Below are 143,778 nucleotides of genomic sequence, written 5' to 3'. Positions count from 1 at the left end.
GGCCAGCCCCTCGACAGTTTTTTTGAGTTCTAGAATTTTAAGATGTTTCTCATGTCACTGTTCTATCTCCAAAGCTTCGATGACTTTCCATTAACTACAGCCAAAGCTCTCAGCTTCTTAGACTAGCATTCAAGGCTTGTCACTAAACTGGTAGTCTTTTTCCCCACTATTCCATAGCCCTCTATTAGGAGCATCTAATCAGTTTCTCACATATTTCCTATTTTTTTCTGCTTGCATCCTTTGCTCTTGGCTATTTTCCTGATCTCCCAATACCTCTGGACTTATCTATTTACCATCTTCTTTTTGTGTATCCAACTTCTACCTCCTCTGCAAAATCTTTCCACTACTCTAGCAAGGCAGCCCAGTGACCACTCTTGCTCTCTCCACAGTAGTTGGTATCATTAGAGCAGTTCACCAAACATTACTCCTATTATTTTGGGGGGTGACTATATTCCATTAGCAGCACTGTTTTTTTTTTTTTAGCCAGGGGAGGGTGGAAAGCCAGTGATCCTGATGTCTAAGGTAGTAAATTCCCATTCTTGGAGGTTTCAAGCAGAGACTGAAACCCTTGCTAAAGTTTCTGGAGAAGCGATTGGTCCATATGCTCATTAACACTATTTTTAGCCTTAAATTCTTATTGTTTTCTGATTTTGTTTGCAGAAACATTTACCTGTGGAAGCCTGGAGGGTTGTGTGTAGGGTTGGGAAAGGAAGGTTAGGCTGAGTCATGAAATTAGGATGGCTTCCAGGAAGAAATGAGACCTTCCTGTTTTGTATTGCCCATCTCCCTCCTCCAGCAACTGCCTGGGCAAGACACTCCCCACCTAGTAAGGCTTAAATCATCAACTTAAAAGAACATGGCTCTAGGATATGGTATTGTAGAGTCTATCAATCAACAGCATTGGAATCATCAAACTCTCAGTCTCCATCCCAGACCTAGTGAGTCAGAATTTGCACTTTAACGAATCCCCAGGTGACTCGTTTTTACATAGAGGTTTTAGAAGCACTAGTATGGTGGACCCCAACCACTAAAAAGGAGCTTTGTAAATAATTCTATCGGACTGATATTTAACGCACCCCTCCCCCCAAAAAAAAGAAAAAGAAAACTAGGAACCAACATCTATTTTTCTTTCATTCATGCCCCACATCCTATCCGTCAGCATGACCCATGGGCTCAACCTTAAATACGTAGCTGGTAACTAGCCACTTGTCTCCCTTTCCTTGGTCACCACCTGTTGAAACCACCATCCTCTCCCGCTTGGACTACTACTGTAGTCTCAACCAGTTTTCCTGGTTCTGCTTAAAATTTTTTTTAATTTTGAAATAATTATAGATTCATGGGAAGTTGCAAAAAAAAAATGTACAAGGAGGTCCTATGTACCCTTCACCTAGTGTCTCCTAATGGTAACATCTTGCATAACTATAGTACAATATCAAAACCAGGAAAGTGACATTGTTATCATCCACAGAATTTATTCAGATGTCTATAGTTTTACATGCACTCATTTGTGTGTGTGTGTGTATAGTTCTATGCAGCTTTGTCACATGTGTAGATTGGCGTAACTACCACCACAATCAAGATACGGAACTATTCCATCACCAAAAGACTCCCTTGTGTTACCCCTTTAGGCACCATGCCCTCTCCCTCATCCCTAACTCCTGCCAAGCACTAATCTATTCTTTATTTCCATAATTTTGTTATTTCAAGAATGTTATATAAATGCAATAATACAGTATGTAATTTCTTGCGATTGGCTTTTTTCACTCAGCATAATTCTCTTGAGATCTATCCAAGTTGCTGCCTGTATCAATAGTTCTTTTCTTTTTTTATTGTTGAGTAGTGTTCCATGGTATGGATGGACCACAGTTTGCGTAAGCATTCACTTGATGGATGTTTGGGTTGTTTCCAGTTTTTAGCTATTGCAAATAAAGTTGCTATGAACATTTGTGCACAGGTTTTTGTGTGAATAGAACATAAGTCTTAATTTCTCTGGGATAAACGCCCAAGAGTGCAATTGCTGGGTCATATGGTAAGCGCATGTTACATTTTATAAGAAACTGCCAGACTTTTCCAGAGGGACTGTACCATTTTACATTCCCATCAGCATTGTATGACTGGATCCTGTTCCTCCTCCTTGACAGCATTTGCTGTTGTCACTATTTTTTCATTTCAGCCATTATAACAAGTGTGTAGTGATATCTCATTGTGGTTTTAATTTGCATTTCCTTCGTGGCTAATGATGTTGAACATCTTTTCATGTGCTTATTTGTCATCTGCATATCCTTTTCAGTGAAATGTCTATTCCTGTCTTTTGCTCATTTTCTTATTGGATTTTTTTTTTTTTACTGTTGAGTTGTGAGAGTTCTTTATGTATTCTAGATACAAGGCTTTTGTTGGATATGTGGTTTGTAAATATTTTCTCCCACTTTGTAGCTTGTTTTTTCATCCTCTTCACAGGGTCTTTCAAAGAACAAAAGTTTTTAATTTTGATAAGGTCCAATTTATCAACTTTTTCCTTTTTAATGGATTGTGCTTTGGGTGGCAAGTCTAAAAACTCTTTGCCTAGCTCTCAAAAAAGATTTTTTTCTTTTTTTTTTATAATTATTTTTATTTATTTATTCCTCCAGAGCCCCAGTAGATAATTGTATGTCATAGCTGCACATCCTTCTAGTTGCTGTATGTGGGACACGGCTACAGGCTGGAGAAGCGGTGCGTCGGTGTGCGCCCGGGATCTGAACCCGGGCCGCCAGTAGCAGAGCGCACACACTTAATCGCTAAGCCACGGGGCTGGCCCTTCTTTTTTTAATTGAGATATAATTAACATATAACATTATATTAGTTTTAGGTGTACAAAATAATGATTCGATGTTTGTATATATTGCTAAATGATCACCACAAAAAGTCTAGCTAACAGCCATCACCACACATAGTTACAAATTTTTTGTGCGTGTGTGAGGAAGATTAGCCCTGAGCGAACATCAGATGCCAATCCTCCTCTTTTTGCTGAGGAAGATTGGCCCTGGGCTAACATCCGTGCCCATCTTCCTCTACTTTATATGGGACGCCGCCACAGTGTGGCTTGACAAGCGGTGTGTCGGTGCGCAACTGGGTGCGCGCCCAGGATCCGAACTGGAGAACCCGGGCCGCTGAAGCGGAGCACCCGCACTGCGCCACGGGCAGGCCCCTACAAATTGTTTTTTGTGATGAGAGTGTTTAAGATCTACTCTCTTAGCAACTTTCAAATATACAATACAGTACTGAAGTTTTTTTCCTAAACATTTTATAGTTTTATATTTTACATTTAAGTTTATGATCCATTTTGAGTGAATTTTTGTTTAAGGTAGGAGGTTTAGGAGGAGGTTCTCTTTTTTTGGCCTATAGATGTCCAACTGCTCCAGCACCATTTGTTGAAAAGACTTCTGATTCCACTTTTGTACCTTATTCCATCCATTCCTCATACAGCAGTCAGAATGACTTTTTAAAATGTGTATCAGAGGATGTCATGCCCTGTTCAAAACCCTCCAGTGGCTTCCCACCCCAACATAATCCGGCCCCTCTCCAACCGCATTTTCTGCCACCCCTTGCCCCTGTAATTCTCGGCCTCAGACAACCAGCGGACTTGCTCCCTCACTTCATGCTGATCTGTTCTATTGTCACTTCGTCAGAGATTTCCCAGCCAATCTTGCAAAGTAGTTTACTCCTTCAATCTTTCCCCCTTGCCCTGCTTTTTTTTAGCAGCATCTACATAATGCACTACATTACGTATGGATTTGCTCGTTTGTTTATTGTTTGCCCCCATTCCCAACCCCACCAGAGGCCACAGAAGAGTTTACTGCTATAGCCCCAGACCCTGGACTACGGCCTGGCACCGAGTAAGTACTCAATTAAGAACTCATTGCTTGACAGGCTGGAAAGAATGAGGACACGTCAAGCGAGAGCGACTTGTCTCCTTTTAGGTCAGGCGCTCGCGAGCGCCACCTCTCGGGAAGCCAATTTGCTGGAGAACGAAGGAAGTGAGTCACAGAATCTTAAAACACAGGGAGCTTGCCGGAAGAGCATGCAAGACCAGAGCCGGAAGTTAAACATGGGGAAGTTGCTCCCTAGAATGACAGCCGGCTCACAGGAGGAAGCGCGGGCGAGTGGTGTTCTGCAAAAGGCGCTCTCCGGCAGCCGATCTGGGCAGAGGCGTTCCGCGCGTCCCGCTGCCGGCAACCACGTGGGGCCGGGCAGGTTTCCGGTGCCGGGGGCAGCAGGCGGAGGTGAATCCCGAGCAGCTGGAGGGGTGAGAGGGGATCGGGTTCTGAGAGGAGAGGGAGAGGAGTGGGGTCGGGGGAGGGGGAAGTGGAGAGGTCGGGTGAGTTCTGCTCCGAGAGGTGGGAGGGGATCGGATGGGAGGGCAGGGCGGGAGCGCCTGCGGCAGGTGCCAGCCTGTCAGCGCACGTCCCGCGCCACGTGGACTCGCCTTTGTCCTGGCTGCCTTTCCCATCAGGCCGCAAGGACAGGAGTGGTGCCTTATTTGTCTCTGTCCTGTGCAGTGCTGGGCACGGAGGTGGTGCTCAGTAAGTGCTTGCAGAATGAATGTGTGTGTGCCGGCGTGGGTGTGGAGGGACGTTGATAGGGACAATTTCTGGCTCCTAGCCCCGTTTCCTCCTGGGGAATCCATGCTGTTTCCAGCTTCCATCGGGAGTTCTCCGCCACTCCTGGGGCTTTGCCTCTTTTTCTTCGAGGGGCAGGGTCAAGATCATTGAAGACTTTTTTTTTGCTGGGCCCTGTGGCTTGGTACCAGGGACAGAGAGAGGAGTAAACCATCCCTGTTCAGTAGTCTCCCCTTAACCACGGATTCGCTTTCCGAGGTTTCAGCGACCCGCGGTCAACCTCCGTCTGAAAATATTACATGGAAAATTCCAGAAATAGACAATTCATAAGATTTAAATTGCCCGCCCTTCTAAGTAGCGTGGTGAAATCTCGCGCTGTCCTGCCGCGATGTGAATCCTCCTTTTGTCCAGCGGACCCACGCTGTAATATGCTACCCGCATTAGTCACTTAGTGGCCCTCTCGGTTATCAGATCGACTGAGGCGGCATCGGGTGCTTGAGTTCAAGTAACACTTATTTTACTTAATGATGGCCCCAAAGCGCAAGAATAGCGGCGCTGGCAATTCGAATGCGCCAAAGAGAAGCCGAAAAGTGCTTCCTTTAAGTGAAAAGGTGAAAGTTCTGGACTTAATAAGGAAAGAAAAAAAATCGTATGCCGAGGTTGCTAAGATCTACGGTAAGAACGAATCTTCCATCCGTGAAATCGCGAAGAAGGAAAAAGAAATTCGGGCTAGTTTTGCTGTCGCACCTCAAACTGCAAAAGTGACGGCCACAGTGCGTGGGAAATGCTTAGTTAAGATGGAAAAGGCTTTAAGTTTGTGGGTGGAAGACATGAACAGGAAATGTGTTCCGCTGGATGGCAACATGTTGCGCCAGAAGGCGTTGAGCCTGTACGAAGACTTCAGCAAGGGATCCCCTGAAACAAGTGAGAACAAGACATTTACTGCGAGTAAGGGATGGTTACACAGATTCAGGACTAGGTTTGGACTGAGAAATATAAAAATTACTGGAGAGGCTGCGCCTGCTGATGAAGAAGCCGCTGCCACGCTTCCGGCAGAGTTGAAGCAGCTGATTAAGAAGCAAGGATACCAGCCCAAGCAAGTCTTCAATTGCGATGAAACCCAGCTCTTCTGTGCAGTACAGTACGATAAGATATTTAGAGCGACAGACCACGTTCACATAACTTTTACTGCAGTATATTGTTATAATTGTTCTATTTTCTTATTAGTTATGGTTGTTAATCTCTTACTGTGCCTAACTTATCAAACTTTAGCGTAAGTATGTATACATAGGACAAAGCATAGTATACATAGGCATACCTCGTTTTATTGCACTTTGTTTTATTTATGTGTTTTTTACAAGACCCTCCACCAGCAAAAAGATTACGACTCACCGGAGGCTGAGATGATGGTTAGCACCTTTTGGCCATAAAGTATTTTTTTGATTGAGGTATATATATTGCTTTTTTAGACATAATGCTATTGCACACTTAATAGACTACAGTATAGTGTAAACATAACTTTTATATGCGTTAGGAAACCAAAAAATTCCTGTGGCTCGCTTTATTGCAATTTTTGCTTTATTGCCGTGGTCTGGGACTGAAGCTGCACTATCTTGGAGGTATGCCTGTACAGTGTTTGGTACTATCCTCGGTTTCAGGCATCCATTGGGGGTCTCGGAACATATCCCCCGCAGATAAGGGGAGACTACCTGCATACAGGCTGTAGACCAGTGGGGAGACAGACACACAAACACAACATTCAAATATATTAAGGTGCTATAATAAGAGGTTAACAACTGAAGTCCAGGATGGTGGAGCCAGGAGGTGGTGCTGCTCTCCACATTAGGGATTGTCTTTCAAGGTGAGGGCCTCCTTTCTCATCTGGTGGAGACAGAGCAGGTCGTGAACCCAGTCTTCTTTGTAAAAGGAAAGGTCTGGAATAGATGCTCTCTAGATTTCCTTCCACCAGGATGTTCCAGATCAGATATTACTAACGGCTCTAGTTCACAATCCTCCATTTATTAGTCAGATTATTCATTACATCTTATGATGTGGCATAAATTGCATAGGGCTTTTGGTCCATGCAAAATTGGAAATAGGGATTTTGGTCATCATTCTGGTGTTGTGAATCTGTTTCCTCATTTGTAAAACGAAGGGGAAATCATCTCTAAAACCCCTTTTGGTTCTAATACCATGCCTGTGGCAGTAGATCAAACTGTACTTCATACTGCCTCGTACCAGATGTCACTGTCACATTATCAGTGTAGTTTTCCTCATCTGGATAACTGAGAAGATAGTGTCTTTTTAAAAAATCTGCTACTGTAGTTCTGCCACAGTATTGAGTACACAGCAGATGCTCAATAGAAGCTCATTAAGTCAAATGGGTTAGAAATAACTAGCCCCTGCTCTTGGACCCTTCCCCACTCTGGGATATGGGTTCATAAATGCAGGGCCTGAGGAGGAACTGGGTTTTTACTAGAGAGACTTGGAGTTGACGTGACAGATTTAAACCAGCTTTATGGGATAATCTGCTTGAGGGTTAGTGAGGTAGGCAGAATATTCAGTGCTGTTTCTTTCCCCCACCTGTCTGTCCCCAGGACCATGGCCAACAGTGAGCGCACCTTCATCGCCATCAAGCCTGATGGGGTCCAGCGCAGCCTCGTGGGAGAGATCATCAAGCGTTTTGAGCAGAAGGGATTTCGCCTTGTTGCTATGAAATTCATGCATGTAAGTGCACTTCATTCTTCCTGTGTCTTCTTTTGTAGTATAGGGGAATGTTCTAGATTAGCCTCTCTGTTTCTCCCCTCCCCTGTTATTTAGATTTCTCCATGTAGGGTGCACACAAATGTCCCGAAACCTGGAAACTCCTCGGTGGCCTAGCATTGTGGCTGAGTCTTGGAACAAACCAAGTTATTTGAGACTTTCGGGAATAGCCTCCCTTTGCCTTTAGCAACGCAGAGTCCCACATATTACCGTGGCGTTGTGATTTCTGACTCAAAGCCCTGGGGGGGTTTGAGCTCCAGGTCTTGAGCTTCCTGAGCAGATAATTTGAGAGAACTTTCCCCTCTCTGAGGCAGGTTGAGGAGCAAATCTTAGTTTTTAGTGAAGAAATCTTTCCATCATTATTTACCACTCGTTTAGCGTCTATCATATATTATGCACCGTCGGGGCGTGTGGGGGAAAACTGGTTTTGGCCTTGGGGAGGCCCACCTCAAACAGCAGAGAGCAGACACACTTGCCAGACATCTTCAAAGCAATATTTAAAAAAATGCAAAGGATTGATTGGCCAAGAACCCTTCTTCAAACAGACCTGGGAAATAGTTCAAATTCTCAAAGCAAATAAATTAGGGGAAATCTTTTTTCCTTTTAAAAGAGTCAACTTTGAACTCTCCTAGTGCATTTTAAATTTAGTTTGATTTGCAGTTGAGTTCCTGTGTGATGTTTTAGAAAAACTGCCTTAATATAAGAGGGAGTGGACTGATGTTAACGCTGAGGGGAGAGCCTGATGGAGTGATCAGAGCCAGGTTGGACGAGCACTGCTTGCTAGAGAGTTTGCATGTTACATTAGGTTTTGAAGGTGAAGTGAAATGAAAGTATTATGGATCAGGCATTTACCGCGTACTGGGCACACGTGTTTTCTCATCCAGCCTTCATATCAACGCAGAGAGATACTTAATCCTCTTTCCGTGGTTGTTAGTGGGGAGGAACCTGAGGCTTGGAGAGTTAAGTAGTGTGCCTGCAGGCACACAGTCATTGATGCCGCTGGGATTTTCATTTGAGTCTCTCTGACCCCTACGTGCATACATTTCCTCCTTTACGCTGAGTTTCCCATCAAGGATATAGGCTTGCTGAAGAATGGGCAGAGGGATAGCTGCCATAAGTCTACAGGGTTATTTAAATCTGATGTGGAGGAGGGAGGCAAGGGAAAACTTGAGGTCCCTCCCCCAAGAAAAAGCCTGTGATCTGTTTTGCAGAGTAAAGACACTCAGAACCAACTAATAGAATTAGAAGAGTGTTCTGGTGAGGGAAGGTCAGGTCAGTGTGTGAGGAGACTACCACTACAGTCTTCTGTGTGGATGGAAGGGGTGGGGAAGGTGAGCGTGAACATGAGTGATCACGGGCTGAGTGATTTTACTCTGGTGACTGACGGTTAACGGGCTGGACGGTAGGATGTTCTGGATGTGCTTTTCGGGAGCAAATCTCCGCATTTGTGTGTATCACTGACGTGTGCAATCTGCCTTATAGAGTGCGGTACCACAGAACCGGAAAAACTCAGGGACCTTGTTAGACCCTTAACAAGCGTGTGTGCAGTGGCGCAGAGTCGAGTTGGAATTACCAAGCAGATGGTTCACTCTCTAGCTAACTTGATTGTTCCCACACAGCAGCCTTGCACTGTGAGAGATTCTAATTCATTCTTCAGCAAAATTATTTATTGCTAGATGTCACGGACTTTTGAGTGGTTTGTAAACACCTGTGGGAATCCCCTGATCACCACACCAGGGGGCCTTTATCCTCCGAGTACATGTGACGTGTCCCCGAGAAATGACCTGGTTCAGTTTGCTTCTCATTGGATGCCGAGACCACCTCCTTCTCTTCCCTCTAACATTTTAGTGGAGGCTTGCTCTGGGAATGGAAATTCATAATATATTGTTAGTTTTCCGGTCTAAAATGAGATGGTTGGATTTGATTCTAATGTTCTTTGGTTTTATTCTGATCAGTCAAGGCCCATAGGGAGAAATTGGTACAAAGCTGAAACAATTTTAGTCTCGTCACTGCTCCCCTCTGGTAGTGTTGAGAGGGGATTGGGTTATAACAGATTCAGCGAGCTGAGGGCTCATGTTTTAAAGAGCAGGATGGGTGAGTGGGGAATAATTAGATTTCTGGTTCTCAGATAGTTTTGGGGCCAATTCTCATTCTCTATCCTGGGGTATAGGCTTCTGAAGACCTTCTCAAGGAACACTACATCGACCTGAAGGACCGTCCATTCTTTGCCGGCCTGGTGAGATACATGCACTCAGGGCCAGTGGTTGCCATGGTGAGTGTGCACATGTGGGATGGTAATGACTCAGTGGGGAGTGAAGAGTGGGTGTTATGATTCCTTCTTCTGATACCAGGTCTTCATTGATGTGGAGGAAATGGGCTGGGAGGATTAGACAGTTAGGATATGTCAGCTCTCTGACCCACCAAAGACACGATGCATTTGCTTGCTCAACTGAAGGCTCATAGCTGAGAGAGATCAGGAGAGGTCTGCCTGATTGGAAGGGAGATGATCTCATGTTGACTGCAGTAATTCTTTTCCAAGTATGTATTGGTTGTCGTCTTTGTGCCAGGCTCTTTTCTAGACACTGGGGATACAGTCCTGAATGAGGCAAAACAGGTACCTGTTGAAAGCCTACACATTTTGAAAGGGGAGGATGGGCAGATAATAAAGAAACCAAAAATATATGTATCAGTTATTGATTAGTGATATGCAGAGAAATGAAATAGGATGATGTGATAGCAAGTGACCAGTTTAGATTAGGTGGTCAAGGAAGGAGATTTTCAAGCTGAGATCTGAATGAGAAGAAAGAACCAGCTATGCACAAATTCACAGTGAAGACCCTTCTCAACCAAGAAAACAGCATGTGCAAAGGACCTGGGGTGGGGACTTTTGGAAGTACAGAAAGAAGGTTGGAGTGACTGAAGCCTGGTGGGTGGCAGAGAAGGTTGAATGAGATGAGTTCAGAGGCACAGGCAGGGGCAGGTTCATGTAGGGCTGTCTTGGCCATGGACTTCCTGAGTGCTGGGCAGTTATGGGAGGTTTCACACTTGGCATTTTAAAAGGCCACTCTGGCTGCTGCGTTAAGAATGGATTGTAGAAAGGCAAGAGTGGGAGCAGGGAGACCGGTATTCCCAGTGCGAGAACAAGTAGATGCTCCATTAAGTATTTGTCCAATGAATGAAGGTCATCTTAAGGGAGCTTCTTATTTTTCTTTTTTTAAATTAATAGTTTTCGGATTTTCTGCTGAGATTGCTTTTCTTTCTTGACCGTATCTTCTTTTGTCCTTTGAGGTCTGGGAGGGGCTGAATGTTGTGAAGACAGGCCGAGTGATGCTCGGAGAGACCAACCCTGCGGACTCCAAGCCTGGGACCATCCGTGGGGATTTTTGCATCCAAGTTGGCAGGTGGGAATTGGTGCTTTTTACCCTTTCCCGTAATCCAAGTTAGGGGCCACAGGAATTGGAGTTCCTGAGGATGGACATGATACCGTATGCAGATCAATTTCTAATCAGAGTTCATTGTTTTTCTCCCCCTTAAGTTGGTGTTTGGCTTTGCGGGCTCTCTGCCTTCGGTTGTCATCCTCACTGTGGTTGTGTCTCTGTGGAGAGGGTAGAATCTGGTACAATACGCTTTGCTGGCCAAAGTCCTTCCGGAAGGCTCGCACTGCTTGCATCAGAGTTGTTGGGAGGGCTGGAGGTGGGGAGGGCATTCTTCATCCTGACATGAACGGCAGTCCTGGGTTTTTTCTTTTGACGTAGACTAATGTCCGTGGAGCTTTGGCCTCTTCTGCTGTGGTGGCTGTAGGCTTTCTGGCAATGGGAGTGAGGGGAGCTCCTGGGCCGTTTATCCTTCTGGTCTTGGTAACGTGGCCATCTCTTTCGCCATCCAGGAACATCGTCCATGGCAGTGATTCCGTGGAGAGTGCAGAGAAGGAGATCGCCTTGTGGTTTCAACCTGAGGAACTGGTGGAATACAAGAGCTGTGCTCAGAACTGGATCTACGAGTGACATGAAAGCAGATGCGCTGCTTTCCCCCCATGGGCAGGGGACCAGGCTATAGCAGATCTAGTTATTGCTGAGACCTTCCTTATAATCTGGAGGGAAACTCTGGGAGCCGTGAGTGCTCCCTGTACAGTGTTATGTGCTACCGTCAGATTAAAATGTTTCATCCCGTAGTTACTTTGTACTCTTTTTTTCTTTTTCATGTGCTCTGGCTAACCTGAGCTAATAGAGAGTATAAATACTATGTAAATTATTTATATTGGCCTGAGAGATCACACACACACACACACACACATTCTTTGCCTGTCCCTCACTTCCCCCTGCATCCCATCCACTCTTGGCACAGCCAGTCAACAGGCATCTATCAAACACGTGCTGGGTTGCCAAGACTGTACTGGGCGCAGGGGATTCATTGGAAATAAAAGGTATCCTTCCTGCTTGAGAAGCTCTCGGGGACTCAGTTGTAACTACTCCAAAACAGGAAAGCTATGTGGATAGCGGGCCTGGGTCCCTGACATGACCTCAGAAGAAGCAAGAGAAATCTTGTAAGTAGCTTTGATTTGTTACGATATTGATTTGGTTACTTCAACAGAGACAAGATGGAAATTTACTTATCTTTTATTTGAAAGTCCAAGCTAGAGATCTTATGTACAGCACTGTGACCATAGGTAACAATACTGTATTGTATACTTGAAATTTGCTAAGAGGATAGATCTTGTGTTCTTACCGCGCGCGCGCGCACACACAAGAAAGAAAACGGTAACCGTGTGATGTGATGGATATGTTAATTAGCTTGATTGTGGTGGTCATTTCGTCACTGTATTTGTATATCAAAACATTAAGTTCTACACCTTAAATACATATGAATTTTGTTTGTCAATTATACCTCAATAAAGCTGAAAAAAAAAAGTCCAAGTGGGTAAGTAGGGGTGATGATGGTGGTAAGGCTCTTATCCTTGAGGTTGTCCAAGGACTTGGTTCCCTCTAACCAATCCAGGACCAGTTACCACTCCTCTGTTCGCCTTCCAGCAAGTTGGGGAGGGAAGCGAAGGAGTGTCCCTTCCTTTTAAGGGTACAACCCTGAATTTACTACCTCCACTTCCCCTCGCATCTCACCGGCCAGAACTTAGTCATGTGGCTGTATGTAGCAACAAGAAAAACTGGAAAATGTTATCTTTATTTGGGTAACCTTGTGCCCAGATGAAACTCAGGAGTTCTAATATGAGAAGGGAGAATGTGGGGATAGATAATGGGGAACAACTGTTGATTTTTTGTGTGTGTGTGTGAGGAAGATCAGCCCTGAGCTAACATCCGATGCCAATCCTCCTCTTATTGCTGAGGAAGACTGGCCCTGGGCTAACATCCGTGCCCATCTTCCTCCACTTTATATGAGACACCGCCACAGCATGGCTTGACAAGTGAGGTGTCTTGGTGTGTGCCTGGGATCCAGACCCCGGGCCACCACAGCGGAGTGTGCGCACTTAACTGCTACGCCATCGGGGTGGCCCTGACAACTGTTGATTTTTGCCACAAACTTGAGCAGGTTTTCTTGGTGTTTTCCCAGTTCACCTGGCTTTGGTAGAGGCAATAGAGGGGACATGATTTCTCAGGAGGAAGCAGAAGAGGACAGTTGGGATGGGGTTATTGTTTGGTTTTTTGTTTTCAGCTTTATTGAGGTATATGACAAATAAAATTGTAAGATATTTAATGTGTACAATGTGATGATTTGATATACATTGTGAAAGGATTCCCCCCATTGGGGGCTACCTTTTTTGGGGGCAGCTGAGAACTAGATGCATTTCTGTTTCACACAAGGCATGGCCTGTTTGTTTTAGGGGGTGAGATGAGAGTACCAGGACTTTTGAGGAATGAATATGTGTGTCGTGAGGCAGGAGGGTTATACCTTCCCCAATGACAGTCTTTCCAAGAAGGAAAGGAGAGGTGACGGGCAGGGGGCTATTAGTGACCAGACCCAGGGGCAAACAGCTCTCTGGTGAAATCCCCAGACTCTCTCCCAGAGTTTACATTTGGTAACTCGAAAAAGGAAGCTCAAATAAGAGTGTGCTGCAGATTGAGGCCAGAGGGAACACTGGGTGTCCCTGCTCCAGAATGAGGATTGTCAACGTGTTATGGTCTAATGCTCAGCAACTAGAAGTCTGGAAAGCCAACAAGGTGTAATAGAGGCCTGGGTTGTCACCCCCTCTGACAGCTACAGGTTATCAGTGCAGTGCCAGGCCCACTACAGTGATGACACATGGTTCCCGTGGTCAGCTCACCGTCCTGAGGAGAGACAGACACAGGGGCTCTGATCATCTCAGGGTATAAGCACTGCTGGGCAGGGGTCAGTAAGTGCTGAGGGGGAGCGGCTCGCTGACTCCCCCAGGGAAGCTGGGCACCGCCAAACGGTGACAGTGGAGGTGGGAATTGTCTGCAAACAGATGACAAGCCTGATTTCCAATGAGAAAATCTAGAATCTCGTCAAGGGTGTGTCTCAGGCTGAACTGGATGACCTGCCCTAACCACAACAGTGCTGGGTGGGGAGACAGGCAGGAGGGAGCAGGGCGCACTGCGGAAGGCACGGGGCACTCGGCTCCGGCGTGGCGTCGGAGTGCCATCCTCCAGGCAGCGGGGAGTCATCACAGCGGGACGAGGGTCAGACGGGTGTTTGAGGAGGCTCTGCGGGGAGAGGTGAGGCTGAGGCTCCTTGGGAGGCTGCCCGTTTGAATGAGGGAGGTTGAGGGCTTGAACCAGGACTCAAGCGGAGGGGAGGGAAAAGGAAAACGATTTCATAGCTGGGAACGATAAGGACTTGAGGGTGCATGAGGAAAGAAAGCTTAACTCTGGGTGCTCGGGGGGATGGGGGAAAGCAGATGGTATTGACCGGGGTGAAGAACTCAAGATCAAGAGCAGGTTTTCGTGCGTGTGCGTGTGCGGTAGCAGATACCGAAGAGAGGAGGTGGATTTGGACGTGCGTGGTCTTACTAGCGAGACATCAGGAGGAGAAGAAATCACTTCCTGCCCCTGGAGCCTCACTCGCCTCTGGCAAACCCGGGGCGTGGACAGAGTCGCCCGCTGCGTCCGGCCTCCGGGTTGGGGGCGGGGCCTCCGGGGTGTGGCCGCCGCGCGCCCCTCCTCCGCGCCGCCTCCCGGCTCCGGTGGTCGCCCCAGCTCTCCGCTCCTGCTCCGGCTCCAGCCCCGTAGCGCACTCGTCGCCGCCCCGCTAGCTTCTCGGTAAGGGCTGGGGGTGCTCCCCGCCGGCCCCTCACCCGCTGGCGCCGCGTCGGGCGGGTCCCCGTCCGCAGGCGCCCCCCAGCCCCCTGCGCCGGGTCCGAGCCGGGCCCCCAGGCTCTGCGCGCCCCCGGGAGCCCTGTCGCGCCCCCTCCGCGGGCATTCGGGGACTGCCGAGGGGCGGCGGCCCCGGCCGGGCCGGGCGGAGGCGTCCGGGAAGCCACGTGTCCTTGCGGCGGACGGAGGGGGAGGCGGGGCGGGCGCGGCCGGGAGGGGGGGCGCCCACGTGGCCTCGCGGGCTGCGGATCCTGGACCCCGCGCGGCACCTGAGCCGACCCCCCCGCCCGCAGGACCATGGCCAACACGGAGCGCACCTTCATCGCCATCAAGCCGGACGGCGTGCAGCGCAGCCTAGTGGGCGAGATCATCAAGCGCTTCGAGCAGAAGGGATTCCGCCTCGTGGCCATGAAGTTACTTCACGTAACGCCCCCTCTCCCCGTCCCCCTCGGTAGCAGGGTCGCGGGAGTTTTTCCTTCCCGGCAGCGGCTCGTCGCGTCTCTTTTCCGAGTCAGGGTCCCTGTTTGCTAATGTTGCCCCCGCGAGAGCCCCTTTGCCCTCTCCTCTCTGCCCTCGGGCCCAATGATCCTCTCCCAGGGCTCCGGGGGACAGACGCCCTTGGGAAGGTTAAGCGGAGGTACCGTGACTCCTGCTCGGGGCTGGCTTCCTTCCCGCGGCTGCGGACCGTGGGCCGCCACCTGCCCAGGCGTCGCCCCCTGGGGGTAGCAGGGAGTGAGGAGAGCCTGCCCCCGGGCCCCTTCCCTTGGCCCACGCGGGGCTGCACGTGCACGGAATGGAGTCTTGGGGTCCCTTGTGGTTTAGCTTTGCAGCTCTGAGATGATTGAAGTTTAGGTGGGGTGTCCCTTCCTCTGCAGACTCCGGCGTGGGGCACTTACTGTATTTTCCACGTTAAATTTGGGGCACAGATATATAAGCACCGAAATTTTAAGCAGGCTCGTCAGTGAAGAGGAGAGCGTTCTCAGTGAACATCTGAAATGTTTAAAAGGGCGTTGTGCCTAGGCCAGAGGAGTTTGCTATGACCTCTGTCTGGCATATTTATTTCCTTCAATTGCAGCCAACACTTAACTCCCTAAATCTAGATCCTCAAACCACCTGCTTTTCAGGATTATAACATCCGTAACGTCATTGACATTATGAGCATGTCTTCATTGATCAGAACAATCTTTCTGCTAAGATACCATCGGTTTCATGGTTTGGATGGGATTTTTTTTTTTTTTTTTTTTTGTGAAGAATATCAGCCCTGAGCTAAGAGCTGATGCCAATCCTCATTTTTGCTGAGGAAGATTGGCCCTGGGCTAACTTCCATACCTGTCTTCCTCTACTTTATGTGGGACACTGCCACAGCATGGCTTGACGAGCAGTGCATCTGTGCGCGCCCGGGATCCGAACCTGAGAACATGGCCGCGGAAGCAGAGTGTGTGCACTTAACCGCTGCAGCCGCTGGGCCAGCCCCTGGGGTTTTTATTTTTTTATATACTTGTGAATGTGGGCTAAAATACACCACAGGACTTTTAGAGAATCTACTACGTTAATGGGGGATTCTGAGGATGGGATGGAGCCATATTTGAGCCTTTCCAGTTTACTTCCTCACTGGTACCTCGTCTTCAATGCCAGGCCTCTGAGGAACTCCTGAAGCAGCACTACATTGACCTGAAAGACCGCCCGTTCTACCCCGGGCTGGTGAAGTACATGAACTCGGGGCCCATTGTGGCCATGGTAAGTGCTTGTCGGGGACGAGGGGGAACCAGGAAAGTAAGGGCTGATATATAACTGGGCTTGCTCACTGCCTGCCTGTCCCTCTTTTAGACATCTTCCCTAGCTACCAAGTTTCTTGTTTTAGAAATGGAGCCTCCTGGAGTTACATAGTTAACGGAGCAACTAGGAGGCTGGGAGGAAAAAGGAAGGGGAATCAGACCTTGGAGAAAGTCCTCTGTAATCCAGTGCTGGAGACAAGCAGTCTGTTTGCTCCTGTGGCATTAATGGCTAATTGGGAACGAAGAGAATAGAAGTGGAGGGTATGGTGGGGAGGCACTGCAGTTGTTGAGAAAGCACACCTCCTTCCTGTTCCCTGAGGGTTACCTTTTCTCCTTCCTGCTCTTCCCTGGATACACTTTCCCCTTTCCTGTCAGTCTTTGCTGTCTCTTGCTCTAACAGTCCTCTGGGCTGCCCTTCCCACTGATCCTGTTCCAGTCTGATCCCTTTTCTCTACCCTTTCATCACTGTTTCTTCTCAGTGTTGGTGGCTGCATCAGGATTCCTCAGTCTTGTTAATCTTCCTCCCGGCTAGACTGGGAAGTCCCGAAGTTGGGTAGACTTTCTCTGTATCCTAGCGATACACTGGGTGGAGTTTGGAGTATTTTATATAGGCCTGTAGTACCTACTGGGGTTAGCTGACAATCATGTCAATGGTTAGTCTCCTGTGTGCTGTTAGGTAGGGTAAACATTTGTTCCTAATTGTCCTGGATGCCAGATCCTATGCACTTCCTTTTCCCTACTGTCAAGGTCTGGGAGGGGCTGAATGTGGTGAAGACAGGGCGAGTGATGCTTGGGGAGACCAATCCAGCAGATTCTAAGCCGGGCACCATTCGAGGGGACTTCTGCATTCAAGTTGGCAGGTAAGTCCTGAGGGGTACTGATGACTTTTCCTCCAAGCCACATTTTTGTTATATCCCAATTTCAGAAAAAATTTGAACTTTTAAATTAGGTGGTAATTATCATTGGATGAAAGCTTTCTTCAACAGTTACTTCCCTAGGCTATTTAAAATTTTAACTCAGGTGCTGCACAGGGAGCTGCATGTGGTAGGTCCTGTGTGACACGATAGAAAGCACAGAGTGGGGCAAAAGGAGGGGTTCTAGCCTCAGCGCTGCCCTGCCCTTGGTGTTGCTACGTCCACGAGTGTGTCACTTAACCCTTTGGTTCCCTCACCTGTACAAAATCTGTACAGGAACTTTACAGAGCTTTGAGATTCAAATGAAATAAAGGCATTGTCAATAAGCATGTCTTGGTTGGGCTTTGCAAATTAGTGTTGTAAGAAAATGCAGCAGAAGTGGCCCTTGCTAATGAATATATCTCATCTAGTTTGGGGTTGGTCTGGCTCTTCCTATATTTTTTCAAATTTGAGGAGGAATGTTTTGTGGCACAGCAATCTTGGGGTATAAGCACTGTTTTGAAAACTTGGAAGCATAGAAAAGTTGAACCAAGGGATGCTTTTTTTTTTGTGAGGAAGATCAGCCCTGAGCTAACATCCATGCCAATCCTCCTCTTTTTGCTGAGGAAGACTGGCCCTGGGCTAACATCTGTGCCGATCTTCCTCCGCTTTATGTGGGATGCCGCCACAGCATGGCCTGACAAGCAGTGCATTGGTGCGCGCCCAGGATCCGAACCCGCGCTGCCAGCAGCGGAGCGCGCTCACTTAACTGCTACACCACAGGGCCGGCCCCCCAAGGGATGCTTTTGATCAGTTACTTTTATAGTTTTATAACTGCTTTTCAGAGGAAATACTTTGGGGGTAGTCTCCTGCTTCAAGTGGAAATTTGGCTGAAAAGGTCTGCAGTGGCTCTCCTTGGCTTTATCCGTTAAATAGACTTTTGTACTTTAAAATGTAACTAGTGGGGCCGGCCTGGTGGCGCAAGCGGTTAAGTGCGTGCGCTCTGCTGCGGCGGCCTGGTGTTGGCGGGTTCAGATCCCGGGCGTGCACCGACGCACCACTTGTCAGGCCATGCTGTGGCAGCGTCTCATGTAAAGTAGAGGAAGATGGGCACGGATGGTAGCTCAGGGCCAATCTTCCTCAGCAAAAAGAGGAGGATTGGCATCAGATGTTAGCTCAGTGCTGATCTTCCTCACAAAAAAGAAAGAAATAAAATGTAACTAGTAATGGTTCTCTTTCATAGGAACATCATTCATGGCAGTGATTCAGTAAAAAGTGCTGAGAAAGAAATCAGCCTATGGTTTAAGCCTGAAGAATTGGTTGACTACAAGTCTTGTGCTTTTGACTGGATCTACGAGTAACGTGGACAAGGCATCAGTCCCCGCGGGCACAGCTTGACGTGTCCCTGGACACAGCTCTTCGTTCCACTGACTTGGAAGCAAGAGGATCCATCTTTCTTTTCTAAAGCATGTTTACCAATAAAGCCTTTGGAAACTGGGTGCAGCCTCCTGTGCTTGCTTGCTACTAAACTGGAAGAAGTGACTTGGTTCCCTGGCTATCGTAGCATTATCCGGAACTAACTAATCCTGCTTATTATGGAAGAATGATTTGATCCTTCTCAGCACCTGAGTATACCTCCAGACTCTAGGAGGGAAAGCAGTGAGGAAGAGGACAGGTGTGGCACCGGTTGTGCATCTAAGGAGACTAAAAATAATAAACATCCCAGCCGCGTTAGCTGATGTAGAAATGTGTATTTCCGTACAAAGAATTTGTTGAAACTTGACAGTGAAACATAGACTAGTCAAATGGTCCAGATTTACATCTTTGTGGACTGCAAATTGGGCAGGTTATGTATGAGGAAACAGAAGCCTAAAGATAGTTGTAAAATGAGGTAATACCACTGCAATGCAGGGTTCAACGAGATAATGGATATAGAGTAGTTAACCCTGGCCCAGCTGGTATACAGATATTCCTCAAAACCCTATCCCCTTCCTACTCGCTTCCCTGGCATGAGATAGTTATCTCACCTGTTTCCTGGGCTAGAAGCAGTGAGTAGTTACAAAATTCATATTGCCTGGTTTAAGGTCAATTTTGCTGGATTGGCACAGTTCTAAAATGATGCCAAAGAGCACCTATCAATATAGTTTATCACTATCACCTGGTGTCTGGCTTAAAAATTGGAGATTACGGAAATGTGTGGGTTTACGAATAGCTGTTTTTTGTTAGGAAGCTGGTGAAAGCTTTATATGCCACTTCCATATGAAAGACTGAATATTGCATTTTTTTATGCATATTGCTGTACTACAGGACAATGACTTAAATATATTGACAGCTTGGTAGAAAAACGTGTCAGGAATTTAGTTTCAAGTTACCAATTGACAAGAAATTTAACAATTCATAGGGCTGGCCCCGTGGCTTAGTGGTTAAGTGCGCGCGCTCCACTACTGGCGGCCTGGGGTTTGGATCCCGGGCGCGCACCAATGCACTGCTTCTCCGGCCATGCTGAGGCCGCGTCCCACATACAGCAACTAGAAGGATGTGCAACTATGACATACAACTATCTACTGGGGCTTTGGGGAAAAAAAGAGGAGGAGGATTGGCAATAGATGTTAGCTCAGAGCCGGTCTTCCTCAGCAAAAAGAGGAGGATTAGCATGGATGTTAGCTCAGGGCTGATCTTCCTCACAAAACAAAACAAAACCCGAGAGTGCTGACGCATCCCAGAGCAGCAGGAACAGGCGAAGTCCCTAGCTCTGAATCAATGGTCTCCCAGAAAAAAAAAAAAAATTTACAAATTTTTCAATTTCAAATTTAATCTCATATGTTTATATATGCTAGATGCTTTCACTAAATTAAGTAGAAGTAAAGTTTGATTATGAAAATGACAGATTCTGGGGCAGGCCTGGGGACTTGCATTGTAACGTGCCCCTGGGTGATCCTGTGCACACTGGCTGAGGCACCTGGATTAGCAGCAGCACTTAAGTACAGGCTTGCTCTGTGCCAGGCCCCTTCTAAGAACATTACCTACAGGAATTCATTTACTCTTCACAACTCTTAGGAGGTTGGTACTAGTATCCCTGTTTCACAACTGAGGAAACGGAGCCAATTTACAGGGCTAACAAGTGAAGGAGTCAGGTTCCAATGCAGGCAGCTGGTTTCAGACTCCATGCTCTTAGCCACTATGCTTTACTGCCTTAATAGAGTTTTCCAAGTGACATCAGCAAGTTGTGAGTTTGGAGGGTTAAGTGAAGTCAAATGTGGAGTGGTGAGAGCAGAGAGGAAGGATATGGATGTTAGGACTTACTGGGGGGAGACATGAACGTGAAAGGATACACAATGGTGAGATTCAAAGTCCTCGGCCGGCCTGGTGGCGCAGCGGTTAAGTGTGTGCACTCCCCTTTGGCCGCCTGGGGTTTTCGGGTTTGGATCTCGGGCGTGCACCGATGCACCACTTGTCAAGCCATGCTGTGGCAGCGTCCCATATAAAGTGGAGGAAGATGGGCATGGATATTAGCTCAGGGCCAGTCTCCCTCAGAAAAAAGAGGAGGATTGGCATGGATGTTAGCTCAGGGCTGATCTTCCTCACCAAAAAACAAGTCCTGCCTCTGGAGTAAGGTTGGGTCTTGGACCTACTCCTTTCTATCAGCGAGGCGAGGCGTGTGGAAATGGACAACTCACTCAGAACCTTTAATGCTTTCAATAAAGACTTTTTTTGAACACCTAGTAACCACATACATAGTAACCGCATAATTTAAGATGCATTACTTGGGGCTGGCCTGGTGGCGTAGTGATTAAGTTTCTGTGCTCCGCTTCTGTGGCGGCTGCCCAGGGTTCGAGTGTTGCATCCCGGGGGCGGACCTGCACACCGCTTGTCAAGCCATGTTGTGGCAGCATCCCACATATAGAGGAAGGTGGGCACAGATGTTAGCCCAGGGCCAATCTTCCTCAGCAAAGAGGAGGACTGGCAACAGATGTTAGCTCAGGGCTGATCTTCCTCACCCAAAAACATAAATAAAATGCATTACTTTTTACCTAATTGTTTGTTGTCAACAGGCAAGCCCTATTTTGGCCTGCTTCTGAGGCTTGGAATTCTCAGTAACAGTCTGTAAAAAGGAAACAGTTTACTGTTCTCCCTATCTCACAAGGCTGAAGAAACATCACAGCGCTAAAAAGTTACTTACTTTAGGGGAACACCTGTTACTCTTAAAACATATTTTGGGCATAAAGCACACTAGGAAACTAGTTTCCCAACTGGCATGTAGTGGTTTAAAGAAGAATCTATCTATCAAAGCTCATGTAGTAAATGGGGGCCAACCTGGCAATTCCAACTTACGAGAGCAACAGTTCAAGTAGGAAGCAGGGCAGAAACTAGGTTCTATTTTTGATTCTCTTGGAATGCATTACATTTTTCTAAAGTGTGATGAAATTAACCCCGGAAGAGACCCAATCCATCTCATTACTATCTTATATCCATAAAATTCTCTACAAACTGCTTTTTCAGTAAAAGTTGAATAAGTTTCCAGAGGCAGTTGTTGGTAAAGAAGGGCATCTTTGCCTTCCCTCTTAAAGTAAACAGCAAGAGCTAGCTGGGATAACTCATTTATATCTTACGGACTTTGTCTGCTGCTGAGGTTAAAGGAGCTAAAAAACCCAAAGTTTCCCAGCAAGCACGCCAACCCTCAACACCACGTTCTAGCTAAAGTGACTTAATTTCCCCACCAGTGGTCCACGCTCACCTATGCTCCTGCTGTGGGTTTTGCCTTTTTACTCTCTGTCCGTGGAATCCCAGCTCCAATGCAACCATGTCCTTATATCCACCCTTATTCTCGTCCTCCCTTGTCAGCTAATAAATTCTTCCTCGCTCACGTGCTTGCTTTACTTCACTAGATTACAGGTTCTGTGAGGACTTGCACAGGGGCCTTCAATTGCTTATCGAAGGCACTCATCAGTATTTTGAATAAAAATGAAACCCCTCAAAGACCAAAGCATATTAAAGAACTGCTCAAATACAACTTAACTTTAACATTTTATTTTGTGTAAAAAAGGGCAAATTTAGTGAATTATTTTCATCTTGTACACAAAGTTATAATTTTAATGCTTTTCACATCCATGCTGAAAATTTGCAATTTGGTAAAAATGAAAGGAACATAAATTTCTCTGAAGGAATTTTTCACGCCATTATATACACTTCATGAGAAAGTTTCAAATACTTTCTCAATGATCACAAGTTACCAAGAAAATAAAAGATTAAATTTGTACAGATATTGATCTATATATCAAATACATACAGAAATGATGTAAAAACCTTATGCAGTTTACTTTGATCTCTGTCCTCAAAAGATTTGCCCAGGGACAGATGCTTTTCTTTTGTATAAATGATTGTGGCTTTATTTAAAATATGAAAATCAAAGGAAGAAACCCAGTTTAATCACAGTATTTTTAAAATCCCTTCCCAATAGTAAAGGATCATTACCAAATATATAGCACCATAATACAAATATTGATGGGAGAGGGTATTCACATCACGCAAAATTAATAATAATAAAAACAAACAAACACTGAAAACCCGTGTTAGTATCCGTAGAATACAAAGTTGATAACAGCTTTAGCTTTCCTCATACACAGCAAGGAAAAGGTTAAAGAGTTTAAACTACCAAAATCCCCAAATAATCCTAACAGGAAAAAAATCAAAACAAACCCAAGGTCAGCAGTACATTTTGAACCGTAAAAGAGCACGGGGGCTACTGAGTTGTACAACAGGAGTTATGGCTAAGACATACATCTCCTCTGCAGTAACTTCTTTTCTGTTCATCAGCAGGAGGAGTTGGAGTCAGAACAACGCAGAGGGCTTCAGATTGTGTTTAGACTGTAGGAAGTCCTTATCAACCTTTAACTTGGTGGTCATGGGATCAGGACAAAAAACACTTCATGAACAGATGGGAGATTCGGAAACACTCAGAGCCTGGTTTTGCTATAGAACTGGAAGGTTATAAAACCTGGCTACAAATGAGCATTTCACAGAACTAATAACCAGGCTCCAGATCAAATTCCTCCCGGTTGATGCAGTTCCCCCGAGAGCCTCTAAGCCCAAAGTACTGGTAGAGCACGCCATACAACTGGCTTCTTGTGCCCATGTCATGAAATCAGAGTCCTGGGTTTAATTCACTGAGCCTGAGAATAAAGACTCTTATAACCCTTGCTTTGTAAGTCTTCTAGGTTTTAAGCTTATGGGAAGATTCTTAAAAGTTAAAGGTTTGGGAAGTGTGAGGATGTCACATTTACAGTAGGTCCCTCTCAGTAATGTTGTTTAAGATAAATATCCAGTAATTTAACAGCTGAATTCACATATATTTGACACATGAGAATCAACTTGGTGTTGATATGATCTGCATTTATGCCCCTAGAGTCAGTATTAAGAAATGTTGACATGCGATTCCATACATTCTTACACTATAAAGTAACAAATTTTACTTCCAGTAGCAACTACAAAACCTTATGTTATTAACCCCTCTTGCATAGAATGAGGTAAACCTGTGCGTATTACCAATGCTATTATTCCCAAAAGTAGAGCAATATTTTAGAAAATAAATTGCTGGTTTTTAACGTTCTATGCATTTTAAAATTCAAACAAAAATCTTACTTAAAATGGTCTCCTGGGGCTTTCCACGAACATTTTTTAAAGCATTCCATAGGCTGAAGGACTGCAGAGGTTAATCATTTTGATTAATTTCTAATTAGCCCTACCTATATTCCAGAGGAGATGGTCAATATTACCACTCTGAAGAGGCCAGGCTAAGACCCAGAAGCACTTCGAGAACAGATGCAATTAATTCCTGAGAGTTTAGTTTATGAACCTCACTGGTAAACGCTAGAGCTCTCTCATTCAGTCACAACTCGGAAAGTTAGGAAATGCAGAGAACAAACCTTTCACCAATTTACCCTTCTGTTTTTTTTTTTAAAGGAAGCCATGTGAATTTTAAAATAGGGAATGTTCAAAATGGTCCAAATCGGTTATTATTGTTAAAACTAATTCTGAATACAATTAAAGACAATTCATACTATATATATATATATGGAATTTTAAGAAAATTAAAATTCTCTTTCAAATTAGTTTTCTAACAAATCCAGGATAGTTAAAAGCAGAGCTGGAATGATTTTGAAATCTAAACATTTTGGCTTTAAACAACTTTTCATTTGATTCTCGTGGTAATACAGAACATCTGTTGTGGGGTGTGGTTCTATCAAGTATTATCTCACAGATGGAGGGAAATGGCAGAGAAGTGATCAGAATCCTGTTTGTGGGGTATTTTTTTAGTAAGGTTAAATCACATAAACTTAGGACAATATTGCATTTTCCCCAACCCCTCACCATGTAGACTGAGATCCTGTATATCTTGTCAACCATTCCAGTTTAACACTTTAGTGTTAGGATAATTTTAATCATTTTTTTAATTAAAACATATAAAAGTATCCAGAGTTCTTCCAGTTTCATACAGAACTCCAAATAAATTTTCACAGAATGAAAAACGTTTCTGTACAAACATTTAAAATGGGCTGCGATAAAATGCCAACAAGCAGAATTAATTACCCCTTCCATGATCTACGTGGTGAAGAACCCTCCAGGAGGGGGTTCAGTTGCATATTTCTGCAGCAAAGGAAGCTGGAGATGTGACTGGCCTAACTTCTAAATTCCCAAATCTCCCAACAGGTACCAAAAAGGTTCATTTGTAACGACAGTTCATTTGCATTTACGACTGTATCCTTCTTAAATCATTTCCTTCAATCCTGCTACCTAAACTTTAATCTTACCAAAAAAGTTAGAATTTCAGTTCTTGTTAACAATGCACATAAATCCAAACTTGGAAAATATTACAAAATTCTTTCAAAAGCTTCAAATACAACACAAAAATTGTCCATCTTTATAAATTGAAAAATTTCCCCCCACGACTAAAATAGTTTCCCCGCCCACCTGAAAAATCCAGAACTGAAATTTTCTGTGTTTAGCAAAATGTCCCAGTGGAATAGCCCCGCTGTACAGCCGGATCGATTATAAATCAGTCCTGTGTAAAATTTGTCCCCTCCCGCCCTCAGGTTCTGAGCCACCTCATGGCTCTTGTTTGATGTAGAAGTTGGCAGAGCCATTGCTTTCCTGATCAGACGCTCCTTGCAGGAAACTGTAATCCTCTCCATCTATCAACTCCTCCTTCAGCTGCAATGTTGTCACTGCACAAAAGAGATAAAGAGTTAATAAGCTTTGCTAGAATATTCAGATTGCTTTTAATCTTCATGTTCTACCAGCTTTACAGTAATAAGACTTCTTCATTTTTTAGATAACTCATAAAATTAACCCCCTGAAGTATGAAGCATTTATTTTAATTTTCAAAGTATATCAGCAGCCAAAGAAGATTTAAAAAGAAACAATACTGCATACTGGACACTGCACAATGAACATCTTCAATGAAATGTTCAAGGTAGCAGTGCTCACTAATTTGACTAGAATAATTAGAATTTTTATGATTAAGTATTCACTTTTATGTCAATGTCTATACAAACAATGAGACTTTTCTTGCACGGTTCTGAATTATAATAATAAGTAACAATGCAATAAATATGACTTTAACATTATCTCCAAGGAGTACCTTTATTAAAGACTCCCTGCAGAAAAATGATATAAATCTGACATTAAATAATATTAAAATATTATAAAAGGTTATCTGTAATAGAAATATGAATTATATAAATAACATATTTATAAAAATAATAAACCCGATATTAGATAAACACCTATATTAAAACTAAAATCACAGAAAACTTCAGTAATCATTTTAGGTAAAGTAAAAATATACTGACATTAGCAACGTGAAACTCATTGGTACAAAACGGCTAACACTACCAATGGGATCACATAACAGGAATACTGCCCAAGTTCTTAGCTGATGACTTCTTTTTAATGAAAACAAACCAACAGCATAGGCAGTCCTCAATTTATGAATAGGTCACGTTCTCTTATGTCTTTATTTCTACAGACAACTGTTTTTCCATTTCCAATATTTTCAGTGGGGTTTCAGTTTCTGTGTAGCCATTGAAGTCATGCTAGTCAGAATTCCTAGTGACAGGAGGGCTCTTTCTAATGCATGGGCAAAGATGAAGAGAAAGAGAATTATTTCTTTGCTGGGCCCAGCAATGGTCTTAGACAAAAATTTTAGGCCTAGTTTAATTTTTTTTCTTTTTTTTTTGTGAGGAAGATCAGCCCTGAGCTAACATCCATGCTAATCCCCCTCGTTTTGCTGAGGAAGACTGGCTCTGAGCTAACATCTTTTGCCAATCCTCCTTTTTTTTTCCCCCCAAAGCTCCCTAGTAGATAGTTGTATGTCATAGTTGCACATCCTTCTAGTTGCTGTATGTGGGACGAGGCCTCAGCATGGCCTGAGAAGCAGTGTGTCGGTGCGCGCCCGGCATCCGAACCCAGGCTGCCAGTAACAGAGTGCACACACTTAACCGCTAAGCCATGGGGCCAGCCCAGGCCTAGTTTAATTCTGCGATTTTCCTATCTCTTTTTACTTTTTTTATTTTTATTTTTTTTGGTGAAGATTAGCCCTGAGCTAACATCTGTCACCAATCCTCCTTTTTGCTGAGGCAGACTGGCCCTGGGCTAACATCCGTGCTCATCTGCCTCCACTTTATATGGGACGCCACCACAGCATGGCTTAACAAGCGGTGTATCAGTGCACGCCCGGGATGCGAACCTGCAAACCCCAGGCCGCCGAAGCGGAGCGCACACACTTAACCGCTGCGCCACCAGGCCAGCCCCTCCTATCTCTTTTTATAAATCCCTCTTGTTACTGCCCCTCAATACAATTACCCAGTAACTTCAGATTGCCCTAAATCCTTTCCCTGACGCCTACCCTCTACCTCCGACAAAGCTCCCTTCAAAAAATTAATTCCTGGGGCCAGCCCAGTGGCACAGTGGTTAAGTTTGCACACTCCGCTTTAGCAGCTGGATTCGCAGGTTCGGATCTTGGGTGCAGACCTACACCACTCGTCAGCCATGCTGTGGCAGTGACCCAAGTACAAAATAGAGGAAGACTGGCACAGATGTTAGTTCAGGGTGACTCTTTCTCAGAAAAAAAAAAAAAAAATTAATTCCCTACCTTTTTGTGTGTGTGTGTGCGGAAGATCAGCCCTGAGCTAACATCTGCCAATCCTCTTTTTTTCTGAGGAAGCTTGGCCCTGAGCTAACATCCATGCCCATCTTCCTCCACTTTATAAGGGACGCTGCCACAGCATGGCTTGATAAACAGTGCATTGGTGCGCGCCCAGGATCTGAACCAGCGAACCACAGGCTGCTGCAGCAAAGCACGCGCGCTTAACCACTTGCGCCACCGGGCTGGCCCCAACTTTTCTTTTTTTTTAATGATAGTTTTTTTTTTTTTTTTTTGAGGAAGATTGACCCTGCACCAACGTCTATGGCCAATCTTCCTCTTTTTTCTCCCCAAAGCCCCAGTACATAGTTGTATATGACAGTTGTAGAGTTGTAGCTCTTCTGTGTGGGATGCCGCCTCAGCATGGCTTGATGAGCAGTGAGTAGGTCCACACCCAGGATCCGAACCAGTGAACCCTGGGCTGCTGAAGTGGAATGCGCGAACTTAACCGCTGTGCCACTGGGCCGGCCCCTAATTCCCTACTTCTCTAATGAAAATGACCTCAACTAGATGTTAAAAACTAGTCTTAATAACTATCAACCTCTCAGAGATGTGTTCAGGTTTCTTACAAAGTTATTGTTTAATCGAAATTGAGTTGGTAAAGTTTCAAATAATTTAAAGAATGGGTGATCTTGCATGCTAACGCACTCACTGGAATCTAATCCCATGGTGAGCAACGCTGACTTGCCTCTCCAACTTCTTCAGCACACACAGATCTCCTAAAGCAGAGGTCACAAACTCTGCTTTCCCCTTTGCCTGTGCCCTATGGTTCTCTCCAAATTTGATGGGATATTTTGAAACAAGCGATTTCGGATAAAAACCTGAAAAGCAGGGAGACTTGGAAACATGAGACCAGCATTCTTCAAGGGCTGTGATCAGTGGGAACAGATTGGCTGCCACACGCTTTAGCTGGGCAGCCTGCGGGCTCCGTCCGCCACACTGCTGGCCACAACTACGTACGGATATATGTACAAGGTGACTCACATTCATGCTGGCTGTGTTCCTCACTGAGGTGACCTGCCTCCTTCCTAAAGACACTGATTCCAAATAATGGCTTCTTCCATTAGGGATCTTTTCATTACAACTGGAGCGAGAGGATGCACACACAGTCGGCCCTCCATATCCGTGGGTTCCACATCTGTGGATAAGAAGGGCTGACTGTGGGATCTGAGCATCCTTGAATTTTGGTATCCAAGGGGAGTCTTGGAATCAATCCCCTGTGGATACCGAGGGATGACTGTATGTGGAATGTAAATTGGGAACTGCTCATACAGGAAAAAAATGTCAATTTATGACGAGAATTAGGACTCAGAGTATTCAGATGAGTGGTAAGCCAATTAAGTTTTCATGAAGCAGTGACTCAACAGTGTCACCATGTGGAACAACATTAAAACGGCTACATTTTTTAAGTCAAATAGTCCAGTCACAGAAAAATACTTTACGTCTTGATTTTAGTTATAAAAGATTAGTTTCAAAAATAATGGTCATTGACATCTTATTTAATAATTTAAAGAATAATCTTTTGCGAGATGCCAATTCATTTTATTTTACTTTGGTACTTGTTTTGGTAAGGGTGGTAAAAAAAATTTAATAGCCCAAAGACAAAAAAGCGAATACACTATGCCTATAATAATAGAACACAACATCAACCAGATTGTTGAAAGGTAAAGCAAACGTGACTGTGCAGTTCTTCCTTTCCTTAAAAAATTACTTAGTATAATAAAAATGCTTTTATGGAGAATGATATCGAGTATATAACAGTTATCCTTCAAATCTAACCAACATGCATTAATAGTTAAGGACATTTGTATAATACCATGAAAATAAACACATGGAAAAGAAAACAAACCCAGGTTTCATTAAAGGTGCAGTACCCACAATAAAAGGTTGATTAAAACAATATCTTGTTATAATATGATGACCAGATGGCTAAATGAATGAGAAAAGAATTGCCGTGCTTCAAGACCAAACATGTTCCATTCAAACAGATGTCGTCTTTTTCTTGGAAGGTAAGCTGGGATTCTAAAGCACATCCTGAAGCTATTTGCATTTACTGTTAACAACAAATTTCTGGATTACATTTCTACTCATGTTACAACATGGAAACAATGTTGTTAAAAAAAAGTAACTCAAGATAAAGGTGAAACATTCACTCAGATGTGGCATGTTTTAATGCAAAGTTTCACTGTTTTCATGGAACCTAAAATAAAGCCTGTCTGGCATCTTCACATTAATCATTTCTCCTTTCCAGGCCTTATTCTCAATGAATGATGGATGAAATAAAACAGATCCTGTGGCTGAATGTCACTTTCTACACAAATGCATTTTCTTGGCTCCATTTTTAAAAGCAAGTCACTTTGCTGACTCTAATCACTAACATTGCAGGAGATAAACTAACAGAAATCACAGTTTCCTAGCCAGAAGTCCATCAATAAGAAATTTCTTACTCTCTCATTAGCTAATCAAACTGTAGCTTTCAGATAGTTCAGACAGCAACACAGTCCCTACTGAGTTTCACAGAGTAAAACCACACCAAGTCCCACAACATGTACCCCCAGCTCAGAAGACTCTATAGACACTGGTGGGAGACAGAATTCATTTAGGAGGCCCTCTGGTTTCCACCCTAGAAGTCAAGTTCTGTTTTACATGAATCAGCAACCTCTCACAAACCGGGACACGCCTTCAAAATCAGTCTAATGCTTAAAGAAAATATATCTAAAATCTAATAAAAATTCAAATATATTCAGAGCTCACAATATCCATAGTTAATTACTTAGGTTAAAGAAGACCACTTCATAAATAACAAGTACAAAAAGAAAAAAAGAGACAAATAAGAAAAGAAACTGATATGCTCTTTAGATAGACTTTGAAGATTTTTCCATTAAAGAGCAGATAAACTTGGATTTGCAGTCCTAATCTATTTTTCACACAAAAAAGGTAGTATAATTTCCTCTAGATATAAGGATATCAGAGTGATCTTCAGTGAAACAGGCTGGGAAGGATCAGGATGACCTAATACACTGTTAGGGAGGCAAATCTCAAGAACATATCCTAAAATGGCCAAAATAAAAGGCTGATAACTTCAGGCGCAAAAATATTAGCACACAGAAGAATGAGAGGAAAACAGAGATAGGTAGGTACTAAGTCCCATCAGGGTTTTCATCAAACAGAAGACATTTTAAAGAACGCTGCTTAGATAAAAACAACTTAGTTTAAGAGCAACAGTTAGGATATGGCAAAATATATGTCATCAGGAAGGTACAACTCTGAAGCTAACTGATCTGTACTCAGGTCTAAAGCCCATCATGTGCGAGTGAAACTTTCTGACATCCTATGATGATATGTTTCTTCTGAGCAATTACAAAGGGCAAAACCATTTGCAGTCTTCCTTACACTCTACTAGCTTGGCCCAACCAATTAAACCCCAACGAAATGTCATTAACCTAATTAATCACTTGTATGTATATAAACATGCAAGTATGGAAATTAATTTCACTCAAATTCAACACCAAAATTATACAGGTATTGTATTTCCAAGTCCATATTATTCAACTAAGATTGTGGTAAATGTTACTATCAGAACCAAAATTAGTGGAACAAAAAACATCCTTTCTAATGAATGAGACGCTCTAGGATGCTATGAACAAGCTTCTTCTTTGGATCTGATTAATCAAATCGATGCCTAATGGCAAATTTCTCCCCCAGGTCAAGTTACAAGGAACTCTGCAATGAAAAATGTTTTATTTTTAACGAAACCACGAAATATTACAAGTTGTCTCACAATTCCATCCACCGAAATTATAGCTTTACCCTAATGTGAAGCTCAGAAGTGGTTTGTAACAAAATAAAAATCCTTCCCTGATGATTCATCTTAGTGAAGTGACTACCAAGCACTAGTGAAAATGAATTTTTTAGTTGAAAGAAAAAGAAAAATTTAACGAGCCAGCACCTGTCATGACAGACCATGCTTTGTCTCCCGCCACCCTACCCAGACCTTCACCCTCTGTAGTACCTGAGGTGCTGATGGGACTAATTACCTGTTTTGAGGCTGGGACTGAACTCTCGGCTAGTGCTGGGAGGTGGGAAGGCCTCTGGGGCTGTCTGTGCTGGAAGGGTTCGATATGGAGGAGGAGTCAACTCTTCGTCACCAGAGAAGCTCCTCCGCACCCCACCTGTCATGGGCAGGCTCGACAAACTGACAGGCTTCTTCCCAACTGGCATCTTCCTCTCTAAATATCAAGTCAAACTAAAGTAAGCTTTTACTTACATGCGTGGTAAGAAAAATGCATTATATAAATAGGAAAGGTTGTGTTGCATAGGATACTCCGAAAAGAGAACCAACTATGCAAGGTTTGTATTTCTGAAAGATAGGAGTGTATGAGTGCATGTGTGTGTGTGTGAGAGAGAGAGACGGGGGAGATTATTTCTAGTCTCTGAGAGTCTGGTAATCCTGGTTCCTGACTCTCAAATAAATTTAAAACAAAACAAAGCAAAATGAACTACAGAGAGCATTTAGTGTGGAGAAAAGAATAGCTGGCTAATTTCCTTCAAGAAAATTTTAGCTCCAGGAGGGTTGAAAATCCAATGGAAGAGAGAGAGAGTTTTAAAACCCTACTCGTAGGTAGCATTTCATTGCCTATATAAGGCGAAAAAACTGGCCTTCAGGGAGAAATCAAACAGTTTAACAAATGTATTATCTGAGTGACAGGATTTTTACTGATATGAAATGTGCTTTCCTAACTTTGGGTTTATAATCCACTCTCTCAGAAAACACTTATAATTCTTATTCTGAAAAGCATTTCTAAAATTTAAAGCGTGTTGCCTGCAAGTTGTTAAACAATCTAATGTCTTTTGAAATACCCTTCAGTTATATTTGATAAGCAAACATAAGCCTTCAAAGACTTATACAATGCTTTCACCACCAACAAAAAAAATACTCTAAACTTTGCAAATATTGAACAACTAAGCATGTTGCTTGAATCAGTTTGAAAGTTGGAGGATACTACTTATCTTTGTGACTATAAATTATATCAGTTTTCTTCCAGAGTATACAAATGACCCAGGCAAGAGCAATCAGAAATTATGCTTCACAAAATCATGACTAAAAGATAAATCTAAGTCAGACAGTATTCCCATGTAAAAAGATCTGGAAACGAAGCTACTAGCGAGTACACATTCAACTCTCAAATGCCAAGCCAAAATCACGTGTAGCAATCATTGAGACTTTTCTAATACACTACATACACTGAGAGGTAAAAATGCAAGAAGCTCCACCTCTTGAGTACTTGTAATAGCCCCTGAAGACGGTACAGAAATCAGTGCTGGTTGTCCTGTTCTAGAAATTTCTGCTCTAGAATGACTCAAACCTTGAGAAAAAAAGGCATTTGAAATTGGACAGATCACATGCACACAACAGCCTATATGATCCTGTTGGCAGAACCCTACTCTTATTTTTCAAAAGCACTAGCTATCCCTTTATAGCATGAACACAGCTCGTTACAAAACAAGCTAGAACAATGAAGCCAATCAACTATTTCTGTAAAAAATAAGCACTACCAAAGAACACACTGATAAATGATTTTAGGTACAAAAAGACCCAAGAGCTATAAGATGAAACAACAGAGCCAGAATGTAATAACCTGTAGGCAAACTTAAAAACAAATAAAAGGTTTTGTGGCCTATCTGCTATTGATATAAATCTGCACGCAATGACTTAGGTTTCTGGACCCCAAATTCTTTCTTATTTGGGTAAGTAAAGTTTTGTGGGAAAAATATCTAAAAAACTATTACCTGAATAATATATAAAAAAAATAAAAGGAGCAGATAGCACCCTTACAATGATGACTGCTGCTTCTTCAATCATGTGGCACTATAATTCCTTATCCTCAATTCCAAAACTCAAAGATTTTTGAAAACTTCAGCAACAAAACCAGACCTTACTTGGTGATACTATTTATAATCTTTATTTGGCCCATCTAACGTAAATATTTATACATATTTTGTTTCAGAAAATGCTCCAGAGTCTGCGAGGGGTGTTCCATAATATGTGCTAGACGCATCATACTTCTTTTCTGAAATCTGAAAAATTCTGAATTCCAAACACATCAGGCTCCAAAGGTTTCTAATACAGGACTGTGGGTCCACAGTTCTCTTCCTATGTCCAAAGGACAATTGAAAGACGTTAGAGATGATATCATAGAGCTATTAAAATTTTACTGTTAAAGAACATGTTACATTTATAGCAAAATTCATTTTTCCAGCTAATCTAAATTCATTTTTCCAGCTAATCCAGAAATCCGGTAATGTTAAATATCACTAAAAACTAAGGGTACTGATATTATCACCTCATTAATTTCATCTTTCTTCCCATGTCCCTAGCCCATTAATTCAAAATCATTAAACCCCATAAGCCAGAAACAAACCCTGCAAGAGTCACACTGAGGGAGGCATGTGAATTGTATACAGAATACTCAGAAATTAGTCCCAAAAAGTATATGTCATATAGCCACTGAGTAATAAAAAATGTTCTTAATTCAACATCTTGCAAAGAAAACCCTGAAATCTCAAAGTCTTGTCTAACAGAAAGTGAGAAGACCGGCTAAAGCAGCCTGTGCTATTTAACCTTACAGAAAGCTGTAATCTTTCTGTAGTGATCACGTCTGCTAAGCTTAGTTCACTGACCAAAATTCCCATGTGAATTCTCCCTAATCATTTCCAGATAAATGGGAAATCACTTTGATCTGGTCTGGCAATGCTCTCTACAGCTCTTTTAGGTGAATATCAAACCAGGCAAGCAGCTAGTAGGAAAAATAATTCTGAGCCTATAGGAGGCTTAGGCCTATAATATAACAGAGGGTGAGAGACAGGCCTGAAGGTCATCATTATTGTGACGCTGACTTGGGTTTCATGCTGGGAGGAAACTAAAGCACCACCACAGTGGCTGGTAGAAGTTTTCAAGCTCTCCACTGAAAAAAGTAAAAACAAACCACTATATTCAGAAAGGTAAGGGTATATTTAATTCTTCATGCTGCTTCAGTCTCTTGGTTGTTAATGAGACAGATTAGCACTTATTTGAACATATGGCAAGTCAGCTGGAGAAATCGATTTTAGTTTTAATCCTCAAATGTACTTTTTACTTTTAAAAATATCTTTAAATAAAAATAATCTTATCTTACAATGATATATTCCATGACAACTTTCATGAAGAGAAAAAATTGTGGCTTTCGATGGTGGGGGAAAAAAGATTTTAAAAGAATCAAATAGAGCTGTCAAGATATTTAATGTTATTTTGGCTATTAATGTCAATAATCATTCATTATAAGGTAAAATATAATATAGAAAGCATATTTAGAAAAATTTTCTTAAGCCTGACTTTGTTAGCCATCTTGAATTTCTTGTTAAGTATCAATCTAGAAAGAGAGTTTTCGTTTATAAGAAGGAGAGGGTTATTAGGCTCCAAGTCTATTGTAAGCATCAAGCATCTGCTTTTTAAATTTTTTAATAAAAAGGTTTTAAAAAAAGGATTAATTTTCAGTAGGTTTACCTATTATTTTAAGAATCATTTATAGACTATTGTTTACCATGTATGTATTAAATATTACGGTAACTGTTTTTCCTGTCAATCAAAATATAAGTGTTTCTCACCATTGAAAAGGTTTGCCTTTTATGGCATACTGCACCTTTAAGCATAATACATAACGCACAGTCATCAGCTCTCACAAGGGTTATCATTTTCTGTACAAGAATACCATGACCCCAACTGGTTAACAATTTAGGAAATGTACGTAAATGCCATGTGGTGACCCACTTTTCTTATGTCCTTTGTATTGCTGGGACTTAGCCTTTTTCTTCTGTTTTGATGAACCTGATTGGCTTTCTCTTGACGCTGAAAAACAAAAGGGAAAATTGGTACCAGATAACTGCTTACAACTCTAGACACAACTTAGATGAACTATCTTTACCAAGACCACTATGCTTATAAAAGTACATGATGCTTTGAAAACAAGGGTACTTGTTCCTGCAAAACCATACACCTCAATACGAGACAGATTCCACTATTCATTCATAAGCACTTACTATATATACCAATAAATTTTTAGCCTTTAATTTTAAACTCATTAAAATAAGTCTAGTTTAATTTGGTGAGTGCTCTTACTGTTGTGTTTCTCTAGTCATTATGTAACTGACTATTGAGTTCACACTGCCGTGGTACACATGGTCTGATTCTGGGATATTGTTGTTGAGTCTTAAGATCTTACCTGGCAACCAATCAGACATAGGTATATTCTTGTCCTGTGAGCTCACAAGATGATTTATGTGAGACAGTCCTCTGGAGAATTGCTGATTTTTACAAAAGGACACCTTTTCTGTATACCAACTTACACTGTGATGCTGGAGGCTGTAGTTGATATCCAGTTAATTGACACCACCCTACAGGATAGAGGTCAGGGGACTCACAGTCTACCCACTGATCATACTCTTCTTCCCATCCATCAAAATGTATCCTCAAGAGACGATGAATAATTCGAGTTACTGTGGCTACACATATTAATCGTGGCTCCATGAGATCTACTGCTTCTAATTTCATTCCTACACGAAATCCGTGATTTGGAACATCCTGACAAGGAGAAGCAAAACATTAACACTGGTGAAAAGAAGAATGCATACCTCCACTATCACTAAGAAAGAAAAAAAAAGAAGCAATGTAACCAAATTACCTAACTTAAACCAAAAAATACCAAATAATTCTTTAATTATTGAAACATATAAGGTGAAGCATTTAAGAACTAGTTAGGAAAGGTATTCATTTCTATTTTACTAAGATTAAAAATGAAACAAAGTTGGAAAACAAACTTCAATTCCTAGGTAAAGAAAATACTTACATTGTTTTATTACTAGATATTTGTTTATATTAATGTCCATAAAGAAATTCTAATATAAAACAAAGACATTTTGATCAACAACAATTTGCATTTGTGAAGCACCAAAAAAACTCCACGATTATTATGCCATCATTTAAATTTACCTTATTAAATAGTTTTACTGGTGCTGCAATGGAGCCAGTTTCCCTGAGGTAGTCAAACCATTTAAAAGGAAGTTTTGTATAACCTGAAAGACACAACTGGTTTAAGTAGCAGTTCATTTAAAATTAGCATATTAAAATGTAGATAAAAAAGTAACTGAGTATACACTAAAATCTCAGATTTTAGGTTATATGATAAACTTTTAACTCATGCTCTAATACTGTTGAGTGCAATAATTTCTCCATGTTATCAGGCTTTCTCCTCCTCAAGAAGACAGACACAGGTGCACCCACTTTTTTAACACAAAAGTGACTCTCCTCTCCTCTGTCCACCACAGGAACTATAGACTTTTGTTTTTTCAACTCTAGGTTTACAATAGTCTAGCATTTGACACTTTGAAGTGATATTTTTCTTTCTTTGCAAGAAAGAAAACTGGCTGGGCAAATACTATTTTTAAAGATCCATTTTAGGTTTTCCCCCTTTTCTTAAAAGGAAAACCCAAGGCTCAGATACTGAAATTAGGAAAGTCACTGGTTAAGCCATGAGAGCTATTTAAGGGTATGCCTTCTTTTAAAAAGCCACATGGTAATCTAAAGATGGAAACTTGCTTTCCCTCAAAGGCTAAAGTATTTTTTAAAAAAGCTTATGTATGCAACAGCTCATTGAGCCTATATCATCATCTCAACAGGGCTCGAGAATACCAATTCATATTATAAAATGCACAGATGCTTACGAAAAATTCTAATGTAATTTATTTTTATTTTTTTGTGAGGAAGATCAGCCTGAGCTAATATCCATGCTAATCCTCCTCTTTTTGCTGAGGAAGACCGGCTCTGAGCTAACATCTATTGCCAATCCTCCTCCTTTTTTCCTCAAATCCCCAGTAGATAGTTGTATGTCATAGTTGCACATCCTTCTAGTTGCTGTATGTGGAACGCCGCCTCAGCGTGGCCGGAGAAGCGCTGTGTCAGTGTGCGCTCATGATCTGAACCCGGGCCGCCAGTAGCAGAGCGCACGCACCTAACCGCTAAGCCACGGGGCTGGCCCCTAATGTAATTTATTAATGCTAGTTGGAATACAGTGCATTATGTTTTTATAGCATATGTTTATACATACATATAGACACAGATATTCACACAGCAAGAAATCTAGGCCTGTTAAATGTTGTAAACAGATACCATGTAAAAAGAAAACAAGGACGGGGCCGGCCCCGTGGCTTAGCGGTTAAGTGCACGAGCTCCGCTGCTGGCTGCCAGGGTTTGGATCCCAGGTGCGCACCGACGCACCGCTTGTCCAGCCATGCTGAGGCCGCGTCCCACATACAGCAACTAGAAGGATGTGCAGCTATGACATACAACTATCTACTGAGGCTTTGGGGGAAAAATAAATAAATTAAAAAAAAAAAAGAAAACAAGGATGAAAACCCATTGTATATATATTAGGATGAGTACCTCTGGGTGGAGTAAGTTCAATCATGTTAATTTCACAGAAACCAACAGGGAAAATAGAAGGGGAGGTTGCATGGTAACAGAACCAGTCAGATCCATCTGCTGCTTCTGAGCCATCGATCCCAATCATCAGGAATCCATCAGCCAGCACCTTTTAAATTAAGAGAATTCCAAGTATCTGATATTAGATACCACTATATAAAAATGATCCTTTAAATTACATGACATTCTAAAAGAAAGGAAAATCTGTTACATAAAGGTCTCTTAAAAGTGAAAAATGTTTCTTTAATTATTTTAAGTAACCGAAATTATAATGAAAAATCTATTAAATTAGTAAATTCTAGTGTGTACCAGAAACAGAAGCAGGATTACATAAGAAGCGATTTCAAAAGTCTAGGAAAAACAATGCCTTTGCCAAGGGCTAAGGCTACCTGCTGCTGTGGCATTGTGAAACTGGGCTGAGTGCTCTTTTATAACTATCTAGTCTTGGTCAGACTCTAAATCCACTCAGTATTAACTTTACTTCTTTCTTTCTGATTTATCAGAGTAGTTTTTCTAAACCTTTTCTATCTTCCTCAAGCTCCAACTTTACCTCTCTTACGCTACAGATAACCATACTCCTCCACAACAGAAACTTTGTTAGGGTCCTCACATTCCTTCCTTCGCACCTCCGATTGTTGCAGGAAGCAGCCCTTTCCCTGACCCCCACCCCAAGACAAACTTCTCCATCTTGTCCTATTACCACTGGTACCTTGCTTCAAAAACACCATCTCTTATACTTTAATGTCTCCCAATTTCTATTACATTAACAATACTTAAAAGTATTTTACTTGAAACAGTTCACATTTACAGAAAGGGCACAAGAACAGTACAATGAACTCCTATATATGCTTCACCCAGAGACCCAATGCAAGTTATATACTACGTAACTCCTTGTAGTCTGATTTCTGTCCCTACCCTAGTCAACTGCTAAATTTGCTAATGACCTCCTAGTTTGTCAAAGCCAGTGTCTGTCTTTCAATACTTATCCCCTTCAAACTTTGGCTTCCCTGAAGTATCTGATATCTGTTGACTATTCTTAACTTTTTGAAACATTTTCTCCCAGACTCTCATTACCTTCCAGTTTTCACTTGTCTGATCATTCTTTCCACATTTTTTTTGGTGGCTGCCTTTTCACTTCCAACCCTTAACTTTCTGATTTTAACCTTTTTCTATCTGGTGATGTCATCCACCCAGTGCTTCAATAATCAATCCTACGCCAACAATTCCTCAGGTTTTATCACGAGTTTGTCTCCCTTCCAGTGTCTCAGTCCTGCATTTTACCTGCAGGCTGAACATATTCTCTGAGACTTAGTACAGGGCATCAAACCAACAACTTCTCTTACTCCTTTCAAAGGTAACCCACCACCGGGTCCCACAACTCCCCCTAAACATCCAGTCCCTTGATCCCTGCCATTAACTCTGTCTCCACTATCTTGCTTAATACCATTTCTTTCAGCCTTCCTCTATGGACGTCTCCCTCTGACACAGGTAAACCTTCCTTTGGTATGACCTTTGTTCACTCCAGAAACCTTTACCAACTTATCTTGTTCACTCAAGACAGCTCAGATGGCCTGACCAAGCATTCAAAGCCTGCACTACCCGTTCCATATTATCTTTTTTTGGTGAGGAAGATTGTCCCTGAGCTAACATCTGTGCCGATCTTCCTCTATTTTGTATACAGGATGTCGCCACAGCATGGCTTTATGAGCAGTGTAGGTCCAAACCTGTGAACCCCGGGCTGCCGAAACAGAGCCTGTGAACTTAACCACTACGCCACTGGGCTGGCCCCCACATTATCTTTTAGTCTCTGCCTCCAAGTTCCTCTCTCCTAGTTATTTCTACTCTATTGGATATGTATAATAACTTTCTCTTCAAGCTTAACAGCTTTGCCTAAGACCTCTGGAAAGGACTACCCCCACTCACATGGGATTGCCTTCTCCCTTTTTAAAAACAGCTGACTGGACAAGGGTACCTAAACTTCAGAGGACCAAGCCAAAGACTAGGCTTAGCTATTTAGATTTTCTCTCAGTAATTAGAATTAACAGACACAGAGACTGTCGTCAAGCCATGGGTCAGAGCTGGAACTGAAAGGCTGTGATACAGAGTAGGGCTAGGGCCTACCATGTGCAGACTGAGTGAGCAGGACACCAATTCAGAAGGAGGCAAAGAAAAGTGGCATAGACTCAGAGCAGAGTAGAGATGGGACAAAGAGGCCTCTGAGAGGTAGAGAGAATAACACTGGGTTTATGCCTTTCCCATTCTCATCTCTGTGTCCTCGCATGTCTGTGAGACTTGTGTAACCGTCCTAGAGCTAACTTGGACGTTATACTTTCTGTTATAACGTTCCTTATAAAGAGAAAGCCTTGCCCAGAATATTCAATGCAACTGGTCTGATGTGTACCGTGTGTCAACTACTCGCCATTTCCTAAATATGGCCTGTACTTTCCTATCTTGATGCTTTTGTGCACATTCTCTTCCCACGGCACAGTTTCCTCCCGCATCTCTGTGGACCTCGTTCTTCCCATCCTTCGAGATGAAGTTTTCAAATGTTCTGTCTTCTATCAAGCTTTCCCTGACTCCTCTGAGAAGATGTGATCTCTCCTTTATTTGAACTCCAACAGTACTCTGTACCATTCTTAAGTCATAGTCTATCTTGTATTAAACGTTATTTTTATACGTCTTACCTTGCTCTACAAGACTGTAAGCTTTTTAGAGTCCAAACGAACCTAGCACACTAAGTATTAACTGAGTATTTTCTGAATGAAGCCTGACACTCTACTCACTGGACACTTCATTTTCATTGCACAGAACATAGCATGGTATAAGGGTACCCGTTCTCAAACCCAGCTGATTTTTGGAATCACCTCAAGAACTTTTTTTTAAACAAATATAGCTTTCTGGGCAATATTTCTTGTGATTCTGATAGAGTAGGTCTGGAGTAGGTCATGGAAATCTGTGTTACAGGGCACCAGGTGGTTCTGATCACTAGCCAGGTAAAGAGGAAGACAAGAGTTCGGAGCTAGTCTTATCTAACAGTAAGACCTTGAACACGGGTGCTGGGACATGGCAGCCATCATAACTGTTTTAAATTGTTTGGGCTTAAGGTTTTAAACTGTGTTGAAATGAAAATTACAATTTAAGTTACACCTTTGTGTAAGCAGGTTCTAGATCAGTGGTTCTTAACCATGGAAGTACTTGAGAATCACCCAGACACTCAAAAGAACATCAACGCTAGGGCCCCAATCCAGAGGGATTAAATCAGAATGAGGGGGCAACAGGCCTGGTCACCAGCATTGTTTTAAGTTCCTCAAGGGATTCTGTCGCCTACTGAGAACTGAGAACCACTCTTCTAGATCTTTTCAGAAAAGCAGTTTCAGAAGAGAGGAAAAAGAGAAAAGAATAAAGTACTACCAAAAGAAAGAAAAAGGCACAAAGAGAAACACAGGAAACTGAAGATAAACTTGGCCTTGTGACAATTCTCTGTTGGACTAGCTTTGCGTAGGAAGTAACTTAAACATTCTTCCTCTAACTTAGGATATACTTCCATAAATAAAGGGAGCAGACTCAAGATGACAATCTGGACAATAAACTATAGAAAAAGAGAACCTGTGATAAGAGATTTCAAATGCTTTATTGTTATTATTTTACTTATTTTTTTTATTATTATTATTTTAAACTTTTTTTTTTTTTTGTGGTGAGAAAGATTAGCCCTGAGCTAACATCTGTTGCCAACTCTCCTCTTTTTGCTGAGGAAGATGGCCCTGGGCTAACATTTGTGCCCATCTTCCTCTACTTTTTTATATGTGGGACGCCTGCCACAGCATGGCCCGATAAGTGGTGCGTAGGTCTGAGCCTGGGATCCGAACCAGTGAACCTCTTGGTTGCCAAAGCAGCATGTGCGAACTTAACCACTATGCCACCAGGCCGGCATCTCAAATTTATTTTGAAATTATTAGTAACCTTCTCCCCAGTGAAGATCCAGATATACACATTATATGTCAAAATGAATGTTGGGGCCTCTTTCTCCTAATACCTTAAACCTAGTTCCTATAACTGCATTTCTATACTTTAAAACCTATTCTCTTACCTTTCTAATGGTCGCGACACATATTGTAGAAAGATTTAATGGGTCTATAGCTTCTAATTTCATTCCTTCCTTGAACCATTCCCCACTCTGGTCTACTTCTTTTACCTAAAGAATTACATGAAAGCACATCAACTGTTACAAATGTTATCATTTTAATAATTAAAATATTACCAATTTGAAAAGGTTTACCAGATGAAAATACCAAATGCCTTCTCCTTCCTACCTAGTATTATAACTCAAACTTCCATTAGGGAATAGAGAGAATGCAGGCAAATAGACAGAATTTAAGAATAATTATAATCAATAGTTGTGACACCTATGGATTACAAAGTCTTAATTCTTTTAAGTGAACATATGTAATTGTGATTCTCATAATTTTAGGAAAAAAACCCACAACCCTCTTTCAAACCTAATTTACAAATGAGGGTTCTTATAAAAACTTCTTACCTTAGCAAATAAATGTGGTGGTGTATCAAAATGTCCATCCTGTTTCTTTGTAATATCTACAAGGAAAAGTTACACACTAATCTGTCAGCATTTGTGAGAAGACCAAAAACCACGTTTCTTTGAAGGCTTCAAACTCACAAGGTATGTATACTGTAAAACATGGCAAAAATACATGCCTTGTACATTTATGGTGAATAATAGTCTTTAATAGTCTTTCTCTCTTCAGAGTACATGTGCTATTAAATATATTCAGCCAATGAAAATGCTGGTAATTAGGGAATACAACTTTAGAAGTATGTTTTTGTGTGTTTAGTATTAAGTCTAACCACATTTCATCTTGCTATTTTGATGAAAACTGAATGGAAAGGGAAAGGTTATCTTTAGATCTTTCAAATGGGCTGGATAAGAAAAGTATAAGAAAACAAACGAAGTTGTGAACAAAAGTGCATTATTTTTTAATTGAGAACAAGTGGAAGGAATATAAAGGAATTAGTCAGGACACTAACATTCTAGCGTGAACCTTCCCTAATTAAAGTAGAACAAGCAGCCCAGACAGCTGGGATGCTCTTTTTGATCTATGCTATTCCGTAAAGAAAAAGAGCCAAGTCGTACACTTCAGTCCCAATGACACTTTCAACAGGAGTTCCTGTGACAGGTGCTTACCAGATCTTTTGAATCGATGGCCTATGCTTCGAGACCAACCAATATGATGGATTAATGGACTGTGCATATGGCACCAGAAGTCATCTGTTCTATCTTCACTCTCTTCATACACTAGTCTTAATCTTCCTCCGATTACACTTTCCACCACTGCCACTCGGGTTCGACACAAATGCCTCTTGTCAACCACTTCTACTCTCATGCAAGGTTTGAAAGGATACTGCATACTCTCTGAAACCTTGTAACAAAAGCAGACAAAAACTGTTCGGAATTCACAACAAAGGTCTACAAATCATTTTAATATTGTACTATTAAAAATACTGAGTACACTCGACATTTGACAGAGGTCATCTGGCTCACTAAATTAAGAATGCTGAAGTCACTCCTTTCTTTAGAGCTCTCATTTAACACTTCAGTCCTGTCTAAGGTCCTGTCTTTACCTTTTGTGAGAAATCGGGAGGAAGTGTTTTGGCACCAGTAAGTCGTTTCACTAGAAAAGCTTTCCAGTTTGTATACTTATGCTGAATAGCTAAAACAAAAGAAATAACCAGTTACACTTTAGCAAAGAGTAGCACTGCTTCATCAACTATTTGCTAAAAAAAAACAGTAACAAATCTCCCTGCAATTTAGAGCATTAATTTTCTGAAGAAGAGCAACAAGAACAAAGAAAACAAGTATGTCTTGCCAACAAATAAGTTATTTGAAACCAAAATATAGTATTTTATTTCTATATCACCTTAATGTTACTATGTGTGAAACTGCACTAAAGTACATATAATTTAAATTATAGTAAGGGTAAATAAGCCACTTACTTCTAGGAGGGACAAGAGGTTTTCCACTGGCTGCACACCAACCAACTGGATGGATATCAGAACCACATATATTGCACCAGAAGTCCAGACTAGAGTCATTTTCAAATCCTTCATATCTTAAAAGGGCATTGTAACCTGAAACCAACAAAGCAATCACCATATAATAAGAAAATGAAGAGAAATAAAACAGGATGTAGCTGCTGGTAGTTGTTGTCACATGTCTGTGCATCTGCAATGGAATCACATGCAGGCTTGTTCACAGACAGATGGCTGGGCCCCACCCGAGATTCTGATTTAGTAGGTCTTGGCTGAGTCTGAGAATCTGCATTTCTAACAAGTTCCCAGGTGATGCTGCTGCTACTGGTGTATGGGTCAAACTTTCTGAGAACCATTTGTACAACGCAAACTGGTTTAACTGTATTCAGAGCATGGCTTCCTCCTTTGAATATATTTCAATTTTATCCACAGTTTCTTAAATTCTAGAAAAGAAATTCTCAGTGAAAACAGGGGTGGGAAAGTTCTACTAGAATATAGTTTTGAAAATAAAAGCAAGAAGATTGTGGTAAATTAGTAAAAACTTGTCAAGTCACAGAACCCCAGTTAAGGTACATTTCAAAGAAATTGCTTTATCCAGCTGACTAGATGACCAATTACTCTTGGAGAATTGGGATGCGGCTCCTTCAAGAGTCTAAATTTTTCTGTTTACTTGGAAATAAGATTTGGAAATGCTAGGTAAAAAAGTTTAATAAATACAAATAAAAGTATGTGAAATCACTTAAAAACTACGTGTACTAAGCAAACAGAAAGCCTTATTTCCTAGAAAGAACAAAAAGTATGTGATGTACCCTGTTTATAAATTTAATAAACCTTATGTTGATAATAGACTGAGGTTTAATTTAAGGCGTTTAGTGGAATAAAAAAGGCCCAATAAACTTGTATTTCAGGCCGGGAGCTAAGTTCAGTCAACATTTTCATGTGTTAATATCTATAATGACAATTTATAGCATTAAACCTTTAGTTTTAAAAATTCAATAATTCACAGAACAATTCATGAGTTTGGCTGTTGCTGAGCTCTAGTTCATGATTAACATCAGGCTCACTTCTAAAATGTCATTGAAATGGCTAAAATAAGACACATGATGCAATTAGATGAGACAAACAAAATCAGAGATGGGAGGTAAAAATTCTTGGATATTAAATACATTCATCTTTAGAGCTATTTAAATGTAACTGACTTAAACATCTAGGACAGAGATAACATATTGCTGTTTCAAATTATGGTGTAGGGAATAACATAAGCATTTAGAGATGCTTATTAAAGCTGGGGAAATGTTTCATGGAAAAGGTGGGAATTGAATTGGGTAATACATTGAGTACAGAGCATGGGACACTTGTGAGAGTGAGCAAAGGCACAGAGGTGACAAAGAACATGCTGTATTAGGGAGGAGGAGACTAGTCGCATTAGAACAGATTATTTACGTTGGGGAGCAACAAAAATTTGGTCAGTGGTATATGGTGCAACTCATCAATAGCTGTAAATGCTGACCATCTCAATCCTCTAAGGACAAAGAAGCCATTAAAGACGCTTGAGCAGAAAAACAGGATTAAGATCATTTTTAGCTAAATTAAGTCTATCAGCAGTACATGCAGGGTGTTTTGGGGAGAACGCTGGAGGTAAGACTAGAAAAAGTAGTATGAGTAAGACACTTCTTCCAGTAATCGAAGGACAACTTTTCTGATCTGAGTGGCTGCCCCTCCTCTAAAGCACTACAGCATCCGACCACACTACTCACTGAGCACTTGCCATAAAGGTATTCAACATTTGGCAGATGTGAGCTCGCTGAAAAAGAACAAGTCTTATACTTCTGCACATCACCTACCCATGGTGTCTAACACAGCAGGTACCTAACACACTTATTTCATGAGCAATAAGGAAATAAGGACTAGAGAACATGGAAACACGGGAATGAAGAAAAAGCAAGAACCCAAGATATCTGAAATCACCAACCCTAGTTTACTTGCGGTATTATGGACCCTATCACTCTTTTTAGTACCTCAACTTTTTGTTACTTTTCAAAGTATTTTCCTATACCAGGGGTTGGCAAACTATATTATGGCCCAAGGATCTGGCCTACTGCCTGATGTTTTTTACAGTCTGCCATCTAAAGATGGTTTTTACATTTTTAAATGGTTGAAAAAAAATCAAAAGAAGAATATTCCATGATGCATGACAATTATATGAAATTCAAATTTCAGTGCTCATAAATAAAGTTTTACTAGAACACAGTCATGCTTATTCATTTATGTATTGCTATGGCTGCTTTCAGGCCACAGTGGTCGAGTTGAAAAGTTGTGACCGAGACTATATTGCCCAAAAGCTGAAAATCTTTACTGTCTGGCTTTTTACAGAAAAAAATTTGCCAACCTCCGCCCTATTATCATATTTATTATTTATTTGGCAACACTTGCAAAATTCACACATATGCTTTCCTGGAAGTTACAAATATAATCAGCATTTTCTAGCAAATTATCATGCGTGCTGTTCACCTGCTAATTTTACAATTCCAGCAATCCAGAAGACTTTGGTAGGTAGGCTGCAGTCTGTATTGGGAACTTCTACTCTCACATTTTCTGAGATATCACCCCAGCAGGTCCCCATAGGCGCCTGTCATATAAAAATTATTAAATTATCATCATATTAACATAAAGCCTAAAACATATCATTCAAAATTAAACATTACCATCAATAATGGAAATATTAAACTAAAAACGGCATTTAATTCACTCATTTTTCTCTAAAAATATAATTGTTATTCCTCTTTTCACAGAATTCTATTTGGGAAAAACCAGTGTCAGGGTCAAGCTCAAGATGCAGAGAATTCATATATCAGAACAGATCATTGTTGGCTTCAAAATTCAATACTGTCCTAATACAAGAATTGAACAGCAATTTTTGCAAATGCTGAATCACAAACTTGATAGTAGATTTCACAGGATAAAGCTGACTTAAGAAATTCATGATTTTTAATATGCACTGAAAGAATGTACTTTTACTGTAATCTCTAATCTTTACTCTCTAATTAAAACAGCTGGCCAAAAAGCAGAAAGAAAAATAATTCCAATCAGCAATGTGGTTTCCAATAAAATAGGACAAACAAAACTTAGCTATCTATATTTTCAACTTAAGTTAAATCCATAGACTAGAAATACAGTCTGTTAAAACAACATGTGGCAAAAGCACTGGATCAAGTTATTTATTCATTCATTTATTTATTTATTTTTTTTGTGAGGAAGATCAGCCCTGACCTAACATCCAATGCCAATTCTCCTCTTTTTGCTGAGGAAGATTGGCCCTGGGCTAACATCCGTGCCCATCTTCCTCTACTTTACACAGGATGCCGCCACAGCATGGCTTGACAAGTGGTGCGTTGGTCTACGCCCAGGATCCAAACCTGCGAACCCCGGGGCCGCCAGAAGTGGAGCGTGCGAACTTAACCACTACGCCATCAGGCCAGCCCCAGGATAAAGTTATTTAAAGGGTGGGTTGAAGAGTCTTTGGAGACATGTACCATGGTAAATTGTTAAATAATTTATTATTTCTAAATTTCTCATGCAGGAATTACTGTAACCAAAGAGAAAACTTTCAGTGTTAGAACTGGTAATCACTAGCCTCCACACCAAATGGTTAAGATGGGATTAAACGAATACCACAAAGGGATTTTTCAAAATCTAACATACGTTCCCAAATTACAATTTCCGTTACATTTTAATCCTTAAAACTTGAGGCCATTTACAATTATTTGGAGTTTATGCAATGGTTAATTAAATCAAATAAATGAATTTAGGAATATAAATGCTGATGACACCAAAGAGTCTCTGTGGCCCTTGATAATTTGGCTGCTCATTAAATACAATTCAGAAGCTTGATCATAGAGAAAAGGATTAGGTGAGGTTATAAAAGAGCTGATACTACGGACAAATTAGGAAAAGACAAAATAGCTTCAAAGCTCAAAGATGAGCAAACAGAGACATCTAAGAGTTACATGAACCAGCCAATTTGAACACTGGGCAAATGTCTTCCATGCAAAGCCTCTCATACTTTGGTGAATGCTAACCAACAGGAGGGTTAACCTAAAACAGTACTCAACCCCTATCCTCTTGATAGTTTATGGAATTTCTGAAGGAGAGGAAGAAAATGTCAAATAATATTGAACTAGGATAAGTCTTGAAATCAAAGACAGAATCAATTTATGGCTATTGCTTTAACTAGCAAGCAATGAATATACTTCAAATAACTTGGAGATAGTGGCCTATCTCAACTATTTGTGATCCTGGAAGGGTACACATAACTATCTCCCTGAGCTGCGCAAAAAGTAACACATCCATTATGACTATCTCTTTCTGCTTTTCTTGAATTGAAAGATTGGACTCTTCAGGTTCTGCTATCTCCCCCTATATCATTCTAGACTGTAAGGCCATCCCTATTGCCAGCAGATCTGATCAGAAAAGGACAGGCTGGAAGGAAGATAGGTAACACAGATTAAGTTAACATATATTTACACAAATTAGAGCAGAGAGATGCAGTTAAATGTATGCATTAAATTAAGGTAGAGTATCCATCCTTCTTTGGCTGCCAAATCTTGTGGAATGGGTTTATTTTTTGTTGAGAAGTGGCATGGTTATGCTGACAAGTTGGGGGTTAGGTTGGCATACTGCTAAGTGAATTTGGCATAAAGGACTCCCTTATGAGCTAAGATACGACAATGTCATACTGACTTTTTAAAAAAAGCTTTAATAATTGTTTGGAGAAAATAACTTTTAGTCACGTTTTATTAAAGAAAATAAAGTATCAATATGCTCACTTAAAAAATATAGTTAATGTTGCCTTTAGTGGGGGATATTATGTATTGGTCCCTGCAGTCTGGATTGGTATAGGAGAAAGTAGCAGAAAGTGACATTTGTTCTTGCCTGTAAGGTTGTGGTTCTGCTAGGCCCTCTTAAACCAATCCATATGGTTCACTCTAAGAAAAAAAAAATGAAGAAACAAAAACAACAACAAAAAAGAGCACCAAAGTCGTTGCATAGTATGTGCTCAATGTGTTGAAATAATAAGGTAATTTCATAGATATATCTGAGCTTTTGTTTAAAATGAATATTCTTAAAGTGTGGAAGACTAAATGACCCAGGGCTTGACAGCCATCTTCATCCAAGTCATCTGTCTTCTCTTGCTGGCAGGAGGGACACCTCTGAAAGTCTGGATTGGCATAGCATGAACTAGCAGAACCATAATTTACAGGTAACAACAAATTTACCTTCCAGACTCAGGACGAGAGGTCCACCTCAGGCTCCTCCCAAACCAGGAAGATCTGCTTCACCACTTCCTGCTGCAGGGCCACTCGTGAGGGCTATCTTGCAGGCTCTCCTTCCCTGCAAGGTAAGCTGTCATCAGGTCCTGCAGGACATGGCCAAATCCAAGTGCTGAGGGCTCCCCAGCACAAACGTGTGATAACTTCCACCTGACTGTCCGTCTGTAAGAAGATAACTGGGTGGGAAGTCTTATTTTCTGCACTTCAAGAACATTCCCAGATAGTGCAATAGCCCAGATGGCTAGTATTTAATCTCTCAGAAGGCTGATACTCTGCACTTATGATGCTTTATGGCAGAAACACAAATTTCTCTCCACAGAGCTGCCAACCTATAACTTTCAAGAACCACCCACAATCTTCAATATTAACAAAGAGTTTAAGCGGGCAGACGTTAGCCCTGAAGTTACACACGGGTAATCTAGAAAGAACTGATCCCAATAACGATATGGCAAATGTACAAAAAGCCACCATTAAAATACCTTACGACTAACAGGCATGTGGTTACTAAAGTGCATCTACTAGAGAAAGATGAAATATTATTTTGCCAAAAAGGCGAGAAAACATTACAAGAAATTAATTAGAAAGAAATTAGAATTCCTAAATACTACTTGCTGGAATTGGGAGGAAGTAGAAACAAGAAAAAAAATTGTTCCCTCTTTCTCCAGAAAGTCCACTCATCTTTTGACTTGATACCAGAATCTACTTTCTGAGGTGGTGGCAACAGGGAGATGAGGAGTGCAAGGAGAGTATAAAAGGAAAAGGGGATGCTTGGGGTGGAAGTAAGATTAAGAATGAGGGAATGCTATGAGTACGTAAAAAGAGATACGAAGCAGTGAATGCTAATTTGAAAGGCATAAAACAGTCCATCGTTTTTTAAACCATATTAAATCAATATTAAGAAATGGGAGTTCCCAATAGAAAAACAAGAACCACTTTAGAAAACTAAAATTAAAAAAAAAAAATCTAGATTATTTAGGCTTTCTTTGAAACATAAAAAACAAACAGATGATTTTTATTATATGAGTCCACTGCTTTCCTGCAAAAAATCTATTTCATGCCAATACTCACAACAGCTAACTCAGAGCACTCATAAATGCCAGAAACTAATTTAAGTTTTATCTCCATTAGAAAGAAATTCTGCAAACTAGGACAACATATTGAAGATTCTAACTTTAGTTACAATGAACACAAAGTCATATTTATTCTTAACTTTCAATGGAGTCATGTATATGTGTAGCCAAGGCTACGGGCAAAAACAGAAAATAATTTTACTTGCAAGAGATTCTTTTACTAATAAACATACACCTGAGAGATGGATTACGAGTTTAATACTATAAAGAGAAACTATCATTACTGTATATACACAGACAAAAAGGCTTTTGTTTTTCTCCTAAAAATCCAAAAACATACTTGTGATACTTGTTGCAAAGAAATATGGTTAACCTTATCCCCTCAACACAGCGGGCATACAGGTCAGGCACCAAAGAGAGGACCAGAACATATCACGTAAGTAGTATCAGGTATATTTGTGGAGGCAGGACGAAAGAATACAGTAAACTCAGCTTGAAGTTATGGCATACATATATACAAAGGACCATTTTTAAAATACAAAACTACAACTATTCCCAAGGGAGAAAAAGTAGGATGATTATATTTCTGGTCTTAGCAATGACGGTATCAACAAGACACAAGAGTACCCAACAAAAGAAGTCTGAAGTCTATACATACATGACTGGAGGAATATGATTGCAGCTTTTGTATGTTTCATGTACATTTAATATTAGCACATTTTGGCCTGTGCTGTAATGCCTAGGAAAAACGTTTTACTTGATTTTATAAGGCAAATGATGGGAAATAGGAGTTCTTCAATTTAAAAGACTACAGTCTTTAAAAAAAATAAATAAAGAGTGCTTTAAAGTAGGGCCGGCCCCGTGGCTTAGTGGTTAAGTGCGTGCGCTCCGCTGCTGGTGGCCCAGGTTCGGATCCTGGGCGCGCACCGATGCACTGCTTCTCCAGTCATGCTGAGGCCGCGTCCCACATACAGCCAACTAGAAGGATGTGCAACTACGACATACAACTATCTACTGGGGCTTTGGGGGAAAAATAAATAAATAAAATTAAAACAAAGAAACAAACAAAAAAAAGAGTGCTTTAAAGCTAAATGTCCTGCATACACACAGATTAACTGGAGGCTCCCTTGGGTTCAACCATATCACTAACAGAAGAAAATCATCTGTGAATTTCATTCATGTTACAGTGTACCTAATTAGCATATGGCACTGCAGTAGTATTTTGCAGATTCTTTCATAGTTATGGATACTGTTTTTAGGGACTGTGAAATAATAGAAAATATATATATTGGTCTCTGTCCCTGGTTCCTGACACAGAGCTCTTAAAACCTTTGTAATTTCCTAACTCATAAGAGCACTAGGAGCATCTTTTATTCTCATATTTGGTCTTCGACCTTGATTCGTGATAGAGCTCCTAAATCCTCTGGAATTTCTTGGGTGACAGGAGTGTCTTTTGCTCTAATGAGGTGACTCTTGGTATACAGCTTCAGGATGGGAGCTGGTCACCAGAAAGACCAAGCTACGATTAGAAGCTTGGAACTTTCAGCCCCATTCCCCCTCCTCTGGGAAAGGGAGAGGGCCTGGAGACCGACTTAATGATCAATCATGCCTATGTCATGAAGCCTCCATAAAAATTCCAATATACGGGGTTTAGAGAGCTTCTGGGTTGGTGAACAAGAGGAGGTGCTGGGAGAGTGGCGTGCCCGGAGAGGGCATGGAAGCTCCATGCCCTTTCCCACATACCTTGCCCTATGTATCTCTTCATCTGGCTGTTCACCTATACCCTTTATTATATCCTTTACAACAAACCAGTAAATGTGAGTAAGTGTCTCCCTGAGTTCTGTGAGCCATTCTAGCAAATTATTGAACCCAAGGAGGGGGTTATAGGAACCCTGAGTTAGAGCCAGTTGGTCAGAAGTACAGGTGACAATCTGGAACTTGCAATTGGTGTCTGAGGTGGGGGCAGTCTTGTCGGACTGAGCCCTTAACTTGTGGGATCTGATGTTAACTCTAAGTAGACAGTGTCAGAATTGAACTGAATTGTAGGACACCCAGCGGTGTCAGAAGTACTGTGTAATAGGAGTGCATTTCTCCTTTACTTAAAGGAGAGATACAGGAGTGTTTTTCCTTTAGGGGCTTAATTCCAAACCACGTCAAAAAAAAAAAAAGACTCTACGTTATGAAAAGCAGGTTAAAGCCCAAACTCGAAAATTACAATCCAGCTACTAAAAAAAGTAGTAAGAGTTTATTTATTTATAATAAGAGATGGATTAGATGAACTAGATGATTTTTAAGATGACTTACAGCTTTGTAACCATATGATTTAGGATTAATGAAAAGTGATATTACCTAATTCAGTGGTTTCCAACCTCAGAGACTGCCAAGGAAGAGAGAGCCAAGGGTCAGGAGCCAAGGGTCTGGACACACCACCCCGCCCCTGCCAGACCAATCAGTGCAGCATCTTCTTATCCTAACTATGTTTATTAGGGAAAAGGGGAATTCTGCTTATATAAAAAAAAAAAAAAGCCTGAAAACCACCACCTAGATAAAATGAGAGATATACCAGATATATGGCAATCATAATATACAGATTCCTAAGTAGATATATTTAATGACAACTGAGGCTCAATTTCTATTGCTAATTATAAAAAATGTCAAACATTGTTGTAATTGAGTATAAATTACTATATGCATAATTACAGCAATTATCAAAGAGAACATAGTCCTGTAATGTACTTTGCAGAAACTTCATTTCCAGAAGATCTTTAGACCATGGAAAGAGGAATACTACTCTTGAAATTTCATAATTTTAGAACTAATCACAATTACATTTAAGTGCTGGCAAATATAAAGTGTTTACTTGGGACCCTTACTCCAGGAGAAGAGGCTGGGTTATGTTAAAGAAACAAGGCATTTGAGACTCTGAGAGGGCCCCACCCCCAATTCCTGGTGCAATCACAACAGCTCTGCTTCCTTGTTACACACTGGAGGTTTTGTAAAATTATGTTTGAAAAAGAATCTCCTAGGAGCAGGGAAAGGCTCCCAACCTATGTCTGAGTTGGAGACAAGGCAGATGTAGAGCGTGGAGGAAGGGGGCTCCACTGATGAACCAGAGCTAGGGCAGGTATTAAGTCTTAGAAGACTAGAAGACTGATGATACAAGGCAGGATCTCATGCTCCCAGCAGCTCCTGATAATAGGTTTTCTAAAGTCAAAGCCAGTAACTCTCCTTGGAGACCAAGAAAACTATCTCAGGGGGAGAACCATGAAGAGTCAACTCTAAAGGACAAAATCAAGTGTGGCATGAGGTCTGACCTCCTAAACCAAATGGGTTCAAGTGAAGATGCTGGTTAAGGCAACAAAGCAAACTCATTTGTGCTAAAATATACTAAGAAATCAACAAAACAAATCTTTTTCTATTTGCTAAGGAGGAGGCAGTAAAGAAAGACAAGTGGAGCAGGAAGGCATGGAGTGACAGATGCCTCAATTCTCAATAAAAAAGAGGAGGCTCCTAGCTGCTGAGTTCTGCATGATAGAACACTTCAATCCTAAAAAAGTAAAGTTGACTTGAAAACAAAATCAATCAATTTTATTATTATAATACAGATTTTCTTGCAAAGAACTTTAACATAGTATTACTATTCAAAAATATGGATATGAAAAACACATTATGCTTTTAGGACTTTGAAATGCTATTTTTAAAATATCCTGACTACTTACATAAAATAGCTTGACATGGCTCGTGATATTAAAACACAAAAACAGAATATTAAAATAAAGATAGGAAGAGAGATAAAGGCTATTCAGAAGGAGACAACAGACAAATGTTGAAGAAATCTGGGATGAAAGAGTTATTATAGCTGAGAACTTAATCTAATCCTGAGCTTCTTAGTACCAGAAGGAACTATCCCAAGATAGGAGTGCTAAAGATTTGCTTTGCAGTTCCCTTTCAAGCTGCTGTTGCTGTGTATTTAATATATCTCACAAATGTGACACTACTATTAGACATCACAGTAGAATAAATCACCTTCTTTACACTGAGATCAAGTATCTAAGATTCCACTGAGTTTGGTTCAGACAGCTGGCATGCCACCAACTAAGGACTTAACACCTGTACTTTCAAAGAAAGAAAACCAGCAAAAAAATGAAATCAGCTTTAATTTATATTTCTACCATTGAATTAATATTCTTGGCCTTGATCAAGATCCTTTATTGGCCATGAATGGATGACAATTCATTTGGATCTCCATAGTAAGAACTCAGGCTCAGTTTTGTTCACACGCTGTTATTTAAAAGGAGAGCCTTAACAAAATGTTACGTGTAAACAAAATTTCATTAATTTTCTGAATTCTTTTTTCTTCTTATACCTGGTCAGTAGCAGACAGAACCTTTAAATATAAATTAAACTTACAGTCAGGGTAAGAAAAGTATTGGAGAGAAGTAATCACAGATAATTGAATCAAAAGGAAAGAACTTACATATTTTTAACATAATTCTGAATTACTTCAGATGCTCTGTAACAATCTACTTGCTAAAAACTCTTGCAAAGGGTTTTCCATGATATTTAGTATATATTTCAGCCCACAATAATATATTACTAATAGTTTCTTCTTTGTTTTTGTGATTTTACATTTGGAGACAAAAACAGAACAGGAAGAAAGATCGTTCCTTTTCTGAATTATCAGGTCAAATCACAAAGATTTAGGTAACATACACAATGGATGGTTTCTATTAGGATGAACCACATGACAGCGCTAATATGCAACTACTTTTGATATCCAAACCAGCAATTTTATACGGTTCAATATGAAAATTGAATGAGACTAGTACTCCCTGTTTAAAATAATTTCAGTTTGCAATTTCTTTAAACCAAGCTTTTACTTATAAAACTTATTGAAGTTATTTTTAGCCACTACTAAGTATAATAATTGATAAAAAAGAGACATTTCCATTAAAATGTATAAAATAAAAACCTAAGGATAAAACGTTTAGGTGTTATGTACCTTCAGATTTAAACCAAGACTACGTATTTTAATACAAGGTGAGAAATTCCATACTCACGTGTTTAAAGCAGGTAACTGGAGCTGCTATGAAGCTATTGCTATTGATGTAGTTACCCCAGCTGAAACCTTCCATGGAGACTGCTGTTGAAATAAAATAAATCTAGATATATCACAATTCTTAAATTTTGCCTTCATAGGAAGGCTACTGCTTTAAAATGTGAAATGATATAAAAGTAATTTTATGTGAAATGATATAAAATTAACTTATCACCTTTAAAGAAAGTTTTTTCTGTAAAGATTAAAGAACTTCTCTAAATAAATATGAACTTTAGTATATATATATTTGCAAACAAACAACAGTTTATGTCTTCTACACACAACATGTGCTCCTTGGAAGTGAAGTAAGAGCTCTCCAGTTAGGAGAACCAGAGAACAGCAGAGAGCAGAGGTGTTCAGGATAACAAACACTGCTATGGCTGCCTCTGTGTCTTTATTCCCACGCAGCTTACTGGGCACCTAGGGGACACGTCCATCCAGTATCTACCACCTAATACCTTCACTGTCTCACTCTCTACTGACATCCTTGCCTTTGCACTCCTGTTAAGAATCTTCTATCAGAAATGGTCCTTTCCTCTTATTAGTCTCTTCTCCCTATTGAAGCCTGCTAAATGTCCTATTTCTTTGTCAATTATCTCCACAATGCTCCCCACCATCCACAGCATAGAGAATCAGTACATAAAAAATAAATAATAAACCAAATTAAAAACATTAATATTAAGGAGACTGCCACAAGTACTGGAACTTGTGAATCTAACTATTTTCTTCTAGAATAATTTATTGAAATCAAAACCATCATCAGGAAGCCTACTGTCATAATGTCCTAACAGGGCACAGACAGAGCTTAGTAAACCAGAATCCAAAATTAAAATGTCATTAATTAAAACTAGATGCATTGGTATTGCATATTTCACCTCTATTACATTCACCCATATTACCTGCTTTAGTCTTTGCTTGGTTTTGCAAGGTAGCTTGATACTGAGCATACGCGGCTAGTTTAGCAACTAAAGGTTGTTTCTGAAGAACTTTTGCTTTCTTTGTTGGAGGCTTACCCTAAAACAAGAAGAGTTAAGTAAATAGGATTCTTTTTCATCCTCCCCCAACACTGAAAACTAACTTGACTGCATACTACTCATTCTGCTTAAATAAACATCGAGGGTTTAGAAAATTATTGAAGCAGAGGAAACATAGAAAGAATTTCAACATGAGAAATCTCTTCTGGAGTTCTGCTACAACGTAGATGGGTAGCAGAGCTGGCATAGACTAAAACAGCAATATGCAAATTAATATGTTAATAAAAAATTACATCCCATGTTAAAATATAGGCTGTGGTGGATACTTGATTCCTTCTTATACTAGATAAGACCAGTGGTTATTCACTCATGCAGGTTGCCAAGCATTGCTATTTATACGGTAAGAGAAGATAATTTAATGTTTAAAGAGCAAGTGACTGAGGTTTATACCTTTAGTGCTAACGCAAAAGATCAATGACAAAATGATCATTGGCCAAATTCAGTGTGACAAACTGCCATCCACTTGGGTACAGACCACTGCTCAGGATCTTTAGGTACTGTCTATCTGAAATATAGAAATACATCTAAGTGATGTATTTCCTTAATTTGGGGGATTTAAATAATCCTTTCAGTGCTATGTAATGATCACAATAATAAGTTAAAAGAGAATAAGAAAAATGTGATCACCCAAATAAAATATATTACAAAAATCAATTATGTAATGTCTTTAAAAAGTTGTTTATATGCTATAATAGTAACAGCTTAGTCAAATGGGCAAACCTTCAGTCATTTTGTAGGCACCGAAGTACATTTAAAGAAAGACGATTTTTTTTCTAAATCATGAATGTTTTCAAAAAGGTCAGTTGGATTAACCAAGTATATTTGGTCAAGGTATTAAATGCGTTGTAGTCTAAATTACAATGCAAAGATGATGGGAAAACAAAACCAAAGGGTAAATCATTTCCCCCCAAACCCTGGAAGATTCTACCTTGATGTTGACGCAAAAGAAAACAAGCGGGGAAAAATGGCTTCAATTTCTATACATAAAAAGGTGTTTATTATATTTATACTTGTTTAGAAAAGGATAAGTATTTTTAATTCACTTACACAAAGAATTCACAGTTTATTTTGGATAGTAGGCCTTGTCTATTTATAATAGCTGTTCAATTTATAGACTGAACAAACTTTGGGACTCACCTATTTCCTAAAAATGTGGGGTGTAAAATGACAACTAGCCAATTGGATCGAGGTGGAATGCAGTGAATCACCGTCAAATGACAAAGAAATAGTGAAAGCCAGAGAAATAACAGGTATAAAGAATAAGAAGGTTTCTGTACCGTTACCTGAAGTCTGGCCAAAATGCTTGCCTTCTTGGAGTTTGACGAATAACTTCGTGAACATGAAACGCTGCAGAAACGCTTTGTTTTAGAGTAAAAAGCATCTCGCACACCAACCATCCCACACATTTCGCAGGTAGCTAATTAACAAAATAAAAACGTTGGTGTTACAATCATATAATAGAACCAATTTTTATCTAACAATTTAATAATTTCTCCAACTATCTAAAGGTTTTAATAAAAAAGTTTTTCTTATAACAGATAGAAAATTTCTTCTGTTATACAAATGACAGAAAAGCCCACACAGAAGTTAGAGAAAAGACTAGGATGATGACATGGCCAGGGGCTCCAGAAGGTCTGACAACAGCTCAAGGTCCGAAAGGCTTTAAAAAGGGTCAAAAGACACACAAATGTAAGTCAGATTCAACTAACATTTCCTAGTGCTCACCATGTGCCAGGCATTTTCACACATATTATGAGCTCCAGTGTTTGAAAGGATTATAAATAAAAGATGAAAAGAAGTGCAATGCAACTGAGGATTAATACAAAGTACAGCATAAGCCTTTAAACTACTGCAAAGATTGAACCTCACAAGAGCCAACTCCTGGAACAACGCTAAAGGCAGTATGAGGATTTTCTCAAGTTATATTCAGCGGACAAGAAAAAAGGGGTAGGTGCAAAGCTTGAGGTAGGTGCTCTATTATTAACAGATGACAGAAGGCAACAAAACTCAAACTACTATTGTGCCTCTTTTGTAAATTAGCATAACAGACAATAATCTGAAAAGGAGAATTAGAAGAACAAAGGGGCCGGCCCAGTGGCGCAAGCAGTTAAGTGCACGTGCTCCGCTGTGGTGGCCCAGGGTTCGCCAGTTCGGATCCCAGGCGCGCACTGACGCACCGCTTGGCAAGCCATGCTGTGGCGGCATCCCACATAAAGTGGAGGAAGATAGGCACGGACGTTAGCCCAGGGCCAGTCTTCCTCAGCAAAAAGAGGAGGATTGGCAGATGTTAGCACAGAGCTGATCTTCCTCACCAAAAAACAAACAAACAAAAAAAAAAGAATTAGAAGAACAAGGATCACAAGAACTGAAGTTCAAAAAAGACAAGCAGGTATATACCTAGGAGCGGAATTGCTGAGTTACATGGTAGTAGTTCCATTTTTAACTTTGAGGAAGTGTCACACTGTTTTCCATCACGGCTGCACCAAATTCCATTTCCACCAAGAGTGTATAAGGGCTCCCTTTCTCCACATCCTTGCCAACGCTTGTTATTTCTTATCCTTTTGATAGCAGCCATCCAAACAGGTGTGAGGTGATAGCTCATTGTGGTTTTGATTTGCATTTCCCTGATAATTAGTGATGTTGAGCACCTTTTCATGTACCTAGCCCATTTTTTAATTGGAGTATTTGCTTTTTTGCTATTGAGTTATATGAGTTCTTTATATATTTTACTAGCCCCTTATCAGAATTACACATTAAACTAGAATTCTCATGACTAGGATGTCAACTCCATCGGGTCAGGGACTTTATTTATATTGTTCATCTCTGTATCTCTAGTACACAAAACAGTCTGGCAGATACCAAACTTTAATAAACCTTATTTCCTTTTCTGAGAAGATTACCAGACTGGTAGGTTATAACTAAACCATGGCAATCTACATATTAGTAGGAGTTAACACATTTGATAAAATCTCTCATGTAGCTTTGTCAGTAAGGATTGAGAAATTTAAGCTGAAGTAGAAGACACCTAGGTAGGTTTTAAGTGGTTGGATGACCACACCTAGTGGGTCCTGATCAATGAAGTCAAGTGTTTTGATATGGTCTGCAGGATTTTGTACCAGGCCCTGTGGCGCTTAACTTTTTAATCAAAAGTCTCAAACAAGACCTAAAGGGCTTATTATCAAATCTGCAAATGGCATAAAACTGCAAGATTAGACAACACAGCCTTCAACATTAGATGACAGACTTAGCAATCAAAAATTTCTTTTTTTTTTTTTCAAGATTTTATTTATTTATTTTTTTCCCCCCAAAGCCCCAGTAGATAGTTGTATGTCATAGCTGCACATCCTTCCAGTTGCTGCATGTGGGACGCGGCCCCAGCATAGCCGGAGAAGTGGTGCGCGCCCAGGATCCGAACCCGGGCTGCCAGCAGCGGAGCTCATGCACTTAACCGCTAAGCCACGGGGCCGGCCCCATGCAATCAAAAATTTCTAAGACTGGGCCGGCTCCGTGGCTTAGCGGTTAAGTGTGCGCGCTCTGATGCTGGCGGCCCGGGTTCGGATCCCGGGAGCGCCCCGAGGCACCACTTCTCCATCCAACGTGAGGCCGAGTCCCACGTACAGCAACTAGAAGGATGTGAACCTATGACATACAACTATCTACTGGGGCTTTGGGGGGAAAAAACTGAATAAATAAAAAAAATCTTTAAAAAAAAAAAAAAAAAAAATTTCTAAGACCAAAATTTATTAAGATAAAGGTTACATGGGGAGCTTTCAAGTCTTATACCTTGGGTTTAAAAAAATCAACTGCAAAAGTACAAGACTGGTTTAAATTGGTTTAGTTCATATGGTAAAGATCAAAGGGTTTCAGTTATTTGCAAATTCAGTATTAGTTTCAAAAAAGCTGAAGCAATTTTGGTGGCATGAATGGAAACACAATGTCCTGAAAAGGGGACATAAAGGCTGAACTACCTTGTGCCCTAATCATACAAGGTGACCACCCATTTGCCTGAGGTGTTTTCTAGGATGTGGGACTTTCAATCCTAAAACCAGGACAGTCTCAGGCAAATCAGGCCAAGTTGTCACCCTACTACCACAGAATCTGAAGTAGCCCCAGAAGAAAGTGAGCAGGATGTTGATGAATTAAATCACTGTGATACTATGAGAAATGGCTGAAGCAGCTAGGGTTACTAATGTGCTTTAGAGACAAACTAGAACCAAGTGTTCTAGTGTCAAGAGATGTCACTGTAATTAGGATTAGAATTATTCTAATAATTCAAAAAGGAAAATTAAGACCAAAAGACAAAAGTTAGGGCAAGGATAATTTTGGTTCAATATAAAGAATATTCTGGTAATGAGAGATACTCTATCACATTGGAAGTGTTAAAACAGAACACCTCTAATAAGGAATTGTTATAGAGGAGGAGACCTACCTTGAAAGTCTCTTTCAACTCTATAAGTCTATTGTCCTACATGCTTTAAGTTACATAGTAATTTATTATCTAACTATGGAATGTAGGTCCACATTAAGTTTCTCAACAGCCTTTTGTTTTCATTTCGTTCTACTTGCTTTCCACCAGAAGGCGGTAGGTAGGCGAAATAAAGAGATCAAAAACAAACCCAGTGATCTGATCTAGAATTACAAGTTTTAGACTGTGATTCTGCAAACTGTCCTTTAAAAATTCTAAGGAAGGCAAATGAGAAAAGAAATGAAATCAAACATACCCTCAAACACAAAGCTGTATGACAGGTGAAGGCTGTTCCCCCAAAGGCAGAAGTATTTATACTCACCCATGCCAGATTTACCATCTGGGTAAGTGTAGACTTGTCCATTGTTTTTGATAATTGGGAGATTAGAAGGTAAAGGAGCAACTTCTTCTTCACTCTCCTCAGAGCTGGAGCTGCTACTTGTGTCCTCACTGCAGCTATCATAACCGTCAAACATCCCGAACGAGTCTCTTCTCTTCCTTCCGGGTTGTGAAGAATGGTCAGTCTTAAAAGTAGAAGAAACCAATAATACATGACACAGCACTTACATACACCACCTAAAAGACCTTAGCTCGAATGCTGGTAAATGAGATTTGAAAAATGAAAATCTAGCCCCGAGAAATGATAATTTTATTTTATAATCAAAAGCTAAATGTGTCAAAATGGAGCCCTCCACTTCTTTGAGGCACAAATCTATTAGCTACCATGTTAGCTAATAAGAATAACAATGATGATGGAAAGAACACTGAATGCGAATCAGATCATCATCATATAATTCAAGTTTTGCCATAAACCAGGTGTGTCACTTCTCTATAAAAACGAGATTAGATCAGATTTCTTTCTTTCTTTTTTTTGCTGGGAAAGATTCACCCTGAGCTAACATCTGTTGCCAATCTTCCTCTCCTTTTTTTTCCCCACTCCCCAAGGCCCCAGTACATAGTTGTATGTTCTAGTAGTAGGTCCTTCCAGTTCTTCTATGTGAGCTGCTGCCACAGCACGGCTACTGACAGACGAGTGGTGTGGTTCCGTGCACAGGAACCGAACCTGGGCCACTGAAGTGGAGCGTGCTGAACTTTAACCACTAGGCCATCAGGGCTGGCTCAATGATTTCCTCCTTAAGAAACTGTGTTGAAATACACATAACAAACAGATGATTTCTTAATTTGCCTTTCACCTCTAAAATTATAAATTTCCATTAAAATTTAGAGTATCCAGGAAATATACAGATGGTTTTAAAAATTGCTGCTAAGAGTTCTGCAGAGATTAATTAAGAATTTTAAATTTTAGAGATGATTTTTAGATATTGACTATTTAAAAAATTATAGAACATTTCCACATAGGTAACCCTATTTTTTTTTTTTTAACATAAACAATGGTTAAAAAAAACCCCAATTATCTCAAGCTAATTATTATTTCCTTTTCAAAGGAAAAGCACAAAGACACTATATCATCTTCAGTGAATGCTACTCATTAATGTTCCTCCAAAAGATGTTTCCTCACTCAAGCCACAAAAAACCCCCTAGCTAATACTGCCACCCCAACCTTTTCTGAAATAAATTCCAAAATCTTCAAGTTTAGTGAGAAGAAAATAAAAAAAAAATGAGATAACAAAGAGAAAAAAAATGGAATGATATTTGAAACGAAAAAAAATCAAACCATCACTAAACATACAGTGAGTTACAAGTGAAAACTATTAATCAAAAAAATCTTTAGAATTGGCACCTCTCCTTTTTTTTTTTTTAAAGCTTTTATTTATTTATTTTTTCCCCCCAAAGCCCCAGTAGATAGCTGTATGTCATAGCTGCACATCCTTCCAGTTGCTGTATGTGGGACGCCGCCCCAGCATAGCCGGAGAAGCGGTGCGCGCCCGGGATCCGAATCCGGGCCGCCAGCAGCGGAGCACGCGCACTCAACCGCTAAGCCACGGGGCCGGCCCTCTCCTTATTCTTTTGCTTCAGTTAATATTTTTTTGTATCATCTTACACTTTATGCACAATTTCTTTTCTGGCTAGTTTAACTTCCTAACATGACCAATAACAAAGGTGAAATCTGTTGTCCAAAGCTTGACAAGATACAACCACCCAAATGAGTCCTTAGTATTGAATAAACTGTCATTTTCAGATATGCTAGTATTAAACATTTGCATTGAGATAGGAAACTGATTTTCACTTATATCAGGTGTAACTATGAAAGTAACAAAACAGGTTTCTCAATCCACACAATGGAAATATTATATACCCAAATGAACACTGCTCTCTAAGAAGTCCTCTTGAGAGCCTCTACACGTGTTCAACTAATATTGCCACAACCTCTAACTTTTTTTAGTATTCTTCCTTTAGAAGAACTCTCCTTTAGAGCCAAATTTAAAAAGAAAAACCTACTGTTTGTGCTCACTTTAGAATTATTCCCTCGTCCCCTCCAATAGTTTTCCTTAGCTTGATTACCTAGCTAATTTAGCAGATTCAGTTCTGAATAACTTTCAGGTATTTCTATAAATCAAATGTATCTTCAAAGAATCAAAATTTGCTACCACCAGGAGATTTTTTCAAAAGAATAAATAAGACTCTGAAGGCAATTCGAAAGGAAAAGTCTAACATTTGAACTGATAAGGTGGTAGGGAATGGGACAGTCCTTGTTCAGATAATTGTGGTGCTAAGAACACAGAATTCTGACAGATGTAGGTTTGAGACCCAGCTTTGCCATGTATTAGCTGTGAACTTGGGCAAGTTATGAGTTTCACTCAACATTCAATAACTATTTATCAAACATTTGTGTGTCCCACAGTAACAGAGGCTAAGATAGGTATACAGGGCAGACAGGATCCACGGTTCTCATAAAGGTTATAGTCTACTGGAGGGAGAAATTTAAGCAAGGCCATGTGATGTAAGTAAGTAACTAAGACAGGGTAGTCGACTGAGATTTAGTGGTGAGGAAAGACCCTGAGGACAAATAAGGCAGCCACTTGAATATTCTAGGCAAAGGAAAGAGCAAGACAAAGGCTCAAAAGCTGGAATATACTTGGCACACTGAAAGGCCAGTGTGGCTGATGCCCAGTGTGAGAGGTTGTGGGAGATGAGGCTGGAGGAGGATGTAGTGACCAGATCAGATCATAAGGGGTCCTTGGAGATCAGAGTAAAGAAGTGACATTGTTTTCCTGAGGACAATGGAAAGACATTATGAAATATTTATCACAGTGCCTGGAATACATACTTAATAAACAGTGGCTAAAATTCTAAGTTCTAACAAATTCATGCAGCCCACCTCCGTGCATAGACCATCTTTTATACCCAGAGTTTTCATATAAGCTTGTCCACTTTATAGCCAGCTTGGTTAGAAGCTAATACATATTTATTGACCCTTAAATGTCAATGTAGAATATCTTATGCTGACTCTACTTGTCAGAGAATATAATTTTGAAATTTGGGGGGGGGGTCAATGATTATGAACATTTTGGTTTCATTATAGGCTGTTGCCATTAACATTGGGAAATTTTTCTTACTTCAAGGCCTCTTTGAATCTTTTCCAAAGCATCTTCAAGGACTTATGTTCTAAAGAAATGCTCTCTGACCTCTTCCATAGTCCCAGCACACACAGAAAATGATCATTTACACAACACAAGGGGAATAAGCCCCCAGATGCACCCAGCCTGAGGCCTCTGACTGACTGTCCCAAGTACTGCTGGAATGAATATCTTGACATACACATAATCCAAGACACATTAGTTGGGAAGCCGTATTCTACTTGTGGAATATTGTTCCCTAAGTATTTTTTCTTAGATTAGCATGGAATACTAGTGAACTACATATATAAACTGTAATCAATTTATCCTGTGTAAAACTTACCATTTATCTACTGTAGGGGAGCTTAACTGGAAACTCCTGCATCAGAACAAAACCCCTAAGGGGGCTGCAACTTCACGGAAGTTGCAAAGTGACTGGGAAAAATCGGACTACATGCCAAGGGGACCTACAAGGCAGCCTTTTTAATACAATGTTTCTCATTTGGGGTTCAATGTTTCCTTATTATATTCAGTATATATTAGTATATGTTTCCCCGTAGTACTAAGTAAGTCATGTATCCTCAGAATATTATATCCAGAGGCACAAGATGCCTACCTGCCCCTCACTGGTGATGTTTATTTTGATCACTATGTCAAACTGTTGTCTAGTTTTTCCACAGTATACTTACCGTATTTCTCCTCGCAACTAATAAGCAATCTTAGAGAAACACTTCAAAACACACAAATATTCTGTTTCTCATGGAAGTCCCTCCCCATCCCTAAATTTAGTGTCCCGTAACTCCTGCCAAACCAAACATTAATATGATGGCTGCAAAATGCTTTTCTAATTCTAGTACTTTTACCAGTCAGCAGGAAATTTTCTCATCGTCCCCTTTATATCTACTTACCTACTTAAGTATTTGTTATCAGTATGGATTCACTAACTCCTATTTTCTTCCTCAGTGGTTTATAATTCATTACTGTCCTTAATTATTTTGGGGCTCAAATTATCCCACATTTGGTTACTGGGAACCCCTCGAACTGGCCCCTGCGTCCTTTAGACATGCCCCCATGAATTTCTGAGTGCTGCCTTACTTTCTGGCACATCCAGATATTCCAGGATCATTTTGTACCCATGCTGCTCCAGCCCTGAAATCAACCATTTCTCCAAGGAGCTCTCATCCTTGTTAGCGGGGATTGGTATTAAAAACCAAGATGTGCACAGTATAGTCTTACATTGAGTCATTTTTGTTTGTGTGTGTGTGTGTGTGTGTGTGTGTGTGTCATTTGTCTGTTCTTATCTTTTGCCCTTTTTTCCTTAGGGTAGAAACCTAAAGTCTTTTAGATGTTTTTTTTTGAAGTTCTTTATCTTTAAGAATTTACCCTAAATTTACCCTTTGTCTGTAATATATGGCAAATTTTGATTTTGCTTATGGAGTTTTTTGCCATGCAATAAAAACAAATTTTTTTATGCAGTACAATTTATCAGCATTTTCTTTCATTGTACCTTGATTTTGAGTCATGGTTACAAAATTTTTCCTTATACCATGGTATAGAAAAGTTCACTCAAATTTTCTTCGGTTATTTGTATAGTTTTTTATATTTAGATCTCCGATCCGTTTGGAGTTTACTCTTATGTATGTGGTGTGAAGAATAGATCTAATATTATTTTTCCCAAATAGCTATCTAGTTTTGCCAACATCTTTTATTAAAATGTCCATTTTGTTTTAGTGATTCGAAATACCACTTTAATTAAGTACTTGCTTTCCATATGTACTTTGTCCATATCCGGACTTTATACTATTTTGTTGGTCTCTCTATTCTTGTGCCAATATCTTGCTTTTTAAATTATAGAGGCTTCCTAGTATATTCCGATAACTGGTAGGGCTAGGTTCCCCTCAAGTTCTTCCCTTTTTTTTTTTTTTAAATAATTTATTTATTTATTCCCCCCCCCCCCCCAAAGCCCCAGTAGATAGTTGTATGTCATAGCTGCACATCCTTCTAGTTGCTGTATGTGGGACGCAGCCTCAGCATGGCCGGAGAAGCGGTGCGTCGGTGCACGCCCGGGATCCGAACCCGCGCCACCAGCAGCGGAGCGCGCGCACTTAACCACTAAGCCACGGGGCCGACCCCAAGTTCTTCCCTTTAATGTTTTGATATTCTTGCATGTTTATTTTTCCAAATAAACTTCAGTATTAACTAGTTTAGCTCTATACCAAAAAAACTGCTGGTAATTTTACTGGGATCTCATTAAACTTATTAACTTAGGAAGAAGAGACATCTTCACGATGTTGAGATGTCTTAACTAAGAACAAGGGATGTCTTTCCATTTGTTTAGGTTTACCTTGTGTCTTTCAGGAATGTTTTATAGTTTGTTTCATATAGGTTTTTAAACAAGTCTTGTTGAAAGCAAATCCTTAGGAACGTATTTTATTTTTTGTTGCTATTGTAAATGCGGTTTTCCCTTTTGTTATATTGTCTAATTGATTATTAAGTACATAAAACTTTATTTTATATCCTGCAAGCTTGCTGAATTATTTTCAAATAGTTTTGCCATTGATTTTCTAGGGCTTTCCAGATAAACTATCATGTCACTGCAAAGACACTTCTTTCTTTCCCCATTATGCCTATAATTGTTTTTTCCCTACCTGTATTGGTTCAGATTTCCAGCACAACGTTAAATAGTGGAGACAATGGGCACCCTTACTTTGTTTCTCAGCTTAGCGTTTCCCTATTAAGATGCTGGCTTTAGGATTAAGGTGTGTGTATGTGTGTAGATGAGTGTGCTCATCATGTTAAGGAAGGCTCTACCCATTCCTGTTTTCTCAAAAGTTTTTATTAGGAATAGGTGCTGAATTTTATCACAGACTTTTTCAGCATCTATAAAGAGAATATTCCTCTTTAGACCTATTAATATGGTGAATTATATCAACAGACCTCCCAATACTGAATTATCCTTGTATTCCTACTGTAAACTTCACTTTATCATGATATATTTTCTTAATATGGTGTTAGAGATGGCACAATATTTAGGACTTGGCACTGATATTCAAAAATATTTACCTGTAACTTTCATTTTTTGCTCTATCTTTAACAGGTTTAGAAATCGGTATTGTTCTTGCTTCATAAAAATAACTAGAAAGTTTTTCTTTATTTTCTATATTCTGAAATAATTCATGTAGCATTGGGAATGGTCTCCGAAGGTTTTGCAGAATTTCATTGTGAAATCACCTGGGCCTGATGTTTTGTGGGATAGCTCCTTGATAAATTTCTCTATTTCTGCTATGGAAATCGCCTGTTTTTTTCTTTTTAATCTCTAACGAGGTCAATTTTCTTAAACTGTGTTTTCCTAAGAAATAATCCATTTCATCTAGGTTTTCAAGTTTGTTTGCATAGAAGTGTGCAAAATTTTCTCAATTTCCTCTGTATCAGGAATATTTCCCCCTTGTCATTTCTTATTTTGTATATTTGTGCTTTCTCCTTTCCCCCTTGACTAAACTAGCTAATGATTTATTTTGTCAATTTTTCCCCAAGTCCAGGATTGATTCATCAATTAGATGTATAGTTTTTCTGTTCAACTCATTAATTTCTACTTTTATCTTTATTATTTCCTTTTTTGTGTTTTCTTTTGGCTTATTTTGTTGTTGTTCTTCATTTTCTGAGTTGGGAATTTATTTATTTTCATTCTTTTATTTTTACTGTGTCAAAGTAAGTAGATTAGGCCCAAGATGGAGCTGCTCACGCTAAAGCCTCAAGTCAGCAAACCAAAATCTACCACATTTCCACGCTCAGCTCTCCCAGAGAAGGCAGGCCTAGGTCATTCTATCACTGCTTGCCTGCTCAGCACAAGTTACCCAACCTAGCTCTCCAAGACGTCCCTTTGCTCCATTAAGGACAGTAACCCCACTTTAACCAATCAGCAAATGCCCAGTACAACTTCCTTGTTCCTGCTCACTTTGATATATAAAAATCTTTCACCTTGTACAGCTCTTTGAAGCTCCTTCTTATCTGTTAGATTAGATACTGCCCAATTTATCAATGGCTGAATGAAGCCAATAAAATCTTTAGAGTCTACTCAGTTGAATTTTGTTCTTTAAAAATTGATGTAGGTGTTCAGGACTATGAATTTTCCTCTGCTCACTGCTTTAAATATAGTCTACAAATTCTGACAGGTAGTATTCTCATTATTGTTTAGCAACTCTGTAATTTGTTTGCATTCTCCTTTTACTCAAGAGTTTTATTTATTTATTTTTATTTATTTTATTTTTTTCCCCCAAAGCCCCAGTAGATAGTTGTATGTCATAGCTGCACATCCTTCTAGTTGCTGTATGTGGGATGCAGCCTCCGCATGGCTGGACAAGCAGTATGTCAGTGCGCGCCCGGGATTAGAGTTTTTTTTTTTAATTGAGACAATTTTAAATGCATATCAAGATGTATAACTTTTCTGTCATTCTAGGAAGCTCCTTTATGTCCTTTCCCAGTCAATCCCTCTCCTCCTGGCAAAAGAGTTTCTGGCACCACTGGTTAATTTTGCACATTATTTAAGATTTCACATAAATGGAATAAAACTGTATGGACATTTCTGTATCTATTTCATTCAGTGTAGTATTTTTGAGATTTTTCCACGTTATAGCATGAATGAATGGTTCATTGCTTTATATTGGTGAGTCGTATTACACTTGATCAATATATTAGTTTGCTTATTCATTCTCCATCCAGATTTGACTACTATCAATAAAGCTGCTACAACATTCATTTTTTTTTTTTCAGTGAGGAAGACTGGCCCTGAGCTAACATCTGTTGCCAATCTTCCTCTTTCTGCTTGAGGAAGATTGTCTCTGAGCTAACATCCGTGCCAATCTTCCTCTATTTTCTATGTGGCATGCTGCCACAGCATGGCTTGATGAGCAGTGCATAGGTCCGTGTCTGGGATCCGAACCCACAAACCCTGAGCTGGTGAAGCGGAGCATGCGAACTTAATTACTATGCCACAGGGCCGGCCCTGCTATGACATTCTTGTACAAGGCTCTCTAACATAATTGGTTGCTAAAGTTCAAGGTAGAAATGCCTTTTTGGTTTTTTTTTGTTTGTTTTCTTGTATGGGACCTACTGATGTTTTCCTAATATATGAATAATTTTTGTGAATATTCTGTATTTGAAAGAGTGTACCTTCTCTATTATTAGGATGGAGTGATGGATATATACGAAGATCTGCCTTATTATGCTGTTTAGATCTTTTATATCCTTATTTTTTGCCTACTACATCCATCTTACGCTAAGTGTGTTGAAGTCTCCAATTTTTAGTGTTTCTTTTTACTACTCGCATTTCTTAGTCTCTGCTTTATATGGATTATTGAGGTGTTATGTGGTGCATGTATATTTATAACTGTTATATCTTTGTTGTGAACTGTGCTTTTTTTTAGCATTATAAACTGTCCTCCTTTGCCTTGTTTAATGCTTTTTGGTTTGACTTCTACCTTGGTATCAGCATTGCCAATCCTGTTTTCTTTTCTTTTTTTTTTTTTTGAAAGATTTTATTTATTTTATTTTTTCCCCCCAAAGCCCCAGCGGATAGTTGTATGTCGTAGCTGCACATCCTTCTAGTTGCTGTATGCGGGACTCGGCCTCAGGATGAACGGAGAAGTGGTGCCTCGATGCGCACCCGGGATCCGAACCCGGGCCACCAGCATCGCAGCGCGCGCACTTAACCACCAAGCCACAGGGCCGGCCCGCCAATCCTGTTTTCTTATTATTTCTTTTTGCTGGTATATCTTTGTCCATCCCTTTATTTTTAGCTGTTTTAAGGGCCTTTATATGTTATAAAGTTGGGTTTTGATTGTTGTGCCAATTTGAAAATCTTTTTCTTTTAATTGGTGAGAGAATCCTCAATGATATGACTGGTACATTTCAATTGTCTTTTTTTTTTTTAATTACTGTGTGCATTACATAATATTTATCATGTGATTTTTTTTAACTTCATGATGGTTTTCTTTGGTCTTTTAAAATTTTTTCCTTATTTTGTACTTTTTCTTCTAGTGCTTATCTTTGAATTAATATCTTTTATAGTTCCAGGTTATCTTTTTTCTTACCTAACCTTTTCTGTCTTTCAGTTTCAGACAGTATCCTTTGAATCCCTCATAACAGCTAAACTATAGTCATTAATCTTATTCTAGTTCTTCCTTGTCTTTTCCTTTCCCCTCCCATATTTTTTAGTTGCATTCTTTTTATTTTGGCAGAACATACAAGATTTATGTACTATTCTTCTACCTATGTCCCTACTCCTGGTTTTAATAGTTCAAAAAGATATATGAAATACTGTCACCATCTTTTTGCAGAAAATATCCCAAACACCTCTTTTAGATGAAGCTCCTCCTTTAACAGTTTCTTCAAGAAGGGCTAGTGAGTATAGTACTCCCTGAGTTCCTGGCATGTTCAAAACCGTTTTTATATAGTCTTGACACCTGAAGGACAATTGACAGGACATAAAATCTTTGGTTTTCTTGCCTTATGCTGCTCCACTATCGTCCTGCTTTGTCTGTTGCTTTTAAGAAATCCAATACCAATCTAATTCTCTGGCCTTTGTAAATCACTTTATCTTTGTGCCTGGAAGCCCTGAGAATTTTTCTATATCTTTGAAGTTGTATAGCTTTACTAGAATCATCCTGGAGTTTACCTTCTGGTATGAACTTTTGATGTACATATTCAGATCTTTTATTTCCAGAGAGTTTTCTTGCATTAAAGCTGTAAAAATTATAGTTTTATTCTTTTCCCTTCTTGAGGGGCATGAATCACACATTAGACTCTTTGTCAATTTTATTTATTTATTTTTTTCCCCCAAAGTCCCAGTAGATAGCTGTACATCATAGTTTCACATCCTTCTAGTTGCTGTATGTGGGATGCGGCCTCAGCATGGCCAGAGAGGCGGTGCGTCGGTGCACGCCCAGGATCCAAACCCGGGCCGCCAGCAGCGGAGTGCACGCACCTAACCGCTAAGCCACGGGGCCAGCCCGACATTAGACTCTTTGGATCTATCTTCCATTTAAACTCTCAATTAAAAAAAATGAATCCCATTTTCATTCTCTTGTTTTCCTGCTTTTCTTCAATGTCTTTTATTATATTTGCATTCGAATCTATTGTTCAGTGGGAACCATACAACTCAGTCTTTGTTTCTAACACAATTTTGTTTTTTCCTTCTCTTTTCTAAGTTTAATCTACTCTGACTTTATTTCTTCCTGTTTTTTGTTCCTTTCTTAGTTTTATATTTCTGATTCAAGGTGGTTTTTTTCCCCTGCCATATCTCCAAACATTGGTTTGAGGATGTTTTACTTCATTTTGAGTGTTGTGTCAATTTTCTTCTGCCTCACGTTTTTCTCTTTTTGGGGGTTGGGGGAAGAGATTTTCATCAGTTGAAATGCTTTGATTCACATCGTCTGTTTTTTCTTATAATAGTTCTCCATGGATGTGGTCCATTCTTTTCTATTTCTATTCATTTCATGGTCAGAGTTCCTAGATCAAAAATACTCTCGAGTTTATTTTCTCTTTCTTTTCCTAAAGGATTATTCATTTTTTCTTCTTCCTTCTTTCTCTTCACTTCCATGTCTCCAAGTCTCCATCCCTTCCCTATAATTTAAGGTTACCAATTATGGCACTGCTTACTTTGAAGCTCTTCTTCAGGGCTAGAGCTGTGAACTATCCAATTTCAAACCTATGTTCAGTATTTTGGAACTTAGTGTTGGATTTTTCTCTTTAAGAAATGATATTTTGTCCTTCATCTAAGTCTTCCATGCCCCTAAACTCTTTCAGTGAATCTGTTAAGCATTCCCTTTCCCACTCTTCACATCCCTGGGAATGGGCAGAAGGAGCTCACGGAATCTAATTTATTTCTTTACTTACAGGTAATTTGAAGATTGTGGTAATCTGTTTGTTAATAATGCTCAAGACACGGGTGATGTGTGACTTATTATGTGCTCTTTGTTGGTTTTATAGGTTTATAGGAAGGTGGGTGGGAAAACTGGATCAGGCTGCTGCCATTGTTCTCCAGACCTGGAAGTCTTACATATATATTTCAGTAGTATATTAGAATATATTATTTTAGAAATGTGGCTTTTGCCATTTTTTGCAACACTTCACCTGTTATCATTAGATCCACTTTTTATATCATGTTTTCCAGAGTAAGTCTTCATCATCATCATCTAATTTGGTTTAGAAACACATTTTGCCCTATAGTTTATTTGTAAATTCCGTAATATCCTCTTATCGGACTACTTTTGCTAGTGATTTGTAAAAGGTCTTTTATGATATTAATACAACTAACATTCATAGATGCTTAGTATGTGCTAGGCACACTTTGAGCACATAAGGTGTAGTAATGCATCTCTTCCTTACAACTATCATTACTCTCACTTTACAGAGGAGGGAGCAGAAGCTCAAACAGGCTAAGCAACTTGCTCGAGGTCACACAGCTAAAATGAACACTGGCAATATGAATCAAGAGAATAATCTTAAATCTATGTTAAATTTTAACCTCCTTTCTCTTTTTTTCTTAATTATGGTTCTGTCAGCTAACTTCTGAAAGTATAGAAAACAAGAATCAAATAAAACTGTTTCAGGTAATGTGCTTTGTTGGACACTTTTCAAAATAAAACTGAGAAATCATGTTAGGTGACTATTTAAGGCCTTGAATACAAGGTGAAGGGATGATTGCAGGTGAGGAAACCTCACCTAATATTAGGGCACATGTGGTAATTTCTCATCCACCACAGAGGAAGTCAAAAGATATTATCTAAAATTCATACACTGAGTAAGGTAAGCCTAATATTTAGAATTACGGAGATAGACACTAGATGAAAAAGCTAAAAAAATTAAAAGTAGTTGTGGCATGAGAACTGAACTGGGAAGAGAAAAAGACTGCTGCAAGGGATCTGTTTCTGGAGGTATTTTTATCATTGTTTAACATTGTACTATCAAATGCACATATTACTTTTATGAAAATAAAAGTTAATTTTTATAAAGTATAAACTACCTTTTTAAAATTCATTAAAATGGTAAAGATTGAGATTGATGGTATCTGGCATTGGTAAATTTACGTGTGGGAGAAATAGCACTCATATACACTCGGTAGGAAGGCCAATTTATGCCATCTTTTTGGAAGGCAATTTGACATTACTTATGAAAACAAACAAAAAAATGAGTATTCCTTTTGACCAGGTAATTCCACTTTAAGGAATCTGTCCTTCAGAAATACTGACAGGACACAAGAATCCACATGGAAGGATGTGTTTTGCAGTGATAATGTAATAGTACAAAAAAACCTGGAGGCAATCTAACCATCAGTAGGAGAATGATTAGCAATAGGTAAAATACTGAGTGAAAAAAGTAAATTACAAAATATGAGTAGTATGACGTTTTATTAAAAGAAACAATATATGCTGGTATATGCACAGATTGATATATCTATGTTTGTTTCTATATGCATTTAGAAAGATCCTAGAGGGACTAGCTAAACTATTAACAGTTGGGTGAAAATGGGGTGGGAGGATAATTTTAACTTTTCTATGTTCTTCATCTTCTTTTTTAAAACAGCAAATGTGTAATACTTCTGTAATGAAAAATAAAAATAACCTCAAAAAAGAGGTTTTTATAGTGACAAAATGTAAGGAGTCACAAACCACAGAAGAGTTTCATTTCTCTACCGTAAGTGTCACCCTGATGAACCTTCCTCCCTATAAAATCCATAAAAGAATTAAAAGGTGTAACCATTAACTTACTGGAATAATCAGCAAGAAGTTCCAATAAAAATGTAAACTTTTCTAGGAGAAATTTTACAGAAAATATGTGAGATTCTAAATGCAAACAAGTATAAATATGCAACCAAGTAATAACACTATAATTTCAATATGGATAAATTCATCAAAAGTTAACCAACTCTCCATCATTCAAACCAATAGGGGGCAGTGGCCCATACACTTTTCAAAGTTTTATAAATTTACTCACGGAATATGTTTCCTAAAACTTTAAATCTGAAAGTTGTATGTGTGAACTCACAAAGTTCAAAATAAGAATTAACAGACATTCTATGATGACTGGACTCAGCAGGAGCTAGAGATCTATTTAGCTCTTGCCGGTCTTGTCCTCGTTCCAGCATCAGGATGGAAAGCACAGTCTGGCATAGTGATACATTTCACTGTCCTCACCAGAAACGCCTTCATTCTTTCTAAGCTTACTATTAGGAGGAGAGTAAATTGTAAGGATTTGGGATTACTGGGTTTTTGTTTCCCACAAATTCAACGTGAAAGAAAGAATAAAGTCATGTCAATGATACAATCAAGAGGAAAGCAAAAGCAATAATATCCTGAATAACCACCCAGAGAAACTGAAAAGTACCAGGGAATGACAGGAGAGAACCATGTTCTACACATTCTAAGATTTAAAGCAACAGTGAGCAAAGGGAAGCTATTCTCTGATCTATAAGAAATAAAAATTTCTACCTCTTTGGGTTCAAGTTCTGGTTCTATCACTTAGGACTTTGGATATAACAATTACTTGGGTCTCAGTTTCCCTCTCTTCTAAATAAGGAAAACACCACTTACCACACAGGAAGGATGTATGATAAAATAAAATAATTCACATGAACGGGCTTTCAGTTCTTCAGAAGAAAGCTATGAATCCTTAAGTATGAACCTGAAAAGCTAATTAAAAATAAGATGATCATGTCAAAATTAAGTCTGAAACACAGTGGCCTAGAGCATCTTTAAGGTCATTATCAGCTACCAATTCTACCCCACATAACAGAATTCATACTAAGGCTGGGACTGCAGTGCAAATGTAGTTTGTGCAATCAAACTAGATCATTTATTATAATGTTAATATAGTGACAATATGTTAAACAGATTATTCAGTGATACAACCTAAATACACTGATGTAAAATGATGATATTCTCTTGGTGTTTATCTTTTAAAAATATATTTGGAGCCGTTGCTCAAAAGATATACAATGATTGAACGATAATAACTATAGGGTATTGATGCAACAATTAAAATAGGGTAAAACATATACGTGTACACAAGGGGGTTATTTCTCTGGTGTATAAAATAATCTGAAACTAGCTAATTAAACTTCCTAAGTCTAAAAGTAAAGTAATAGATGGCAGTATCCAATATTTATTGAGCAATATATACAAATCATTATGCTAAGCACCAGAAATACAAAAAAGTGCTAGATTTAATATGCATGCCCTACGACTAGACTGTAAACTATGACCAAATAGTTCGGAGGACAAGAAATCACTAAATTAACTAATGAACACTGTATACAACCAGTTCTCTAAGAAGAGAAGTAGGAATTAGAAAATACAGTGAAAAGGGAAAAAGAAAAAGGGATTCTGGGAAGATATCTTAACATTTTAATTACCATTTATAGCAGCTTACATTTTCTTATACAGTGGTCATCACATCTGACTGGAGGTTTACAGAAACCTTGGGATGGAGGCAAGGCTCATGTTTGGCCCATATTTTAGATGAGGAAAATGAAGCTCCAGGAGATAAGCCAACTTGCCCAAGATCACAGGTCAGGAGGTGGCAGAGCTAGAGCCTGGCCAGTTTGCCAACTCTGTCCAGAGCTCATTTCTACTACACCAAATTTTAAGTTATCAATACTAAAGTGAGAACCAGAAGGGAGCCCAGAAATCTTCTAATGCAGTGTTTCCCTAACCAATCTGATAAAATACTTTCCAGGGCCTGCATTAAAAACATAGATTCCCAGAGGCAGCCCTGATGGCCTAGTGGTTAAAGTTCGGTGCAGCCTGGGTTTGGCTCACAAGGGTCGAACCACACCACTCGTTTGTCAGTAGCCATGCTGTGGTGGTGGCTCACACAGAAGAACTAGAAGGACTTACAACTAGAATATACAACTATGTACTGGGGCTCTGGGGAAAAACAAAACACAAAAAAACACAGATTCCCAGGCCCCACTGCAGACCTCTGAATGGTAACCTCCAGGGGAAAGGTTTGTATTTTTACAAGCGCCCCAGGAGGAGACTCTAGCAATTAGTTAAGCTTGGAAAATACCTGTTCTCTATGTGCATGTCCAGTACAGCAGATACGTGGCTACTGAAATTCACACTGATTAAATCAATGATAATAATAATAGAAAAATTGAGTTCCTCAGTCAACACTAGCTACCTTTTAAGCACTCAATAGCCACATGTGGCTACTGGCTACCTTACTGGACAGCACAATGATGGACATTTCCATCATTGTAGGAAGTTCTACTGGACAACGCTGATTCTAGACTAAGCCTTCAACTGTGAGGAAGAGAAAACTGAGGCACAGGATCTTGTCCAACAAGTGCCAGGAAGCTAGTTAGTGGCAGAACTGAAACTCTATACTAGTCTCCCAGTGCCCCTCTTTCTATATCACTCCATTCCACCTAAATTCTGGGTGTATTCAAATGGAATTATTTTCTTTCCACTCTTGCTTATGGGTTCCAGCAAAGCAAGAAGAGACATTCTAAATTTATGTGGAAAAAATTCTAAAAAAAAAGATTTATTAAAAAATCATGATTAAATCTAAACCAATCTGCCATCTCGGTATAAAATTAAAGGTAACCTTGGACAGTTAAGAATACCCTGGTGTTAGCAGGCATATCTTAGCTTGTTTTAACTATTTTAAGTCCTTCCTCTTCTTTGTCCTGATGTTTTTATCTTTCTCTTGGATTTGAAATCCTGAAACTAATGATACATTTTTAACTGGTTTACCTTAAAACTATAAATGTGAAAAGGTTAAATCTTATTTAGCAAACATTTTAAGGATGAAAAATAGAGAAACAAAGAGCAACCAAAAGAATAGTGACTTGTCTAATTTTAGAATGTGGTCACTCAAACTACTGAGTACTTGTGACTCATAGTAATTTAGTGGTTTAGTATTTATGACATTAATATGCTGTTTTCACGTCTAAGCTATAGTTTTACCTTTTTTCACTACTATGTTATATTCTAAAACAACTTAAATTGCTTTGTTTTAATTTCCAGTGTAACTGAAGGATTAGAAGCATTTGAACATCTAGGACAGTTTAGACACTAATCAGGTCAACATATAACCAGCCATAAAAACTATAACACTGTCTTCTTTAAAAATAAAACCAGTTGTTCCTGTCTAGTACCTTTAGAATGCAAATGTCTCCAAAGTCAGTCAACTTAAGTCATGACAGTTCATGTTTAAAGCAGGAAAATAACTTGGAACTCACTAATTAAAACTTTAAAGACAGAATTATACAGCTCTATCAGTTTTTTTCAGTATCCAGTATTCATTTCCACGTTACATTCCAGTGACTAGATTTAGAGGAAATATTATAAGTCAAAGTTTGTATAAAATTAAAAATTGGATGTTAAAAAACATGGCCCAACATAACATACTTATGAACAGATACTTATTCAAGATAGTTTTTGCCATAATTTGCAAGGCACCAGAAGCCTTGAGGATGGGGTTTTATATAAATAGAAGCTACTTGTTATTCAGAGGAGGTGGTGCAAAAAAAGAGAGCTATTTTCTTTCTAAACACTCATTGGTGTTGAGGTAAACAAACGGGGAAAAAAAAAAAAATACAGCCTAAGCACACTAGAGCAGAGCAACAGTCTCTAAGTCATAAATGGGAGAGAGAAAAAAAGGCCTCTGCTCTAACATTTTAAACAGGGGACCGGGTGTTTAAACTGAAATTTATTCTCTGGCTTTTAGACCAGATTCATGACTTCTACATTTTATCTGTTATGTCTTGACTCCCACTTTACCATATTAGGAAGAAGAAACTATGTGCCCCCAAGATTCTTATACCAATAAAACTTTTGGAGGCAACGTAGCTCACCAAATGAAGGAGAACATTAGAAAAACACTAAGTGACAATAGCAAGAACTGAACTATCTCAACAACTGAGTGATAAATACTGGTGTATACTAATGTAAGGAGCATGAAAAACATTGCAAACTCTAAGCAACTACTAAAGTGTTACAAAAATTCCAAATCTCCTAAGAGTTAAAAAAGAAAAGAAAAGAAAAGAAAGAAACAAAAGCATTGTGAAGGAGGGGCCCTGAGAAGGAAACCCAGCTTGAAAGGAACACATAGGTCAAGAAGGGGAAGGAGGAGCACTTCTACTGACCGTCCCTCTACCAGGACATGCTTCTAACAGCTTCAGTACTATCCCCAAGAGGCAATTTTAGGCATCCTTAGGGAGCGATTTAGGCAACAGGCAAATGTGCTTTCAGACACAGGAACTATACAGATGATGCTGAAATTTCTAACCTGGAAAACATGCACTAGCGAGAGAAAACAGCCACGAAATCCCAGACCGTAATTCCCAAGCTTCCTGTTGAAAAATAGCCGTTCTCAGACATATAAGCCACCACATTTGAAACTGACCCAGCAAAGTTTTCAGCTGGCCCTCACTATCTCTCAAATCCTCCTTCCTCCACTTCCCTGCTGTTCTTTCCTGGCACACAAAATATAGGCCAACGAGCAGTGGGTGGGTGAGGAGGATGTGAGAGAAAATTTGAGAAGTAAAAAACGGAGCAACTTAACAAGCACATGAATGAGACTGAAGGGTCTAATAAGGGCAGACAAACAACGAGAACAACTGAAAAACGGACTGGGGTTCCTGGGCAGCAGTGAGCGCTCAGTGTTTGTAGGGTTTAAGCAGAGGCCAGACTACCTACCACTTGTCAGAGAGGCTGCAGAGGGGACGGCTGCTTTGGGTGACCTCTAATGTCTCTTCCGACTCTGAAATGTTAGGATTCTTATTTCACACAAGAGAACGCAACGGTCGTAGAAGCCCACCGACTTAGAACCCTGTTAAATAAGCGGCCCAGGCGGCTGCTTCCTAAACACCACTCCCACCTCTCCCTCCCACATCTGCCCACCCCGCCCCCTTTCAAGATTTCCACCTCCACGTGCAAAATGTCTCGCGGCACTCGCCCCAAAGCGGACAGGCGCCTTCCCCTGCAAAGCACCAAAACTATGACCCCCTGGGGGAAGTGAGAACACTCTCCTACCCTGGGTGGCAAAAAAGGAAAAGTCTCAAATCCAGCCTTTCCCCCCCAGCCAGAGCTGAAGGGGTAGGGGAGGCGGGACGCAGAGAAAAACTTTCTTCTAAAATTTTTCTTCCAGAGAGTGGAGAGGGTTAGAGAGAACCCCGACGAGTCCGGGGCTGCAAGGGTGGGGGGAGGGGAACCCCTGAATCGTTTAACGGCCGGTAGGGGGAGGGGGGCTCCGGAGATGGAGGGGGCGTGAGATGGAGAAGCAGGCCTGGGAGCGGGGTCAGGGAGCTGCAGGGGTTCCTGGGGGTCGGGAGCTGCAGGCGTCCCCCCCACCTGGCACACAAAGCGGCTGCCGCGCTCGGCTCTCACCAGATCCTTTGTGTTTTCCATCAGGGCCTCATGGGTAGGGGTTGTCCGTGCTCCCCGGGCCCGCGGCGCCCCCTCCCCGAGCTGGGGGCAGGCGCCTCTCCCCGGGACTACGGCGACTACAGGGGGCCCCCGGTTGGGCCCAGACCGGTGGCGGCTGCGGCAGCCCCCGGATTTCCCCCCTTTAACTCGGGTGGCCCCAGGATATCAACAACATTAGCATAGCCCTCCCTCCCCAGCGCGCCTGCGCCGTGACCCGCGCCCCGATTGGCCCACTTCCCTACATACCCTCCTCTCTCTCTTCCAGCGTGGGACCCTCTGCAGGCTCCGTACTCCAAGGGCCGTACCAAGACGAAGGGGGGGGAAACGCAATTGGGGCTCTTGTTAAGTCGACTGGTTAACAAGTCAGGAGGAGGAGCAGAAGTTTCGCGCGATCATCTCAGTTTATACTCTGGCTTGCTTGTGCTCCTTTCAATCAGCTGCAGCTGCGACGATGTGTTGGAAAAAATTTTCCACTCCGCTCACGCCGCTTCCCCCTCCACCCGGAAGATTGGTCCTCCCGGAGGAACTCCCATACGGGGAGGGGCACGTGAGGAGAGTGGGCGTTACGTAGGGAAGAGAGTGCTGGTCACGTGGTAGCAGGCTGCGCAGGCTCCTTCCGGCCCCCCGGGGCCTCAGCCACCGCGGACAGGGAGGCGCCTCGGCGCACGCGCAGTGAGGTTCCACGTGAGCTCCTGCGTTTCTTCTCAAACCCAACGATGCCGCCGGAACGGAGGAGCCGAACGAGACTGGACCGAAGAACCGGAGCGAGGCCGGACCGGAAGACCCGAATGAGGCCGGACCGCAGAACCGGAGCGGGGCCAGGCGGGCCTCCCCGAAAGGCTGCTCCTTCATCCCAGCGGAAACCGCCGGCTCGGCCGAGCGCAGCGGCCGCTGCGATGGCAGTCGCGGCGGCGGAGGAGGAGAGACGGCTCCGGCAGCGGAACCGCCTAACGCTGGAGGAGGACAAGCCGGCCGTGGAGCGGTGCCTGGAGGAGCTGGTCTTCGGCGACGTCGAGGACGACGAGGACGCGCTGCTGCGGCGTCTGCGAGGCCCGCGGGTGAGGGAGGCCGCGGCGCGCGGGCTGGGCGCGCTCGGGCGGGGCGCGCGGTGGGCGGCGAGCCTCCGGGGGCGGAGTCTGGGCGACCTGCGGCGCCGGGGAGCCTCAGGTGGGAGGGAGCCCGAGAACGCGGGCGCCGGGGATGCCAGAGTGAGTCTCCGGAGGGCGGGGACCATGCCTTTCTCCGCCCCCGGGTGAGCCGCCGCGCCTGGTATGCAGTAGGCGCTCAACACGTCTTTGTTTCGCGAACTGTGGTCGTGAGCATCTTTCGCGTTCAGCTCCCCCATCCTTACTCCGAAGGGTTTCTTCCCTCGTGGTTGTTCGATCACCTGCATCAATATCTTGCCGTGATTCGGGAGTTCCACTTCGTTTGTAGAATCGGAATTTGCGGGCGCGGGCCTGGGAATCTGCGTTTTAACCATCTCCCCAAGTCTCGCCAGCTTTTGAGAATGACCGTGTGCTTATTCGTCTATTCAACGAATATTTGTGAGCCCGCTGGGTGCCAGATACTTTTTTTGGCGATGAAAACCCTGCGTAATTGATTATAATTTTTCTACTCTTTCTATCACTCCTTGTATCCTATACGTGGCTTTTCTTCCAAGGTAGGGAGTCCCAGGCATTGTTCTAGGCACTGGAGGAGACACAGTAATAGACCAAAATCCCTGCTTATGTACTAGTTGCAAAGGCAGAAGATAAAGGAGATAAGTGAAAATCATTATGTCAGTGACAAGTGCTTAAGACGAAAAGAAAGCATTGGGGAAAGGGAGCTAAGTGTGTGTTGAGGAGGCTTGTGAAATTTCATGTAGGGTGGCCAGGCAAAGCCTCGCTGAGAATGACTCAGTTTGGTAAATGAAGGCGGACCTAGCAAGTATCAACTGATTGCCAGAACCTCCTTTGGTGTTTATGGGAGAAGCTGCAGAAATCTAGTTGGGAGATAGAGAAGAACTACTGGACTGTGTGACAGTTTCCTAGTCAGGAAAACGGTCTATGAGAGGTGGGATTTGTTGGGTTTTGAAGGATCGTAGGTCCTTAATAGAGTAGGTAGAAATCATCGTGTGGTTTTGGGAAAGATCAAGCATGTTTCAGGGGATGTTCTGTGGTCTGGATTTAGATTTGATTGTACAGTATAAAGTTTCTTAAGGAGGTAGGGGGTCAAGAACTTAAGAAAAATGGAGATGTGTGTCTAAGAATATGAAATCCTAATTAATTACGACATTCAATCATGTTATTTTGTCTTGGATGTTAGTCTGCCTCTGGTCCCGTAATTTCTGTAGTTGTGGACTTTTTCCTGCTCCTTCATCTGTCTGCTTACCTTTTGTTGTTTTTGTCTTACTTGGTGTTTTCCTTTGAGCATGTTGACATTCTCTCCCTGACTGTTCCCTCTTACCTCGCCTGTCCAGCGTGTGGTGACATTCTCTAGTCTCCTCATTTTGTCTTCTGCCTCCAGCATTTGCTGTGGTGGCATTCTGTCCCATTATTTCATGAGAGGGCTGTAAAAAACAGAGCATTCTGTAAGCTATCTTAACTACAAAGTGTGTCTGTCTGCCACCACAGGATATGAAAAACAGTGCTTGAGGGGGTTTTGTCTTCTCTAGGTTGAAGTACAGGAAGACTCAGGTGACTCGGAAGTGGAGAATGAAGCAAAAGATAATTTTCCACCTCAGAAGAAGCCGGTTTGGGTGGATGAAGAAGATGAAGATGAGGAAATGTAAGTTGCATAATTTTTCTTCCAGAATCCCTGTGGGTACTTTAAAAGTTATTTTGCAGGTTTTAAAAAAAGTTCTTTTTAACAATATGCGATTATGTAAAGATTTGAAAAATACTGGAAAGTATAGAAAAGTCATTCATAATCCCACCACTGAGGTAGAACCACTGATAGCATGTTGGCATACTTCTCTTCCCGTCTTTTCAGTGCGGTATAGAATAGCTAGGACAGCAGTGTTTGCTGTCAGACCTGAGTTTGCCTCCTAATTTGGCCAGTTCCTAACTGACTGTGGGCATGTTTAGAATCTCTGTTTTCTTGTTTGTAAAATAGAGGTAATAATAGTGACTATGTCAGAAGGCTCTTGAGATTAAATGAAATAGTGTATGTAGAGCTCTTTGCACGATGCCTGAAACTGAGAAAAGGCTAAAAAAAGGTTAGCTAGCACACACAGTATGTACTTTAATAGATGAGAATCCACTGTATTGCAAGCATTTCTCCTGCTTTTAAAAAAAAGCCTCTGTCAACATTTTTAAATGGGTGTGTTATTGTCCATTGTATGAATTAACCATAATTTATATAGCTGTTGTTGGACAGATGTTCTGATATTTCTCTTTAATAAATTAATGATGAGATAAACATCTTTATGCATAAACCTTTTTCCACTTTTCTAATTATTTCTTTAAGAAAGATTCTTTGAGGTGGAAATACTTAATCAAAGAGCACAGACATTTTTCAGGCTCTTGATAAATACTGCCAGATTGACCATGAGGTTCTACCAGTTGACCTTCCCACTGAAAGGTTTGCCTTTTCACTCCGTTCTTATAAGCAATGATTTATCTTTCTTCAGACTTTGTCGGTTTAAGGGGTGGGAGATAGCCACTTAATTTGTGTTGAGAAAACATTTTTGTTATTAGTCATTGGTATTTATTAAAAGTATTCTCTATTATGTCTTTGATTATTGGAGACTGTTACTTTTTATTTATTTTATTTTTTAAGTAAAATTGTATGTATTTAAGGTGTACAACATGATTTGCTCTACATATACATAGTGAAATTATTATTACAGCAAGCTAATTAACATATCTGTCTCCTCACATAGTTACTATTTTTATTTGTGGTTAGAGCACCTGAAATCTACTCTCTTAGCAGATTTCCAGTATACAATATAGTATTAACTATAGTCATGCTGCTGTACATTAGATTTCTAGACTTATTCATCCTACATAACTGCAACTTTGTATCCTTTGACCAACATCTCCCCATTTCCCCCACCTCCCTGCCCCTGGTAACCACCATTCTACTTTCTGCTTCTGTGTAGTCTACTTTTTTTAGATTCTGTATATAAGTGAGGTCATGCAGTATCTTTCTTCTGTGTCTGTCTTATTTCACTTAGCATAATGTCCTCCAGATTCATCCATGTTGTCAAAAATGGCAGGATGAGACTGTTTCTTAATGATCGTCATATATCAGCTCCCTACATATTGAGAATTTCAAACCTTTATCTGTCAAATTTATTGCAGGTTTTCTCCCAGCTTTCTGTTTGCCTTTTAATTTTGTTTTTAATATTTGACATTCAGAATATTTACGTTTTTATATAGTCAAATTTATGAATCTTTTCTTTTTTTTTTGCTGTTTTTAACAGTAAAAAATCCTTCATCAGAGAAAGACAAGTGTTTGCCTGTATTTTTCCTTCATAGTATTTTAAGATTTGGTTGTTATGTATTTAACTCTTTGTTTTGCTTGGAATTTATTTTGGTGAATGGCATAAGCTGTGTCTAGATAAGTCATTATGAATTTGAAATGTAAGCTGTTCAAAGGGTAAACTAGATGATCTGAAATATTGGAGACTGCTTTTTGTTTTGGGAAGATTGGAGAATATGCGTGTGAGATGTTCCACATCTTACAAATCTTGACCTTTATTGTTCAATTAAATGTTTTCCCAAAATACTAAAGGCACCAACTATTTACGTTGATTCTTCAAAAATCATTTAAAGCATGCTGTTCTGTTTGTTCTAGGGTTGACATGGTGAACAATCGTTTTCGGAAAGATATGATGAAAAATGCCAGTGAAAGTAAACTTTCAAAAGAGGAACTTCAGAAGAGACTTAAAGAAGAGTAAGTGTCGTTTATCATGTGATTTAACCAAGAGATATTTATAACAGTAGTTTATTTCGATTCACTCAGTCTTTGGCTGTAACAGCTTCTTGGGTAGTGAGAGTTCCCTTTTTAAACAGTAAGAGCAATGCTGTTGGAAGAAATGATTAAATTTTAGTATTTTGTGGGGAGAGGGAATACAACAAGTACCAAAAAAATTTGGAAAGAACTAGTAATCCCACCACCCAAATATAATCAATGATAATATTGCTTACTTGCTTATTCATTTATATATGGTAAACCATCTCTTTCCATAACTTCTAGGCTCTTTTAGTTGAACAGAACTAGGAAATATGATGTATATTTTAAAATAATGATCTATTGATATTTCCAGTTCAAACTTAAAGATCTTTAAAAATATTTTAAAATATTTTTGTTTTTATATCGACAACGCTTTTTAATATTCTTAGAGGTTCATTGCATTATCACTATTTTTTTAAAGTAGGCTTATTGAGGTATAAGTTACACACAGTGAAATTCACCCTTTTTAAGTCTCATTCTATGAATTTTGTTAAACACAAACAGTCGTGTAAGCACCACAACAATTAAGATGTGGAATCAAAGGGCCAGCCCAGTGGCGTAGTGGTTAAGTTCATGTGCTCTGCTTTGGTGGCCTGAGGTTCGCAGGTTCAGATTCCAGGTGCGGACCTACGCACCGCTCATCAAGCCATACTCTGGTGGTGTCCTATATACAAAATAGAGGAAGATGGGCACAGATGTTAGCTCAAGGCCAATCTTCCTCCGCAAAAAAAAAAAAAAAAAAAGATGGATTCAAGATATAGAACATTGCCATCACCCTAGAAAGTTCACTTTTACCCATTTGTAGGCAACCCTCTCTCCTCAACTCTGACTCCTCCAGCCCCTGGCAACCACTGGTCTTGTTTTTGTCCTTATAGATTTGCCTTTTCCAGCATGTCATGTAAATGAAATCATACAATATGTAGTCTTTTAAATCTGTTAAACACATTTAGTGAATATATTATTTCAGATATTGTATCTTTCAGCTTTAGAAGATGTTTTCAGCTCAAGACCTTTGTTTTGTTGTGGTTAGTTCCTATTTCCTCTCATGTTCATGCTTCCCTCAAATACTTGAATATATTTGTATTAGCTATTTCAAAGTCTTTGTGTGCTAATTCTATCATGTTTGTCGTTTCTGTGTCTGTTTCTATTGACTGATTTGTCTTCTGGTTATGGGTCATATTTTTCTGCTTCTCTGCATGTCTAGTAATTTTCCTTGGATTTTGGGCACTGTGGATGTTAAGTTGTTCAGTGTCTGGATTTTGTTTTTTGCTTTTAATGAGTGTTGAACTTTGTCTTGGCAGGTAGTTAATTGGCTTGGAGATCAGTTTGATCCCTTTAAGATTTGTTTTTAGCTTTGTTCTAGAGTAGCATTTACTGTAGGCTGGTTTAGCCCCATCACTAAGGTGTGACCTTTCTGGGATCTCTACTGAATGCCCTGAGTGCTCAGTAAGGCCCTTCCCTCTGACTGGTTGGAGCTTGAGTGGGCTTTGGTATTGTGCAGCTTACAGCTCCCTGGTAGTTCTTTGCCTGACCTCATGGAGTTTCATCCTATGAGTGTGCAGCTTGGTGTTCAGCAAAAGTGTCTGTGGAGTGCTGTGCGGATTTCTGGAGCTCTTTCTCTTCTCCTTCGACAGTCCACTGCCCCTCATATTCGGGTTGTCTTGGCCGCTTCAAGTGTGAGCTTTTTCTCCTTGGCTCTTTGCCGGGGTCTTATAAATATGCCTTCAGGGGAAAATCTTGGTGATGATAGGCTTACCTTGTTATTCTCTTTTCAGGGATCACGGTCCTATGTTGCCTGTTCTCGACCTTCTGAAAGCAGTTTCATGTATTTTGTCCAGTTTTCTAGTTGTTTCTGGCTAGTGGGCTTAGTTTGGTGGGCTTGTCTCTACTTCTGCATTAAATAATTAAAATGACTCTTTGCACTCTTCCAGATACCAGTCTTTCAGAATATAACTATCATGCTTCTCCTAAAGCTTACTTTTTCCAGAACAAAACACTCATGTTTTGTATATTTGTACCAGTCTGGTCATTTTCTTTCAGATGTGTTCTCTCGTGTACTCTGTGTACTATAACATTGGTTTATAAGCACAAAGAGACTTCTTTACTTGGTCCCAAGATCTGGGATGTGTTGATATGAGCAAATAAGACAACTGTGTAACTAGATGTAAGTAATTAACAACAAATATGTATCCAGGTGTCCTGTATCCAGGCCTAGTTTAGAAGGTTGAGGTTCATGTACGTTTCTAATGTAGGCAGGTCGGGACTTAGTCTGTGTGAGTAGCCCTTCTGTTCTTAAAAGATAACAACTTCTTTGGAAGAGATTCTACACATGTTCTCAAGGGTGGTCTGACCTACACTCTTTAGATGTGTCAAGCTCTTTTTACATACAATGGTTACCAAAAAATTTTTTTTATTTTTGATTAGATTCCAGCATGCCATGGGGGGAGTGCCTGCCTGGGCTGAGACTAAGAAGCGGAAAACATCTTCAGATGGTGAGTGTTGATACCTCTGTTTAAGGTAGTAAATAAGTCCCTAGTCCTATCCTGTTATTTGAGTTTTCTCATAAGGCTTGTTAAAACCTGGTGTTTCAAATACATCTTTTTTTGTTTTAAATGTCTGGTTTTGAAGTCTACCATTTCTCTGAGGGAAGCCCTTTTACAGTAGTGTAAGGTTAACTAAATAGCATATTCTCTACTGTAAGGACAATAATGGATGAATTTTATGTTTTATCTCAACAGAATTATGTTGCATTATGGCATAGGATTAAGGGAAAATGAGTTCTTGATTCAGAGCCCCTTCTGAAGACATTGGCAGCTAATCTAGCTGTCCACTAGGAAGTGAGATGTCTTCCTAAGGAGCACATGTCAGGTCAGGCGCAGATGATTAGTCACTTTTTTTTTTTTTAAAGATTGTATTTATTTTATTTTTTTCCCCCCAAAGCCCCAGTGGATAGTTGTATGTCGTAGCTGCACATCCTTCTAGTTGCTGTATGCGGGACTCGGCCTCAGGATGAACGGAGAAGTGGTGCCTCGATGCGCACCCGGGATCCGAACCCGGGCCACCAGCATCGCAGCGCGCGCACTTAACCACCAAGCCACAGGGCCGGCCCCAGATGATTAGTCACTTTGTAAAAACTTATTTTTCAACTCCAAGTTTTAAGTTTGGTTTGTACCATAACTATTTTCTGCTTTTTAGATTGTTGACTTGAGATATTATAAATATGGATAGTTTAGTTAAGATCTGATTTGTGTGCTTGGAGCTGTAAATTTTGGACTTGGAATTGACCTGTGAAATCTTTTAGGGCGTCCAGTGTGTATCCTCCACATAATGCAGGAGCTCCTTCCTTAGCATCCTTGATATCTGGTGAGCTTCTGTTTGATTACCACCACCGCCTCTCCCTCCCTTCTCCCCATCCCGGTCAGTCCTCATGGTATTCAAGTACAGGGAAGCCATACAAGGAACCAGTTGTTTTATATAATTCTATTAGAAAACTCCATCTGTTATTAAGTAGAAAGTTACCTTCTGGTTTCCAGCCAGATACTTTTAGAGGTGGAAGGAATATTAGTGATGGTAGCCTGACTTGATCCACTACAAGAATCTTCTCTATAACATCTGTTAGGTGATAATTTAGCCTCTGCTTAAATATATCAAATAATGTTGTACTCTTTACTGGACTATTTCTTCCCCTTTTCCTCTTTTCTTTAAGAACTAATTCTTAGAATTTTTTCCTATTTTGAGATTTACCTCCGTACACTCTACAGTGCTACCTTTTGAAGATACATAATCTTACCTCCCTTTCATATAAAACTCTTCTGTTATTTGAGAAATCTCTTTCCAAGTTTGCTTTTTTAACATGTTAAACATCCCTTGTCCTTTAACCTTTTTTTACGTGACATAATTTTTATACCCTGGGTCACCAATTTGCCCTCGTGGACAAAATAAAATTTTGTTTTAGAATGCTGCGTTCACAGAACCACAGCATTTTAGATCCATGTAATTATAGATAAGGTTATGCTAGCTGTTAAAAAAGAAAACCACCCAGATCCTCATGGCTTAATTCAGTAGAAGTTTTTTTTTTTTTTTTTAATGTTTTAATAGTTTTTAACATTGTGAAATTTTGGGTTGTACATTTTTGTTTGTCCATCACCATATATATGACTCCCTTCACCCCTTGTGCCCACCCCCCACCCCAATTGCCCCTGGTAACCACAGTACGGTTTTCTCTGTCCATGTGTTGGTTTATATTCCACATATGAGTGAGATCATACGGTGTTTGTCTTTCTCCTTCTGGCTTAAGAAGTTGTTTTTTTTTTATGTGAGCAAAATTAGGGTGGTGAGAAGGTGATGATCTACTTCAGGGACCTAAGTTTATAGAGGTTCTGCCATCTTCAGGCTGGGTCTTTCAAAGTTGCCCAAGATGTTGACATCCAGTTGGCTTATAGGGAAAGAGAGAGAGGCTCACCCTAGGGAGGTTTTCATTGGCCTGTCCTGGAAGTGGTGCATGATACTTTCATCTGCATTTTGTTGGCCAGAATTCAGTCACAAGGCCACATTCACTGCATGAGATACCAGGAAATGTAGTTTGTCTTTGTGTCTAGAAGGAAAGGAAATGAATTAGGTCAACAGTTAGCCAGTCTGCTACCATCTGGGATATCCTAGTCCGAAACTTTCATTTTACAGATGAGGGAGAGTGAAGTTCAAAAAGATAAAATAGACTTGACTAAGGTATACTTCTTATTGGCAGAGTGGTGACCAGACCCAAGCTTCACAGCTGTCTCCAACATGTAGTTTGTTATTTTTATCTATAAATACTTCACTGAGTATCATTCCCCTCTTTAAATGTAACTACAGTGCTATCATCATACACCTTCAAAAATCAACAGTAATTTGTTAATATTTTGGATTGTTTGATTGTTAATTTATCCCCCTCAATCTTTTTAGCTTGCATTGTATTCCGCTTGGTCTTCATAGGGCTTTTGAATCTGGCTTGATGTCTTTTCTAAGTTTTGGAAATTCTTGCCTATTATCTCTTCACATACTTTTATTCCAGTCTTCCTTTCCTTCTGGGATACCAATTAACATGTATGTTAATTTTTTTAAACAATATATATTCTGTGTTCCTTTCTGTATTTTGTATCTTTTTTGCTTTCTGGACTTTCATCTGGATATGTTTTTCTGATCCATTTTTCAGACCACTAATTCTCTCAACTAATTTTGATATACCGTTAAAAACATCCTTTGGGGTCCTAATTTTAATTACTGTATTTTTCAGTTCCAGAATTTTCCATTTGGTTTTTTTTTTTTTTTTTTGTGAGGAAGATCAGCCCTGAGCTAACATCCATGCCAATCCTCCACTTTTTGCTGAGAAAGACTGGCTCTGAGCTAACATCTATTGCCAGTCCTCCTCCTTTTTTTCCCCAAAGCCCCAGTAGATAGTTGTATGTCATAGTTGCACATCCTTCTAGTTGCTGTATGTGGGACGCTGCCTCAGCATGGCCGGAGAAGCGGGGCGTCGGCGTGTGCCCGGGATCCGAACCCTGGCCGCCAGTAGTGGAGCGCGTGCACTTAACCGCTAAGCCACGGGGCCGGCCCCCATTTGGTTCTTTTTTTAATAGTCTGGTTCTCTGGCTCAATTCTGAATCTTGTCTTTCATTATTCTTGAACATATTTTTTTTTTTTTTTGTGAGGAAGATCAGCCCTGAGCTAACATCCATGCCAATCCTCGTCTTTTTGCTGAGAAAGACCGGCCCTGAGCTAACATCTATTGCCAATCCTCCTCCTTTTTTTCCCTTTTTGTCTCCAAAGCCCCGGTAGATAGTTGTATGTCATAGTTACACATCCTTCTAGTTGCTGTATGTGGGACGCAGCCTCAGCATGGCTGGACAAGGGGTGCGTCAGCGCGCGCCCAGGATCCGAACCTGGGCCGCCAGTAGCGGAGCGCGTGCACTTAACCGCTAAGCCACGGGGCCAGCCCCTCTTGAACATATTAAACATAATATTTTTAAAGTTTATGTCTGGTAACTCCATTATCTAGATCTCCTGCCAGGATTGTCTGTTTTTCGTTAGGTTTTCAGTCAAGTTATTTTACCTTGTTCTGGTTGTATTTCATTGAGTGCTGGATATTGTATATGAAAAATAGTATTGATTAATTAGAGGTTTAGGACAGTAATATTTTTCTCAGAGAATTTGTATGTTTGTTTCTGGGTAGGTGGCTGGGCAAGGGGCACTAGCAATGCCAGAGCATCTTATTGCAGTGAGGGATTGTGAGGATTCAAAGCTGGGTTTCAGTTCCTGGAAGATTTTCTTATAGTTCTTTGATTTCACCCTTAATCTTAGGTGTAGCCTTTTCTGGCCCCGACCCAAAGCCTGGTCATTTACCAGACCCCCTTGAGAACCTTAGAGAGATTTTAGTGCTGGTTTTTGCCCTCTTAGCCCCATGAGCAGTTTAAAAACTGCTCAGCTTCTCAGCTTTCTTTACTAGAATTATTAGTCGTCTCTAGTGGAAAAGCAGCCCTATTAGCTCTGTTTGAAGTTCTGATTCACAGTTTGCTGACATTGATCTTTCAGTCAACCATGAGTTCTAGTTCTTTTTCATGTGAGTTGTTAAGCTAGATCTGCTGTCTACCCTTTTGCCAGTTTTGCCACAATTATGAGTTGTTCTTTTTAAATTAAATGCGGACTTTATTTCATTTCATCTTGTTTTAGTCACCGTCTGTGAATGTGTGTCTTTCATTCCGGAGTCAGGCTTTGATTTTAACCATATATATTGAGCTCTGTGTCATCTTTTTCTTCTTTCAAATCTATTTTGCTGTTTTTCCAGTTGCAGCTTGAATAAAGTATTGCGGTTGGAAGGCTGGGAGGGGAGTTGAAGTTTGAAATGTAGACATTGGGGTAGGTAATGGCCATCTCATTGATTCTAAAGATCAGCCTTGTGGGTTTGTTTGACTTAGATGAAAGTGAAGAGGATGAAGATGATTTGTTGCAAAGGACTGGGAATTTCATATCCACATCAACTTCTCTTCCTAAAGGAATCTTAAAGGTGAGTGAGAGTAAAGTTGGGCCTATCCAGTTAATTACCTCTGAAATCCAGTGTGCTTCCCAGTTACAAATGTATGGATTCCTGTTATCTGTGGGATTAAATGCTGTCGTTTTGCCTTGGTAAATACTTTAGTTTTTTTTTCCTTTTGGAAAAATGATCAAGAAGATTAAATTATGTCTCCAGGAATCTGTTAGGAATCCTATTTGTTTTCTCCTTTGCATTTCTCTTCATGTCTGCTGGCACCAGCCTAGTTCATACTGCTGTCATTTCTCACCCTGTGTACTGCAGTAGATTTGTGACTAGTCTCCCCACTTCCACTTTGACTTCTTCCTAAACTGTTCTTCATATAGTAGCCAGAGGGATCTTTTAAAAATAAAAGATCAGGTCATGTCACTTTTCATTGCTTTTTGAAAACTTCTGAATTCCTTATCGTAGTCTACACTGCCCTTCCTGATCTGGCTTCTTCCTATGTCTAAAACTTCATCTGAGACCTCTTTCCCCTTATTCCCTCCTCGAGCCACACAGGCCTTCTTTCTGTTTCTTGAACATGCCGAGTCCTTTCTTGCCTCAGAAACTGCTCTTTCTCTTCCTTACTCCTGTCTGTTCTTCAAGCACTGCTGATGGTCAACTCATTCTTACCTTTCTGCTCAAATGACACCTTAGAAAAGTCTCTCCTGGCCATCCTGTCTAAATGGCCTACACTAGTTACTTTCTAACTCATCAGTGTGTCTGGCTTGTTCGTTGTGGTAACCAGGTGCCTTCCCAGCTCAGTGCTTCAGTCAACTCTCTGTCAAAAGAACAGATCTCTCTCTGACAAAGTTATTTTTTCCCATTATAATATAAATGGTAGCATGTGTATTTAGATGGAGGAGGGGACCCTATTATGGTAAATTATTAGGAGACAGTGATTTTGTCTCTGCCCACCTTAAGACAATTCATTTAGCTCCTCATAGGGTGAATTCACCTTCATTGAAAATATAGTCACCATAGGGCCGGCCCCGTGGCTTAGCGGTTAAGTGCGCGTGCTCCGCTGCTGGTGGCCTGGGTTCGGATCCCGGGCGCGCACCTACGCACCGCTTCTCTTGCCATGCTGAGGCCGTGTCCCACATACAGCAACTAGAAGGATGTGCAGCTATGACATACAACTATCTGCGGTGGGTTTGGGGGGACAAAATAAATAAATAAAAATCTTTAAAAAAAAAAAGATAGTCACCATTGAAATTTAACAAACAAAGCATACATATAATACTCACTTTTTTTTTAATATAATTGAATTTTTAGTGCAGAAGGAAAGACCTGTAAAAACAGAGAAATAACTGAAAATACTTGAAATAATAGTATGAGATCACCATTACTTTAAAATAGCAACCGTGTACCCTGAGAGGAGAAGATAAGCAATCCATGCCAACCATAGAACCGTGGGGACGACCACATAGTGCCTCTTATTTTGTGCCATGAACGCAAAGGTGCCAGAGTAAGAGTTTTAAGTAAAGTTTCCCTGGAAATCAAAGTCTCCTAACCCAGATGGGTGTATCTTGGGGAAATGATCGTATACTGGTGCTCCATGACCTTAGTGATTTAATCCCCTCATTTGAAAGATGGTAGAAATGAATTATTGTGTTGTAAAATGACTTGCTAGTTGGTAGCAGAGCTGTGGTCTTCTGGTTACCGTTCCAGTACACTTTTTTCTGCCTTATCAGCTACTTTATAATGTCTTTTATTCCTGTTTTAAAGAAAGTGTTAACTCATTTGAATTGATAAAATTCCAGCTTTATTTTTCCATAGATGAAGAACTGCCAACATGCTAACGCTGAGCGTCCAACCACTGCTCGGATCTCCTCTGTGCAGTTCCATCCTTGTGCACAGGTCGTGATGGTCGCTGGACTGGATAACACTGTGTCACTATTTCAGGTATGCATTTTTAAATGAAGACTTGTAGTGCAAAGTGTACTGCCAGGGTACAGGGTCTATGGAAATTACCAAAAGGAATGTTTTGTACTTTGTTGTAGGTTGATGGAAAAACAAATCCTAAAATCCAGAGCATCTATTTGGAAAAGTTTCCCATTTTTAAGGCTTGTTTTAGTGCTAATGGAGAAGAGGTTTTAGCCACGAGTACCCACAGCAAGGTTCTTTATGTCTATGATATGCTGGCTGGAAAGTTAATTCCTGTGCATCAAGTAAGAGGTAAGGTTTGTATTGAATATGTAGCTGGTCATCTCACTCCCACCACGCCCCAGGCCACAGCTGAGTTCGTTTATCAGTATTTACAACCACTTTTTTTCCTCCCCATAGGATTCTTAAAGAATAAGAGTTTCTTTAGATTTGGTATTTGGAAAATGTCATTGTGTCGTTGAGATAGTATGTGTGAATAAAAACAGTGAACTGACTTTGTATTGAGCGCTTATTCTGGGAAAATCATAACTTGGAAATGTATATCCACGTAGACCAGAAAAGCACTTGCAAATACTTGGCTGTAAAATTAGTAATTGATACAGCAGAACGATCATGAGCCTGGGAGCTAGAAGAGCTGGGTTCCACTTCCTTGGACAAATTATTTCACCTCTGTGATCTTAAGGATATTTGGATACCCTCTAGTTCTTCTGGTGTTTGTTATAATAAGAGTTTTGGTTTACATTTAAAGGAAATAAAGCACGGCTTTTGGAGATTATAATATATTTTGAAGAATGAACTACTTAACAAGTAAACTTTTTGTCGGGTGAAAATTGATCTTTCCTCTGTCTTAGCCATTCTTCCCCTGCGTTCCCCTACCCTTGTTACCACAAAATACAGTGTCACCTTTGTGAGTCCTTTGGGAACTGAAGCCCTTGTAATGAGGTTGGCTGGGTTACATTATAAATCTTGGGAGCTGGTGTTGGCATATGCTGCAGCTCACTGGCAGTCTTCCTGTTAAACTGCCCGGGCGTGGGGCTGTAAAGGACAGGGGTAGCTCTGTACAGCCTTTTTTCTGCTAGTGGTTGGAAGTGAATAAGGCCAACTTTAGAAACCTGTGTGATGTTTATTTTGAGTGTTTCCAAACTTCTCTTTTCCTGTGTTCCCTGGCACTTTCAGTGATCCTTTCCACGTAGATTCTTAGTTTATCCAATCATACTTTGTTTTTTTATTTTTTCGTGAGGAAGATCAGCCCTGAGCTAATGTCCGTGCTAATCTTCCTCTTTTTGCTGAGGAAGACCGGCCCTGAGCTAACATCTATTGCCAATCCTCCTCCATTTTTTTCCCCCAAAGCCCCAGTAGATAGTTGTATGTCATAGTTGCACATCCTTCTAGTTGCTGTATGTGGGACGCGGCCTCAGCATGGCCGGAGAAGTGGTGCGTCGCTGCACGCCCAGGATCCGAACCCGGGCCGCCAGTAGCGGAGCGCGCACACTTAACCGCTAAGCCACGGGGCCGGCCCTCCAATCAAACTTTAAACGTGTTTCTCAGATGTTAGTGTGCATATGAGTCACCTGGGGATCTTGTTAAAATGCGGATTCTGATTCTGTAGGTCTGAAATGGGGACTGATTCTGCAGTTCTCACGGGCTCTCAGGTGATGCTGATGGTGCTGGTCCATGGACCTCACTTTGAGTTGAAAAGCCTTAAACCATCTCCCCATATTGAAATAGAAAACAATATATAGTAGTTATTATTTTTACATATCATTCCGCTAATCAAAAGGAGTGGGCTTTGGTTCTTCCTTGCCTTAATCCTCTTGGAGAAAGCAAATCAGGCGTTGGCCAAGATACGTTAGTGACGTTTACTGTGATCTGCTGGTGTGCAGGAGTGTGTATCCACCACTTGCTGCTTCTGAGACATGGCATTTATCTTTCCCTCTCAATATTTTCCCTTTTCCTTTTTACTCAATAAACATAGCTTTGTAATGGTGATAATAATAATGGTAAAGGTATTTCTTTTGTTGGTGGTATGCTTATTGAACACTTCTCAGTCTCTCATCATTATAAAACAATATAAATAACTCAAGAAATTAATTAAGGACATTACAATAAGGGGGCAGAATTGCTGACTAGTTAGGATATGCAAGCCTTATACATATGTAAATTTAAAAATGAAGAATACTGAATTGATGCAAATGATATGTTTGTTCCATTAATCTTTTGGGGTTCATAACCTGGGGTTCATAACATGGGGTCCATGGACACTTGAAATTCTCTGGATAGAATTCAGGGGCCTATGAAGTTAGGTAGGAAAAACTTTACATCTTTATTTTTACTCACCTCTAACTGAAATTTAGCATTTCCTTCAGTTATGAACATTTTGAACAGCCATTATTTTGAGAAGGGGACCATACACTTTGCCAAATTGCTGAAGGGTCTGTGGCACAAAAAAGGTTAAGAACCTCAGGTTAGGGCCGGCCCCGTGGCTTAGCGGTTAAGTGCGTGCGCTCTGCTGCTGGCGGCCCGGGTTCGGATCCTGGGCGAGCACGGACACACCGCTTCTCGGGCCATGCTGAGGCCACGTCCCACATACAGCAACTAGAAGGATGTGCAGCTATGACATACAACTATCTCCTGGGGCTTTGGGGAGAAAAAGGAGGAGGATTGGCAATAGATTGTTAGCTCAGAGCTGGTCTCCCTCAGCAAAAAGAGGAGGAGTAGCATGGATGTTAGCTCAGGGCTGATCTTCCTCACACACACACACAAAAAAAAACTTTAAAAAAAAAAAAAAAGAACCTCAGGTTACTAGTTCAAACTTAAGAAGCAGTTTCTGTTGTGTCATTTAGACGGACAATTTTTTTTTTTTTTGTGAGGAAGATCAGCCCTGAGCTGACATCCATTGCCAATCCTCTTCTTTTTTTGCTGAGGAAGATTGGCCCTGAGCTAACATCTGCGCCCGTCTTCCTCTACTTTATATGGGACGCTGCCACAGCATGGCTTGACAAGCGGTGTGTTGGTCTGTGCCCGGGATCCGAACCTGCAAGCCCTGGGCTGCCAAAGCAGAGTGCGTGACCTTAACTGCCGTGCCACTGGGCCAGCCCTTAGATGGACAATTCTTAAGAGAGATGTCTTGTCCTAAGTAAACACATGAGGAATTTGACCATTTGGGAATCAGATTGGCTGGTCAGACAGCCATTTTGATTATAGGTGTTATGGTCTGGTAATCTCAGCCACAGTGTTCTCTTGCTGTAAACTCGGAGGGCCATAAATGTTAAGAGAGAGGATTTTTCAAAGCTCCTAACTTAGCACCTGCCACGTGGTAATTGCTCAATAAGTGGTAACTGCTGAGCTTGTTAGGAATAGCATATAACCTGTCTGATTACAATCCACTATCGTCCTGTGGAATTTGGCTCTATTCTAATTAAATTGACCATTCCTTTTCTTACCAGTTGCTCAGCAGTTGACCTAAAAATTTTATTCACCAATCTATAAAAAGATTTGTATCTGACCTCTTTAAAGCGTTGTATCTTCTTTACCTAGGCCATATTATAAATGTTATCTGACTCCTCTTTTGAAAGGTCCATCATTTGTAAAGAGCAATTATAATACTGGTATTAGCATTCATCACTGTTTTTGGTGAGGTTAAAAGCAAGAGTATATACATATAACTAGTATAATACACTGTAAGCTTTGGATGAAAATACAGTTCTTATTTTTCTAATTAATTGCTAAAGTAACTCCCTGTCCTCATTTGTTTTAATTCTAGTATTTCCTTCTCGAAGACAGCCCCTCTCTCCTGAATTGCCCAAAAACACAGACTTACTCAGGCCAAAAGTGTTAAGGTCTTCCAGCCACCTGCAGACAGAGCGAGCAGTGGACTGTGTAATGAGTCTTCTGGCGCTTTGCCTGTGTTGCTGCCACACTGGGTCTGTTCACCTTGGTCCTGTACAACATGAGGGAACTTGGTTCGCTGTTGCTCTGATGATGCCTGTGTAGTCTGTATCCCTCCAGGGCTGAGGTGGTGCCCAGCTGTAGGCTCCACGGTGAACGCTTTTTAGTTCTCTCACGCGTTTCCACTGCCCAATACTGTGCCATTAGGGTTGAGTCTGGAGGAGTTTCCAGCTGTAGCCTCACACTGTGCTAGGACTAGCCTCCCTTCCCTGCTTCATCACGTAATGATATTTTTCTTATGTTTGGAACTGTTTCTGTATACTGTAGTCAGTACATAAGGTTTGCCCAGAATTTGGGATGAAAGTTACTCTTAATAGGAATAGATTCATCGTGAAGGAGCCTGGTCATCAGCAGAAGTAACCCCAGTGATTGAAAATAGTGTGTGAATTGATTCCAGTCAAGGGACCTCGGATGTCATCTCTGTGGGGCAGGACTGGAAAGGGAGGCCCAGTTTGTAGTGGTGTGAACCATCTAGACAAAGATTGTTAATAGGATAGAGGTGGTCTGTAGGAGCCTTAACCAGCATTTTCCTCTAGGGAAACAAGGGCTGTTCATTTGATTTTTCTAAATTCTCTTTCTCTAATATTTTAACTTAGCAACTTAACATTTTTTTGAATAATTTTTTTTTTAACTAGGCGGTATTGTTTACGTGGTGCAAAAATCTAGTACATATGTACAAATGGGTGGATAGTCAGTCTCCTCCTTTCCGTCTCCCTGGCCACCTACTTCCCTTCCGTGGAGGTAGCCAGTTGTACCTATTCTTTATGTATCCTTTCTATTAGACAGCTTTTTAGTGAGAACTTGGTTCTCTAAGCAGTCTGATACTAGAAGGAGTCTCCTGCATAGTCAATATGAGCCTTTTGGATGTGGAAGAGGAACATGTCTCTTTGTAAAAAAGTAAATTGACTCTCTGGTTTATATAACTAGCTCTTGTGACTTGGTTATGTGAGTCACATCTTGAGAAGCTAATCATCTCTTGAATATACTGACACCTTGTGTTTTTCTTGGATCCACAAAGTTAAGGGTTAGACTCGCATTCATCAAGGAAAGTTTAGTAGGTGGCCAGCAGCTAGTTTCTGTATGTTATTATGTTTTTGGCTGTCTCTAACGGTAGAGTATTTCCTTTCTGGTAATGAACTTTGTGACAAAGAAGTATAATTTATCTTTTTAGTTAATTACAGGTATTACTGCTTACAATTGGAAAATTAGTTGATGTGTTTACTGTTTGGAGAGCTGAATCTCTAGACTGCAATTAAAATGGTGAATGTTAACCAAGACAAGGAGAAGTTTGCTAAGCACTTTGTAGTGACCTTATATTTGGGTCCTGCTCAGTGATGTGTGGGGTCAGACTTATTCAGAGTCTGAGCCTAGGTTTTGTTTAATTTGAGGCACTTAGATATTTTAAAGGGTCAGAAACTCAATTGTCAGTGAAAGATAGCTTTATTGAAAACCATATTAATCCTTATTTAATTGGTTCATCTCCTTCCTTAGGTTTGAAAGAGAAGATAGTCAGGAGCTTCGAAGTCTCCCCAGATGGGTCCTTCTTGCTCATAAATGGCGTTGCTGGATATTGTCATTTGCTGTTAATGAAGGTGAACCATTGTTAGTTGTTGCTTGTTCTTCTAGGATAGGATATAGTGTAGGGATAGTCTTCAACCATAACTTATTGTGTCCTTAAATCCACATCTCAAGTAGAAGAGCACAGTGAGACTGGGGAGAAGTTCTGAGTATAGGGGAAAACCAAGGTGAGTAGTTGCTACAAAATAGAGAACTAGATTGTTTTATTCTACACAGTGTGATTCTTCCATGCAGCTCCTAACAATTTAATATGTAATACTTATTATTCTTTTAGACTAAAGAATTGATTGGTAGCATGAAAATTAATGGAAGGGTTGCAGCATCCACGTTCTCTTCAGATAGTAAGAAAGTATATGCCTCTTCGGGTAAGTTACATTAATCACATGATAATCTGAAGCGCCTTTGAAGCTTTGCATGTGTTTCCATTTCAAATTTAACCAAAAACTTTTAGACTTTCTTGTTTTAGTAAGAAAATCAGTTTTATTTTTAGAATTCATTTTTCGTTGCCATTTGCTTTCTCATTTACTAATGGCTAATAGTCAAGGGCTAACTATTTAATATGCACTGTTAACGTGTTTGGGGCAAAGGTGGGAAGAAAATGCTTATTTAAAAGATGATTCATTTTAAGACTTTCTTACTTTCTTTTTGAGAGGTGCTTAGAATCATCACGCCTTTTCTTTTAGCCCCTTGTGACTTGGCTGTTGTTTGGAATTTTCTTCGTTATTGACTGAAAACAATTGAGGTGTCATCCTCTCTGACATTTCTGTGGTACTTTTGACCCGCTCTCATCCCTGCCTGTCTCTAATCTCTACTCTCTTGCCCTTCTGATTGTCCAGGGTCATCTTTGACTCTCACTCCCTTTCCTGAAGGCTCTTGGGGTCCATCACCATCTCAGAGTAGCTCAGGCTGTTGGGTGGTGGGAGGCATGAGAGTGGTTCTGCCTGTGACTAGTAGTCTTCAATCTGTGCAGGGCTTTTTAGCATAATTTTAATTTTCCTCAGCTAGGAGCATTTGATAATATAGCATTACTTTTTTTAAAAAAAAGTTTTAAAAAAAGATTTGCTTTAGCATTAACTTACGTTTAATTTTCATTCTGGTTTTGTCCTAGAATCAGACTTACACAAAGTTGAGTTACTTTACATTTTTATTTTTTTTAATTTACTAATATAAGAAGGTCAGCAGCATCCATATTCTCTATATTATGCTAGGTTTTCTGAGAGGTAAGGAATAAATATTGGTTCAGAGTAGTGTTCCTAATGAAATGGCCCTTGGATTCTGGAAGTTCAGAATTAGAGTCAGAGTTAGAGTAGGGGAGAAGAGGTGGAGGGTCAGCAGAGGTACTGAAATTTGGTGTATGAATTGGATGCGGGTGTAAAATATTTACAAATTTCGTCACTACTGTGGAGGTCTGGTTTACCATAAGGAAGATTCTAAAAGCAGGGAAGGAGTAAACAGAAGTTGAGCTTTGGTAACATCTAGATGATCTTCCTGCCCTTGATCCCTTCTTTTTCCATTTTAGTCTTTTGCTACCTAGACCAGTCTTTAAACATCTTCCTTTATTGTAACATTACCCTGCAGACATATGTAATGGTTTTAAAATTTGACCCTATTCAATTTTTCCATATGTATTTTACTACTACCTAACTTAAACCCTCATGCCAGCCTAGGAAATTTTATTTGTCAAGGAAATAGTTGAAACAGTGAGATTGATTGAGTTCTCATCGGGAGGATAAGAGTATAGAGGAGTGAACTTTAATGCAATATCCACAGAAAAGGAAGAGATGAAATAGGTTTAAGATGGGTGTAGGGTCATTATAGAAATCTAGAATGAGTATGGGGAACAGTGATCATCAGTATCGAGTGCTGTAGGAGAGAGAAAAAAGAACAAAGACTGATTTTGGCAATTAGAAGGTCATTTCTTTTTTTTTTTTAACTTTTTTTTTTTTTTAAACTTTATTTAGTTTTCCCCCCAAAAGCCCCAGTAGATAGTTGTAGGTCATAGTTCCACATCCTTCTAGCCGCTGCATATGGGACTCGGCCCCATCATGGCCGGAGAAGCGGTACATGGGTGTGCACCCGGGATCCAAACCTAGGCCGCCAGCAGCGGAGCGCGTGCACTCAACCGCTAAGCCACGGGGCCGGCCCCTAGATGGTCATTTCTATTATGAAAATTTGTGTTATGTTTAGATTTACTATCGCCTCTTATTTCGTTCTCCCTTCTCTAAACTATTTGTGCTTACTGCTCACAGTTAGCATTTCTTATTATTTAAATGACTTGGTAATGGATAAATTGTGTGTGCGTCTTATTTAAATTATGAAGTCCTTGTGGTCTGGATGAGTTCTTTCTTCACTTCCTCCTCCATCATCAGCATCATCATCAGTTTGGTATCTGAATCACCTAGCCTTACATATTAGGTGGTCTAATGCCTCTTGATAGATGTTGGAAGACGTATGCTGGTGAATATTTTGTTTTTTCAGTTTTTGCTCCAATAATTTGTTGGAGTGAAATGTAGAAGCTTTTTCTAAAAGTTCAACTCAAATCAGGACTTTGTGATTTTACTCTAAACCTAAAGATATTGTGTACTAATGACTAATTGAGGATGCAGTTTTCTATATATGAGAATGTATACAAGAAATATTTTTAAGCCAGTTTTCTAGACCTAGAACACTTATAGTAGGTGTTAATTTGTAGTCCCTTGTACTATTAAAGAGGGACTAAGAATGGTCAGTTCACTTGCTTTCAAGTTTAATGCAAAATTAACCCAACCTTTTTTTGCCTCTTTCATGCAGGGGATGGGGAAGTTTACGTTTGGGATGTGAACTCGAGGAAGTGCGTTAACAGATTTGTTGATGAAGGCAGTTTATACGGATTAAGCATTGCCACATCTAGGAACGGACAGTATGTGGCTTGTGGGTAAGTAAGGAGTTTTTTTTTTTTTGTGAGGAAGATCAGCCCTGAGTTAACATCTGCTGATCCTCCTCTTTTTGCTGAGGAAGACTGGCCCTGGGCTAACATCCGTGCCCATCTTCCTCCACTTTATATGGGATGCTGCCACAGCATAGCTTGCCAAGCGGTGCGTCGGTGCACGCCCGGGATCCAAACCGGCGAACCCCGGGCCAGCGCAGCGGAGTGTGCGCACTTAACCACTTGCACCGCTGGGCTGGCCCAGTAAAGAGTTTCTAGTAACCTTTAATCACTTTGTGCTAATGAGAAAATATTAAAGAATTGAGTGTACTAGGTGGTCCTTGAGTAGTTCTGTTTATAAAGTGTTCAGTAATAGGAAATCAGTGAACTCAGGTCTTTCACATTTTATTGTCTTAATGCAATGCTTAAGAATAATATTAATGGTGGCTTGTCAGTTCTTTAGCAAAGAAAAGACTGGACTGCCTTACGTTGTATTTTTTTTTTTCTTTTGCTGAGGAAGATTCACCGTGAGATAACATCTGTGCCAGTCTTCCACTATCATGTATGTGGGTTGCCCCTACAGCATGGCTCCTGACGAGTGCTGTAGGTCTGTGCCTGGGGACTGAACCTGTGCTGCCCAAGCAGAGCACGCTGAAGTTAACCACTAGGCAACGGGGCCGGCCTCCGTTGTATTTTTTCTTATATTTGAAATAGCCATTTGGGCACATCGAGTTTCCCTGTTATTATCTTAAGTTTCTTGCCATTAATGAGGAAGTAGAACAAGATAAACTTTGGATTTAAGTCTTAAAGATACTTAATGGCATTTTTTCCTTTGTCTAGCTAGGTGATATAAACCAGAAACATTTTCCTTGGAAATACTGTTTGTTAGAATTGTAGAAACTTTAAAAATATTATCTAGAACATGTTGTTGTGTTATGGTTATTACACTGGGGAAAAGAAGTGTAATATTTATTCTCCTGCTTGACTCTCAAGATGCAGGCGGGAGGAGGCAGCATTGGATATTTACTCATAATTCCAAACTGTCTTAGCTACCAAACCACTAGGGTAGCACCTGTAATTTTAGAGCTTTCAGAAGTGAATTTTTATGACTTTCTTAGACTAAACACAATTGATCCATAGAGATTTCAGTCAGATCCTGCCTGGTAGGTAGGTCACGTGGGTCTTGCCTGTCCAGAAGCGTAGCATACTCACCACTCTTTCTTCCTTTCACTCCCTCCTTCAAGGTTAAAATTGGGGGACCTACTTGTAAATATCCCTACTACCATTTGAAAATTGGTCAGCTACTGCCTTTGGGGCCTAGGAGGAAAGGGAAGTAAAACCAGGCTGTGGAGCTCGGAGATCAGGCCAGCATCACGTGAACAGTAAGCAGTAGGACGTGGCGGGTAACTTCGTGTCTGAGTGCCCTGGTTAAGGCCCCTCCCTTTCCTGTGTTACCTTTAGTCACCACACCTATGCCAACCTGTAGAGGGGGACAGCTTAGTGTGAGCCCAGCATTTGCCAGAGTAGTGTGCACTGTGGCAGCAATTCATGATAAGCAGAGCTTCCGGGAATAAAGCTCCTTTAAAACGAAGACTAGAGTTTAAACTAATTATAAGCAGTTTTAAGCAGAACTGCTTTTGCCTCTGTGTGGGACAAGAATAACTGCACAAAAGCGACCTTCATTCAAATTTGTTAAGTTAGTCTTTTTCTGGTCCTTGCCTTGTTTTTTTTTTTTTTGGTGAGGAAGATGAGCCCTGAGCTAACATCCATGCCAGTCCTCCTCTTTTTGCTGAGGAAGACTGGCCCTGAGCTAACATCTGTGCCGATCTGCCTCCACTTTATGTGGGATGCCGCCATGGCATGGCCTGATAAGCAATGCGTCGGTACACGCCCGAGATCTGAACCTGGGCCGCCAGCAGCGGAGTGTGCGCACTTAACCGGTACGCCACGGGGCTGGCCCCTGCCTTTCGTTTTTGTATCACTTTTTATTAATCCCCTTTGGAGGGTCCAAACAGGAAAGAATTTAATAGTAGTTGTTTAAACTCTTGTGATTGTGTGTGTGTGTGTGTGTGTTTGAGTGTGAGGAAGACCGGCCCTGAGCTAACATCTGATGCCAAGCCGCCTCTTTTTTGCTGAGGAAGACTGGCCCTGGGCTAACGTCGTGCCTGTCTTCCTCCACTTTATATGGGACGCCGCCACAGCATGGGTTAACAAGCCGTGCGTCGGTGCGTGCCTGGGATCTGAAGCGGCGAACCCTGGGCCGCCGAAGCGGAGTGTGCGCACCTAACCACTTGCGCCACTGGGCCGGCCCCTAAACTCTTGTGATTTTAATTGTCTTTCGGTGTAATTGAATTCTGATGTGCTTGGTCAAAAAACTTTATTAGGTTTTTATTGTTAAACCCAGAAAGAAAAGCCTTAACCCTTTTCAGAAATTCCAGAAAGAGGAATTTCTGATGTTAATAGGCAGGTGGGGAAGAGTTACTGGTGGTGGAGGAGCCAGAGGCAGGAGACGCTGAACCCACCTGGCTGGCTGGGTGTTGGCTCCCTCCTTTCCTCTCTGTCCCTCCCTGCTTCTCCCTCCCTCCACACTGTCACCCCCCAACCTTAGTACTGGTGTGAAACCCCTCTGTCCTGGCCTCTGCTGCTGGGAATTAACTCCTGTGATCTCAAAACTCATCTGTTAGTAGCCTTTAACTCTTCTCATTCAGTGTCCTGACATAGAGTGGATGCTTTCTATTTGCAGTTTTGCTCTGATAAGGAAATAGGGAAACCAAGAATGTTGCAAATAGAGAGCTCTTTTCGTTTACATTATTGTTTTTTATGGCTTTGCTTAATCTAAGGATTGCTGTGTATTTTTAGAAAGTTTTCACAGCAGTTCATCCAACATCAGTGTTAAAACTTTTTTGAGAAATCGTTCTGGATTAGCCCTTCATTTTATAGATGGGGGGCTGATGCTCTGAAGCATCCTGAAAGACACAACTGAAATCATGGACGTTGAACTCTGCGGTCTTACTTTTTCAGCTGCAGTGCCCGTCTCACTTCACGGGGTAGAATCTGTGGTAGTTGTGCCTTTGCAGCATCTTCTGTAAGTGAAGAACAAGGAAGAGTGCAGACATGGACACTCTCTCCCCTGCATGTGACAGCCCTTTGTGTGCGTGGGCTCTTAAAACCTCAGAAGGTAGCTCACCAAATTCAGGTGGCCCCGTGAGATGACTTGGAGAATCCTCTTTATTTTGTTGCTATTGCTTTATTTTCTCTGCTTACAGTGAAGAAGTTAGGAATTTCTCATGCTGTAGCCATGGCACAGATTGCTAGCTTGGGCTCCTGCCTTTACTGGAGGTATGCAAGCTATAAACCACTTTGGGGTCTTTACATTTTAAGAATTGTAGGTCAATGACATAGAAATACCTATTTTTATATTTTCAAATCAAAATTCTGTCAGGTGATTAGAGATTTGTTGACTTTAGTCTTCATCTGCTTCTTAAAAATACACAGGGCCGGCCCTGTGGCTTGGTGGTTAAGTGCGCGTGCTGCAATGCTGGTGGCCCGGGTTCGGATCCCGGGTGCGCATCGAGGCACCACTTCTCCATCCATGCTGAGGCCGAGTCCCACATACAGCAACTAGAAGGATGTGCAGCTATGACATACAACTATCTACTGGGGCTTTGGGGTGAAAAAATAAAATAAATGAAATCTTAAAAAAAAAAAAAATACACAAACTAAGATGGTCTTTTTACTATGATTTCCATTTAAATAGTTTTAAACTGTGCTTTGAATAGTATATAGTAAGATTTATACTATTAATAGCAACCTTTTTTCCAACATTTACTATGTGCCAAGGACTATTTTTCATATGTAACTATGTATGTACATACATAGTTAGTATATATGTATTAACTGTATTTTTTTTGTGTGTGTATATATATTTTTATATGAAAACTGAGTCTCATTTCCTACTCCGTGATATGGGTGCTGTTATCTCCACTTCACAGGTGGGGAAGCTGAGGTGCTGTGAGTTAGGTAACTTGGTTGAGGTCACACAGATAGTAAGTGGTGGAGCCAAGATTACGACCCAAATAGTCTGGCTCCAAAGCCTGAGCTCTTCCCACTCTGCTGCTGTTTTTTAAGGTACAGCTCTACGTGTTTGTGTTTTTAAATATATAAATGGTACTGTTACTAGGAGTTTTATAAATTAAGGAGTCTTAGAGGTAAAGAAAATTTATAGTCCGGTTTGTCTTGAGTGTGAATCCTTTTGTGCCATGTATATAATCCCTTTGAAAAAGCATCTTCAACCATTCTGTACTTCAGCCTTTACAAAGCTTTATCTTTTATCTTTTTAAATCTCTGAATGTACCTTGGATTGCTATTTTTCCTACTTAAATCTGAGTTTTAAACCCTTAGTGTAAGACTTTGCTTCAGGATTTTTGTGATTTCAGCAACCTGCCTGGATTTGGAGATGTGGAAGCTAGTCTTCTGTAACTTAAAGCTAAGAAACAGAAAGTTTCTCTTTCATCTTTGTACTGTAGGATATTTCCAGTATTAGTTTATTCTCATCATGATTGTCCTTTTTGTCTTCTCTCTCCATTTGTTTGTATGTCTGTTTTTAATTTCTGGATGGTGTCTCAGTCTAATCCTGCATGTCCATCACAGTAGCTACTAGCCACATATGGCTATTTAAATTTAATTAAAATAAAAAATTTAGTTTCTTAGTGAGACAAGCCACATTTTTTATTTTTTTTGTGAGGAAGATCAGCCCTGAGCTAACATCCGATGTCAATCCTCCTCTATTTTTGCCAAGCAAGATTGGCCCTGGGCTAATATCCGTGCCCATCTTCCTCCACTTTATATGGGACGCCGCCACAGCATGGCTTTGACAAGTGGCGTGTCGGTGTGTGCCTGGGATCCAAACCTGTGAACCCCGGGCCACTGAAGCGGAGCATGGGCACCTAACTGCTTGTGCCACCAGGCCTGCCCCGAGACTAGCCACATTTTAAGTGTACAGTAGCCACATGTGTCTAGTGGCTCCCATATCAGAGAGCACAGATATAGAACATTTCTGTCGTCACAGAGAGGTGTACCTGGGTAGCAGTAACCCAGTCGTTTTATTGATAAGGAAATTGAGGTCTAAGAGGTAATTTAAGTTTTGTTTATTGGTTGTTACTCATTAAACTGGTTATCTGCAGAGCTGGATCAGGAACTCAGGTTGTCTGGTTCCCAGTTCTGTGTTCTTTCTGCGCTGCCACCCCCCAAATATTTTGATTTTATATTAAAAGAATACTAGATAATTCAGGGCCATAGAGAAGTATGAAATTCATTATGATGTAGGGCCTGGAATTAATAGTCCTTTAATTTTAGCACTCCCATTAAACATTTAAAATGGGTTTTATTTTACTTCATCTGAGAATCTTCAGGACGTGTGTTTTATAATGCAAGAAAAACCTGTTTTATTCAGTGATGTGTTTTTGCCTCAGTTTTCTCTTTCATAAAAACATTTATTGAGCATTGAGCTAGGGATTGTGAGTTAGAAGAACAGTGCATCATCAGCTTCTCATAGTTCATGATCTCATGGTGGGGACAGATGTGCACATGTATCTCTGTTTACAAGGCGGGTCATCATAAGGGCTGCATTGAGATAACTGTTTTCTAAGAGTATAAGGAATGGTGAAGGCTGTTACAATTGAACATCTGGAACTGTTTTTTTGGAGATGCTGGCACTTATACTGGGCATTGTGAGGGTCAGTAGTATTCAGAGAAAAGCATTGCAGATTGTGGAAAGGGTAAAGGTGTGGAGGTGAGAGAATTCAGGTCTGTGTTCTAAGTGGGGTGTAGATGGGATGACTATAAAGGTAAGCAGGCAGAGGATGACTTGTGGAGGTCTTGTGTGCTATGTCCATGAGTGTGGACATTATTTTGAGTGGAAAGAAACTGTCAAGGGTTTTTAAGCAGAGGAGAATCATGATGATATCTGAATTTTAGAGGTTGAAGTAGATAATTCGAATGACAGCCTTTCGAAGGGGAAAAGAGGCGCAGGGCAACCAGCCTTGAGTCGTTGCAATAACCCAGGGTTTAGGTCATAATCACTAGGGCAGTGGGAATGGGAATAGGAGAGATGGGCAAACGATGCTTGTAACGGATGTCGTAACTGCTTAGAAAATTGGGAGGGGAGAGAAGCAGGGACATTCCCAGGCTCCAGGCCTGAGGTGCCAGAAGAGTGACCTTGTCGTAGTATGAGAGAGGAGGAGGAGGAGGAGGTGTGTCGGAAGAGGTACATTCATGTGGCTGTGTCCACAACAAAGAGAATGCGGTGTGGAATTAGACTAAAGACACTGATTTGGACATGATTGTGATAGGTAGTCCATGGGAGTAAATGAGATGAGTGAGACACTAGAGGGAGGTTGAAAGTAGAACCTTGGGGGCTAGAGTCAGTGGAGAAGGAGGTGACAGGATGAGAGAAGGATCAGGGTTCAGTCTTAGAGAATTCAGTAAAGGAGAGGATTTAGTTCTGTTTTCAGCTTGTTTGCTTTCAGGTTCTGTAGGACAACTATGGCTGTGGTTGTGTCTTGAGACTTTTAATTTGAGGAGCTGACTTCCTCGGGCCTCCCTCACGTGGCCACGAAGGGGAAGGAAGCAGCTGTATAGTAAGGTCACACAAAGACCCGAATGGGGTTGAGGTATCGGAGGGAGTCAGGCACTTGTGGTGATCGGACTGTTTCTGAGTGCCTCAGCGGCGGTGTGTGTTCTGCATTGTGGAGCTGCAGCTTCTCTCCTCTCCTTTTATGTGGCCACTCTTGGCCTTTCCGGTTTGCGTCACCCGTGAGCGTTTCTCTGAGCATGGTCCTTAGACGCCCTTCAGCCTCAGAATACCTGAGGTGGTGATGAAGAACTGGGATTTCTGGGCTCCACTCAAGCTCTGTGAATCTGAATGCTGGCACAGGGGCGTGGGCACGTGGAGCCCAGGAATCTGCTTTTTAACACACTGGGTGATTCTTGTGCACTATAAAGGGTGAGAACCGGGCCCTTATTTGTGTTCTTTTTCTGCACTTCAGGGTATTTCAACCTCAGCACTGTTGATATTTTGGCTGGGTAGTTCTTTGTTGTGGGGCTCTCCTGTGCACTATAGGATGTTTAGCAGCATCCCTGGCCTCTACCCACTAGATGCCAGTAGCACAGCTATACCCCCCCACCCCTCAGCTGTGACAATCAAAATGTCTCTAGACATTGCCAGATGTCCCCTAGGGGGGCAAAATTGTCCCTGGTTGATAACTACTGTTCTACCTTCAAGTTCCTCCTTGCTCATATTATGAATTTTTTCGTGGCCCCTGTGCGCACTTTCTGTATGACTTTTCAGCTCTGACTCCCACCACCACTGCCACTGTGGTTCCCAGCCCCGGCTCATAAGACAAACATTGATCTGGCTAATTGCTGTCATTCCTGTTGGGGAAGAATTTTGTGTACCAGGAGACTCGGTGGTTGCTGATCTGCTGTGGATTGACTGCCCTTGATTCAGGCACCTGCTTCTAATCTGGTCAGCTATGGTTGGGGGTGGATCACTCTTGTCTGTTTCTTTAGTAGGAGTTCAGGGGTGAGCCAGTAAACATGCTGATTTCTCCCTTTGTTCCTGTTCCCCCCGTTACCTGTGGTACCTACGTCTTCTAGAAAGCTTCCTCTGGAGCAACTTCACCTCATGCCAATTTTTCCCTTTGAGGGTCTAGATCACATATAGAGCTTAGTGCTATATTATGTTTCTCTTGTATTTCTGGCTATTGCGTGCAGGTATATATTTTCTGGGATAAATTCTTTCTGATATTCTGCATTCCTGGGACACTTTGCAGTGTCACTGTCCATACTGCTGGACGTGTAGATATCATTCAGAAAAATCGACTAACGACTCTTAGTAGCAGTAGCGTATTGGAGTCAGTTACACTCTTTTAGCACAAATATCACTATAAGAATAAGTTGCCATATATCAAAATGATTAATTTGTGCCATTTTTGTTCCACAAATTTAAGCAACAGTCAAATAAGAATTAATAGGCATTATTTAAGGAGCCTCTGATGTTCATGATGGTAAGATTTGATCTAAAATTGATGTTTACAAGAGAACTATGTGGATTATAGCTTTTTGTCCTTAATTAAGATGGATTTAGACATAAATCAGTTTTCAGCAAGAAAGAGATTTAGTATAAAGTAAATACAGTGAATTGATATTTTGATCCAAGTCAAAAATATAAATAAGGAAAAGATGAAATTTGTCTTAATTTGGGCTGCTGTAGCAAAGTACCATAGACTGGGCAGCTTATAAACAACAGAAATTCATTTCTTATAGTTCTGGTGGCTGGAAGTCTCAGATTAGGATACCAGCATGGTCAGGTTCTGGTGAGGGCCTTCTGCAACCTGGAAGAACGTTCTTGCTGTGTCCTCACATGGTGGAAACAGAGTGAGAGAGCTCTCTGGGGTCCCTTTTATAAGGGCCCTAATCCCAATCATGAGGGTGAAGCCCCTAATCACCTCCCAAAGGCCCTACCTCCTAATACCATCACATTGGGAGTTAGGATTTCAACTTATGAATTTTGGGAGGGCCTTATGAACAAACATATGAACAAACATTCAGTCCATAACAAATTTATATAAACCAAGGATACATATAGTTTCTCCTGAGTAGTTAGCATGGACTACATACAGTTTGCTCTATTTAAATTAAGGAGTCCTTAGAATCAAATGAGGAAATGTGTATGTAGTAGTTTGAAGACTTTAAAGCACTAAATTTGAACACACAGTTTGTGTTGGCTGTAGTTTCAAGCCATAGAATCTTTCGTGTGAAATGAATTTGTCTTGTTTATGCATTGTGTCTGGTTCATTGTAGGTAGTAAGTATTAAGTGAATAAATGACGATCGATGTTTGAGTGCTGGAATGAGAGTTCACTTAGTGGAATACATGTGTGTCACCCTTGTGAGTTTGAAGCTTAATTTCTTGCATCTTTTCATTTTGTATTGCATTTGCTGATTAAGTTTGAACTAAGATTCTATGAATTGTAAGTACCTTTTCCTGTTCCTTATAAATGATGCCTATAACATTAGGTGCTCTGAACAGTGAGGTCAAAGATGCTTACTGAAAGCTCTTGCCTGTAAATGATTCTGTTGATGATAAGGTTATTAGGATTTACTTTTTATGAGTATTGGGTATACTTCATTGTAGGTAAATGTTGTAATAAACTTGGAGTGGGTCATCACCTCCATAACTCTTGACTGTAGATATTCCCAGCAGAGCAAAACTAAGATGCCTGCTATTACTGCTGCTGTTCAGCACAGTTTGGGAAGTTCTCACAAATAGAATAAAAAAGAAAGGAGGAGATCTCAATAGGGGAAGGACAGCTCTCATTCACATGTTGGAATGTTAGATGGGCCACAGATGCCATGAGAATGGCAGTCTCCATCTCTTTTGCTCGCCTTGGCATCCCAGGCACTTAATTAGTGCCTCTCATAGAGTTGACATTGAGTAAATATTTATTAAGGGAATGAATAGTGAAGATTCTCTGCTCTCTCAGATTTTCTAGCTAGACCCGCAATTGAAAAGCTGCACGAGTTGCCACGAGTTCAGCAAGACTGCGGTAGAACTGGTAAAATGTGTCTAGCTTTTGTCTTGGGATGAACTCTCCAGTCACTGGTCCCTTTGTAACATGGTACGACTCCTGAACCTATCAGTTTAAGGGGTTAAATCTCTGTGAAAGCCCTCTTGCTTGTTGTTAATCTGTTTTATTCCCTTTTCTCTTTGCAGTTCTAATTGTGGAGTGGTAAACATATACAATCAAGATTCTTGTCTCCAGGAAACAAACCCAAAGCCAATAAAAGCTATAATGAACTTGGTCACAGGTGCTACTTCTCTGACTTTCAATCCTACCTCAGAAATCTTGGCAATTGCTTCAGAAAAAATGAAAGAAGCAGTCAGATTGGTAATATTTCTTTACACTTTCCTTTTGTCATTGATAATTTTTAAATTTAAGTTGAAAATGTGAAAAGATAACAGGAAAGGAGAGTGTTGGATTATTTTTAAAAGAGTAGCTTGTTTTGATATAGAAATTATTAGGATTGTAGCTTTTTGGTGCGGTTGTAGAAATGATGCACAATAGCCACCAAATTTGTATTATGTCAGTTCTTTTGGGAAAGCTGTGCTGTCCATGCTTAACATTTCTTAAGTGATGGTCTTCATTTTCAGACATTTCCTTCAGCATATACTAAGGAATCTGATTAAGGCAAACACTTCATTTCTCTACAGTTTTCTTTTTTCATCTACCTTTTTAAGGGCCTGTTGTCCTAATGGAGTGGAGGCAGTTTTTACATTTTCAAAGTAAATTGAGCTTGGAAATAAATTGTATAAAAAGATTGCAATTTAAATAGCCAGATAGTACTTGTGAATATATCTGTGTGCCAGGAGTCCCCAGGACCACCCCAGGTTTGGTGATTTACTAGGAGGACCCACAGGACTTGTACTCATGCTAAGAGTTATTACAGGGAAGGGATACAAAGCAGCATCAGCAAAGGGAAAAGGTGCATGGGGCTAAGCCTGGAGGAAACCAGGCGCAGGCTTCCAAGAGGCCTCTCCTAGTGGATTCACACAGGACACGTTTAATTCCTCCATGTGTCAACTCTTTTCTACCAGGGAAGCTCATTGTAGACTCAGTGCCAAAGGTTTTTGTTGAGGGTTGATCTTGTAGGTACCCTCTGCTTAGCATGTACCAAGATTCTAGGCTCCCAGAAGTAAAAGCAGGTGTTCAGCTTAAATCACATTATACAAATGGTTTAGGCACAGTGAGCTATCTATCATTTAGGGAAAGTTTCACATCAGTGTACGGACTTGCTTATTAGTCAACTTCCCAGACACTGTCTAAGGCCTGCCCTTGAAAGGAGGCCTTTCTAAGGATAGCAGCCTCAGGCCTATGTTAAGCCTATGTTAACTCTTTTTGGCCCAACCTCAGAGCACAGCTTAAGTGTCAGTCCATCTCTATGAAGTTTCCTCCCTTTCAGGCAGAATCAGTTTCTTCCTTCATTTAACAGTTATCTGCTCTAGGCACCAGGTATACAGATGGCATAGAACTTGGAATAGCAGTATTGCATTGTGCTGTTGTTATGTGTATACTACCAGATAAGCACTTTACAGAGCCTGTTGTTTTTATCTTGCCTACTCAACATACTTCATCAGCTTTGTATGATAGCATATAGTTTACAAAGCTTTACACAAAAAAATTTTGAGCTAAATAACAGTCCTCAGAGGATTCATGTACCCAAAGTCAACAGCTCGTAAAGCGCAGAACTGTGCTTCTCGAGTCCATATTCTTTCTAACATTTAGCTGTTTTCCAACTGAATTCCTTAGAGCCCTAGACTATGTACAGGGCTTCAGATGGCAGGGGGGTCAGGGAGGAGGCTGAGCTCCTACCTGTGTCGGGTAGAGCAGCTTTGCTGTTACTTGTGGTATGTATTGGTGTTCTGCATAAGATTTTCTTTGAGGGGAGGAAGGATTCTGCTGGAAAAAGAGTTTGAAAAATACAGCGTTGCGTTTTATTGCCTCTCTGTTGAATGACTCATTTGATAAATGAGAAGGTTCTGAATCAAGTCTGCTTTAAAATCCCCGCTCCTGTAATGGGAGTGGTGGACTGGTATATATTAACCTTTTATCATTTTAATGATAGTAAATTGTTTTAGAAAACCATGGGATCTGTCTCCTGTTGACATAATACGTTCTGCAAGATGCTTAGTAGTTCTGCCTGGGTTGCTTCAGTGATCATGGCAGGACTTACGGTTTTTTATTGTGGCAAAATCACACAAGGAATTCATTAATAACAGCCAAATCCCATTTTTTAAGTGGTAGTCAACCATAATATCTAATGGAAAGAAGCCGGGCAGAGCAGCTTCAGAATGCGTCAGTGAAACAGCGTAGTGTCAGTAAACGCGATCTCTTATGATGGTGATCCAAACCATTCTATTATCCCACCACAAAGCAGTGAATATAAATCCAAGCCCTTGCACCAGTAAGAGACCCAGAAGTTAAATTCTTATTACATCTACAATCTTGGATGTGGTAGAAAGTTGTGGAACTTCTTATCCATTAAATTAAGGATGAGTGAGCTTTTACTTGATGAATTTTGATATCTGGGCCCTTAAAGATAATGACAGAAATGGTGTTGGAGATAAAGGGAACTTTCTGAGATAAATAAATTGAGTTTTTAATGGGATTTTTTCTGAATTAATGGTTCAGTTATAGTTTTTAATACAGGAGCCATAAAGAGAGGTTAGAGCGCAGCTGACTCTAACCAGGTGGGGGTCATTGGTCTCAGGGAAGATGTACTAACGCAGTGAGAGATTACACTTGGGGGCTTTGCAAATAGATATAGTTGAGTCTCTTAGGAGGACATTGTAAACTTTTTTTTACCCCTGACATCCAAGTCAATAGAGGAGATAAAATATAAAAATAAGTTGTTGTGGGGCCAGCCCCGTGGCTTAGTGGTTAAGTGCGTGCGCTCCGCTACTGGTGGCCCGGGTTCGGATCCTGGGTGCGCACACCGACACACCGCTTCTCCGGCCATGCTGAGGCCGTGTCGCACATACAGCAACTGGAAGGATGTGCAGCTATGACATACAACTATCTACTGGGGCCTTGGGGGGAAAAAAAAAAGGAGGAGGATTGGCAGTAGATGTTAGCTTAGAGCCGGTCTTCCTCAGCAAAAAGAGGAGGATTAGCATGGATGTTAGCTCAGGGCTGATCTTCCTCACCAAAATAAATAAATAAATAAGTTGTCGCTAAAACAAGTTAAGATCAAGTCAGGGTACTACCAACTTCTTAGCTGTAATGGGTCAAGACCAGTTCTCATTAGCACTAATGTCTGCATTGATGTCATGCTGTGCAGGCAGAACCTGCCTTCTGGGGAAGTTGAAAATAATTGAAAAAGGTTTGGAGACTCACTGTAAACTTTACTTTCTTGACAAAACTGTCAATAGGGATATATCACAGGGAGTAGGGCCTAGTGACTGCCTGAAACCTGTTTAATAGACAGATGTATATATCACTGGGTTTTACTCAGTACTTGTCTATGAAAATCACCTTGATTGAAAGGTTTAAAGTCTCATCTAAAAGTGTGGAGGATGACAGACTACCAAGATAAATAGCTGAATGAGAAGTCTGTGTATTTGAACGTGAAGGTGGTGTATTTCTTGGAAGAGCTGGAGAACATTTGAAAGTGAGAGTTCTTAAAATCCTAGTCTGCTTAAGGTAACTCTTTCCATGTTTGGGTTTTATTTATCCACAAATTGTCTCACCTACTGTGGACTTGAGCCCATTTTTCCCAGAAGTAGACTCTCTTGGAGTAAGAGACTGTACCCCTCCTCATGCTTGGGCCTGACCTTGAGGTGAGCTTTTGGCTCTCTCTAAATCAGAACACACTTTCACTTCATGAACCAGGTTTTCATGATTCACTCCTCGAGGAGAGATTCCAAAAGGCAAAGAATATATCACATAGTTGAAAAGTAAAAATGTAAAAAGGTGGGGCCAGCTCGGTGGCGCAGCGGTTAAGTGCGCGCTCTCCACTTCAGCGGCCTGAGGTTTGCGGGTTCGGATCCCAGGCGTGCCCCGACTCACCGCTTGTCAAGCTATGCCGTGGCAGCATCCCATATAAAGTAGAGGAAGATGGGCATGGATGTTAGCCCAGGGCCAATGTTCCTCAGCAAAAAGAGGAGGACTGGCATCAGATGTTAGCTCAGAGCTAGTCTTCCACACACACACACACAAAATGTAGAAAGGAAATTATGTGATATTGGAAGACTTTGTATGACTTTATGTAGACTTCAGTTATGTAAAATCAGACTCTTCATAATGTTTAAAGTATCTGTTCCCCGTGACCAGATTTTAGTATTCCTTACTGTGGTCATTAAGTTAGAGCATTAATGGGTACTGCTATTGACTTTTCACTTTAGTTTATTCATTCGTTTATTCGTTCAGCAAACATTTAAATCTCCCAGGCACCATGCTAGATGCTGCATTAAAAGCATCAAGAAAATGCTGTCTTCTTTTCCCTCCCTTCCCTCTCAGTTAATAGCACATTGAAAATCAAATTTTAATTTTGGAACACTTTGCTACATTAAGAGAACTGTACTTTATATGTGCTACTGTCAAATGCACTTTTTGTTCCAGCAAAAAGATAGAATGAATACTAAATGTTAAGAAGGACGAGTTCCCAGTTGTTGCAATTTAAAGCTTTTTATTATTTCCTGCAGGTTCACCTTCCTTCCTGTACAGTATTTTCAAACTTCCCAGTTGTTAGAAAGAAGAATATTTCTCTTGTTCATACCATGGATTTTTCTCCCAGGAGTGGATATTTTGCCTTGGGAAATGAAAAGGGCAAAGCCCTGATGTATAGGTAGGTGTTATTTATGTTTAAAAGTCAGAAATACTGATAAACTTCTTTGGAAATGTGAAGAGAGACTATCGTTAAATTCCCAATGCTGCAATTATGTACAATGTATTAATTCTATAATTTATTAATCAATTACAGTGAGAAATCATTAATTAACCCCCCCCACCCCCCCCATCTGCCTAAGTGCCATTCTGGGATCTTAGTGACAATACTCTGGGTAATCACAAAGTTGTTGAGATGATCTGTCTTTTACTTTTTCAGATTGCACCATTACTCAGACTTCTAAAGAGATTATTTGAAGTAAGAAAATCCTATTTTATTGATTCTATAGGTTTTAAGGTTACACAGATTGCTGTCAGTTGTTGGTGGGACTACATTAGCTGATCTTTGTTTCTTTGCCCTGCGTTGCTGTTATCTTCAGTTAAGTTGGTGGGATGGAAGTATATCAGGAAGAGTCTAGTGGGACTTGAACCTTCCGTAGGAATTTCTTATCCCAGATCACAACACTCTGGCTCTGTTCTTCTGAGGTCAGATCTCTAATATTGTGTTCAGTGATGGTCATCAAAATTGTAATTACCAATCATTTAATACACAAAGGAGAATAGACTTAACAGAGAGAGAGAGGTGTCTTCAGATATAATTACAGCTTATATGAGCTCAAGCCCTCTTATTCTGTATATGTTTCTTGAGAGACTATAAGTGGCTTGCCCCGTAGCTAGTTAATAGTGGCTTGTCACAGAGCTAGTTAATGGCAGGTTCTTAGTTTTGCTGCCCAGTATTTAAAACCATAGGGCATACTTCCCTTCCCATGACCTTTGACCTGAGATATGGTGTTACTGAGGTTGAGCCTTGCAGTTGGCCTGTTCATTATAGTTGACTATTTGGTCTTCTCTGAGATCCATAAATGTTGAGGAGAGACTCTGGGAGTGTGTATAGATTTAATTAGGGAAAAGAATTTTTGAAAGTAAAGAAATTTTGAGCAAAACAGCCAGGAGGGGAAAGCACTCGAGCTGTCCCAAAATTACATGGTCAGAACATGTTGTTTGATGATGAGCAGCTATAAATCAAGTGTGTAATTTCTTCTCGTCTTTCCTCAGATCCACTTGAGCTACAAGAGAAGCCCGCCCTCATATATCTTCTCAGAAACTTCCTGAATGTGTGATAATATATGGATAATGATTTATTGAGCCAGCTGTGTTTAAGTTAACAGAAATGTCTTAATAAACACATAGCAACTTTTGTTTGAAAATAAGTGTATGTGGTTCTTTCCTCTCCACCCACACACATGCACACTAACTTGGATGCGTTTCTTTTAAGACTAAACATGAGAGATTGGAAACACCTGTCTGTAGCCAAAAGTAATATAGGCAGATATTTTCAGATTTCATAGTGAACCCTGATTAATAGTTCCCCTTTTTTCAGCATGGATCTCTCTATGTTTCAGGGTGTCAGCTAACAGAGGCTCTCATGAGCTGTGGAGGTCAGTTGGCTTGAGCTATTATCTCATGGAATGAATTTTGAACTTCCAAGTTTTCCTAGAAAGGTGGTTATGTAAGTGAGCATAAGTGAGGCCGGCTTGTTACACTAAATGGCCCCAGCCCCTCCCTTGTGTGACTACTCACTGCGCGGCACATACTCCAAAAAATTCACATGCTCCCCTCATTTATGGCCTCCGCTTACATATGTACTCCCCAATAGCTTGATAAATTAAAAACTGTTCTATGAGTTTCTCTCCAGGGACAGGGTGACCACAGGTGGGAAAAAACACTTACAAGGTATCCATCACAGCTGACAGAAGAATGGAACAATGTGATGCCTGGAGCCCATCATGCCTGGAGACCAACATCTTGGACCAACCCCTTCCTTACTGCCCATTTTCCCTATATAACTGCCTTAAGATTCTGTACTCTTTGAAGATGGGTCTTGGAGACATTAGTCACCTGTCTTCTGATTTGCTGGCTAATCTAGTTAAACTTCGTTTCTTGATCTCTAACTCATTGTGATTAATTGGCTCAGATTGCAGTGAGCAGAGCGAGCCCATTGCTCAGTATCAGTTATGGAAATGAAAAGACTTTTCTGGGCTTAGTGCTTCAAATGATTATCAGTGTTAGCTTGGGGAGGGGGCATATGAAAAAACCTGGTACGCTAGTCCTAATTATTAGCGACTCCCCTTCCTGGAAATGTTCATTATGTGAACTTAAATGTTTCATTTAACTTAGGTTCCAAGGTTGACAGTTGGTTCCATAATTCTTGAATCATAGTATAAGCTTGCTTTAGACTAGTCCCTACATATCGTACGAGAAACTGACACTATGCTATCTGAGAAGTATTAAAGGGGTTAGTTATGAGAAGTATCAACTAGGCCTAAGAGCTGTCACTCCACCTCCTCGCTAAACATGGAAGAAAAAAGGCAAGTTAGAGGAGGAAGTTTTTCCAGAGACAAAAAATGCCTCTGGGTCTGCCTGGAGAAGTAATAGATCCCACTTAACTGTATTCATACGGGACAGTGGAGGGTATCTTCAGTGTCTTCAAGGCTTGTCCAGGTCTACAGGCAATGACCTAGAGCAGCCCAATGGGTGTGGATTGTGTTGACATACTCCAGCATCTTTCTAAAGGAATATTTTCTGTCCGTGTGGGGTATTGCTGTGTGATTGTGGAGACGCTTCCTCTGTCCCCTCCTTTTTCAGCAACATCTTCCATGGTAAATAATGCTAAAAATTTGATTCCTGGACCTGGTTGGCGTGTTAACTGTTATTTCTCTCTCGAGTTGCTAGAGGGCAGCATTGGATTATGTGAGTAATCGAAGGCAAGGATTTTTGCAGCTTTTTATCATCACCTTGTCTTTAGCTTCAGCTAAATCATTGTTTCAGAAATGGACACCGAGCCTTATATGTGTTTATTCTGCTATGGTTTTTAGAGTGTGAACGATTTACAGGAATTTATCATTCTAGAGAAAATGATGGAAGCAGAGTTTAAATTTTAACTACTTTGTTAACATCTCTGGATCATTTTTTTTTTTCTTGTGAGGTAGATCAGCCCTGAGCTAACATCCATGCTAATCCTCCTCTTTTTGCTGAGAAGACTGACTCTGAGCTAACATCTATTGCCAATCCTCCTCCTCCCCGCCCCCCCCCCCAAGCCCCAGTAGATAGTTGTGTGTCATTGCACATCCTTCTAGTTGCTGTATGTGGGACGCGGCCTCAGCATGGCGAGAGAAGCGGTGCGTCGGTGCGCGCCCGGGATCCTAACCCGGGCTGCCAGTAGCGGAGCGCACGCACTTAACTGCTAAGCCATGGCGCCGGCCCTCTCTGGATCATTTTTATACTCTACTAGGGACAGAGTAAGGAATTCCCAGTTCTAATCTCCAAGACAGATAAATATGCTATTTGTTCTACAGACAGTGCTGCTAATCCTGTGTCTTGTCTTTTCGTGTTTTTTTCTCCTTGCTGGGAGTTAGGAATTTGAGTCAGCTCTCCTTGCTTCTTCTTGTGACCAGTGCCAATCTAACTCTTCAAGGAGATTAGAGCCAAGTCATGAACTCATTTACACGGTTCTCTGTTGGCAGTTGCTAGATAGCATGAATGTGGCTCATATCTTTGTTTTGAGGGAACCGTCTTGAGCTGTGAGGTGATATTTTGCCATCCAGAGCCACACGGGATATACTCGGGTTTACTGGGAGTGATGGATTGACAAATTGAAATCTTTGGTGTATCCCATCCTCTCTCCCCCCATCCCTGCCAATATTCATTGAACTAAAGAATTATTAGTCTATTGAAATTTCTTCTGTTTGAACAAATTACAGATGAGAAGTCTCTAGCCTTACCGGATGTTAAGTGCATGTGTGTGTGTTTCTGGTGGGGGTGTGTAACCCTTTCTAAGCCTGCACAGAATGAAGTGACTAGCAGCAGGGTTTGTGACCAGCATTTTTACACTTCAGTTTGGGAATGGATGGAAGCAAGCAAATGCTTGTGAGAGGAAGTGCTTGCTCACACCTGCAATCAGCTCTTAAGCTACTTGGGATCCCACTTAAATGCATCTCCAAATTCATCACACAAGAAACAAAAAGCATTGTCTGTTCTGTTGTTCTAATCTGGAGGAAAAGGGGCAAGAGGTGTAGGGAGGTCGAATGTGGGATGGGAACAGCATTTCTGAGCCCTTGGTGCTGTACTTGTGCTGACATCAAGATATACAAATAATCTCATGAAATTCTTGTGGTTCCTCTGTGCAGAAAGTAATATTTTCTTTTTACAGGGAAGTAAATTGAGGTTCAGAGAGGTTGAACATCCCAATCCTAAACCCATCATCCTTACATAGATCAGTGGTCCTCAAGGTAGGGTGTGCATACCCCGACAGTGTACAGCCCATTAGATTGTGGGGAGGAAATACCAGAACTTTGCTGTGCTAAAAGTCTGTGCTAAAAGTATGTTTGTTTCGTAATGTATGTATACTATAGATCATGTAGATAATTTATTTAAAAATTTTATATTGGCAGTATATACTCAAAGGGCCACTGATTTAGATGCCAAGCCTGCTGCCACACCTGACTTGACACATCCACGACTGAACACATTTCCACACCCTTCCCTCTATTTTCCCAAACTTGGTTTTATATTCCCTGTAACGTTCACAGCTCCTCCATTAACCTAGTCACTTAAGCCAGGTACCGAAGACCAACTTTAAACCAGAGATTTTTCTCTACCCGTGTCCCCACCACAAAGACTACTCACTAAGCAATTTTTGTCTCAAAAAGTCCTCTTTTTTCCATCCTACTGTCACTTCTCCAGCTTTCATCAGCTCTCACCTGGTAATCCCCTAACTGGTCTAATTACTTCCTACTTCGTACTTTTGAATTAGATCTCCACGTTCCAGCCAGAGATTTAAAAAAACCAAAACGTTTATTATGGAAAACTTCAAACATACAAAAGAAGAGAGACTAGTATCATAAATCCCCTTGGATGCTTCAGCATCCTGCTTCAGCAATGATCAGCTCCTGGAAATCTGTATATCCCCACCCACAAACTCTCTGGTTATTTTGGAGCAAAGCCAAGATGTATCACTTCATCTATAAATATTTGAGGATGTATAGAGATGTGTTTTAAAAGTATACATCTCAACATACCACTCTTGACGAAAATCCTTCAACAGTTCATCTCTCCCAAACTCTTCCATTTTCCCATCTATGGAAAGGGCATAAAATAGACCTGCCTTGTAGGACTAGTTAGCAGGTTCAGAACAGCTCCTGACCAGAGCACGCTCTCAGTGAGTCTTAGCTGCCATCATGATCATCATCATGACCGCCGTCGGGTACAAGATGATATTCAAGCTCCTTTGCTTGGTAGAAAGGCCCATTATTTCTGCCTCTTCCTGTCGCTCCAGCTTTCTCACTCACCTTATGCTCCAGAAATCTTGAGCTACTTGAAATTTTCCTGAAAAAGCCGAGCTGTTTTCTCCCCCATGCCTTTGTTCTTGCTGATGTTTCCTCCTTGCCTTTTCTTTTTCTGCCTTTCAAACACTGCACATCTAGCAAGACTGAGATGGACTTCTGTTGTAGTACCTGTACACTTGTGCATTTGTTTCTTTGTTTGTACAGTCTGTCCATGGAAGATTGGAGTGGCTTTCCAAAACACACAGTAAAGAGAGAAAATATAAATGAATCAGGGCCTGGGGAAATGAAGATAAGACAGGAAATTAGAACCCAAATATGTAGGCTGTATGTGGTTACTAAGTTGAGAAGTAGTTACCCCCAATTTTTGGCCTAAGCAATACTCAAATATATTTTCTGGAAAAAATGTATTTCAAGAAAAAGTGAAAGTCCACTTTCCCCTCCCTACCCAAGGGAACCTCTGTTAACAGTTTGGTGTGTACCTTGCTAGTAGTTTTTTTTTTGTCATTGAGTCAATTATGTGTTCAGATGCAAGGAAAAAAACCTGGCAAATAGTGGCTTACATCATAAGGACATTTATTGTTTAAGAAGTGCAGAAGTGGCTGACTGGGTTCAGAATCCATTTGGTGGCTCAAAAATGTGCCATCTCTGGTTGGTGAGTCTGTGTTTCTCTTCACCTGTGTCTCATGGCTGCAAAATGGCTGCTGGACCTCAAGTGCCACATCCTCATACAACATAAGAGCATTCCAAGCTGGAAGGAAGGGATGGGTAGAAAACAGCTTCTTTCCTGGCATGGCTTTTCCTTTTCATCAAAGGAGAAAGTCTTTCCTAGAAGTCTCTCTGCAGAGTTTCCCTCATGTTTCCTTGGTGGGATAGGGTCACGGGCCTACCTCCAGACCAATCACAGGCAAAGAGGACCAATTTTCCATAAAACCAATCATGCTTCATCCCAGGGGCTGGCAGTGGGGTCTGCTTTCCCTGAGCACATAGCTATCTGCCCGTTGCTTGAAAAAACTAGGCATTCTGTTTGCAAGGAGGACGGGGGAGTAGGAATGACTGGTGGGAGAAAACCAAAAGTGTTTACCACAGATACATGCATGCATTTAAAAATTTTTTTTGTTTTAATTTTTAACAGCAATGGGCCCAAATTGTAATATTATCCAACTCACTGTATTCACTTATCCAGCAGCTATGGCAGTGCATATGGATGTACCTCCTTCTTTGTAACTATTGCGTAGTATCTCTGACTGAGGCACATTTGGGTAGTTTCCTGTTTTTACCATTGCAAACAATGTTGCAATTAACTTTCTTATACAGGTGTCTTTGTACACATGTGTATTTCTCCAGGAGAGGCACCTGGTCGCAGAATTGCTGAGTAACACATTGAAAATTTTGATTAAAAAATTTGATACAAATTGTTCTCCAAAAAGGCTATGACAATGACGTTCCTACCAACAGTGGATGAGAGTTCTCCTTCCCCTTTCTCTTTGACAGCTAAGCAGTGATAAAATTTCACCACTGGATATTATTGTTTATAACCTAATGAGTGAAAAATGATACCTATTATTATTTTAGTTTGCTTATGCTATGATTTTGATTCCTTCCATTCAAAGAAGGACAATAAAAGTGATATGATTCACGTTGTCCATAAGAGAAGTTAATATTAGTTCCTCAGGGAAAGCAGTCTCCCCCGACCCCCAACATTCTTTTTTTTTTTTTAATTTTTATTTATTTATTTATTTTTTCCCCCAAAGCCCCAGTAGATAGTTGTATGTCATAATTGCACATCCTTCTAGTTGCTGTATGTGGGACGCGGCCTCAGCATGGCCGGAGAAGCGGTGCGTTGGTGCGCGCCCGGGATCCGAACCTGGGCCGCCAGCAGTGGAGCGCGCACACTCAACCGCTAAGCCATGGGGCCAGCCCGACCCCCAACATTCTTAACAGTGTTTGTTAATAAATCTCTCTCCTGCTAGTATTTTATCTATCTTTGTATCTCCAGCATCTAGTGCACTGCTTGCTCCGTATATTAGATATATAATCTTTTGAGCTTAAAAAATCTGACTTGATTACAGAGAGAACAAGGGTAACTATGGGATAAATAAGGACTAAGAGCACGTTTTATGGATCCCAAATCAAGATACATGGGTAGACTAAGGATTTTTGTGCCACTTTCAGATGTGAGAAACTATCTTGGAGGAACAAGATGAACGTAGAAATGACAAAACTTCCGAGGTATTTTGATGGTTTGTACAGACAGCAGGTCAGAATGTTTGGAATTGGGACTATTTTGGGGGTTAAGTTGTAAGGAAGAGTTTAAGAGGGAACACTGAAGCATAAGGAGAGATGTACTGTAGGTAGCTGGAGGCGAAACTCAAGTTAGTAGTTTTTAAAATAGATGATGAGTTGAAAATAAACCGTGAAACTTAGAATCAGCCAAACAGCAGGCAAATGCATTTTCTCATTGACTGCTAAGCAGTGATAAGATTCCCTCACTGTAGGTCCCGAATCCCCTTCAGAAAGCATATATGGGTTTGGCATAGTAAAATGAAGTCAAATTCCCAGAAGTTCCAGTCAGATGATGTACTGTTACTTTTATATACCTCTATTCTCTCTCAAACCCTTGCTTCCTCAAATGTAACATCTTCGTCCTATTGCCCTCATCTGGATTTTCAAATCATCCATCCATCCATCCATCCATCCATCCATCAGCCCACCCATCCCATCCACCCAATGACTATCAGTTAAGCACCTGTGTATGTCAGGTACTATGTTGTTCATGCTGGATTCCCAGCACTCATGGACAGATACAGTCCCTCCCCTCATGTCACACATCAGACAGGTAATTACAACTTCAGTAAATATGACCAAAGGGGAAGGGCAGAGTGCTTTGGGAACATGGAGCCGGGAAACTTGACCTGGTCCAAAGGGTCTTGGAAGGCTCCCTGAGGAAGCCATGTTTAAGTTGAGTTTAGAAGAGTGAGTAGGAATTAGTGAGGAGAAGGAGGAATATTTCATTCCAGTTCCTCCCCACCACCTCACCCCATTGCTCCCTGAGGCCTGCCCTCCATCGTGCTCTATGGAATTCTCCATCCTACTGTGAAAACTCCCTGTGCATCTCTGACTGCTTCTCTTTATTGGGAACCCTGGGTCCTCCCTGAAGCTCCTGGTGTCCAGTGGATCTCTCTCTTCAATTTGATCACTCTGCTCCAGCCCACCCGCCCCCTCAGTTTGGTGAGATAGAATACTACAGCAACTCTTTCTTCTTAGACAATGTTCTAATATGACTTGGAAAAGGCATGGAGTAGTCGTTTTGTCTTATTTCCAAGTTTTGGATAACTTTTCTTATCATAACATTTATAAGGCACTTTAGCAGTGGGTCCAGCACAGAGTAAACTCTTAATATATATTATATTACTGCTATTATTATTTTTGAAAGCCTCCGACAGTACATTGCACATAATAGGCGCTCCATAGATGCTGAGTCCCTTCCTCCATCCCAGTGCCCCACTGCCCAGGCAGGGCAGAGTAGATAGGGCCATAGGAATCCTATGTTTGGTAGGGACCTTGGAGGTCACCTGGTCCTGGCAGTGCAGTGATTTGTCCAAGGCCACACAACTTGTTAATGTCAGAGTGAGCTGGACTTGGGATCCAGGTCTTGATACTCAAACCCAAGTGTCCTGACTTGCACTTTAATGCTCTTTCTATTACAGTACCGCATACTCTCCAGTCTCTGTGGGGACGCTTGGTGGTGCTCACTGTCTCTTATCATGGAAAGGGTGACAAAGGCCTTGAGTCTGTGCTCTCAGAAGGCTCCTCTTGTCTCCACAGCAAAAAGCAGGCTGTCTTGTGCAACCCTGGAAACTCCCAGGAACTCTCTCGTCTCTGGGGAGCATCTTTGGCTGTCTCTCAGGGAGAACGTGGGGTGGGAAGAGGATACAATGCCCCCTTCTGCTATTTCCAAGTCTGTCCTGTCTTGAGGGTTTGGAGGACCTATATTCCTGAATCTCTCTAGATCCCTCAGTCTTTGCTTGGCAGTGTCCTTGAAGCATCCCTTCTGCTTTGCTTGTGGAGGCATCGCCTTATAGGCGGCAGTTGGTACCCAGTGTGCATCTTCTGTTGTACAGTTGTAAGGACACAGGGTCCTTTTAGAGACATGCTCCAGGAGGCAGTATGGCGTCATAGGTAAGAGCACAGAACCCGGTGTCAATCTACTTGCTTTTAAATGTCAGCTCTCACTTGGGCAAATTATTTACACTATCCAATTCTCAGTTTCTTCACCTGTGAAAGAGGGACTGCAATAGGGGCCACGTCAGAGGGTTGTTGGAGAATTAAGAGGTACTACAGCATACAAAGTACGTGGCCCATTGCCTGGCACATGGCAAGCATGCAATAAATGCCAGCTGTTATTATTTTCTCATCTGAACCTACAGCAGACTTGGGAGGTAGGCAGGGCAGGTGTTATTAACCCTTTTATACCCCCGGAGAGGCTGAGTTTCAGAAATGTTAAATGACTTGAACTGAGGTCACAGATCCAGTAAATGGCAGTCAGGACCCCAGGTGTCCCGGCTCTGAGTCCAGTGCTCCTTCCACTCTCGGAGTGGCCTCTGGAATGAATGGTATTTCCCTTGGGGACCCACCTGATGGACTTGCATGTCTGTGAATTCTCTCTCTTCCTATCGCTCCTGCTGCCAGAATTCTGCCTGGTGCTAGTCTCCAGAAACCCAAGGGCCAAACCTCTGCCTGTCGCTCTGATGCCATCAGGATGCAGGTATCTCTCGGGAGAGGTCAGGACTGGTCCTCAGCGGCTGTGAGGCTGGTGGGTTCATCCATGCAGTGGGTGTGCTGAACCTTCAGCTGGGCATTCCCTTACTTGTCTACTGGGTGGAATTAGTTCAAGTCCCTCCAACTTGAAATAAGACCTATCATATGTTTATGCATTTGAAAACTGCAGAATCATTTAATTCTTATAACAGGTATTGTGATATGGATATGATATTGCTGAAAAGATACTAATGAGTTTTTACACTACTGCTCTTTCTACAAAGGATAACTTCTCATGCAAGGCCTCTGGGCTTTTTGCTTTCGTATATCACTAAGAACATTCCATTTCGTTCAATAAAAGCCTTGGGTTTCCTTCTTTTTTGTTGTCCAAGGCATTGGCAGGGTAGATGCTAGTGCTTCCTTGTTCTCTGACCTGTGGAGTATTAATTTCTGAAGTGAAAAGCTCTTTCACCTGTTGGCTGGTGACTCTGGGTAAGTTACTGAACCTCTCTGAGCCTTAGTTGCCACGTCTGAAATGATGATAATTATCTCACAGAGATGTGTAAAGGGTTCAGTGAGATGGTGTGCATAAGGGACCTCATGTAGCACTGTCCCCAACATTTAGTGGTGCTTGGTGAGCCTGAGTTTGTCTTTGTCTTACGTTTCTATCATCCTTCACACTTACCCATCCATAGTCACATTGCTTATTTTATTTTCTTCTGACCCTGTGAAGCACATGGGACCAGCATTAATTGGAAATATAGATAGATACGGCTAAATTGCCTTACAAAAATCTTTATCAGTTTATACTCCCATCAACCCTGTGTGAAAATTCCCAATTTATTATCTTTAATTAGCATATCAGAAATTTTTTATTGAAAAATAAAACACAGATACAAAACCCCACACATAACAAATATATGGCTTAATGATTTAATATAAGGCAAACACCACCCAGGTCAAGAAACAGAAGTTTGCCACCTCCTCCAGGAACCCCTCCATGTGCCCTGTCCCAATCCAATGCCCTCTCTCCCTATAAGCAACCACTCTCCTCACTTCTTTGGTTTTTTTAGTTTTATTATGGAGATGTGTGTCTTGAGATAATATTGTTTACTCTTGCCCATTTTAAAAATGTGATATTTCTTTTAAATCTCTTTTAATCTGTAAGTTCCACCTCCATCATGGTTTTTTTTTTTTTTACAATTTATCTATTGAAGAATTCAAGTCATTTGACTTGTCAGTTTCCCACAGGCTGGGTTTTGCTGATGGCATGCTCATGGGGCAGTTAAGCACGTTCCTCAGTCCTCTGTTTTTCTTACAGATTGGCAGATAGATCAGAGACTGGGTCAGAACTGAGGGTCAATCTCTTTGGCAAAACTATAGGTGGTCTTAGTCATGACTATAGGAGGTGCATAGCGTCTAGTGGTCTTTCTTTTTATGCCTAAGTTCATTAGGGGTTACAGAATGGTGATATCATTTCTTTTTCATTTGTTAGTTGGAATACTTTTATAAAGAGATACCTTCATTTGTTATTTGGTTATCCAGTGGTAAAGTCATCTAGAAAAGGCATGATAAATACTGGGTTATTTCTCTCTGCTTACCGGTTTTCAAGATGACGTGTGAGTCTCCTATCATCCTCTGAGGGTGACCAACCTTTTTTAAAAATATTATTATAAACGTATGGGTTTAAATATATTTGATGGGTTCTAATCTATTGCAATTATCATCACTGAAGCTCAAGTTATACCATCTTTGGCCAATGGAAGCTTCTTCAGGTTTGTTCCTGAGTCCTTCTGACATGACTCTAGTGGTTTTTAAATTGCTTCCTCGCTATTTGGTATGACAAAATGTTCCAGGTTCATCTTGCATATTTCTTGCTCCAGACCTGGAATGAGCCATTTCTTTGAGGATTACTGGTTTCTTTGAATGAGAAATTATCTTTCAAGACCACACACTCTGGTTGCTAGTGATGATCATTGCTATTGAGGTTGGTTATTGTTTCTAGACCTTTTCAGCAGACAGAACTGGGGGGGTGTGGTGTGGTGTGGAGAATTTATTGTATGTTAGTAACATTTGTCTGTGCCTTTGTTGGAGGAGGTCATCAAGAGGATGTGACTGCCAGTTGACCTGAGAGCTGGACTGCCACAGTCTTGAGAGAGCAATGTGTCGTTGAGACCATCTGGACGGTATATGTGACTGAACACAGTTAAGGCCTCTATATTAACTTTTTCTGGCGGGCGGGTGCGGCGATCTACTCCTCTGTGGCACCGAAGACAAGCCTCGTAAGTTCCCTTGCTTCTTAAACCTGCCACCTACCAGTCTAGAGTGGCCTGCCTCTTTCTTCTGTCTCTCCTTGCCCTCCACCTGGGGGTGAGGTCAGTTTCAGATTTCGCCCAGGAAACTCCCAATTTGCAAACCAACAGCCTTTTACACCTGAAGGTCAGTTTTACTAGACATAAAATATTTGGGTCATACTTTCTTTCCTTGAGTATCTTAAATATGTTACTCTATTTCCTTTTGGCATAAAGTGTTGCTGTTGAAAAGTCTGATAATAATCTGAATTTCTTTCCCTTATTAAGTCATATGCTCTTATTTTCTAGTTAAAGGATTTTTTCTTTTTCTTTAAAGAGTCCAGTAATTTTACTAAAATGTCTTGTTACTCGTCATTCTGGGTCAATTTTCTCAGTTATGAGGTCAGCTCTTTCAATGTGAAGTTTCAAATCTTTTTTTACTTCAGGAAAGTTTTCTTGAATTATAGTTTTTACTATCTGTTCTGTTCACTTGGTTTGGTTTTCTTCTTCAGGGACTCTATTATCTGTATGTATGATCTTCTTTGCCTATCTTCAATATTTGTCAGTTTCTCTTGAATCCTGTCTATCTTTTTCTTCATTTCTTTTTGTTTTATTTTTTTCCTGTTTTTCACCTTCTATTTCTGTTAAGAAAAATGTTGTCTTTATTTGATTATGTGTTCCTTCTAGTCTAGTCTTCATTTCTGAAATGATTTTTTTCTTTTATTTTTAATTCTTTCCTGAGTTCTGTCACCTCACTTCTGAGTTTTCCTAATTCTGATTTATAATTTTTGTTTTTTATGTCTTGTAGTTTAAAAACTGTGTTTGAGCTTGATTTGAAACAGTAATAGTTTTATTTTGTTTTGTGGACATGTCTTTCTGGTGTGCAGTTTCTCCTAGATGTGGGGCCCAATCCTAGGAGTAAGACCTCAGTCTTTACTGCAGACCCCTTACACTCACCCAGAATTGGAGAGGGCCAAACCTTTCCCCATTTCAGCTACTGTTTTCAGATTGGCCCTCCATGTTTCCTCGTCAATACTGGCAGGCTATTTCAGGGTTCTCCTCTTCTCAGAAGCTGCCTGCTTGCTTCTCTTGCTCCACTTTCTCCTGCATGGATGCTGACGGTGCTTAGGTCTTGTGGCCATTGGTGCTTTGTCCCCACTCATTTGTATTTTGGGGTTCATGAGTATGCCTTGTCACATTTTGATGTAAGTGTTGCCCACTTTTGGTTTTATTATCTAGTTTCTCTGTTTCTTTTTTTTTGGATTTGGAGATATTGAGAAATTATCATGCCACTGCTGCCGTCTTCCCAGAATCCTCTGTATAACAATTTAAAAATTTTTGTGTGATATCATATACTAAAAATAGGCCTAATACATAAATATACATAAGATATATATTATATAAAATGATTATATACTATATAATTTATATAATACATAATCATATAATATATGTATATTTGTGTACCTATATACAATTCTACCACTACAACAAAATGTAACAAAGAGAGGGAAAACAATTACCTAAAATCCCTAATACAGATGATTAGGCACACGTGTGTGGTGATGGATTGTAATTAGTATTTGAGTGGTGAACATGATGTACTCTACGCAGAAATAGAAGTATAATGATGTACACTTGAAATTTATACAATGTTATAAACCAATGTTACTGCAATAAAAATATTAAAAAAAAAACAACTAATACATTAGCTATTTTGTGTTCTTCCTCTGGTTTTCCATCAGATTTGTTGTTTCATATCATACTTCACTCAGATTTCAAAGTTTTTATCAAAGCAATAATATGCATGGTTAAGAAATGAAGTGATACTAAAGGTTTAAAGTGAAAAAACAGTCCCTGCCTCACCCCTTCCTACCCTCAGTCCTACTCCTTAGAGGCAGCCATTTTGAATCCCGTTAGCCATTTCTTCTGGAAGTTGCTTTCATGTCTCTAAGTAATATGCTCATGCTACTATTTCATGGTCTACCCTCTTTAGACATTTTCTGATTACTTCCTGCTGTAACAAATGAGGATTTATGTCTATTGCACCAGTCTCCCTTCCTCTATTCAATCCTCCCAATATGGTAATTTCATTATTTCCAGTTAAATGAGTTCATTATTCAGTTAAATGAGTCATTATTATCACTAAGTAAATATTATCAACTACAAAAGGAAGTAGTGTATTTTGATTACATTTAATTTCTTGTATTGCCTTCCTTTATATCCACCACTCCCTCTCCCCGCAAGCTGTGCTGTTAGATCAGTGTCTGCTACCTGGAACCATTCCTTCTGCCCCTATCTGGACTCTGGGATTATCCTTGACTGCTCTCTTGATTGTTATCCTGTTTCCTGGTCCCACATCTTCCATTTTTTTGGTTTAGTTCCTTGCTTTGCTCTAGTACATTCTCAAATAACTTCCTAAAGTAAGGTGTATTGGAAACGAAATTTTTTAGAACTTGCATATGAAGATATCTACTTGAATCTTAATCTTGAAAATTAACTCCCTTAGAATTTTGAGGCATTGTTCTTCTGGCCTATAGTGTTACTGTTGAGAAATCTGATAATATTCTGATTCTATTTACCTTCAAGGTAACTTTTAAAAAAAACTTTTCCTTTGGAATCTTTTAGAGTCTATTCTTTATTTTTGGTACTGTAAGACTTTATAATGACATGTTTTGATAGGTATCTTTTTGCATCCTTTGTTCCGGGTACTCAGTGAAACGTTCCATCTGGAAACATCAACTCTGGGAATTATCTTCAACTATTTCATTGATAATTTCATCCCCTCTAGTTTCTCTCTTCCCTCTTTTCAGAACTCCTAAGTCCTAGATTTTGGACCTCTTGAATGGATCTTCGACGTCTTTCATTTTTTTTCCTCCCATATTTTCTGTCTTTCTGTGTTTTTGTTTTGATTCCTGACTTTATCTTCTGATCTTTCTGTTAAATTTTCAGTTTTATCACATATATTTTAATCACCAGCCCTGGTGGTCTAGTGGTTAAAATTTGGCATTTTCACTGCCACTGCCCGGGTTCATTTCTTTTTTATTTATTTATTTATTTATTTATTTATTTATTTTTTATTTTACCTTTTTTTTTTTTTTTTTAAAGATTTTATTTATTTTATTTTTTTTCCCCCCAAAGCCCCAGTGGATAGTTGTATGTCGTAGCTGCACATCCTTCTAGTTGCTGTATGTGGGACTCGGCCTCAGGATGAACGGAGAAGCGGTGCCTCGATGCGCACCCGGGATCCGAACCCGGGCCACCAGCATCGCAGCGCGCGCACTTAACCACCAAGCCACAGGGCCGGCCCCCCGGGTTCATTTCTGGTCAGGGAACAACATCACCTATCTGTTGGTTGTCAAACAGTGGTGGCTGTGTGTTACTGTGATGCTGAAAGCTATGCCACCAGTATTTCAAATACCAGCAGGGTCACCCATGGTGGACAGGTTTCAGCAGAGCTTCCAGACTAGACAGACTACGAAGAAGGACCTGGCCACTTCTGGAAAAATTGGCCACGAAAACCCTCTGAATAGCAGTGGAACGTTGTCTGACACAGCCCTGGAAGGTGAGAGGGTGGTGTAAAAAGACTTCATAAAGTCTTGTTCTTATTTTATGGATGCAATATCTTCTCTATTCTCCTTTAAGATAGTATTTATAGATTATTGAGTTAGAATGTCACTTTTTCTTGTTTATCTTTTTTTTTTATGTGGGAGATTTTTTTGTTTTTTTATGTTCCTTAAATAATCTGGTGATTCTTGGCTGGTCTTTTCAGTTGAAAGAGTGAGGCACGGCAAAGCTGATGGAGCTCTGTCTGTGAGTGGGAAGGGGGCATTGTGTGACCGGCAGGTTTTGCTTTGGGTAAATAGGGAAAATACTATTTCTGTGCTGGAGGATAATGCCAGAATGAGGTGGTCCTTTTTTCCTTGGATGACATGATATTTTTCCAGAGGAGAAACTTCTAATCTTCAGCCACAGTGAGTGTGGGGAAATGCCTGCCTACTCATTAGTGTTCTGTGAGGCTCGGGGCTGGGGTTGGGTGGTGGCAAAGGGACAGGCGGGAGGTCCACTATTCGTAACACAAACTTTCGAACAGAGGGGTCACCTCTGTTTTCAGCCCTGAGTTTCTCTTCTGCCTTTCTCTGAACTGGAGTCTCTGAGCCCTGAGTCTCTGCTGGGTTCTTTGAGGGCAAATTTCCTCTCTTCTTCCTTTTTTTTTTTTGAGGAAGAGTGGCCCTGAGTTAACATCTGTTGCCAATCTTCCTCCTTTTTTTTTTTCCTTTTTTCTCCCCAAAGCCCCAGTAGATAGTTGCATGTCATAGTTGCTCTATGTGGGACGCTGCCTCAGTACGGCTTAATGAGCAGTGCATAGGTCCACACCCAGTATCCGAACCGGCAAACCACAGGCCACTGAAGTGGGGCATGTGAACTTAACCACTACGCCACCCAGTTGGCCCCATCCTCTCTTCTTGTCTATAGCACTCCTAGGAGCATGCTCTGGTGATAAAAAATTATCACTCCTCTGTTGGCTTCCTGACATCTACAATGTTTTTGAAATCCCTTATTCCCCATAAACTCCCTCACTCCTGTTCTCTTTTTTGTGGGCATTTAAAAAATTCATTTACTGGGGCCGGCCTGGTGGCATAGCCGTTAAGTTTGCACGCTCTGCTTCGGTGGTCCGGGGTTTGCAGCTTCGGATCCTGGGCGCGTACCTATGCACTGCTTACCAAGCCATGCTGTGATGGCGTCTCATATAAAGTAGAGGAAGATGGGCACAGATGTTAGCCCAGGGCCAATCTTCCTCAGCAAAAAAAAAAAAAAAAAAGAGGAGGATTGGCAACAGATGTTAGCTCAGGGCTAATCTTCCTCAAAAAAAATTCATTTACTATAAATTTAATGGAAGCTAAAAAGAAAGAGGAGATATATATAGGTGTTCAGTCTACCATCTTCAACTGGAAACTTCTGGTATTCCAATTTAATGAATTTATACCACAAATTATTTGCTAGCTGACTGGGCAGGGCTAGTTCTAATTGTCTGCTTTGGGCATGTATAAAAATATATTTAATGTATGTCTACATGGACATATTAACCAAAAAAAAGAGATCGCGCTCATTTAGTTAAGCTCTCTCTAATGGAATGGGTGCTGGGAAGTTGCAGTGAACAGAAATCCAATTTACATTCTGCTAGAGACTGAAATGAACCCAATGAAACAGGTTTACTGTGTTTGATTGTACTTTGGGTTTGTCTTATTAGGTCAGTATTCCTGGATTAGTGACGAAGAGAAGACTTAGGGTGTCTGGGATTCTTTGGAACCTCCGCACTGGATTGATTCTCATGACTGGAGCCAGACCCTGGCTCAGAATTCCGGTCCCCAAGCTTCCCTTCTGTGCCTCCTTGATGTTCCTGCTGTACCCTGTACCCACTAATCTTTAAGTATCTTGTGTCAAGAACGAAGTCTAGTTCATCTTTGTGTATGCCACACTGAGCACAGTGCCCAGCACATACCACGCAGTGAATGGACAAGGTTTACATGTATTACTTGTTTACATATGTCTCTCTTCCTATAAGAATATAAGCATCTCAAGGGCAGGGATCAGGTCCTATTCATCTTTGCAACCCTTTTGCTTAGTCTTCACTGAATGAATTAAAAAACTAAGTGGGAACAGAATGTCAGAAGACCCTTAGCACAGACCCATCCTTTTTGCGTCGCCTGATGTTTTAAGGGACAAAAGAAATTTCACAGCTGTGGCTTCTAAGATTAAGAGAAGAGGTTGAACAAAGTCAGATTTACTCAAAGCACAACTATATCTGTGCATGTGTTCAGGTCTGTCCCCAACGGCAGCACCTCCCATCCCCAGGTTGAGACAGATCTCAGAGTTACATCCTCCAGGGCCGACCACATCACTTGCACTGCTGGAAAAATGCATTCTTGCTCTCTCTAGCGGCTGGTTAAATTCTAGTTCCCCATGGTGCTTGGGGCTTGCTTGAGGGCTAGGGGACACGGGTTATGTAGACTAGATTTCTTCCTGAAATCTCACCAACTCCTAAAGGACCCACCACATAGTCCCTGCTGTATACACACTTCAGGTACCTCCACCATCTGACTACAGACCTAACCACAGCCTGTGTGGTGTGCCCCTAGAATGCCATGGTAGACTTCTACCTGCTTCCCTTGGGGCCAGCTTGGTACCCCACCCAGCTGGTTTTAGAGGCCTCGTGTGCTCCATAGCCTCGCCATGTTTTTTGTTCTATGCAATGTTGATGGTGATAGAACAATCCTTTAATGAGCACTTATTGATGTGCCAGGTGTCATACTATGTGTGCTTCAAATAACATTCCATGGAATTTCCACAACCTAATGAGTTCAGTATTATTGCAGATGCAGCCCCTGAGAAGTTAGGTGATTTTTCTCAAGGTCACAGTGTAGTAAGTAGAAGAGCCAGGACTCAAAACTCAGGAGAGTTGAGTGTCCAAAATCCGTGTTTCTAATGACTTGTCACAGGAGGGGCCCCAGGAAGCAGGCTCTGAGATGGAGATTTGTGTGCAGGAGATCATGAGGAAGTGTTCCCAGGAGCGACGCCTGTAGAAGGGAAGATCGGAAGCAGAAGGGGCAGAGGAAGAAGTTGAGCACTGATAAAGTCCCAATGAAATCCTCAGCCAGCCCCGGGGGACTGTGGAGTGGGCATGGCTTTTAAGAATTATCTTGAGCCAGGTGCAGGAGCTGGAAGAAGGAGAAAACCTCCAAGATACTGAAGGAACAATTCTATGTCCTCACTCCAGGGAGGCTTGTTAGTTCATTCATCTGCTTGCTCATTCAGTAATTCATTCATTCAGTGTCCCAGCTTTGGTGCGGGATGCTGGGGGAAGACCAAGTGAAGTTTACAGTCAACATGGTGTTGATGAACACAAGGCCTAGTGGAACACAAGTTGGTGGGTGCTAAGATAGAGGTGTGCACAGGGTTCCAGGAGAGAATGGACTTTGGGCACTGAAGCCAGTGCCAGGGAGAAGCTGAGACATGTTGCCTTCCCAAGGCTGATGGGGCTTCACTGAGGGAGGGGGAGGAAGGGCATTCCAGGCCATGAGAAAGGACCCAGCTGCGGGCCAAGAGAGTGAACTGGGGTCAGAAACAAAGGCCCCCAGATGTGTGTGTGGCAGGATGATGAGGTAAGGAACTAACTTGATGTGATTTACCCTGGATTCCCCACCCCCCTTGCTTCTCACCAAGAGAGAAGAGACCAGCATTGCCCTACGGGGGACTCATGACTGAACAGAGAGGAGAGGTGGCAGATGATTACCAAGTTCCAAAGCCAGAGGAGCAGGCACAAAATAGAAAGACTTGGGAAGAAGTTGTGATCAGCCAAAAGCAATTTTTCTCCTCATCTCCGTTCCTGATAGATGAAGATGCGGAGAGCATGGGAATGGACATAAGAGGAGAAGCCAGGGTAGTGAGGGATGGGTATGGGGAAAACAAATGGTGGGGAAAATATACCAGTTAATTCTTTCAAAGACTATCCCAACACAGAGGAGTGCAGATATATGGGCAGAAGAGAGAGTAGACGAATCCTAGAGGCCAGGACAAGCCAATGGTCAAGAATCCAGGGTAGGAACCTGACACCAAAGAGGAGTGTCTGAGCTGGGGCCTGTGGACCTGAGGCTGGTGTTAGGGACCGAAGTGTCTGACTCTTGCAGTTGTGGACTGAGGTGGGGCTGCACGGAGTAAGGGGTGAGGGCGCAGGCCTGTAAGAAGGTACATAGTTTGCCCATGGAGAGGGGGACAGCGAGGCAGCTAGAGAGGTCCTACCAGCTACCCCGTGCTTGCCTCTAGGAACCAGGGCGAGTAGACAGGCGAAGTGAGTGTTTGGCAGGGACCCAAGCCAAAGCCTGACCCGAGTCAGAACCGGTCAGTCATGGAAGAATTTCTCCATGGTGGGTTCTGAGGTGGCTGTGGCCTCACGTGGTGTCTCCGACCTTGGCTTAGCGTGGAGATCTCGGAAAGCAAAGCTACAAGAGCAAAGAGGAAGGATGGGGATGTAACGAATGGCTGTTTTGGGCTGAATTGTGTCCCCACCCAAGTTCATATGTTGAAATCCTAACCCCAATACCTCAGAATGTAAAGGTACTTGGAGATAGGGCCTTTAAAGCGGTAATTAAGGTAAAATGAGGGCGTATGGGTAGGCTCTAATCCAATATGACTCACGTCCTTACAAAAAGAGAGGATTAGGACAGAGAAAACACAGAGAGATGACCATGTGAACACACAGCAAGGTGACCGTCAACAAATCAAGAAGAGAGGCCTCAGGAGAAACCAACCCTGAATGACACCTTGATCTCAGACTTCCAGCCTCCAGAACTGTGAGAAAATAAATTTCTGTTGTTTAAGTCATCCAGTCTGGGTATTTTGCTATGGCCGTCCCAGCAAATGAATACGGTGGCCATTCATTTTCTTTTCTAAGTAGATTCCAGGCATGCATGTAATTGTCCAAGAAATGCTTATTGAGCATGGGTTAGGTCCAGGCACCATGCAAGCTGCTAGGGAGAGTGAGGGATGAGATACTCCCTGTCTTCAAGGATCCCATTGAAGGAATAAACCTTTGTAGAGGAATTAATGATCAGAAGGAACTTCCTGGAAGAAATACTAATAAGAAAACCCAGCAGCTCAACAGGTGCTGTCTCATTGGTTATCTCATTTGATCCCCACAACAACATTAGAAGTTATCATCTGCATCTTCCCCTTGCTTTAGAGGTTCAGATGCTAAGATTCAGAGAGGTAAGTTCAGGGTCACGAGCCAGTAAGTAGCAGGAATTCGGACATTGACTCCTAATTCTAAAGCTGCATTGTCTCTAGTGCATCTCATTGACTCTTCCTGACGATGCCTGTTCAACTTTGGAGTCTTGGCCAGTGGGAATAGATTTCTTCGGATATTCTCAAGATCTAATATAAAGCGTTTGATATGGGAGGATCGCTGACCCCATTCCGTAAGAAGGAGTAAGTCAGAGCATGCCTCTTTAAAATAATTTCTGGATATTTTCACAGTTGGAAAGAATCAGTTTTCAGTGATTCCGAAGACCCCACTTGGATTATGTTCTCTAGCTCTCAGGAAACTCAGGCCCCCTCATTTCTTCCTGGGCTTCACTGTTCACTTTTTCCTTCCATGATGGGGAAGACTCCTCACCCCCACCCAGCCTGTGGGACACACTGAGCTTGGTGGAGGATGCTCTGACCTGTGGTTCCTGTGATTGGTAGCTGTGATCATCCATCGCCAACCTCGGGGAGAATGAGGGTGGGGGGAGTGAGTGGGTGGCAGCTCTGCTATGAAAGATGAGACGCATATAATTGCCACTGACATTTGCCTCCACTGTAAATCCTCTCAAAGAGACTCTGAGTCTCTAAAGGGACACCTTCACAGGGAGATGGCATCCACTTGATGAATCAATTGTGGCTTCATTAGTCTCTCCCTGATATTTAACAGTAGATGATACCCAGCCCTCCAGGGGCCAGCTCATGCACCAACACCAAGAGGAAAGGGGTCAGACTGGGAGGGCTCAAATCAACAAGGGAGGGGTCTGGTTTTCCTCCAGTGGGAGCTAGTCCATTCTCATGCTTCATTACTGAATCAGCTGCTATAAGGGAAGATTAAATACAAAGAAAGAAAAATAAGCAAAAAATACAGTAGGAAGACAATTAGAAAGTAGGGGAAATAATGAGAGCTGGCATTTATGGAGCACTCAGATCCCTCCTGAGCCCAACCATTCTGGATTCTTCTGGAACTCCTATCTACATACATCACTTCATTTAATCCTTGCCAAGGCCCTCTTCATTTTGGAGAGAAGAAAGGTTAAGGATTTTGCCTGGCTGCCCAGGTATAAGGACTGTGGAAAGGCAAAGTTTACGTTCTTTGTATGACTCCAACATAGCCCAATTCCTTTAAAATCAGAGGTGGGCATACCATGCTCCACAGTCTAAATCCACCCCACTGCCTAAATTTCTGTATGGCTACAATCTAAGATTGGGTTTTACATTTTTAAATGGTTTAAAGAAAATCAAAAGAACAATAACACTTCATGACACATGAACGTCATAAGAAATTCAAATTTTGTGTCCATAAATAAAGTTTTTTTGGAACACAGACCTGTTCATTCATTCGCGGATTATTTATGGCTGCTTTTGCCCTACAATGAGAGTTAAGTAGTCACGACAAAGACGCTATGGCCAGCAAAACCTAAAATATTCATCTGGACTTTTACAGAAAAAGTTTGCCAACCCTGTTCAGACAGATTCCCAGACACCCTGAATGACAGAGGAAGACACAAATTGAGTTCAGACATGAATGCACACTTTATTGATAATCGACTTTGTTAGACATAATTAAGCACTCACAGTTTCAGAAACATCAAACACTGTTCCATCGCCAGCCAGGAATGGCCCCGGAAGGGTTTTAGTGTTTATAAGCATCATTAAATATTGCAGTAGGGATTGTTCAGCCACTTCAGTGATTTTCCTTGAAGGTACTTAATATTTTCAAGTAAATGCCAGGGATGGGGTTACAAATGTAACTTGAAGAGTTTGCTAATTTCTTTGTCCCTTGATTATCGCGTGCATGATTACTGCAAAAAATATTTACTTTCCCCAAAGTTGCTTAGCTCAGGGTTTGTGGCTGTCTAATTTTTCAGTGTTGGTGGTATATGTCAGTGTTGGCTCCCTTTGATTCAAGAAAGTCCTCTTGTCCTCAACATTTCTTTCCTGCTCATGATCCCATGAAGATGGCGGGTTGACTGCATCTGTCCCACGTCCTCTTCAAGCTTCACTTCTTCTGTGAACCTCCTGGATTCGTCTGGTTAGATCTTCCTCCCCACTGTTGCCATTCTATCTTAAACACCCACCTGCCTAACCTTAAGGTACATGTCTTATCATAGGATACTATCTCTTCACCTAGCTACTTCCCTCCGACCATGGGCTTCTTAAGGGGTGCTGTCTTATTGCTTTTACTTCTGTACCTCCAGCACCCTAACAGTATTCACCACAAGATTGATCCTCATTAAATATTTATTGAATGAATGAATGAATAGACAGGGAGAGAAGAGACAGTATCCATCAGGCCTCTGAGGAAGTTTTCTGCTGACCACAGTGCCCCTTTGAACAGAGACAGGGGAAACAGGTCTAGAGAAGGGAAATGTGAGGATTGAGGCTTTAAAATAACCCCGCAGACCTGCTGGCAGCAAGAAGAACCACTTGCCTACAACGCTTTGTGGTCTCCAGGACCCCATTTGGACCTTCATAATGACCCTGTCGGGTGGATGTTATTTTCTGTTTTACAGGGGAAAGAAACCAAACTCAGAAAGATTATCTAACGTCTCTGATACCACTTACTTAAATAAACAGCTGAGTGAGGACTCAAGCTTGGTCTTCTCTCTAGAACCTGGTAAATATTCCTTCATGAGAAAATCGACCTATCTTTATAGTGGTGACTTCACAGAAAAATCTAAACTCTTTTCATTCTTGCTTTCTGGTAATCTTGAATCAGGTAGGTAATCATCACATTCTCACACATTTACTGGTCTCCTCCAAAACAAAAGAAAACAAAACCAAAAACAGATGCACTCATGCTCTTTGTCACAGGGCTCTTAATTGCTCTCTTACAATTGTTTTAATTGTAGAAGCCTGCTCTGCAGGGATGGTGGAAAGAGCTAGAGGGAGAACAGAGTTCTGACCTCATGGTATGCAAGGATTAATACCGGGAGAGCCAAATTCAGTCATCGGATGCAGGCACTAGATGAGCGGCTGAGATGGGGGCTGTGGGCAGCATACAAGAAGCTGATGGGAACTGAGACAGAATAGATGCTGAGAGCAAGGTCACAGCCCAGCCAAAGGGTCCGAGACCATGGCTACAAGTGGGGCTGCGGGCTGCGTAGGAGGGAAGGTCCACCCCCTCACCACTGCAGGAGCCTTGTCTGCTTTGTTTACCACTGAATCTAGAAGGGGCCTGGAGGGGATGTAGAGGACAGTCTGACTCAGTGCTCTCTTTGTATCTCTCATGGCATTGGGTACTGTGCCAGGCACACAGTAGGTGTTACACTCAATGAATGGCACCACCAGCCGTCCAGTTCCCCAGAAGCAAAGCCTGGACTCCATCTTGGCACCCCCTTCTTTCACCCTCTGGTCAGCTTATATGGCCGTAAGCTTGTAACTCTGTCCACTGTTCTCGACCCTGTAGCCACCACCCTAGTCCAAGGTGATGGCATCTTTCTCCTGGAGTTCTGTGAGAGCCTCCTATCTGCTCTCCTCTTATTCCCTGGAGTGTGCGCCTTCTCCAGCTGCCATCACTCCCAAACTGTCCTCTACACTGCATCCAGGGATCTTTACAAAATGCAAATCTGACTATGTCCCAGAGCTCCCACTCCAGTCCTATTCTTTAGATCTCATCTCTAACATGACTTTCTTCAACCAGCCTGGGTCCTTCTGTGATTTGCTTTTAAAGCATCATGTCCTGTTCCTTTCAAGCCCTTATCATGGTTTTTAATTACACATTTTTTGGCATGCGATTAATTTCTTTCTCCTCCACGAGACTTTAAATTCTACAAGGGGAAGGACAGTGTCTATTTTTTGCTCATCCGTGACCGTGTTTCCCAAGCAACCAACACTTGGTGATTGTTAAATAAATAAATAAATAAGTTTTAGTGAATGAGGGAATTCACAAATAAATGGAGGGACGATGTGACAGGGAGTCACCAGTCAAAGCAGCCTGCTGTGACCGGATCAAAGGGAAAACCCAACAAGGCAGAACACCAGGCTGAGACCACTTGCCTCCTGCAAGAAGATGAGACTCATTTTTGAAACACTTACTTAAAAATGTGTTTCATTATTCTAAGATGCTTTAAATGCATGTAGTGAACTACAACTGGGAATCACATAATGTAATCTGACAAAAAAAAATAAAGCAAATTGGTTTCTATCTAGGCAAAAATAAACAGACTGGAAACTATACTATAACATTCATGGATCTTTTAGAGTGGAGAGGCGGGGAGAGCGGAGGAGGAAAGGCAAATGTGTCAGGTGGGCTTGGACGACTTTAATGTGAACTTCCTTTGGCCACTTGGTGCTTGAATGATTTTGGCTTTGGATCAAAGGCGCTTGCCTCACTGTGCTGCTGTCTCCAGAAACCACGTCTCCCTCCACTGTGCATCTCCAGGGTTCATTGCCTTCAGGGATGGTTAGGTTGACCACACTTTACAGATGGGACCGCTGAAGCTAAGTGAGTACGATAACCAGGCCAGAGGCAACAAATACCTGTTTTCTCCTTAGCCCAAACCCCTCCTTCATGCAGTGCATACTTACCGCTCCATAAATGAAACCCATGCTTAGCTGTGGCCAGGAATCCCTCATTACTCACCTTAGCTAGTGGAGATGAACACTTATCCCTCAAATCCCCTCTGTGTTCCTGGTCCCTGTTTCTAACCTCCCTTGAGGCAGTGCTTCAGGAGCAGGGTGGGGAGGGGTGGGAGAGCGGACGTGGGGGCAGTGGGGAGAAAGGCAGAGTTATGTCAATGAGTATTGATAGTGTGGTAGAAAGATCCCAGGATTCGGAGTCAGACGCACTAGGTTCAGATCATGGCTGATCTTGTAGGAATTGATTAGACCTCTCTGAGTTTTCGCTTTCCCATCTGTGAAACAAGTATAATGAGACCTGCCTTGCAGGATCACTGTAAGCATTGAATATATAAAGCGGCCAGCATGGACGCTGTGCATACGGTTGGGAGCCATTAGTATTTGCTCCCTCCCCTTTTCCTTCCTCTCTCCTTTAGGAAGTAGCATGGTGCATGGTGCAGAGGACGAGTGCGAATTTTGCAACCAGACCGACCTGGGTGAGATCCTGGCTTGGCCATGGACTAGCTGTGTGGTTCTGTACAGGTCGCTTAACTTCTCAGAGTGTAATAGCATACATCTTAAGTTAGCATGAGGGAAGCCATCTTAGGGAAAGGAGACAGTATTGTAACTGTGGTCCTGACTCACTAGTCTCTGAGAATGCACTCCAGGCTGCATGTAGCCTAGATGATTATGCACCTCTCACTTTTGCTAAATACATGATCTGCTAGTTCTATGACTCTTGCTTACATATATCTCCCAGCTGTGATAAGGATAATTTTGTTCTCTGAGTTTCCCAGAAACATGACGACCTCTGGAAAGAAAAAGTCTGTGTTGGTACCCATCACAAATGACAGAAGAAAGAGATAATGAGACGCCTTGAAGTTCATCACACTGGATGATCGACATCCCTAAATGCCCTCCTTTCCTGCCCATTTCCCCTATATAACTGCCTTAAGATTCTGTATGACTTTAAGATGGTTCTTTAGGACACCAGTCTACCATCTTCCAATTGTGCTATCTAATCGTATAAACTTTCTTTTCTCAACCACCGACTCGTTTGCAATTGATTGGCACTGCATTGCGGCGAGCAGAACGAGTCCCTTTTTGCTCAGTTACAAGAGCCTCCCTTTCCTCACCTGTAAACAGGTGATAGCAGATGAGGGAGAGCCCACCTCTGGGCAGGTTGAGGCTTACACAGGATAACGCATGCACAGTTCCTGGTGCAGTGTTGGGGGGTAAATTCATTACGTGCAAATTTCCTCTTCCA

The 143,778-nt window shown here is 41.0% G+C and overlaps 4 protein-coding genes across 17 annotated transcripts; 3 read left to right on the top strand and 1 right to left on the bottom strand.

Moving 5' to 3' along the window:
- Window positions 1-4,137: 4,137 nt before the first annotated feature.
- LOC101396736 (nucleoside diphosphate kinase A) lies at window positions 4,138-11,529 on the top strand. 2 transcript variants are annotated; one of them, XM_004434733.3, is made up of 5 exons: window positions 4,138-4,282; window positions 7,193-7,322; window positions 9,529-9,630; window positions 10,647-10,759; window positions 11,245-11,529. In XM_004434733.3, the coding sequence occupies exons 2-5, from the start codon at window positions 7,197-7,199 to the stop codon at window positions 11,360-11,362; spliced, it is 459 nt and encodes a 152-aa protein (XP_004434790.2). In that variant the 5' UTR covers window positions 4,138-4,282; window positions 7,193-7,196; the 3' UTR covers window positions 11,363-11,529. The 2 variants fall into 2 exon arrangements, with proteins under 2 accessions (XP_004434790.2, XP_087297099.1); XM_087440973.1 differs by lacking the exon at window positions 4,138-4,282 and adding an exon at window positions 4,475-4,559.
- Window positions 11,530-14,427: 2,898 nt separating this feature from the next.
- Window positions 14,428-18,807, top strand: NME2 (NME/NM23 nucleoside diphosphate kinase 2). The gene is made up of 5 exons (XM_087440972.1): window positions 14,428-14,587; window positions 14,935-15,064; window positions 16,277-16,378; window positions 17,164-17,276; window positions 18,553-18,807. Exons 2-5 carry the CDS (start codon window positions 14,939-14,941, stop codon window positions 18,668-18,670), a joined length of 459 nt encoding a protein of 152 aa, XP_087297098.1. The 5' UTR covers window positions 14,428-14,587; window positions 14,935-14,938; the 3' UTR covers window positions 18,671-18,807.
- Window positions 18,808-22,321: 3,514 nt separating this feature from the next.
- On the bottom strand, window positions 22,322-80,664 carry MBTD1 (mbt domain containing 1). Of its 12 annotated transcripts, none has more exons than XM_087440962.1 (19): window positions 80,258-80,664; window positions 79,283-79,346; window positions 75,170-75,268; window positions 61,385-61,586; window positions 57,875-58,014; window positions 56,463-56,577; window positions 55,526-55,608; window positions 46,577-46,694; window positions 44,030-44,164; window positions 43,658-43,746; window positions 43,221-43,455; window positions 42,558-42,613; window positions 42,111-42,215; window positions 37,985-38,132; window positions 36,536-36,618; window positions 35,893-36,127; window positions 35,318-35,395; window positions 31,548-31,739; window positions 22,322-25,531 (listed from the first exon to the last, which is right to left on the bottom strand). In XM_087440962.1, exons 4-19 carry the CDS (start codon window positions 61,536-61,538, stop codon window positions 25,413-25,415), a joined length of 2,085 nt encoding a protein of 694 aa, XP_087297088.1. In that variant the 5' UTR covers window positions 61,539-61,586; window positions 75,170-75,268; window positions 79,283-79,346; window positions 80,258-80,664; the 3' UTR covers window positions 22,322-25,412. The 12 variants fall into 12 exon arrangements, with proteins under 12 accessions (XP_087297088.1, XP_087297087.1, XP_087297092.1 ...); XM_087440961.1 differs by lacking the exon at window positions 80,258-80,664 and adding an exon at window positions 79,973-80,203; XM_087440966.1 differs by lacking the exon at window positions 75,170-75,268.
- Window positions 80,665-80,727: 63 nt separating this feature from the next.
- On the top strand, window positions 80,728-117,966 carry UTP18 (UTP18 small subunit processome component). Of its 2 annotated transcripts, XM_004434739.3 has the most exons (14): window positions 80,728-81,069; window positions 82,665-82,777; window positions 84,791-84,889; window positions 87,374-87,441; window positions 91,900-91,988; window positions 93,774-93,899; window positions 93,998-94,172; window positions 99,321-99,421; window positions 99,682-99,772; window positions 102,198-102,321; window positions 112,087-112,261; window positions 116,575-116,717; window positions 116,976-117,014; window positions 117,812-117,966. In XM_004434739.3, the coding sequence occupies exons 1-13, from the start codon at window positions 80,728-80,730 to the stop codon at window positions 116,998-117,000; spliced, it is 1,671 nt and encodes a 556-aa protein (XP_004434796.1). In that variant the 3' UTR covers window positions 117,001-117,014; window positions 117,812-117,966. The 2 variants fall into 2 exon arrangements, with proteins under 2 accessions (XP_004434796.1, XP_087297097.1); XM_087440971.1 differs by lacking the exon at window positions 112,087-112,261.
- The last annotated feature ends 25,812 nt before the right edge of the window (window positions 117,967-143,778 follow it).

The sequence above is a fragment of the Ceratotherium simum genome, chromosome 16 (assembly GCF_057802395.1).
Source record: "Ceratotherium simum simum isolate JZ-2026a chromosome 16, ASM5780239v1, whole genome shotgun sequence".
In the NCBI taxonomy this organism is placed as follows: Eukaryota; Metazoa; Chordata; class Mammalia; order Perissodactyla; family Rhinocerotidae; genus Ceratotherium; species Ceratotherium simum.
Note: the sequence above shows the minus strand (reverse complement) of the source record. Positions and strands in the feature narration are given on the sequence as shown.

What these genes read in the sequence shown, in the direction of transcription:
- LOC101396736 (XM_004434733.3), top strand. Translation starts at nt 7,197, where the DNA reads ATGGCCAACAGTGAGCGCACCTTCATCGCCATCAAGCCTGATGGGGTC. An exon ending in TTGCTATGAAATTCATGCAT is followed by an intron (nt 7,323 to 9,528) that starts GTAAGTGCACTT and finishes CCTGGGGTATAG; the next exon opens with GCTTCTGAAGACCTTCTCAA. An exon ending in TTTTGCATCCAAGTTGGCAG is followed by an intron (nt 10,760 to 11,244) that starts GTGGGAATTGGT and finishes TTCGCCATCCAG; the next exon opens with GAACATCGTCCATGGCAGTG.
- NME2 (XM_087440972.1), top strand. Translation starts at nt 14,939, where the DNA reads ATGGCCAACACGGAGCGCACCTTCATCGCCATCAAGCCGGACGGCGTG. An exon ending in TGGCCATGAAGTTACTTCAC is followed by an intron (nt 15,065 to 16,276) that starts GTAACGCCCCCT and finishes CTTCAATGCCAG; the next exon opens with GCCTCTGAGGAACTCCTGAA. An exon ending in CGGGGCCCATTGTGGCCATG is followed by an intron (nt 16,379 to 17,163) that starts GTAAGTGCTTGT and finishes CCTACTGTCAAG; the next exon opens with GTCTGGGAGGGGCTGAATGT.
- MBTD1 (XM_087440959.1), bottom strand. Translation starts at nt 79,993, where the DNA reads ATGGAAAACACAAAGGATCTG. An exon ending in CAGTTACCTGCTTTAAACAC is followed by an intron (nt 46,695 to 55,525) that starts GTGAGTATGGAA and finishes TTTATATGACAG; the next exon opens with GCGCCTATGGGGACCTGCTG. An exon ending in ACCTCTTGTCCCTCCTAGAA is followed by an intron (nt 43,747 to 44,029) that starts GTAAGTGGCTTA and finishes CTTTTGTTTTAG; the next exon opens with CTATTCAGCATAAGTATACA.
- UTP18 (XM_004434739.3), top strand. Translation starts at nt 80,728, where the DNA reads ATGCCGCCGGAACGGAGGAGCCGAACGAGACTGGACCGAAGAACCGGA. An exon ending in TTCCTAAAGGAATCTTAAAG is followed by an intron (nt 91,989 to 93,773) that starts GTGAGTGAGAGT and finishes ATTTTTCCATAG; the next exon opens with ATGAAGAACTGCCAACATGC. An exon ending in GAAAGTATATGCCTCTTCGG is followed by an intron (nt 99,773 to 102,197) that starts GTAAGTTACATT and finishes TCTTTCATGCAG; the next exon opens with GGGATGGGGAAGTTTACGTT.